The 144,179-nt window shown below is 42.1% G+C and overlaps 5 protein-coding genes across 5 annotated transcripts in view; 1 reads left to right on the top strand and 4 right to left on the bottom strand.

The window, feature by feature from the left end:
- The window catches only part of LOC115798395 (polyserase-2-like), a 2,957-nt gene extending 91 nt beyond the window's left edge, over positions 1-2,866 (top strand). Inside the window, exons 2-10 of the mRNA XM_030755233.1 lie at positions 117-137; positions 355-517; positions 807-1,075; positions 1,175-1,320; positions 1,398-1,641; positions 1,776-1,947; positions 2,025-2,290; positions 2,400-2,509; positions 2,609-2,866. Of these exons, the coding sequence (XP_030611093.1) occupies positions 117-137; positions 355-517; positions 807-1,075; positions 1,175-1,320; positions 1,398-1,641; positions 1,776-1,947; positions 2,025-2,290; positions 2,400-2,509; positions 2,609-2,866 (1,649 nt within the window). The remainder of the gene's footprint in view (positions 1-116; positions 138-354; positions 518-806; positions 1,076-1,174; positions 1,321-1,397; positions 1,642-1,775; positions 1,948-2,024; positions 2,291-2,399; positions 2,510-2,608) is intronic.
- A 1,147-nt stretch (positions 2,867-4,013) lies between these two features.
- Positions 4,014-22,094, bottom strand: LOC115798079 (integrin alpha-M-like). The gene is made up of 30 exons (XM_030754772.1): positions 21,739-22,094; positions 19,508-19,610; positions 19,195-19,298; positions 18,735-18,805; positions 16,485-16,599; positions 15,220-15,347; positions 14,956-15,101; positions 14,386-14,536; positions 13,395-13,545; positions 13,030-13,103; positions 12,768-12,888; positions 12,516-12,655; positions 11,759-11,905; positions 11,458-11,667; positions 10,728-10,861; positions 10,265-10,407; positions 10,005-10,159; positions 9,782-9,907; positions 8,654-8,727; positions 7,402-7,543; positions 7,214-7,312; positions 7,042-7,121; positions 6,868-6,954; positions 6,702-6,771; positions 6,504-6,602; positions 6,316-6,396; positions 6,102-6,212; positions 5,816-5,929; positions 5,632-5,742; positions 4,014-5,430 (listed from the first exon to the last, which is right to left on the bottom strand). Exons 1-30 carry the CDS (start codon positions 21,773-21,775, stop codon positions 5,332-5,334), a joined length of 3,423 nt encoding a protein of 1,140 aa, XP_030610632.1. The 5' UTR covers positions 21,776-22,094; the 3' UTR covers positions 4,014-5,331.
- Positions 22,095-32,810: 10,716 nt separating this feature from the next.
- LOC115798180 (integrin alpha-M-like) lies at positions 32,811-45,940 on the bottom strand. The gene is made up of 30 exons (XM_030754931.1): positions 45,872-45,940; positions 44,921-45,023; positions 44,630-44,733; positions 43,722-43,792; positions 43,214-43,328; positions 41,281-41,408; positions 41,015-41,160; positions 40,380-40,530; positions 39,327-39,477; positions 38,992-39,065; positions 38,693-38,813; positions 38,392-38,531; positions 38,119-38,265; positions 37,817-38,026; positions 37,575-37,708; positions 36,888-37,030; positions 36,630-36,784; positions 36,365-36,490; positions 35,697-35,770; positions 34,927-35,068; positions 34,739-34,837; positions 34,549-34,628; positions 34,375-34,461; positions 34,206-34,275; positions 34,007-34,105; positions 33,826-33,906; positions 33,590-33,700; positions 33,306-33,419; positions 33,118-33,228; positions 32,811-32,934 (listed from the first exon to the last, which is right to left on the bottom strand). The coding sequence occupies exons 1-30, from the start codon at positions 45,906-45,908 to the stop codon at positions 32,836-32,838; spliced, it is 3,423 nt and encodes a 1,140-aa protein (XP_030610791.1). The 5' UTR covers positions 45,909-45,940; the 3' UTR covers positions 32,811-32,835.
- A 20,892-nt stretch (positions 45,941-66,832) lies between these two features.
- On the bottom strand, positions 66,833-98,459 carry LOC115798179 (integrin alpha-M-like). The gene is made up of 30 exons (XM_030754930.1): positions 98,399-98,459; positions 90,735-90,837; positions 90,426-90,529; positions 89,940-90,010; positions 88,775-88,889; positions 87,206-87,333; positions 86,938-87,083; positions 86,582-86,732; positions 85,207-85,357; positions 84,671-84,744; positions 78,839-78,959; positions 78,533-78,672; positions 73,956-74,102; positions 73,659-73,868; positions 73,418-73,551; positions 73,029-73,171; positions 72,771-72,925; positions 72,505-72,627; positions 71,852-71,925; positions 69,272-69,413; positions 69,083-69,181; positions 68,885-68,964; positions 68,707-68,793; positions 68,544-68,613; positions 68,310-68,408; positions 68,129-68,209; positions 67,888-67,998; positions 67,627-67,740; positions 67,440-67,550; positions 66,833-67,247 (listed from the first exon to the last, which is right to left on the bottom strand). Exons 1-30 carry the CDS (start codon positions 98,433-98,435, stop codon positions 67,143-67,145), a joined length of 3,426 nt encoding a protein of 1,141 aa, XP_030610790.1. The 5' UTR covers positions 98,436-98,459; the 3' UTR covers positions 66,833-67,142.
- Positions 98,460-98,934: 475 nt separating this feature from the next.
- LOC115798181 (integrin alpha-X-like) lies at positions 98,935-117,297 on the bottom strand. The gene is made up of 11 exons (XM_030754932.1): positions 117,285-117,297; positions 115,889-116,077; positions 115,585-115,724; positions 114,452-114,598; positions 114,151-114,360; positions 113,906-114,039; positions 112,994-113,136; positions 112,752-112,906; positions 112,485-112,610; positions 111,828-111,901; positions 98,935-99,698 (listed from the first exon to the last, which is right to left on the bottom strand). Exons 2-11 carry the CDS (start codon positions 115,914-115,916, stop codon positions 99,584-99,586), a joined length of 1,272 nt encoding a protein of 423 aa, XP_030610792.1. The 5' UTR covers positions 115,917-116,077; positions 117,285-117,297; the 3' UTR covers positions 98,935-99,583.
- Positions 117,298-144,179: the final 26,882 nt, after the last annotated feature.

Genomic DNA, 144,179 nt, shown 5'->3' on the forward strand with positions numbered 1-144,179 from the left:
ATTACTCGCATTGCAACATAATATTTATTTTCATTTAAAACCTTTTTATTAATAGAACTTGAGTGAAAATTGAATACTTAAACGAACAACTCTGATCTGGTTGTTTTTCTTTCCAGAATCAAAAGCTCAGCTTGATGGTAGGTAAAAAAAAAAAACGGAGTTTCTATGATTAAAATGTTACCATTCATTGAAATTATAAAGTGCTGCATTTTAATGATTGTATTTTTAAAAATTAAAAATATTTAACCAGTGATCCAAGTAAAAACATGGGGAAAAAAACAAAAAAACATTTTCCTTCATTCTAAAATGTTTTACATTGCTTCTCAAATCTGATGCAGCTGATCTTTGTTTCAGTATGCGGCACTGCTCCACTCAGCACCAGGATAGTTGGAGGTGAAGATGCTCCACCTGGACGCTGGCCGTGGCAGGTCAGTGTGCAGCTATTTGGTGAACATTTTTGTGGTGGTTCGCTCATCAACAGAGAGTGGGTGATGTCTGCTGCTCACTGCTTCATGGGGTGAGTAACACAAACATCTGCTTAGTCTTTGTACCTGAACTGATCCAGGGCTTTGACTAATATTTGTCTAAGAAGGCAAATATCAGATTGGGAATTCTGAAGCTGCTGACATTCTTGAACCATTTCACAAAAAACAAATGTTAATATATGACTTGTGCTTTTTACTGTTTCAGCTTGAATCCAGCATAAAGCAGGGCATCAGTAGGACAAAAACCCCTAAATGTGTGTAGTGCAATTTAGTGCAATTTAGTGCAAATATATGTATTTTCTTTTTTTTTTTTTATTTTAGGACAAGTCCACTTGGATGGAAGGTTTCTCTCGGCCGTCAGAGCCTGCAGGGTGAAAACCCAAACGAAGTGTCCAGAAATGTCACCACAATCATTTTGCACCCAAACTATGACGATCTGACCGCCGACAACGACATTGCTCTGCTCAGACTCTTGTCGCCAGTCAAATTCACTGACTACATCAGACCTGTGTGTCTGGCAGCCAGTGGCAGTGTGTTCAACAATGGCACCGATAGCTGGGTGACTGGCTGGGGTGCAGTCAAAGAGGGAGGTGAGTCTAGTGGTTTTGTTTCAGTGTCCATGTGTCCTGTAATTTGTTGTTTGTTTGTTTATTTTTGCATAAACCTCTCCTCGTCTTTCTTCCCATCAGTGTCCTTACCATTCCCTGAAACTCTGCAAGAAGTGGAGGTGCCAGTTCTGGGAAACAGACAGTGCAGCTGCCTGAATGAAGGTCTCAGAGTCACAGACAACATGATCTGTGCTGGTGTTCTGGCAGGAGGCAAAGACTCGTGCCAGGTAGGCTGCTTCATCTCATTGGGTTAAATATTCAGGTGTTTCTAAGATTCTCAGATGGATCCTCTTCATCTTTACAGGGAGACTCGGGAGGTCCAATGGTGAGTAAACAGGGCTCTGTTTGGGTCCAGTCTGGAATTGTGAGTTTTGGTATTGGTTGTGCTCGGCCCAATCGGCCAGGAGTCTACTCCAGAGTGTCCTGTTACCAGTCCTGGATCAGCGCTCACATCCTCTCTGATAAGCCAGGATTTGTCCAGTTCACCTCAAGTGGGCTGGATGCTGACAGCAACTTCACCTGTCCTGGTCCTGGAAGAAGACCTACAAGTAAGACTCTCTCAAAAATCTTGAGATTCAAATTTTTCAGTGCCAGATAAATCAGTGAATTTGGATGACTTTGTTTTTCCTTCATCTGTATATTTTTTCTAGTCACTCCATTCATTTCTTATTTCTTCTTTCAGTGTCAGTTTGTGGTGCAGCCCTCTTGGACAGTCATGCAGGAGGAGACAGGAGCATTGTACCAGAAGGAACTTGGCCCTGGATGGTGAGGCTTCACGAAAATGGAGTGTACCGATGTGGAGGAACCTTAATATCTGACAACATTATTCTCACTGCTGCACAATGCTTCTCTACGTAAGTACACAAACAGCATTTACAGATTTTATTCAAAATATTAAGTATTTGAGATTTGTGTTCTATTCTCCTGACAGCACCAGACCAAATGCCAGTGAATGGAACGTGTTTCTTGGCCTTCGAGTTGCAAATGGTTCTGAAGCGTTTGAGATGTCTCTGGGTGTTGTGAACATTACAATGAGCAAAATGACTGCCTCCAGTATTGCACTTTTACAACTGGTCGAATCAGTCGCTTTCAGCCATTACATCCAGCCCGTGTGTTTGGACATTAACGATTCCAGATCCTTCCCGATTGGCAGTCAGTGCTGGGTGACAGGCTGGGACAACAGGAACAGCAGCAGAGGTAGGGGTTTATCAAGACTATGTGTTTTCTTGTATGGGTTTCTCTTGTAAAAGTGTGATAACAGATTATCATTGATGGTTGAGTATTATGGTAAACATGTCTCTTACAGGTGCTGGTAAAGCTGGCTTAGTTCTTCGAGAACTTGAAACTCAAGTAGCAAGTTGTGGAAATCTTTCTGATTCAGATAACATTTGTACTCACGCCATAGACCTGCAAGAGGTAAAAAAAAAATGTATCAATTCACCCTAAATGTGTTTGGGCTGATGCATTCAGGCTGTATGTATTTGGATCTCACTGAGTCCTATTTTTTATCCACAGGGGGATCAGGGCAGTCCTCTGCTGTGCAAGTCAGAGTCATTGTGGTTCCAGGTTGGTGTCGTAACAGTGAGTGGAAACGCATTGAGCCATGCAGATGTTGATGTCTTTACCAAAATCTCAAGATTCGAGTCGTTCTTAAAGGAGAAGGTTGGCCAAACACCAGCTCCTGCAGCACTTCTGACAGGAAATTCACCAGATTTCTCAGTTTCCTTACTGCTGTCTTTTGCTGTCCTCATTATATCAGTGTTCCTGTTGTGATGAATTGTTGTTGTGAGCGGTAATTGATTATTGCACTGACCAACACATAACGCTCTTCACACCCCCTCCCTCCCTCCCCCTTTCCAATATGTATGTATTTAATACACTTATGCACTCAGGTTAAACTGAAGAAAATTCATTTAAACACTTCAAAAGAAATGCAACAATAAAAAAAACTCTTTTTTAAAATATGATGCTACATTTCTATAAACCGGAATGTCTATTCTTTGTATTATAAAGCTGTTTGCTTGCTAATTAAAAATGGGATGAGGCGATGATGTAAGCTGTGTAAGAACAAAAATGAAGTGTAATTCTAAATATATGCTGAATATAATAAACTTTGACTAAGCATAAAATCTTTTTTTTTTTTACACAATTCAAAGGTCATTGATCTAAGCCAGATGAATAAAGTAAACTGTAATTTATTTTAACAGGTTTTGAAACAATGACTTATTTTAAAAAGCTGTGTGATTAACTGAAAAAAAAGTAGACTGTCTCTGGCTCGGAATGCACTTCTAACTTTGCCTTAATCTGAGAGAGGTGGTGACAGAGTGTCAAAATCCAAGCTCTCAATAATGTGTAATCGCCTTGAGGTGAATTGTTGTCAGACACAGTTAAAAAGTACATGTACTGGATTTTGTCGTATTCCAGACTGGCTGTGCTACCCAAGAGGAATTTTGCAGACTGGAGTCCAATCTAAGAAAAAACAATGGAGTGGGATGAACCTAAATTTGACATGCAGTGTTTTTTTTTTATTTAACAAGATATGGATGGATATAGTCAGTTGTAATACCAAAAATATTTACTAATACAGCACTTGCTTCTTCATCATTTCCTCTCTGACAATGTGCAATCTAGAATATGTTTGAGCCATGTACTTCTGCTTTGAATCACATTTATCTAACAGACTCCAGTTTGTTAATGTCAGTAAAAATCTCACACCACTGGAACCCCTGAGTACAGTGCTATAAATGATGCATAGATTATGTGATTTTTTCCTCTTTCATGTCTTTAAATGTGATCAGCCCCAGGGATGGATACACCAATATGTTTGTCTCTTAGTAAGTAAGTTTATTTATATAACACTTTTCACAGACAAAAAGTCACAAAGCGCTGTACAATTAAAACAATATAAAAAAAACCCAAAACATGTTAAAAACAGAATCACCATATTAAAAAACAGAAAGCGTGATAAACAAAAAAATTACATTTGTGATCTTTCGGACAACAAAAACGTCCCCTTCCCAAAAACTGCTGTAAAAATATTATAAAGTAATATTTTTTTTCCACTTTAAATGATTCAGTCTTTTAAAACTACTTCAGCCTGTAATAAATATATCAAATATTACATATTTTGGAGGGATTTTAACCCTTTAAAGGCCAGTATTCTTACATACCACCTTTGTTTTGACCAAAACAACAAAACTAAAATCATTCCCATAAAATGCATTTTGAAAAGTATTTTATTTTTATTTTTATTAAGGCCTAAGATGAGTCAGTGATTAACATCTTAGTTTAGTTTTCCTACAGTATCAGGTTTAAAAAAAAAAACAAAACAAAAAACAAAACAAAAAACTTACACTCGTGATCCTATGAATAAAAAAAAAAATGCCCCCTTCCAAAAATCTTATTTCAGTAGATTTGAATGGTAAAAAGTAGCCTCAATTGGTGGACAAATACAAACACTGAAAGTCAAATACTCCAAAATAGAATCTTAATGTAAAAGAATGCATTAGTTGATGGAAAGAAAAATGTGGGATCAAACATGTCATTTTTAATGGTTTTCAATGGGACATATTTTGTCCCAAAGATCAAATGTGTCAGTTTTGTCAGTTTTTTTTTTGTTCATTCAGCAAAGACAAAATGGCATGTAAATAAAAAATAAAATGACACAAAATGTCCCAAAGATCCCAAAGCTAAACGGAGCTTTAGTGGTAAACTCAAGTACAAATACCTGAAAATTCTACTTAAGTGCAGTATCGAAGCATTTGTACTTGATTACTTCTTGTAGTCCCCATACAGCCCTGATAGGTGTGGTTAGTTTTTGATTTACCTCTTCCACCACTCAAAAACACATCTCCATGCACTTGCAGCAGCATTCCTAGTGCTTCTGACAGTTTTCCCAAACTGGACCAGAAATTTCAAGTTGGTTCATTGCTCTGTGCTCATTGCTGAACGATCGGAAACAGAGGACATCTATTCAAAAGCATGTTAAAAAAAAATTAAATGGCTACAGAGAGCGAGATGATGGGTATATGCTGCCTGGATATTACATCACACAATGACACCAGCCACTAATCCCTCCCCCACTCATACCGAACATGTATGTATATATGTATGTATCTTTCTTCTAAACTACAAATATGAGGTATAGTACAGATGAACTAATCAGGGAAAACAGTAATGTAGATGTTGAGATGGTTTTGTTTTGTTGTCAGCTGCAGTCAGTGGGGTAAAATATTTTTTCATTCTGCTGGAGATGCACCTTCATCTGGGTCTGGACGTGGACGTCTCCTCCTGCTTTCTTTCACCATTTGTTTGTATTTACTCTTGAAAAATCCAGCCTAGGAATTTAAAAAAAAAAAGAAGAAAATAAAACATTATATAAAAATGAAGCAAAAAATTAAAAGAATCAAGCAGGATAAGAATTAGGAACACAGCTGAAAGTATAACATTTATTTGTCTTAACTGGGCATGTTCTGTTATAACTATTTGGAGCTTCAATAGTTATAACTCACTGGAAAAGAGTACAAAGAATGTCTCACCTTATAGAGGCCAGCAGTGAGTAAAGCCACAAAAACCAACCCTCCCATGGATCCTCCAACGATCTCTTTGGTGAAATTTTGCTCAGGATACACTTCTACCTTTGCCTCAATCTGAGAGATGAAGTAAATGTGAACAACATTCCAGCTCTTATATAATCAACAACAGGGGAAAAAAATGTGTCACCTTATGAACAGGAAGAATAATGTTGGACCCTGTTGAAAAGTAGATGTACTGGTTTTTGTCATACTCCAGACTGGCTGTGCTGGTCAAGAGGAATTTGGCAGACTGAAGTCCAATCTAAGAAAAAGTGCAGTGGGATGAGCCTAAATTAGACAAGCAGCTTTGTTTAATTTTATATAAAAATGATTATATCTGATTTAATTAATATATATTGCAGGATATAGTCAGGACCACCTGTAATCCAAATGTGTATTAATGCAGCATTTAACAGAAACTTCCCATCAACTACCTGCTCTATCCATCCTGAACTGAGGTTGGCAGAGATTTCATATGTCCTGCTCTCCCGTATTCCCATCAATGTGTTGCACTTGAACACTCTGCACCTGGCTACAGAGCAGTCCTGCAGGTGATTTAAAGAAGAGTGAATGTCACACAAGCTGTGATCCAGTGAAAGGTGAATTTTTAAATCTACAATCAGGTTAAATTTCAACAGGGATACTTACCACTACTTTATTTTTTAGTATCTGGGCAACAAAATCTTTCTCAAGTGGTTCTTCATCATTGTCTCCCTGACACTCTGCAATCTTAAGTACATTTAACTGATGTAAGTTTGATTCTAATTTTACCACATGGATCCAACACTTAAGCAATTTTTGGAGTCAGCAGCTAAAACTTCTGACATATATTTTACCTGTAGACTGTTCAAATCCACCCAAATGTCTTTTTCACCGAGCTTCACTGGAACTCTGATCACCACTGTGAAATTAAGCGCTCTGATATCATTTGTGATCTAAACAAGAAAAGGATAACAAAGTACTACAGTTAGGTCTAAATCATAGAATGAACTTTATCCATAAAATTACAGATATATAAAGAAGTTATATTTTACTGTGATTGATTGTTGGAATGGTTTCTGCAAATTATTCCTCCCAGAAGTGAAACTATTGTAGCTGAAGGAGCTAAACAGACATATTTTAAGCATTAAAAAAATATGTAAGATAACATTTGTTAATTTCAAAATGGTTTCCTTTTCTTTCAAGTAGAATAACACATACTTTATAACTGTCATTAAAATGCTGTCTTTCACATCAATCGATTTCTTTTTGTAGAGTTCACTTGTAGCAGCATGCTCCTGATTTCCACTGAAAGAGAGAAGTGAAATCATTTGTACTGTATCTGTGGGGTTACTGCTTAAATGAAGAGCACCTGCACTAAAGAAATAATAGTACCTGGTGGCATTTGCAGTGACAAAAATCTTCTTCTGTAGTTGACTGTTTGTTTCAATCCCATAGGATACAATGAAGGAAGCCTTAATTGAAATAAAGGACATTGATCAGACTGACTCCTGTTTTTGCTAAACTGTTCAGAAGTGAGAAAAGATAATGTGTCCAAAAAACAAACCTTAGTTTTGCTCTTGAAAATTAGCTTTTTAATAGAGCAGTCTGTGCTTCCTCGTGATAAACCATCTTCACTGTCCAAGGAGCTGCACTCAATTCTTCCCTTTATTAGAAAATGAAATGACTGCTGGATGCATTGGGAGAGCAGCAGATCAGTGATGAACTGATACAGACTTGATCCTGATGCCTTACCTGCAGAATGGTGAACTTCCTGTAGAAGAGTCCAGCTGGGTACGTGAGAATAACACGGCTGTTGTAGGAGTTTTCCCCTCTGTTCTCCACTGTGACTGTGACATCCAAAAGCTCATCAATGCCCACTTTAACCTCTGAGGATCTGGCAGATTATGGACGAGAGGACAAGAAGAAATGGAGAAGAAAAAAAGACTAAACCAATATGAAAGGCACGGTATGCTAAATATAGTGTAAATTTGAGATGAATGCTAACAATACCCCCAATGCTAACAATGGTTGCATAAACATAATAAGGGGGAAGGTATTAGCAGTATGGTGGTGCAGCAGTTAGCAGTGCTGCCTCACAGCTAGAAGGTCTTGGCCCGGGCCTTTTTGTGGAGTTTGCACATTCTCCCCATGTCTGCGATGGTTTCCTCTGGGTACTCCAGCTTCCTCCCACAGTCCAAAGACATGCAGTTACTGGGGTTAGGTTAATTGGTCACTCTAAATTGCCCATAGGTGTGAGTGTGAATGGTTGCCTTTCTCTCTCTGTGTTAGCCCTGCGACAGGCTGGCGACCTGTGCAGGTGTGTACCCTGCCTCTCACCCTATGACAGCAGGGATAGGCTCCCCCCATGACCCCGAACAGTATAAGTGGGAGAGAATGGATGGAAAGGTATGTTTACCGTTTTAATTTCTTGAGGTAGCATGTAAACACTTTGTGATCTGCATTGGTATTGATGATGGTGCTGAAATTTAAGGCATTATTTAAGTGCTCAAATTTTATACTGAGGGGACAAAAAACTGTTTTCTTCAAAATTAAAAGCAGAAATTGGAACCAAACAGGGACACTGAGAAAGTGAGTTGACATGTTTATATGGAAGGATTCTCAGAAGATCACTTAAACCATTATATTAAATTATCTGCTAATCCTTTAAATAGCATCAATACTTCAGTCTGTACTGAAGCCATGCCAATAACAGGGTTTTTCAATATTGCCCTGAGTGTGGGTTGTTTTATTTTTATTTCTGAAGTGAGCTATAAATTCAACCTGCAGCTAACAATGTATTAACATTAGAAAAACAACAAAATGTTGAATATGTGTTGACTGCCAGGTTTGTTGTTTTAGTCTTTTGTTATTTGGAAAGACAAGATACAACTGTCTCCAAAGATCAGTGTTTTTTTACTCCAAAATCAGTTTTAGTGTGCAGGCTCTTCAACATGTTAGCAGACACACACACAAGCAAAGCTTAAGTTTTATAACCGAGTCTCACCTGGTGAAGCTGAAATCCACTTTCAGGTTATCAACGCATTTGTTGTCAGTGCCACAGTTGATCTCAAAACCTAACTGCGGAAGACAGCATGGTATAAAAAAGTATTTATTTTACACATTATTTACAAACTAAATGAAATTTGAACATTTTATAGGCGTATCTAGCAATCAGTTTTTTGTATTCTGCTTTGTAATGACGCTTTTGTTACTGGGAACAACATAATTTCTGTTAAAATTCTTGATCCATTTCTAGAAAACATGCTGGTCCTTTGCACAACAAACAAACCTAAATCCTAAGTGTATGAGCCCAAATAGGAGCACCCAAGATCAATGCTTGTGCAGTTTTTTTGGGGGTTTTTTTTTTGTTGTTCTTGTTGTAGTTATTAGAGCAGCTTACATTTACTGTAGTCAGATGCTGCTATAGTAACGTTAAAATATTTACTTCCAGTACTCCTGCAGAAGTCTCCCTAATAAGTATTAGTCAATTACATGTCAGTAATTGACTCAAGAACAGTTTCTAGACTCAAGAACAGTTTCTAGACTCAAGAACAGTTTCTTCGCCAGAGCAATCACCACCCTGAACTCACACACTCACCCACTGTAACTGTGCAATATTATATTATTCATACTGAACAATATCTGACATTCCTATATTGTGTAATATCCAGTATTCATTCACTAGTGCAATATTCATTCACCAAGTGCAATATTCATCATCTTCATTATTATATGTATACACATATTTACTTTTCTTACAATGTACAGATGCACCAATGTATGTATATATTTTTATACATTCTATTTTTTGTATATTTTACACATTGTTTATTTCTGTATATCTCTTGATTATATTGATCATACTAGATTATAATATTTTCATAATATTTTTATTTTTGAGAGTTTGATTTTCTGTTACATGGCACTGAACAGGAGTGGCCCTCCAATCTCATTGTACATCCTGTATAATGACAATAAAGGCATTCTATTCTATTCTATTCTATTCTATTCTATTCTATTCTAATAAAATGAATTCAGAAAATTTAAAGGGCAAAACTGAAGCCGTTCTCTTCACTTCATAAAGAATGGACTCAGGTGTTTCCTTAATAAGGTGTTTTTAAAGCTCACTTACAGGATAAATGGTTGTTGTTTGAGCCTGTGGGGCGAGACTTGGTCTGAGATTTGTGTTTGAGGGCAAACCATCAAAAACGAATTTGAGCTCATTGGAAAGTTCACTGAGAGCATCTTCTGGACAGGCCTGAAAGAAGAAGGCAGTGTTAGGTTTGGAATCAGTGTTGGAGGACTCTTAAAACAAAAAGGAAATCAAGGAAAGGAAATCTGTTATTATGTTTTACCTCAATAAGGAATTTCACAGTTGAACACTCTTTTCTTCCCAAGTCAACAGTAACTGATCCGGACTGCTCTCGTTGTTTCCCACTGATGTAAGCTCGGCTGTTTGGAGGTTTGCGAGTGGCATCCAGTGTTAAAGTATAACGAATCCTTGCTTGAGCTGCGATAAATTGATTTTAATTTAAATGTCATAAAGCTGCATACACAAAAAAATAAACTGATGCAGTGGTTTTGTGGTTTAGAAAGAGTGAGGAGAATGATGAACCTGTGTTGACTGTAGACACTCTGCTCATGGTAAAGCAGATTGTAGCTGTGTTCTCCAGTGTTTCTGAGCAGTCTACATTCTGAGTAGGAATTTGCTTTGGGCTGAATGACACCTCAGCTTTCACCATTACTATGGGCCTTGATCTGGAAAGTAGGAAAATACATGAGAACAAGATTTGTCTTTGTAATTATTACAACCTGAAATGTCTTCATTATTGTTGTTCTGACCTCAATTAGCAACAACACATCACAATTATCTAAACTTTTTCTACTTTGAGTTGGTCAGAAATATATAAACAGTTTATGATTTATGGAATCAACTATAAATCATTCATGTTTTAATGCTTCATGTTGATATTTCATGAAAAAAGCACTGTTGAGCAGTTGTGCACACATTAAAATTATGGTAGAACTGCCATAGACAACAATAATAATAATACATGACTGGGCTATCTTAGACTTACCTCAGTAAGACAACTGTGCCCTTTGAACCCACCGCTAAGTCAGGCAGTTCATCACCACTCTGGTCAAACGATAATTTACTGATTGATAAGCCAAAGAACTTCAGTCCTGACTGAACCTCAGAGCCAGTAATTCTCTGTGTAAATGGAAATACTTAATGTTTATGATTTTGTATTTTAATATTGATTAATCAGAATACCTCATAATCCAGGATGAGTGGGTGGGAAAAATTGCTTTGTTATGTATAAAAACAAGTAAAATTGTGCATCCATTCAAGGTGCAATACGTTGAAAAAAAAATACTCCAAAGTTAATACCATGTAAAAATAGTCCAGGTGTCATAAGAAGGATTTGATGTTTGATGGCCACAGGTGGGCATGATCTGTGGCACTCTGTGGTGTTGTCCAGCATGTTATGGAGGGTGTGTAGCGTCAAATAAAACTTGGACAACTCCACACCCACATAACACCCACTACTGTCCTTTTGGATCAGTTTCTTCAGTCTGCTGGTGTCCACTACTCTCAGTCTGCTGCCCCAGTACACCAAGGCACAGAGGAAGGCACTGACCACCACAGACTCATGAAACATCCTGAACATCATCCAGCAGATATCAAACAACCTAAGCTGCTTCAGAATTCAGAGATGAATCTGGACTCTCAAGCTGCAGATTGTAGAGATACGGAGTTTGATTGATGTGTTTAGTCATCTTTGTAAGCTCTTTGGTGTTGTGTACCTGTGAGTAAGTAGGAGTGATTCTTCCTCCTTCTCCATGGAATATGTAGATGCTGCCTTCACCATCATTCTCCAAAGGTGCTCCAACTGCCAAATCCCTGAATCCATCTGAGTTTAGATCAGGCAGCACAGCAAGAGAAGAGCCGAACCTTCCTTTGACAGCTGCATGTCCTCTGAGTATTAACGGATCATCAAAATTACACTCGACAAACTGAAAGGAGGAGAATTAATATTATATAGTCATTAAAAAGGAGACGAAATAACTGATTAATTTAACCACAGTAGATCAAACTGTGATTTACCAAACCAGTTAATCTGCAAACATAAACTCTTCCCTCTCCATCAGGCTCCGTGTGCGTTGGGGCAGATATGAAGATTAGATCAGTGATGTCATCATTATTTATGTCCATGGCACACACCTCTGCCCCGAAATATTCACCAGTCTGATACTGTATAAGCAACAAATTATTAATGAAAAGAATCACAAAGGAGAAAAAAACTGTTTTTATTTGAGAAAATAATTGATATATAGTTTCCAGTGTCTCACTACTGCCTCACAAACCTCCACCTACTTAAAGCTGAATGTTAAATACTCAGATTTATGATTTTTCACTTGCATTTAAATTCCTGGGGTCAACCATCCAAAGCAACAAATAACGCACAAGAGAGGTGAAGAAGAGGGTACGGATGAGGGTTAGTTTGTCACAGAAGGATAGCAGCAAGAGTCAAAGGGAAGGCTTACAAGATAACAGCGAGACCTGCTGTGATGTATGATTTGGAAACAATGGCACTAACAAAAAGACATGAGGTGGAGCTCAAGATTCTAAGATTTTCACTGGGAGTGACCCAAACAGACAAGATTAGAAAGAAGTGTATCAGAGGGAAAGCTCAGGTTGAGAGGTTTGGAGACAAAGTTCACACAGAGGTCATGCAGAGGGTTGGTGGGTCAGAGGAGAATGCTAGGGACAGGGTGAGATGGGGGCAGATGTGTTGTGGCGATCCCAAAAGAAGAACATAGTTTATAATGTCATTCAGATCTGTCGTACTGTAAATACATACCTGGGATGAAAAGGGTTCAATCTTTTGGGTTCTAAAGCTTTCGCTGTAAACAGCGACCACAACTCCTCTGTGTTTATATCTTGGAGCACCAACAATTGTCAGAGAGCCACGTCGGGTTTTAGCAATTGCCATGGAGTAACCTAGAATTTAGATTCAGACGTTTTATTCCTCCTTTTAAATTGTGTCCATTTTGCATACATATACATGATCACATGTGTATGAGTTAGATTGCTAAAAGTGTAATATTCTTACCAAGATAACTGTCAGGCTCCAAAGACACATCATCATATGTCTTCACCTTCTGGCCTCCTGCTGTGTACTGCACGTAGCCTCCCTTCCACTGGTTTGCACCAACAATAGACATCTGAATTCCCTACAGTGTAGACAGAAAATGTATTTTATATATAATTTATTTTACATTTTAAATCTGAACTGTGTTCAGCTCTGTAACTGTCTGTTTGCTTTTAAGTAATAAAAGTGCAGTGTGTGGTGAGTTTCTGGTAGTTTTAATGACCTCAGGCACAAAAGCTGCACTGAATCCTTCCTGAGACATTTCCATTTTCAGTGACTCTCCACCACTTTGAGATCCTGTAACAGAAACATAAATGAAAAGATAAAAGACACACACAATATGACAAATTCCACTTCACGTTTATTCTTCATTATGTTTCAAGTACTAGTAATTTAAAGAGTTTTTTTTTCCTTTTGCTGTTTATTATAAAAGTGAATGAGTATTTATTGTTCATTTAACTAATGTACAGTGACAGGATGGTTAGCTTGAAATGAGACTGTAATAAGTTAATACAATGTAATCATTTTCATTTTGCATATTTACAGTAATTTTTTAACAAAACTGTAACAATAATTTTATGTTTGTACTTGCAATGGAGAAAATTTTATCTTGCAGATTCTGTCTTATTATTTCAAGTGTGTTGAAGTTTTCCACTCGAAACACATGTTTGTCTGAGGGAGACGATGCAATGGTGTCCAGTTCTTGTTTTGCTGCGGGTGTAATAAATGCATTCCCCACCTACAGTTGAAAAAAACATTTGACTTCTCACACTGTGCAAAATGATTTGCTTTATTAAAATACAGTCCATAAATTAACGGCTTTTACACAGTTTATAATACAGTTTACAGACAGCTATTACACACCCAAAGCCATGATAATAGTTAACTCGTGCTATAATAATAGTTTTCACACATATTTTACTGAACTTCCATCACTAATTTTGATTTTTCATTTGTTTAAGAATCTTCATTTCAACTTGGTCAGTGAGATCGGCTGTGATTTAATTAAATACACTTTATGGACAAAAGTGTATACAAAAAGTGTGACCGCTATACAGCCACACCTCTCTGAATTGTCCCGTTTCCACGGGCATGAAACAAACACCCTGCCATGCAGTCTACCTTTTCAAATAGTGTAAATGAACAGATTGTTTTAAAGAGCTCACTGAATTTGAGAGTGGTACTGTAATAGGATAACACTGTTCCAACAACTCAGTTCATGAAATTTCTTCCCTCCCATATGTTCCATGATCAACTGTAAGTGCCATTATTCCAAAATGGAGCATTTATATTAGAGTTACTCAGCCATGAAATGTCAGACCACATAAAATCACAGAGTGGAGTTGACGAGTGCTGAGGTGCATAGTGTGTAAAAGTTGAAAATGCTCTACTGACTCGATAACCTCTTCTGGCAGTAACATCAGCACAAAAACTGTGAAAATATAATGAGTACAGGGTCTAGTACTTTTCTCTGTATGGTGCAGAATCATGTGACTGTAGTCTGACTGCTGAATCTGACTGAAATCATAATCAGTATGAAACTCAACATTCTGCAGGTTTAAATAACAGAAGTACTTACCCCAATAGCAAATCGAACAATCTCTTTACTCTCTGCTAGTCTCGCTGCACCTCCCAGATCCTTCCGATCATGAGACTCTCCATCAATAATTAATATCAAGACCTTCTTCACATTTGGTCTGGAACCTCTTTGTGATGTGAAAACATTTTCCCTGCCAAATAAAAAAAGCAAAAGAAAAATCCAATTTCAATAAAATTTTTAATACATTGGATCTTAGGATAAATTGCATAATTAATTGCTATTTCAGCATGCATTTTTTTCTTTTCTTTTTTTTACATAATCTTTCAATATTACAGTTTATTTTGTACTTTTTCAAAACCAGCTAATATAAGTTTTGGGTTTTTTTTTGTTGTTTTAAATTTAGCTCTGCAAATATTTTAATTTGGCCTTGGTTGGGACCATCTCATCTGCTGTGGAGTAAATAATACTTCAAAACACAAGTCTGTGTACATTATCTATCAGAGTCGACACAGTATTCAGTGTGATCAGATTCACAGAAAAAAAATCTGGACAGGAAGTGTGGACAATAAGTGAACTGTAGTGCTTCAGTAATATCACTGTATCCCTTACACAACATGTCTGATGGCCTTAGCTGTGTAAGTAGTTCCCCTCAGTTTATTGAGTCCATCGATGGTGGTCTCCATTGATCCAGATGAGGAAAATTTTCTAAAATAAAAATGAACCTGTGGTGACCTGGAGAACTGGGTAACAGAAAACTGAGAAGGGAAAAAATACGTAAAACATTCATGTTTTTTGGCCTTCAATGCAAATAAAAATGTAACTATTTTATGTCTGTGGTATGATTTCACTCACAGAGGGACTGCAGTGTCTCACCTGTGCGTCACTTGGAAGAAATGACCGGATTAAATTTTTCACAAATGTCTTCATTGTTTGAAAATCAAGACCAGATACGCTGCTTGAATCATCCAACAGAAAGGCGATGTCTGCTTGTGTTCGACACTCTATCAAAGAGATAGATTTGAAATTAAATAAATTTTTAAGGGTTAATTTGAATAATTTTCCTCACATTCATATCATGCAAGCAAAAAGATTCGGGGCCTCTCAATAAATGGACGATAAATATCACATACTTCTCTTTAATGGCCCCTTGAAACAGTTCAAAGTGCATTTACTTGGTCAGTACTAAATGTATTCATATTTAAAATCATCTATAAAAAGCCTTTTTAACTCACTCCTTTTTGTTTATGCTTATTTGACAGAAGGAGAGATTAAAATTAAGAGATGAAATGAGTTTGGTCCAAAAATTCTTATCAAGGTCTTAATAAAGTTTATACTTATTCTAAGGTAGCCTTGATTGAAATTTGCTCTAATGTCAGCTTTGTGTTAAAATGTACAGAACTAAAAGAAAGACCCTCTGTATGTATGTGTGTGTGTGTCAGCCTGTGGAATTTCATTACATGTTAGAATGTAGCACACAAGTAATGTAATGAGCTGCGAAAAAATACTTTCTCCAGGGAGTAATTTAAAGCATCACTTATTAAAAAATAACAGACATTACATTTTTTTGAGTACCAATGTCAACATGGATGATTTTTGAACAGTTCACAAACCCTGTGCCTTAGAAGGAAGCCAAAACTTCTCAAAATACTTTTTTGTCCTTCTTGGAAATCCTGTGTCTGGATTTACTCATTAAACAGACCAAAATAAGACAAACTATTAATAAATACTCATAAGGAAATCATTTCTAAGAAATATCCAGACTTGAAGTGATTTTCCTGCTGGTTATTTTGCAGTATGGCAGTTTGAGACGCATATGCATCCAAGCCTGTGGCTGCAGGTTTGGCCTTGTGTGTCATCTTTGGTCCACCAAGTCATACATGTAGCCTGGGAACAATCTCCTCCACCACTGGAGGAATCTCATCTTCCAGCTTTTCTATTTACTCCTTTGCTATTTCTGATTACATCATAATTTCTGCTGGAATATATAAGTGGAAGTCTCAATACAGTTTGATTAATCTATTGATTTGAGATTTAGAAATAAATGATTATAAAACAAGATTCAGTTTTAAATTTTTGTATTTTATTAATGATGCACCAGGACTCTAATGATTATGGTTATATTTTTCCTTTCTAATTACCTTGAAGAGAGGAAGGTATTGATGGTCCAAATCTATTGTCATGATCCATCTCAAAGCACACACCATTGTACATGGTGGTAATATTGCAGTCTTTTGGAATGGTTGGACCGCACACCTGAGAGGAGACAAAGTAAAGCTGTCACTAAAACAACAGGCTGATTATTTCCCACAAAAACAAAAACAAAAAAATCCCACATGACCCTTCATAATTTGCTGTTTCTTTTAAAAACATATCTTTAGTCTAAGAAGCCGTACAAAAATTTCCTTTGATACTATAAAATTTTTCCAAGTTAGAGGCCCTCACATTGTACTACAGTCGTTTTCAAACTGTGATACGTGTACCACTTGATTAAAATATTTTTTAAATATGTATCTAAAAACACCCTGAACGAAATCACTGAAATTTAGTTTAAACTAGGTTTAGACTCTCTTGAAAAGGTATATAAATTTCTATATCATCCAATAGGCTAAAAGCCTACATGTACCAGGCTAGCCTAACTATTGGCTTGACCCTTTAACACATGATTATCATCGCCGACATGTTTGGAATATGTGTCTCACATTTCAACCATCTCCACCACCTCTGTCTACAGCTTGTGTGTGTGCGTGTGTGTGTGTGTGAGTGTGTGTGTGTGTGTGGGGGGGGGGGTTACTGGTTACTGTGATGCACAATTTCTCAGATTTCAGAAACCATTTGAATTTTTCCAGTAGGACAAACCTTTGGATAATTACGGCAAAGTGCACTTCCGCAAATTTTTGGCTGATGATACACAATAGTGTTAAAGGATTAACCGTTGGCAAACTAAGCTATGCTGGGAATAGTCAATAATAAATAATCATATAAGAAACAAAATTTCCTTGTGTAAACTATATATGCAGTTATAAAGGCCTATGCTATTTTATATATTATATATATTTTTATATTAATTTTTCTTTTTTTCCATTATATATATATATATATATATATATATATATATATATATATATATATATATATATATATATATATATATATATATATAATTTGGCAGTTTTCATTTTTTTAACAGTTTCTTTATTTTTAATTTGTTATTCTTTCTAGCATTTTAGAGCCCTCATACCTGATCCAGCCCTAACTATAAGCTTGATCAAAAAGGAAAGTTTTAAGCCTAATCTTAAAAATAGAGAGGGTGTCTGTCTCCTGAATCCAAGCTGGGAGCTGGTTCCGCAGAAGAGGCGCCTGAAAGCTGAAGGCTCTGCCTCCCATTCTACTCTTATGTATCCGAGTAACCACAAGCAAGCCAGCAGTCAGAGCGAAGTGCTCTATTAGGGTGATATGATACTATGAGGTCTTTAAGATAAGATGGGGCCTGATTATTCAAGACCTTGTATGTGACAAAATGAATATTAAATTCAATTCTGGATTTAATAGGGAGCCAATAAAGTCAAACCAATATGAGAGAAATATGCTCTATTTCTAGTCCCTGTCAGTACTCTAGTTTTTAATACAACCTTTTTAGGTTTGAGTACAACTTAACCATAATAAAAAGAACAAATTTAGACCCACTACTCTGAACTTTGAGGGTTAGCATAATGTTAACATTTTTGCACAGCTTTATTAAATATGCTTGAATTATTTATGGAGTCATATTTATGTCAAAAATCATGTGTGATAGCATAGATAATCATGAGCAAATAATATTTCAGGGGCACAGTTACTTACTGCAACTAGCGCAATTGCATTCCTTAACAACCCACACACTTGGGACTCAGCACCCACACACCCATCACACTTCGTGAGTGTTGCAGCAGGTTCATGCTCTAGCAGGTTAAAAGCCTGTAATTCAGGGTCATCCATGCTCTCAAAGCCAAATTCTGCTTCCTGGAATCAACCTGACTTGACAGTTTTGTGGGTGGAGCCCAAAGGAAGGTTTGGGGTCCTGATGTGATTGGTCACCTTCAAAGCAGAAACCCACAGCCTCTTTGATGGATAGGTTACTGCATTAAACAGGGTTACACCGTGGCAGCAATAGAAGTCCTGTTTTACACCAAGTTTGTGTACGATTTGGAAAACAAAGTTGAACTTCTGCTGCTGCCACGGTGTACCTCAGTGTAAGAGTAACCTGAACTTGTCCATCAAAGTCACTGTGGCATCAATATGCGAAGTTTGACATCAATATAATTCCATATATTTGACACAAAGAGGACAGAGGATTTGATCATGTGTGATTTTAACACAGTATTGGTAATGTGTGCAGTTCCCCAACTCACCACAGTCCTTTGTGATGTGGGATCACTTTTCATCGTCAACCCAAGGGACATGTTGACTGCAAAATCTGGTGCTTTATCAAAAGTATTCAACATTTCTTAAAACACTCAACAAAAACACTTTGTGAAAGGAAGAAAATAACAATGAATTTGCATAGCACCACAATTAAAACACTTCCCTATGTGGCATAACTATATCTATGTACTTAGACTGTAAACATGCACAAACCACACAGTTTTAACATCAATTCATATGGTACATTTTCAACATGAAGGAATGCTTGTTTTACTTCATCAATTGGTAAGACAATATCAATTTTGAAGGCTGAATGTTACATACTAAGATATCTGCTTTAGAAAGTTGAGCTAACCTGTGCCAGGATCTGTAGAGAAATTCTTTAAAGGCAAAATATTCACTGTCAGAGTTTCAGGACATTTAAAAATGAATGGTTACCTACTGTACCTTGAAATTGTATGTTTTGGCAGTTTTGGGCAGAGGCGGAGCATCTATATATTTTCCCTCTTCCATTTTGTGAATACTGTTCAAGAGGGGCACTGACGAGCAAACTGAGGAAATTAATTTGGAAAATGATGTAAGCCTAGAGAGCAAGGTGGGGTTAAATGAACTACATATTTTTTCTGTTACTAAGTACTTGTTTACCTATTACTGTGGGACATAACAGAGATGTTAGTTGAAAAAAACATATAACTAACAATAATCTTAAACATGCAGCCGAAAACACACATTCAACCGAACAGTGCATGTTCTAACTTACTCTGACTGTCTTTGAACCACCTGGTAGCCAAAACCAGCAGCAGAGCTCCTCAGGGTCTTCCAGGCCACAGGATCAATATTGAAACAAAGTGCAGCATTTAGTGCTGAGAATTAAAGAAGAATGATCAACATTAATAAAACCACTAAGTAAAATGATAATGACATTATATAACTACTAATTATAGTCACACATAGGAAACTGTTATTTGTGTTAATTTAAAAAAAAAAAATATTTTAACCATAGTGTTTTTTTTCATTGCCACCAGGGACACAATCATCTAAAAGAATTCAAAAAGTGAATAGTACCAGAAGGCAATAACTGATACATTGAGGACAGGGGGTGAGTGCTATCACCCCGAATCTTTTCTGCCTTTTGGGTGGCTCGAGCCTTGTACAGGAGGGCAAGATCATTAAGACTTACACTTGCCATCTTGCTACACAGTTTCACAATGTTCTCTAACCTTCTTTTGTTCTTCAGGCTCAGAGAACCAAACCAACAGATTAAAGAAAAGGTTAAAACTGACTCAATAAAACAAGAAAAAAACATTTTCATAAAAATGTTATCCTCGTTAAAACCCCTAAGTTTCCGATACAAATACATACGCTGATGAGCCTTTGCACAAATGGCATCTGTATTTCCCTTTTTAATCACGCTTATAGTTAGGGCTGGATCAGGTGATCCTGAACCCTCCCTTAGTTACGCTGCTACAGGCCTAGGCTCCTGGGGAGTTCCTATGATGCATGATAAGTGTTTGTTTTTCATTTAGCCCTTTTCACTTTCTGCGTGTTTATACACCACTGCATCAGTGACGTGCGGTGAGGTTTGTGACGGGTGAGGCACTGACTCGTCTGGAGTCGGATGTTCACATATATGAACCCAAAATAGAAGCTTATATTTCAATTGTAATTATATTAATGATTAATAAGGCTTTAATCAACTCCATACTGTTCAACAATGACGGCAAGAAAAACAAAATATTTATTTATTTAATTTTTTTAGGGGGGGGGTCTCTTTTTAAATAAATTAAAAAAAAAAAACATGAATTATCTTAACTTTATTTGCAGACGTGCCTATCCTTCTCCCTATGGGACAGCACTGTTGCAGCACTGCCCCCTATCAGTGCTGCACGGTACTTTCTGCCTCACCCTGCTTATTTTCACCGTGCATTTATGACCGATTACAAAGAATAAACATGTCACACTTATTCATTCGGTATATTAGACAGACTGTGGAACATCAGCATGTGTAGCACATGTGTAATCAAACATGTATCTTGGCGATATAAAGAGAGAAAGCAATGGGCATGCGCCAGCCGCCTGCTCCATTTGTTGTTTGTGACACAGCGCCACCAGAGGTGAGCCACAGCACTGCACTGGCTCGCCCCACATTTCTTCCATGTGTTTGAACAGGCGAGGCGTAAATTTCGCGATTTTGACCATTAAAGTGTTGAAATAATTCAGAAAACAGTTTTATAAAACAGTTCTATAGAACATTCAAGTGGTCAAATGTATTTTCTCTTATCACGTGTTTTGTCCTGTCTCTCTCCCCTCACCGGGGTGGCTGTAGGAGGTAGAGCAGGTCACCTACTGATCGGAAGGTCGGCGGTTCAATTCCTGGCTGCTCCAGGCTGCATGCCAAAGTATCCTTGGGCAAGATACTGAACCCCAAGTTGCTCTCCAACGCGAATGTGTGTGAAGGTTAGATAATAAAAGCACTTAGCTTAGTTAATCACGGAAGTGCTTGTATGAATGGGGTAAATGTAAACATGTTGTATAAGCGCTTTGAGTGCTCAGACAGAGTAGAAAAGCGCTATATCCATTTACCATTCACCCCAACCAGTCGCGGCAGATGACTGCCCCTCCCTGAGCCTGGTTCTTCCGGAGGTTTCTTCCTGTTAAAAGGATAATTTTCCTTCCCACTGTCAATAAGTGCTTGGTCATCGTTTTGACTGTTGGTTCGTCTCTGCGATTATTCTATGTTTTTTACTTTACAATATAAAGCACCTTGTGATGTCTGTTTGTTGTGATTTGGCGCTATATAAACAAAAGTGAAATTTTGAATTGAAAAAGCGGGATAGATAAGTAAGATGTGTAAAAAGCTGCGCAAAACAAGCAGGTATATAATTTATTATGATCCCATGAACCCATAATTATAACATCCAGTCCCACAGTTTACAGTTATTTTTAATTTGGGAATGAGTGAGAAATCCAGAAGGCACAAACATGTCTTACCTGACACGAATAGCATAGCAGTGATTGTCCAGTCCATTGTGTTACTCCCATGAAAAGAAGTGATATTAATAGTGTAATTATTATTGCTATTATTTAAAGGGTGAGTGAGGTGTCACTAATAAGTGCTAAGTTTACATCATAAGCCAATGAAGAGGATATCAGCTGACTGGCTGCTCAATTTATTTTCTGAAAGCCAAGACGCAACAGGAAAATAACTACAGCGAAAGCAGCTGACTTCTCTCCCTGGACCAGTCTGACTAACGCTAAAGTACAGCAGAGGAAAACATAGAAAACATTAAAGATTCCCCCAACTGCAAAAGGCTCCTCCCAGCATGTTTTCCTCTAGGATAGGAGTATCCCGTCTGAAGCCTCAAACAGTTCTCTACATTGAAAACCGTGTCCCAAGATTCATAGCGCACCAGTCGCTGTCGGAGATGTTTTTGTTTTTTCCTCCACGGAAGTGGGTGCAGCTCTAGCGAAGTGGCCAAGGAAGATATTTCGCCAAGTCACGGGCTTCTTCTCACGTAGCTATTATTTAAAACGTTAAATTTCGACGACAATATGTGGCATTGGTGATGCGGGTCGCAACTTAATGCGGCTCAGGCCCCGCGAAATTTTAAAGCCTTCCCTTTATTAAAACGTAAGCGGTGCAAAGGTGGCGATTTTATGGCTCACTAGTGAACAGGTGTAGACGGGGTCAAAGTTGTAAACTATTTTGTTGTGTTTTATACCAACTGAACCTGTGTCTGTCCTGCCCTGTGCTTTTTTTTGTTTGTTTTTTCTTTACTTCTTTTGCTGTATAATTAAAAAGTACCGAGTATGTACAGTACATGTGACCATAAGTTAAAATTGTTTTTTAATCCTGAAAGTTAACAGAAGTTCGATAAACTGTCAATAACTTTTCTGGGATTTCTGTGTCATGGTTGACTTCCTTTGTTTAAGGATTGCAAGTGTCATTAGAGACCTGGAGATGGGTGGATAAAGACCCCTACAATCTACATCTCTCCACATCACTTCAATTCAATTCAGTTTTATTTGAATAGCGCCAAATCACAACAGTCGCCTCAAGGCATCTGCCACCATCTCATGTTATGCCAAGCATCCTCCTTCGCTACATCCATGAATCTCTTCTCTAATTAAAGCTGCCATGTAGAATGATAATGAGATCACAGTGCATCTAATTTTAATCACATATATAGGGGAGGGGAGGCCATCTGAACTGAGATCTTCTACACTGTTTTTTTTTAAAGACTAGAGTCATTCTGAACACTGTAGCTCAGCGCAATTATTCACTTGAAAAACATAACCTTGCCACCTATCTGTTAGTGTGTCAGTGTAGTTACAGACAGCCCCATTGGAGGATGGATGCAAGGAGGCCCCAGAAAGGAAAAACCACTCTACCTGTGCAATAGTGCGGGGTCAGAGGATGAAATGCATGGCTGCTCCCATTTGAGGCCAGCTGCAGGGGTTTTCATGCTCAGTCTGAATGGAGAATGCTCACTGCTCTGAGAGTACCAGGAAGGGAGATGATAACAGCTTGTGGACATTATTCAGTGTAATAGAGAGATTATTATATCTGAAGATTTAACAAAGGTATCTTACCAGCATATATACAGGATGACCTGTCATCCAAATATCTATCAATGCACCATCTAACACAAACTACTTATCAATACCTGATCCATCCTGAACTGAGGTAAGCAGAGATTTTGTATGTCCCGCTCTCCCGTATTCCCATGAATGTGTTGGCACGTGGTTCTTCATAATTTCCTCTCTGACAGTCTGCAATCAGGAATGCATTTAATTCATGTATGTTTCATTTTGTCCCAATTTTCCCACATGCACTCATCCCTAAGCTTGAGCCATTTTTGGGGGTCAGCAGCTAAAACCTTTGCCTTATACAGTGTATTACCTGTTGACTGCTGAAATCCACTCAAATGTCTTTTCCCCCCAGTTTCACTTGAACCCTGATCACCACAACTAAGCATCAGTTAGGTCTAAAGCATACAATAAACTGAAAAAAACAAACAACAACAAAAAAGAGCTAAGATCTTGTGGAACGTCCAGATACAGATGGACAAACTGGTGATGGCTAATCAATACCAATACTGTTTCTTGTATTACCACTAGAGAGCACCAAAGCCAGACATTTTAGAGTTCTGAACAATGTGGCTCAGCGCAATGACTTGAAAATCATAGCACATACATTTGCTTAGCTGCAGTACCAAAGAAAAAAAATGCAGTGGATTGGAGAATCACACGTGTGTGCGCACACATCCTGTCTTCATAAGCTGTGTGTGAGACTCATCAGTTTGTCACACACACACGTGCACATTTTCATCATTTCATAGTTTTCGGAAATCTAAAAGCATTTAAAAATATATTCTTTTTTCTTGTCACCACAGCCTCACTTGGTTAACTGTGGCCTTTATGGCTTATCATAGATCAGGGGTCAGCAACCTGCGGCTCCGGAGCCGCATGTGGCTCATTCAAGCTTAATCTGTGGCTCTGTGCGGCTCGCGGAAGTAAATTATAAGTATCCAAATGGTTCTTTCCAGATTACAGGTTGCCGACCCCTGTCATAGATTTACCTCATTGTTTTGCATTTCTGATATATTTTTATAAATTTGTGTATGTGTATTATGTTATAAATTTAAGATAACATTAGCCACAAGTAGCAAAGGCAGATGCAGGGTCAAATAAGTTGGAAACAAGCAGGTGATTACCTGAAGGGTATAATACTAGAAAGTTCAACACAGCCAGTTTTTCTTTGCCTTAGCTGAAGATCACAAGTATCACAACACTGGTTATCAATTTTCTCTGTTAAACAAGAGGTTTTGCTTCAGGCTCTGTATACACTACACACATATTTTTTTTAAAAAAAAAGGTGTTTCATGGGTCACATGACTTCTTCTGCACTAAATGATCCATTTGAGGCCACTTTTGAAAATAGAACAAAAGATTAATGCTGCAGAAAATCATTACTCTGCTCATTTAGTGCATAGAGCGTGGTGTGTGTCGTGGTGTGGTTTGATGTGTTTGTGGGTTTAGAGGTGTTTTTGAGCTACTAGGAAGTAACTAGTGCCCTCTGTCAGCACTTATTACTTTAAATTGTAAATAGGCAAAGGCCTGTCTAGAATATAGTTTTACTTTACAGTTTGTATACAAAGGAAAATGTAAATAAAAAAAACAGCCTACTTTCCTGTTCCTAATAATATGATGAAAATGTAAAATCATTTGTATTGTCTGTCAGATAAGCCTCCTCATGAAAAAAGGAACCTAAAAATTAAAATGTTAATGTGTTCTTTTCACCTGACTTCATTTGCACTCTCATCCAATTCCTGAATATTTGATCAAAAATTGTAAAAGATTAAAAAAAAACTGTAGCACTAAGTATTAGATTCTGCATCTAAAAACCGTGAATTTCTCAGTTCTGCCTGGCTGGTAGATGATCAACCAGTTGACACTGCTTATTTTTTCCTCCCTATCACATCTATGCATTCGTAATTGTTCACACTACACCCTCTTTTCAGGAAGTCCCTCTTTTTCTGCAACTGCCCACCACTGACACAGTACACTTTTGTCACTACAGCCTAACAACTGATGCTCTGAGCATATTCGAGGTGCAACATTTCCCTTCTGTTTTTAATGCTTTGCTATAAACTGTGTGAGAAATTGATGCAAAGAGCACTTCAGCTTGACTGTGTGAATGTGCAACCTTTAGCAAGCTTAGTGATTGACCTGATTTGATAAACAAGGAGTCATTAATGAAAGATGATCCTCATATCTTAGAATAAGAGGCCAACAGTTTCTTTGATGTAAACTGCCCTGTGGAAGCAGAACACCATAAGAAGAGATGTCATAGTTCCTCTTATCAGGAGTAAATTCTCTTACATCCAGATGCCATATGTGGCATGACCAGAGGACTGTACTACAAAGTGTGGTGTTTTATATATGCAAGTTGATAATCCATATATTACTAAAACCACTGAATCAAGCACAATCTGTGCATTGCATTGTCATAGGAATGTGCATGTACTAGTTTGGCAATTTATAACATGTTGTTATACTTGATTCTACTCTGTTGCTGATTCTGTTTTACACTCCTGGAATTGCAGCTACTAGAACACAGAACACACAACAAGAAAACTTGTTTAATCAATCAAATGAATTTCACTGACACACTGACAGTGTCCACGACTCCTCTATTAGGCTGTGGGGCAGTAACCTTTAAACTATATTAAGGATAACAGTACTTAAAAGCACCATGAAAACTACCATCACAGAGACTGTCCAGAAAAGTTAACCTCTCAAACTCAGACCATGCTCTGGCAGTGGAACCAATTTAACAGCCTGGACATACAACCATTTGATGAGACCTTTGGCTCAACAAAGAAATGTGGAAACACCTTTTTTTTTTTTTGGCTCCAAAGACTGAATGAAACTTTACTTTGAAAAAAAAAAAGAAGTTAGCAGAAACAAAATGCATAATAATTACTGTTTTTTCCTCTTCTGGCCCTAAATGACAGACAGATACATAACATTACATTTCTTCCATTTCTGGTATACTAACAGGATGTTGGAGGATACTGCAAGGAGGCCTTAGAAAGGAAAATCATCAAAGGATCATGATCTGGCCCATAGTGCAGGATCAGAGGAGGGCAAACCTGCTCCCAGTTGAGGCTGGCAGGAAAGGTTCCCTAATCAGTCTGTGTGAAGGATCTTTCCTGCTCTGGGAGTACCACATGACTACCTATGAGCACTGAGTCACTAAGTTGGTCCTAATTACTTTCTTCTTTGACAAACTACTGTTGAAAATGAAGCCACAATCATTCATTTCAAGCTCTATTCTAGGCCTTTTCCCATCATTTTTTCTCATATTTCTGAACTTTGATTTTGCACACATCAGAATTTTTCATGAGTCATATTGACTACCCAGTATTCTTGGTAAATGATACAGGACAGGACAGATGGTACAGAAAACTGCATCCAAGGCCCAGCGTGCACGGCTACTCAGGCACATGCAGTAAGCACACACCGAATACATAGTGTACACATCCATGGATCCACGCTATCACACACACATATATGTGACAGTGTTGGCAGATATGTATCACTATGTCTCACCATTGTATGCCTGACCCAGCCCAAACAAACAACTCTTGGAATGACCAAGTTTTAGACAAAGTTTGCAACAGTGTTCACACATCGCTTAGCCAACTTTTGAACTACACCTGCTCTACTCTGGTTCCTCTATCTACATAACAGCATCACTTCTTCTGGCAATGTTTTTTTTCCACATGTTAAACTCATCAAAACACTTACCACATTTTGGAAAATTCAGAACCGTCCCCTATGCAACTAATAGAATCATAAAAATGAAGTCCATGCGACGTGTGTACGCATCCATTGCATTTGATCTTCATCAGTCACCCCACAGAAAGTTTTATTTCAGCATACTCCATGCTAATATCCATTGCAAAAGATAAGTATGTAAACAGAGTGTTTCAGCTGTAGTATTAACGGAGATCTCAAAGTGACGACATACCTTTTCAACTGGCCTTCACAGCCGTATATTAATGCTTATAGCAGGGGTCATCAACTACATTTGTCCAAGGGCTGGAATTTTTCTTGGCAGACAGTGTGAGTTCTGGGCAAAGGCTGTGTTAACAGTAAGTCTATTGAAGGAACAGGTGCCCAATTATTTCAGTTAAGAGGATGATGCCTTATGAGTCTGTGACTGGCGAGAAGCCACAGATGGTCATGCTGAGACAGTTTGGTTACCTGGCGTATTCTCACGTACCCAAGGATGGGAGGCAGAAGATTGACTCCAGGGCCAAGAAATATATATTCCTTGGATATGACATTCACACCAAAGGATGCAGGCTGTACGATGTGGAACATAACAAATTGTTTTACAGCCGTGATGTCATCTTCGATAAGTAATGTGCTGGAATTGAGAAAGAGGAGTTGGACTACCTGTGCAGCTCTGTAAAAAAATGAGGAGACTTTGGCTTCCACCTGTAAAACTCTTCCTGTTTGTTGCCTCTTTAGAGTACCTACTGTTTGTTAATTTAATTACCCTCAAAGCAGCTGAAACTGATTAACAACTGACCAGATCAATGCCTCAGAAGTGTTCCTTTTTTTTTAGCAGTATAGATTAAATGTACAACTACAAATGTGATCTTTGTTATTCTGATGGGGATGTCTTTGGTTCCTGTCCTCATATATTTTGTGTATGACTACTAAATTTTAGGATGTATGTAGCCAGCGGAAATAAGAAGCAATTAAATGCAGGTTAAATAACCTAGCCTGGTGAAGAATTGTTATCATTTCTGCTGGAACTATTTAGTTTTTCGAGAATGCAGAACTCACACGACATTTCAGATTGAGATGCTGGTAGACAAGATGAAAGTCCCTCAGACCACCAAAAAACTACTTTGAGAAAATGACTGTTCACCATGCAGTGGGGAAAGGTCAGATCAGTGGGGCGGCATAAGTGACAAAACCACAACACGTATGGGAAATCCAGTGTGCATGGTGTGTGTGCTTTTTTCATAGATTGAACTTATGTGTGCTCCTGCTGGGTTCAGAGGGGAGAAATCCCACGCTAGGCTGAAGCAGTGTGTCACAGCACAGGTTGGAGTCAACTGCCATCAATTTCTCTCCAGGAGCCAGTGCACAGCTGGCTCAACAATTAATCTCCTGCAGATAAAAGCTGGTGAACAGCTGCTCAGTCTTAGTACGAATCAGCGTCAATACTGTTGTGAGCGTGGGCACATTGTTCACAAGTGTTAGCGGGTAACTGTTTCCCAGCCTGCAGAGAAGTGTGTGTAGTGTGGTATGATGCTATTTGTGTGTTTAGAGGTTTGTTTGAGCTACTAGGAGGTAACTAGTGCCCTCTGTCAGCATTCATCACTTTAAATTGTAAATGAGCCTATTGAGGCCTATTGAGAATATTGTTTCACTTTACAGATTGTATACAAAGGAAATTGTGAAGAAAAAATGCCTACTTTTCTTTTCCTAATAATATGATGAAAATATAAAATCATTTGTATTATTAAAAGAAACCTAAAAATTAAAATGTTAATGTGTTTTTTTCACTTGGCCTCATTTGCACTCTCATCCAATCCCTGAATCAAAAATTGTAAAAGATTTTTTTTTAAAAAGAGTAGAATTCAGTATTACATTGGACATCTAGAAATATGGAATATCGGAACTCTGCCTGGCTGGTAGATGACCAACCAGTTGATACTGCTTATTTTGTTTCCTTATCACATTTATGCATTCTTATTTGTTCACACTATATGCCTCACCAGTAACAAGCTAGACTTTTGTCACCACAATCTCACACCAGATGCATATCTGAGGTGCAAAGTTTCCCCCCCTTTTTTAAATTCATGCACATCTAGATGCAGTCATGCTACAACCAGGATTTAAAGCCTCTATTTCGAACTTGCACTGAACTTCAGATAGAGTAATTAAAAAACTGTTCAGCCTGGAATAAATGAAGGATAAATGCCTAAACTCACCTTTAAAACTACCATCACTGACACTGCCCAGATATGTAAACCTATCAAGCCCAGGGTAAGACCATGCTCTGGCAATGGAACCAGTTTAACAGCCTGGACATACAACCATGAGATGAATGTTTGGATCAACAAAAAACAAGTGCATTACGGAGCCATCAAGTGAATTGTGGACTGATTGCAAATTCAAATTGCAGCAGATGCCATGTTTATGCCACCATATTTGCTTAACTAGCAATGACTTCATGAATTCCTTCAAAAACAAAACTTTAACCCTTGGAGATAAAATTATTCTTTACAATTGATCTTTCAGAATTAACTTTAGTAGTTACTTCCTCCAAGTCATCCACAAGTCCATTAGACCCCATTCCTACAAGAGTCTTCAAGGAAGTCCTATCATTAATTAATGCTTTGATCTTAAATATGATTGATTTATCTTTATTAATGGGCTACAGTACATACTCAGGCTGTTAAGATGGCAGTAATTAAGCCATTATTTAAAAAACATCATCCAGCTAATTATAGGCTAATCTCCAACCTTCCTTTTCTTTCAAAAATTCTTGAAAGAGTAGTTGTAAAACAGCTAAGTCTCAGAGTGAGACAGGATGTTTAGCTGAAAAGCTAATTCATGCATTTATTAATTCTAGGCTGCACTATTGTAATTCTTCATTATCAGATTGTCCTAAAAGCTCCCTGAAAAGGCTTCTGTCGTGGTCCTGGGTCTTGTGTCCAGCGTTTTGTTTTTAGGTTTTGTTTTCACTGAGTTATTTTCCCAGTTTGTTTTCCATCTTAGTTCCCGTCTTGTTATTCATTATTGTGCTTTGTGTTCATTATTGTATTATCTGTGTTCTTGTCTGTTTTGTCCTTTGTCATGTCCCTGGCCACCTGTGTTTTTGTACTGAGTTTTATTCCTAGTGATGTGACTAGCCTGTGTCTCTGTCCCATGTCTCTGTGTTTCCTGTTTTACTTTGACAGCCCCTAGTTCCTTGTGCGTTGTGTTCAGTTTTGCTTTCTCTGTTATTAGTTTCACTGGTTTCACCTGTTGTTTCCACTTGCCCTGATTACCTGGTGTGTGCATTTAAGCTGTTAGTTTTTCTCTGTTCTTTGTTGTGTTGTCTTCAATGATTCCTGGCTGTGTGCCTCCTTGCCTGTTAGTTTTTGTTTAGTTCTGGCTCCCGTCCAGTCCAGTTATTTGTCTTCCTTATTTCATGCCATTCTGCTAATAAACCACCCTTTTAAGTTTAATTCTGTCTCAGAGTCTGCATCCTGGGGTCTAATCCTGCTACTCACACAGCCAGCCATGACACCTTCAGCTGATCCAAAAATGCTACAGAGTACTGACAGGAAAGGGAGAGCATATTTCTCCCATATTACCTTCATTTCAATGGCTCCCTGTTAAATCCAGAATTTAAAACCCTTCTTCTTACATAATAGGCTTTGAATAATCATGACCCACCTTTCAGGCCCCTCTTCTGTGGAACCAGCTCACAGTTTGGATTTGGGACACAGACACCCTCTTTATTTTTAAGATTAGGCCTAAAACCTTCCTATTGGATCACACTTCATAGTTAGGGTTGGATCAGGTGACCCGGAAATGGTAAATGGACTAGTTCTTAAATAGCACTGTTCTACTCTTGCTAAGCGCTCAATGCACTTTATACAACACGTTTGCATTTACCCATTCATACAACACTTCCTTCTACTGTACAGCTAAGTGTTTGCTATCTAACATTCACACACATTCATACTCTGAAACCCTCCCTTAGTTATGCTGTTATAGGCCTAGGTTGCTGCACTGTAAACCCGGATAAATTGAATCTGCTTAAAAAAACCAAGGTAACTCGTTGCCTTCAATTTTTTAAGTAATGAAACAGTTCATTTAACTCAGCCTGTTAAGTAAGCACTACTCCATTTCCAATTGAACTAAATTGTATGTTCTAATTGACCAAACTTATCTTTTATAGTTCATGAAAAAATAAAATGGCTTTTGATCAATCAGTTCCCCTATCCTTTTCATGGTTGTGTGGGGGGGTGGTGGGGGCTGGAGCCTATCCCAGCTGACAAGGCAGTAAGATGCAGGGTACACCCCATACAGGTCACCAGCCTGTTGCAGGGCTGACACAGACAACCATTCACACCTGTGGGCAATTTAGAGAGACCAATTAACCTAACCCCAGTAACTGCATGTCTTTAGATTGGGGGAGGAAACCCACACAGACACAGGGAGAACATACAAACTCCACACAGCAAGAGTCCTGGGCTAAGGTGGAATTGAACCCAGACTATCAGATAGCTATTTTAGCTGTGAGGCAGCAGTGCTAACTACCACACCACCATGCTGCCCAGTAACACAAATATTTTTTACAGTGTTGAACTGTGTCTGTTTAAGTTTGGTAAATAAACATGATAAAACTCAGCCCTGCTGAATGCTGGTACATTTACATTTACAAATAACATTTGTCGAAGGAACAATAAAAAAAACTATACGAGAGAGCGTTGTGAACAAAAACACCAAATGTCTTCTATTCCAAACAGCAAGAGGCCTGGGCCAAGCCGGAATTGAACCCAGACCTTCTAGATGGTATTCTACCTGTGAGGTAGCAGTGCTAACCATCATGCCACCATGCAGCTGTGCATTAATCCGGTCTGTTAAAACTGGTATATACTAGATTTTTAGCAGGTGCAAAACTTGATGATATTAAGTTGTTTGAACTCAAACACATGATTACAATAAGATAGACCATCAAAAAGTACAGTCTACTCAGCATTAACAAGTAATGTTCACATTCTAGGCAATTTTAAGTAATATGAACTCACTATTTTTAAATGGAATCAAAATCGGGGTTTACAGTGTAGGGGCATGATGTACTCTTTCCTTTTCATTCATTTATTGTAGGGTTTTTACCTTACAATAAATGAATGGTGACTGTTGTGATTTGGCGCCATTTAAATAAAATTGAATTGAATTGACCTCTTTTCACTGTGTTTATACACCACTCTGCATTTAATCATTAGTTATTATTAATCTGTGGCTCTCTTCCACAGCATGTCTTTTGTCCTGTCTCTCTCCCCTTAACCCCAACCGGTCGTGGCAGATGACTGCTCCTCCCTGAGCCTTGTTCTGCTAGAGGTTTCTTCACTATTTGTTAAAATTAAAAGAACTGCAACTAATGTCAAACTGAAGAAAAACATCATATTAACATGTTAGCTATTTTTGTTTTTGTTTTTATAAACTACTTATAGAAGAATATGTTCTGTACAGTACACTGCTGTTTTTTTCCCCAAATTAAAAAATGGAAAATGATTCAGATGAGAGCAAAATGAAATAATCTATTTACATACTGCAAATATGAAATAAACGTCTTCTTAAACAAATTCAGAACACAAAGCTTAAAAGATATGTTACATATGTTGCCATTTATTCTGGAAAAAGCAAAGTCACATTTCACAAGTTTAATGAATCAAATGTGGTAGCATGGACATTTCTACACACTGTGCATTCTTAAAGATATCAGCGTGGTCTAAATCTTTCATAGAGATTAAATTTACAACTACAAATGTAATTTTGTTATTTTGCTGGGGGTGCACCTGCATCAGTCTCTGGAACTGGACTGTCTTCTTCATTTTCATTTATCATTTGTTTGTATTTACTCTTGAAAAATCCAGCCTGGGAGTGCAAAGGAAAAAAAAAAAAACAGAAATGCAGCAGTTCTGTGTTAGAGTTGCAATATGGATTAAAAAAACAAGCTACAGAAATGAATAAAATAACTTTTTAAATAAACTGGACGTGTTCACTAATAATTTGTTCAGCTGTGTAAATAATTGAAAAACTGTAAGAAGAGTCTTTCACCTTATACAGGCCAGCAGTGAGTAAAGCCAGTAAAGCCAACCCTCCCAGGGATCCTCCAACGATCTCTTTGGTGAAATCTGGTTTAGGATACACTTCTACCTCTGCCTCAATCTGAGAGATGAGGTGACAGAATGTGGATGACATTCAAGCTCTTATAAATCAAACAAGAGAAAATAATGTGTAATCACCTTGCGAACTGGAGGATTGTTGTTGGACCCTGTTGAAAAGTAGATGTACTGGTTTTTGTCGTACTCCAGACTGGCTGTGCTGGTCAAGAGGAATTTGGCAGATTGAAGTCCAATCTAAGACCAAAACGAATGGAATGAGTTGAACCTAAATTAGGCAGTGGTTGACTTTAATACGAAAATTATTAAATCTAAAGATTCAACCAAGTTACTACAACATACCCAGGAACGATTGTAAAAAAAAATATATATATATATTGATGTTATACAAACTACCCATCAACTACCTGCTCTATCCATTGTGAACTGAGGTTGGCAGAGATTTCATACGTCCTGCTCTCCCGTATTCCCATGAATGTGTTGCACTTAAACACTCTGCACCTGGCTACAGAGCAGTCCTGTGGGGGATTTAAAAGAAGAGTGAATGTAACACAAGCTTTGATCCAATTTAATGTGATATAATGTGTTTTTAAATCTACTATTAGGCTGAATTTCAATGGTTAAAGTGTAGAAACATACTTACCACTACTTTATTCTCTTTTATCTGAGGAACAAAATTTCTGACACCCGATTCTTCATCATTTCCTCTCTGACAATCTGAAATCTAAAATATATTTATTTCACGTATGTTTGGTTGTGTCCCAAAAACCTAAGATTGAGCCATTTTTGGAGTCAGCAGCTAAAATTTCTGACATATATTTTACCTGTAGACTGTTCAAATCCACCCAAATGTCTTTCTCACCGAGCGTCACTGGAACCCTGATCACCACAGTGAAATTAAGCGCTCTGATATCATTTGTAACCTAAAAGATGGAGAGAAATGGATAACCAAGGATGTAGTTAGATCTAAATCATACAATGAACTTTTAAAAACTTCAGATATATACAGGTGTTACATTTTACCTGGATAGATTGTTGGACTGGTTTCTGTAAATTATTCATCCCAAATGTGAAATTGTTGTAGCTGAGGGAGCTAAACAGACATATTTTAAACATTACAAAAATACCATGCAATACAACATTTGTCAATTTCTAAATAATTTTCTTTGTTAAGAACAGAACAACAACACACCTTTCAAATGTCATAAAAATGCTGTACTTCACATTGATCGATTTCTTTTTGTAGAGTTGACTTGTAGCAGCATGCTCCTGATTTCCACTGAAAGAGAGAAGTGAAATTATTTGTACTGTATCTGCGGGCTTATTGCTTAAATGAAGAGTACCTGTACCAAAGGAACTAGAGTACCTGGTGGCATTTGCAGTGACAAAAATCTTCCTCTCAAGCTGACTGTTGGTGTCAACCCCATAGGACACAATGAAGGAAGCCTTAATTGAAGGAGAGAGATGAGAGTGACTGCTCTTTGTTTAGAAACTGTACAAAAGTGAGAAACAATGAATGAGAAAAGATGTTCTGAACAAAAAAATAAAAAACAAACCTTAGCTTTGCTCTTGAAAATTGGCTTGTCAATAGAGCAGTCTGTGCTTCCTCGTGATAAACCATCTTCACTGTCCAAGGAGTTGCACTCAATTCTTCCCTTTATTAGAAAACAAAATGACTGCTGTATGCATTGGGAGAGCAGCACATCAGTGGTGAATTGATACAGACTTGATCCTGATGCCTTACCTGCAGAATGGTGAACTTCCTGTAGGAGAGTCCAGCTGGGTAGGTAAGAATAACACGGCTGTTGTAGGAGTTTTCCCCTCTGTTCTCCACTGTGACTGTGACATCCAAAAGCTCATCAATGCCCACTTTAACCTCTGAGGATCTGGCAGAATATGAAGGAGGACGGGAATAAAGGGAGACAAAATTTAGACTACAGCCATGCTAATTTTGCTGCAATTTATTCAAAAATAAAAGCAGAAATTGGAACCATAAATTGGTGCCAAAACAGACATTAAAGAGAAAGTCTGTTGAGCTGTTTCTATGGGAAGATTCTCAGCAGATCATTTAAATCACTGAGTGATCAGCTCATCAATTGTATTTAATTTATCTGACAATCCTTTAAATAGCTGTTTAATACTTCAGTTATTAAATGTCACTAACAGGGCAGATATACACAGACAGTGGGTTGTTATGTGTTACTTTAGCCCAGCATGTATGCTATTTCAGCTTAGGACCCAAAAGTAAATTATATATTTAAAAACAACCTGTAACTAACAATGTATTTGAAGAAAAGCAAGAATGTTTGTTTTCTAAATTTCTGTTCACTTTTGTTCGTGTGTTTGTTGCTTTTTTCTTTTATCATAACAAAATTGAATTTTTAATGACCAGATATTATACACTAAATAATGGACCGTCCCCAAAATCCCAGTGTTTTTACTCAACAGTCAGTTTCAGTGTATAAGCTCTTCAATCTAACATGTCACCAGACACCAAAGCAAGCTGGGCCTCACCTGGTGAAGCTGAAATCCACCTTCAGGTCATCAACACATTTGTTGTCAGTGCCACAGTTGATCTCAAACCCTAACTGTGGAAGAGGACATGAGGGAAAAAAGGTTATATTATACATCATTCACAAACAAAATTTAATATTGTACAGGTGAATCCAGCAAACACATTGTGTGTTCTGCCATCTGGCTGTGCTATCACGTTGTTGTTACTGGGAACAAAATAATTTCTGTTAATATTCTTGGTCTACTTCTAGAAAACATCTTAGTCCTCTGCACACCCAAGAAGCCTATCTAACCTAAGCATGATCTTAGACAGAGGGACTCTTCATGAGGTGAAGGTTTGTGTATTTTGAATTTGCTTTCTTTCCAAAGTAAAGTTGAAGTTTTTTACTGCTGTTGAAGCAGCTGAGAACTGCACAGGTTCTCCTTGGTGTCAAAACTAGAGGTATATGCTGTAGAAAGTAAAAGTAGAAAACTGTAAAGTTCTTAGTACAGTTTGCATTTACTGTAGTAATGTTGACTCATTTCCTTCTAGTACTTGAAAAGAAGTCTCTCCAGTAGGTATTGGTCAGCTGCATGCCAGCAATGAAATAAATTCAGACAATGTGAGGGCAAAACTAAAGACTAGGCTCAGATGTCTAGTTAATAAGGTGTTTTTAAAGCTCACTTACAGGATAAATGGTTGTGGTTTGAGCCTGCGGGGCGAGACTTGGTCTGAGATTTGTGTTTGAGGGCAAACCATCAAATATGAATTTGAGCTCATTGGAAAGTTCACTGAAAGCATCTTCTGGGCAGGCCTGCAAGAAAAGAGCAGTGTTAGGCTTGGATTCAGTGTTGGAGGACTCATAAAAACAAAATGGAAATCAAAATCTTTTCTTTAAGGAATTGAACCTCTGTTGGTTGGAGTAGATATTTTCTGATGTTATTAGGTTTTACCTCAATAAGGAATTTTATAGTTGAGCACTCTTTTCTTCCCAAGTCAACAGTAACTGATCCAGACTGCTCTCTTTGTTTCCCACTGATGTAAGCTCGGTTGTTTGGAGGTTTGCGAGTGGCATCCAGTGTTAAAGTATAATTAATCCTTGCTTGAGCTGCAATAAATCAGAGATTTAAATGTTACAAATGTGCATAAACTAAAAAAATAAACTGATGCAGTGGCTTTGTGGTGTAGAAAAAGTGAGGAGAATGATGAACCTGTATTGATTGTAGACACTCTGCTCATGGAAAAGCAGATTGTAGCTGTGTTCTTTAGTGGTTTTGAGCAGCTTACATTGTGAGTAGGGATTTGTTTTGGGCTGAATGACACTTCAGCTTTCACCATTACTATGGGCCTTGATCTGGAAATGGACATAATTGGAAAATACATATGAACAACTTTTAGCTTCACAATAGATAACAGGCTAACACCTGGTCTCCATTTTCGGGGTTCTGACCTGAACTAGTAACAAGACTTCCCAACAGTGTAATCATTTGTTAGAACAAAGCTACTCTTAGATATTTCACATTTCATTTTGTGCCTTGAATCAAATCTGTTATTCAACATGTTTAACCAACCACATTTATTGTTTCTTTAATCTGCAGAGCACTTTTCATTATACGCAAGATAACTGTAAAAACATTTTGCTATGATTAGTGAAAAACAGACACCAATTTACCCTGCATATGTATTTTTGTATTATATGTAAATCCGTTATTTGTCATGTATAATTCCATCATTTATGATCAATTCATATAAAACAAAGGCACAGTTCTTATTATATTGACCTTTTAAATTAACATAAACTTTTGACCAGTAGTGCATTCATTAATGTTGACCATCAAGAAAAACGGTAGAATTACCATAAACGGCAATAACACATGACTAGACTATCTTGGACTTACCTCAATAAGACAACTGTGCCCTTTGAACCCACCGCTAAGTCAGGGAGTTTATCACCACTCTGGTCAAACGATGATTGACTGATTGATAGGCCAAAAAGCTTCAGTCCTGACTGAACCTCAGAGCCAGTAATTCTCTGTGTACATGAAAATATTTTTATTAACCAAGATGCAGATTGTATAGATATTGACTTTACATGATAATTGTGTTTAGTCATCCTTGTGAGTTCTTTGATGTTGTGTACCTGTGAGTAAGTAAGACTGATTCTTCCTCCTTCACTGTTGAATATGTAGATGCTGCCTTCACCATCATTCTCCAAAGGTGCTCCAACTGCCAAATCCCTGAATCCATCTGAGTTTAGATCAGGCAGCCCAGCAAGAGAAGAGCCGAACCTTCCTTTGACAGCTGCATGTCCTCTGAGTATTAACGGATCATCAAAATTACACTCGACAAACTGAAAGGATAAAAGGAAAACACATCTTTAATGATTATTAAAATGTAGACAAACTGGTCATTTCAACTGCAGCAGATCAAACTGTGATTTACCAAACCAGTTAATCTGCAAACATAAACTCTTCCCTCTCCATCAGGCTCTGCGTGCATTGGGGCAGATATGAAGATTAGATCAGTGATGTTATCATTATCTATGTCCATGGCACACACCTCTGCCCCGAAATATTCACCAGTCTGATACTGTGTAAGCAACAAATTATTGATGAAAAAAATTGCATAAAGGGAAATAACAAAGTTCATATTTGAGAAAATAATTGATACATAGTATATGATCTCATTCAATTCTGTCCTGTTATAAATACTTACTTGCAATGAAAAGGGCTTAATCGTTTGGTTTTTCAAGCTTTTTCTGTTAACAGTGACCACAACTCCTCTGTGTTTATATCTTGGAGCACCAACAATTGTCAGAGAGTCACTTTGGGTTTTAGCAATTGCCATGGAGTAACCTAGAATTTAGGTGGTCAAAATGAGGAAGACAGATTTAGACTCCTTATTAGTCCATTTGGCCAACTGATGTATGTGTATAGGTAAAAGAATTGCAGCAGAGCTGCAAATATGAATGATCACATGTGTATGAGTTATATTGTTAGAAGTGTAATATTATTACCAAGATAACTGTCAGGCTCCAAAGACACATCTTCATATGTTTTCACCTTCTGGCCTCCTGCTGTGTACTGCACGTAGCCTCCCTTCCACTGGTTTGCACCAACAATAGACATCTGAATTCCCTAAAGTGTAGACAGGAAATAGATTTTATATATAATTTATTTTACATTGTAAACCTGGATTGTGTTTAACTGTGTAAATGTTTGTTTGCGTTTACATAAAAAAAAAAAGTGCAACACAGGCACATGTGACTCTTTCTATGACTGGACTGTGTGGTGAGTTTCTGGTAGTTTTAATGACCTCAGGCACAAAAGCTGCACTGAATCCTTCCTGAGACATTTCCATTTTCAGTGACTCTCCAGCGCTTTGAGATCCTGTAACAGAAAAATAAATGAAAAGGTAAAAACACAAACAATACAAGAAATTCAACTTTACAAGTTCCTTCTTTCATTATGCTTCAAGTAGTTTCTGAGCAGTTATTGTTCATTTCACAAATGTATAATGACAGTATGTTTAGCTTGAAATGATACAGTAATAAATAAAATACAATAAAGTTAATACAATGTAATCATTTTAATTTTTGGAACAATTACAGGGATTTTAACAAAGTTGTAACATTAACTTTATGTTTGTACCTTCAATGGAGAAAATTTTGTCCTGCAGATTCTGTCTTATTATTTCAAGTGTGTCGAAGTTCTCCACTTGAAACACGTGTTTGTCTGAGGGAGACGATGCAATGGTGTCCAGTTCTTGTTTTGCTTCAGATATATTAAATGCATTTCCCACCTAGGGTTGAAAAAAATGTTGACTTCTCATATGGTGCAACATGATTTGCTTTATTAAAATACAGTCCATAAACGTAAGGGTTTTATCCAAATTATAAAAAATAAAATAAAATTTACAGGCATATATTAAACTATTTACTGAATAGAACCCAAATCAATGAACAGATCAGTTAGCTCATGTTATAAAATAGTTTTTACTATTTTCCTGAACTGCCAATATTTATGTTGCCCACACAGTCAATGTTTCTGTAATCAATAATTCTGTATTTTCATTCAGGAGAAATTTAATTTCAAGTTAACGTGGTCAGTGTGCTGGGCTTTTATTTAATTAAATACTGTTTGCAGAGTGTATATACAAGAATGTGACCATTCCTCTTAATCTTTGAAGTCAGGTGTTTTTAGTCCCATTGCCACAGGTGTATAAAGTCAAACACCAAACCATGCAGTCTAACTTTACAAATATCTGTGAAAGAACAGGTTATTGTAATAAAGAGCTCACTGAATTTGAGTGTGGTACTGTAATAGAAGACCACTATTGCAACAAGTCAGCTCATGAAATTTCTTCTCTACTTTATATATATGATCAAGTGTAAGTGGCATTATTCCATAGCGGAGAATTTAGGAAACACAGCAACTCAGCCATAAAGTAGGAGACATTAAGTGTGTAAAAGTCTAAAACACTCCACTGAGTCAGTAACATCCTCTGGCTAATGCCATTAGCACAAAATTGTGCACCAGAAGCTTCATGGCCTGGGTTTCCATGGCCAAGGAGGTGCAATAAGTGGGTAGACCAGTGCTTTTCTCCATATGTAACATCATGATACTGTAGTCTGACAACTGATCAAAACACACTATCAGTATGAAAGTAAACAGTCTGCAAGTTTAAATAATGGAAGTACTTACCCCAATAGCAAATCGAACAATCTTTCTAAGCTCTACTTGCTGTACTGCATGTTCCAGATCTTTTTGGTCAGTAGATTGTCCATCAGTAATTACTATCAAGACTTTCTTCACATTTGGTCTGGAACCGCTTTGTGGTATGAAAACATTTTTTCTGTCAAATAAAATAAGATTAGAATAATGGTAATAGTTTAAGCAAAAAAATTTCTAAAGTGCATCTTGTGGTCATAGGGTTATTATAATTTTAACAAGCATCATTATTTTTTTCCCAAGTATTTTATTCAAGTATTTGAATTTAGCCATTGTTAGGGCCATCTCTATGAAGGACCAGGAAAGTCACGAACACCAACATAAATAAATAAATATTATAATTCATATTTTATTGTGCAATTTATTATTAAAAGATGAAATGCTTTATTTCAATATGCATAAGTCTCCTGGTATTCCATACATCTCATCCACTCTGTGGAAGATAATACTTCATTGCACAAGTGTATATTCTCTCTTTTGACAGCCCTGCATCAGTCGGAGTTCACACAGTACTCAGTGTGGTCAGATTCACAGAAAATTAATCATCTCGACAGGAAGTCTGGACAATAAGGTAAGTGGTGCTTCAGTAAAATCACTTAATCCCTTACTCAACATGTCTGATGGCCTTAGCCGTGTTAGTAATTCCCCTATATTGGCTGATTTGATCTATGGTAGACTCCACTGATCCAGATGAGAAAAACTTTGTAAAGGAAAAGTCAGTCCACGGTGAAGTAGCAAACTGGGTAACAGAAAACTGGAAAAGAGAGAAAAAATAAACAAAACAATAATTTTTATGGAGCTAAATAGAAATAAAAATGCAACTATTTTATGTCTGTGCTATAATTTCACTGACAGAGGGACCACAGTGTCTCACCTGTGTGTCACTTGAGAGAAATGACTGGATTAGATCTTTCACAAACTTCTTCATTGTTAGAAAATCTTCAGGAGATACGCTGCCTGAACCATCCAGCAGAAAGGCAATGTCTGTTTGTGTTTGACACTCTATTAAAGAGATGGATCAGAAATAAATTTATTATGAGTTAATTTTTTTAATTTTTCCTCGCACTCATGTCATGCAAGCAAAAGGATTCTGAGCCTCAGTAATTGGACCATAAATATCACATAAATATCACATATATCACAATATTGGAGACAGTCGCATTTGTCCCAACCAGAAATTACACCGCGGAGGAGAAAAATCTGTTACTCGTGCTTTTATTTTGAAGGCGCAACATAGCGTCATGCCACTGCACTCCCCCCGCCGCCCTCTTTGGTCATTATTTTTATTGATATTTATTTTGATTTATTAGATTAGAGTTTCAAACTGAATAGGCATAGCTGTTTTTTTTTTTTTAACTTAAGGTTGATATTAAAAAGTGAATAATTTGTTCATTACATTATCTGAGGATTCTTTCATGTCAGAACATTGTTTAATTAAAGAACCAGTTCTGTTGCCAGTCAACCTACATAAATGCATTAACACAACAATACATAAACACAATACATAATAACAATACATAAACACAACAGTTGACCAAAGTGCAGAACACCCATCCAAAGACTGAGGTAAGCAAGAGATAAGTGTTCCATGGCCTTGCTGCCATCACAGGTGCTGCCATTTAAGAGATAAGAGGGAAACAAAGCAAAAGAATCCGACAGTTGAGGAAAAAATCCTCTCATATTTTGCCCGATGGGGGGCAAAAAGAAACCTCTGCATAGTAAGCACATATAGCATATAACAGTGTAAAGCAGGGTAGCAGGGTAAAAAAGGAAGAGTTGGGGAGAGAAGAAAAATGTGTCCGTCTCCACTGAGAGCTGAGAGAAGGAAAAAAGAAAAAAAATAGGAAGGAGGAAATGGTGGAACTGTCTACAACTTTTGAGGAATGCAGATATAGACATTATATTTATTTTTACTGCATGAGAGGGTTTGAGGGAGATGGACAGGACAGAAACACTGCAAGTTGCATTGTATGTTAGCACATCAGATCTTTGCAAACATCTGCACAAACAGCACGCTGTGTTGCTTTTTGCCATGAGGCTGCATTGCATAACCTGTGTAGCAAACAAACAACCAAGCTTAAATTCAGTTTTGGGATGAATTTGAAATCAAACCTTTTTTGAATACCAGCCACATTCATTTCATATCCAGATATTCCATTGTAATTAACATAACTACTACTTTAATATTTTGTGGCCTAAGGATAAAATGAATATTCATGCTGTAGATTTAATCTTTGTTACCTCAAAATGTCCAGACACCTTCTACTGTATTTGTTTCAGTGTTGAAGAATTAAGGGCACTCCAGAAAATCTACAAACCAACTAATCCAGGGACTTATTAAACAGACTATCTGAAATATGATTTGAAGGGGGAAAAGAAAATAATTTATACAACTTTATTTTGATATGGAAATTATGTCAAAACACCATCTAGACTTGATGTATATGATTTTCCTGCTGGTTATTTTCCAGTGTGGCAGTTTGGGATGCATATGTCTGTGGCTGCAGGTTTGACCTTGTCTGTCGTTTTTAGTCCACCAAATCATTCAAAAGTGATCTCATCTTCTAAAAATAGATTTTCTATTTAATCCTTTGCCAATTCTGACTAAACCCTAAATTGTGCTGGAAGTGGAAGTTCTGCTTTATTTGAGATTTAGAGATTATACAAGCACAAACATAAATGACTATAAAACTGGGTTCAAATATAAAATGCAAGAGGCTTTTTTTTTTTAATTATTATTATTATTAACGAGGCGCCAGGACTCTAATGATTATGGGTACATTTTCACAAACTCCATTTAGTGTTACCTTGAAGAGAAGAAGGTATGGGTGGTCCAAATGTATTAGAAGGGTCCATCTTAAAGCACACGCCACTGAACATAGTGATACTTTTGCAGTCCTTTGGAATGGTCGGCCCACACACCTGAGAGGAGTCAAAGTCACGTTGTGATTCAGACACTTAAACAATGGTTCATTCCATATAAACTCAACCAAATCTGGCTTTTTAAAAAAATTAACATTTATTTAGGGTTGAAGAACACAATTAGTTTGTAACACAGCTTAAATGTGTGCAGTTTGAATTAAAATGAAACCAAACTATACTCAATTCTACGTAATTTGAGGATTTACAACAAATATGCTGAAAGCATTTTACCCAAAACATCAGCTGATTTTATGGGGCAGGTAAGATTTTTCATGGAATGACCTTTATGCATTTTCTAACTACAATAACACATCTGACACACAGAGGATGGAGGATTTTGATCCTTGCTGATTTTAACAAAGTGCTGGTAATGTGTGCAGTTCACCAACTCACCACAGTGTTGTGTGTTGTGGGATCACTTTTCATTGTCAAACCAAGCGACATGTTGACTGCAAAACCTGGTGCTGCATTGAAAGCAATCAGTGAGGAAAAACTCATAAAAGAAACACAAACTGAAAACTAATAAACTAAATTAAAACACTTCTTTACGTCACTTTCCTTTAATTTACGTGATAACCATTATACATGCTAGCTCCTCCAGACTCTAAACTGACAAAAATCAGCTTCAACAATAATTTACATGGTACATTTTCAATGAAAATCAGAATTCAATTATTCCATTTTAAAATTTTCAATAATTTGAAAAATAGAATCTTTGCTTGTTTTGATTAATCAGTTGGTGAGTCAATATAAATTTGGAAGGCTGAATATAAGACATCAGCTTTAGAAATTTACTGTAACTATAATTTGATTTAACCAAGTTTAATTGCTAGGTTTCATATTACACTGTGTGGAATGTGGAGTGTCTTATTCTGCGGATCCAAAAGCAGAACTCCAGAAAACCAAAACACAAGGTGAGCATTTAATGCTGAGAAGGGTAGAGATGAACAAAAATCCAAGGAATAACAAAGAAGAAAGTTGGGGAATACCAATATCTAGAGATAGGAATACATATCCAGGAAGCAAAGGGAAAACTGAACCAGGGAACACACGGCTATGTGGCTAACACAACAAAGGACAAACAACAACACTGAGACTGAAGGAACAAAATTAAAATGCAACTCTTATGGACAGCAAACTAAATATATACAAGATCCAGTGTGACATATAATACATAAAACACAAATGTAAACAATAGTGATAAAAAAAATTAAAAAGTAACAAAGGACAAAACCCAAATATCAAACCAAAAGAGTTTCAACACATCTTGTCAAGACACTGAGAAATGAATGGTTACCTACCTTCAAATTGGATATTTTGGCACTTTTGGGTGGAGGTTGTGCACCTATACATTATCCCTCTTTCATTTTGTGAGTACTGTTCCAGTGGGGCGCTGACGAGCAAACTAAGGAAATAAATCCAGACAATGATCTAAGTCTAGAGAGCAAGGTGTGGTTAGATTAAATAATCTACACGTTTTCTGTTAAGAAGGCATAACAGAAATGTTTGTCCAAAAAATATAAAATACATAACAGTAATCTTAAACATGCAGTTGCAAATGCACATTTAATATAATGCACGTCCTGACTTACTCTGACTGTCTTTGAACCACCTGGTAACCAAAACCAGCAGCAGAGCTCCTCAGAGTCTTCCAGGCCACAGGATCAATATTGAAACAAAGTGCAGCATTTAGTGCTGAGAATTAAAGAAGAAATCATCATTATTCTTATAAAAAGCCATTGTAGAGGAGGATAATATGATTATAACACCTCTATGGACTGTGGGAGGAAACACTGAACCCAAAGAAAACCCACGTAGACACGGGGGAGAACATGCAAACTCCACACAGGAAGGCCTCGGCCAAAGTGGAGTCAAACTTCTGGCTGTGAGTCAGCAGCGTTAACCACCACACTACCGTGCTGCCCAGGCGTGTGTTACTTTCATTATTATTTATATTATATTTAGTTATCTACAGCACTAAAGAAAATGAAACTGTATGGAGAATCCCATTTGCACGCACACTCTTGTCCTCTTTTCCTGAACTGTTTGTGAGACTCATCAACGCATGCCACACACAAAAAAACCAGACACATGTTGCGAAGGTGGTGCATGGTCAGAATAACGTGGATGGATGGTGTGACATTAACTTAAAAAGCCTCCAGTTTTCTGTAACCCTTAATAAAGCAAACAGTATATATAATGACTGCATGAACTTGGATCTTTTTTTTTTTTTTTTGTCATGTTCCACAGTTTGTTTTGGGTTAACAATCAAAAAATTTAGCACGACTATTTATACACTACCTTTTCTTGGTGCATTTCTACAGCTGAAAAACAAAAACATTTAAGTCACAGAGTAATTTTGAGAGTCAGACTGAGCTGAGCAGATCACACATTTCAGCAGCTTGTGATTCAGAGGATGAAGTGCAATGAAAGAAACGACCACGCAAAAGTATTTCTAGGTCACATAGTAGAAACACGGCTCTAATTAAAATGCCACTATTTGCACACATCATTCATAATCAGAAGGCACAAATCTGTCTCACCTGACAAGAGTATTGTAGCACTAATTATCGAGTCCATTGTGTTACTCCCATGAAAAATAAATGTGAGGCATTACTTCTGCTGATGGTGTCAGAGAAGGGGTTGAAACCAAAAATGGTGAAATGTTAATGTGACTGCTGAAGACTGAGAATCACTTAGAAGAAGACTCATGTAGGAGGAGTTACAATGCTGACAGCATTGTCTCATTTATAAGACACATCAGACTGTGGTGGTGGTGTTGAATTTTGATCCAGTCCTTCAACAATTTTATTTTTCAGTAAAGTAATAGTGACACTTGGCTATTTTATAGTTTATTAGTTTCTGGGCTCCCAGATTAAATCATTTGAATCTGAACTATTAATCAAATAATAAACCAAATGTGTACAAAGGAAAATACCTGCTTTTCTACTCATACTTATTTGATGGGGGAAAAAAAAGCAGATTGTGTGTCCCACTCACCACAGTACGGGTCAGACACGCGTCCTCATTAGGAGAACTCTAGTAATCAAAAAGGTTAAGTTATCCTTTTTTTCCCAACTTCCTCTGCACTCTCATCCAATTCCTGTGTGTCAGAAAATGTGATAATTTGCCACTTTTTTTAAGGTGCAGGCAGCATGAGTTGGTCAAATATTCAATATGTGGCTACTTCATGTCTTTGGCTGAAAAAAGAGAAGACACAGCACATGTTTTGTGGAAGTACCCAATGTGCACATGTAGCCAAAAGTGAAGCCATCTAGTTTGTACATGTTATGGTTGACTCGCTGCTTATCAGTTCAGACCTCTTTTCCTGCAAGCATCCACCACTGATAAAGCGCACAAAGTTTCACAGCTGTTTATTTTAAGTCTTTCTGTACTTTCTTGATATCTGAGTGAGGGATGCAAAGTATCAATGCGCAATTTGTGTCAAGCTTGTTGTTTTATCTGATTTGACACTTCTTATTCTTCTTTTGGCTGCTCCCTTTAGGGGTCGCCATATCTGCCTCCAGCTTGCCTTATCTTTAGCATCCTCCTCTGTCACACCAACCTGCTGCATGTCCTTCTTCACGAACCTCATCTGAGATCTCTCCTGCCTGGCAACTCCATCTTCTACATCTTTTGAACTATCTCAGACATGCCTCTCTAACTTTGTCTCCAAACAGCTCAAGCTGAGCCGTTCTGCTAATTTACTCATTTCTCATCTCGTCCCTTCTCATCACTCCTTGAGAAAATCTTAACATCTTCAACTCTGCCACCTGTCTTTTTGTCACTGCCACCATCTCTAAGCCATACACCATAGCAGGTCTCACTACCTTGTAAACCTTCCTTTACACTTTGGCTGCTATCCTTCAGTCACAAGTCACCCCTGACACTCGTCTCCACCTGCTTCACCCTGCCTGCACTCTCTTATGCACTGTTGCTTTGTATGCTTGACCCCAGGTATTTAAACTCATCTGCCTTCAATATCTCTACTCCTTGCATTTTCAGCCTTCCCCCATCTTCCTCTCATTCACACACACACACACACACACACACACACACACACACACACACACACACACACACATTTATTCTGTCTTGTTCCTATTGATTTTCATTCCTCTTCTCTCCAGTGTATACTCCACCTTTCTACAGATCACACTGTCCACTGAAAACATCATAGTCCACAAAGACTCCTGCCTGACCTCATCTGTCAACCTGTCGATCACCACTGCAAGCATGAAAAGACTCAGAGCAGACTCCTGATGTAATCCCAGCCCCACCTTGAAAGCCATTTGTCACTCCCATGCAGAGCAGCTAAAAAAAACCTAAAACCATCCAAGGACTAAGTGAAAAGCATGCCATTTATTAAAAGCTAAAACAAAAACAACACAAGCTCAGAAAATCCCCTTTGTACAGTCTCTACTTTCCTATGGCCATTGCAATAATCAGTTCTTTTTTTTTTCTTAACCACATTTATGAAGTCCATTGTTGCTTTCTCCCAGGCCATTGGGGTGTCACCTCTACTGGATCTCCTCTTTCCCTTGGTTTGAGTCCTCTCTGCAGCTCTGTCTTGCTGCTTTCTCCCCCCCCTTCTCTGCTGCTCCTCCATTCTTTATAAAGATGCCCCAGCAGGTGTTGCCCATTCCCCTGATTGATGTGGCAGGAAGTAAAAACCAAACAATAAAAGCATGCAATACAAAAAACATGCAAATATAAAACCAAATAAAACCTACAAAACATTAAAATCACTTCTGCCACATCACAGTTCCTCTCTTGGCACCCTATCAGATGCTTTCTCTAGCTCCACAGTGCAACTAACCAATTAAGTTTTATTATAATAACACAAGTCTTTTAGCTGGATTGTTTGCACTGAGGCAGGAATCTCCACACGTATCTCTCTCTTGTTTCCGGCTCTGTTGCCAGTGAGTTTCCAGTCTCACGCTCCTTATCAGTTGGAGAGGAGAGCTGCCTGAGCATAAACAGTGACTCACGAGCTGCGCCTGTGTTACTGCTTGCAGTGCAGCGACCTGGCTTCAGCCCGAGAGAAGCTCCAGCCTTTTATAGTCGGGGTTTAATCAGCACAACTGCAAACAGGTGCAGGACTGCAAGTACTTGATTAGCAAACCGGAGACTTTTCACGAACCCCACCTCTAGGAGAGAAAGCAGAATTTACACACACACACACACACACAAGAGGAGGACAGAGAGAGTAACAAGGTGGAGAGAAAGAGAGAAGACGCCAGGACAATTTCCCTCTCTCCTAAACATCGTCTTACCTCCACAGGTATGACCAACTGCCTTATCTTCTTTATAGTTGCCCTTACCAAACCTCTGCACGTCCTGGTTCACTAACCGTAGTAATGGGCAAATGAAGTGTAACTGTCGCAGAGAGAAAGTGTTTATTTGTTCATATTTAATGTCATTTTCTTTGTAAATACTGAAAATTTAATTTACCTTGTCTTGTATTACATACATCTGTTGGTGGAGTTGTGTATTGTATCGAGAGGTGATTGATGCAAGATATTGGAGGCTACCGACAACACCCAGAAAATAGTGTGGATTTAAGCTTGAAAAGAAAAGGAACGGATGATATGGACAATAACTCTCCTAAATGTTTGGGCAGAAGGCGCACACGGTATGGTTATGTATTTACTTTGGATGTAAGTTTTATTCTGGTAGTAAATGTCAGTTAAGTCTGTGTAGATTCTCAGTTATCCAGGTCATAGTAGTCTCTGGAGCTTGAAAAAGGCGACTGGACTTCTTTTTGTTTCTTGAAGACGTTTCACCTCTCATCCGAAAGGCTTCTTCAGTTCTCAACCAAATGGTGGAGAGACCCAGGTATTTAAACCCCTGTGGGCGTAGTCCCCTGGAGGTGGTTATGACCCTCTATTGATCATGTGCGTGAACACATGTGCCCAGGTGTGAAGGGGGCGTGGGTCATATTTAATCAGTGGTTTCAGTTGAAACCAATTTAGGACTCCGCTCCATTGTTTCCTGTGGCCTATTGAGGTCACTGGGACAAAGGTGTGAATGGGGGTTGAGACGTCTGGGAAGGGAGCTCAGGACAGCACTGTAAGCGGGGGAAAGTTGGTGACGTAATCCACCTCCTCTGTTCAATGAAGGTTGTTCACAGTGGACATAGATTTCTTCTTTCACTCCTCTTTCAAACCATCTGTTTTCCCTGTCCAAAATGTGAACATTGGCATCCTCAAAAGAGTGCCCTTTTTCCTTCAGATGCAGATGTACTGCTGAATCTTGTCCTGTCGAGGTGGCTCTTCTATGTTGTGCCATTCGTTTGTGAAGAGGCTGTTTGGTTTCACCAATGTAGAGGTCCGAGCACTCTTCACTGCACTGAACAGCATACACTACATCGCTGATCTTGTGTTTGGCGGGTTTGTCCTTGGGATGAACCAGTTTTTGTCTTAGGGTGTGACTTGGTTTGAAGTATACTGAGATGTCATGCTTGGAGAAAATTCTTCTGAGTTTCTCTGACAAGCCCGACACATATGGGATGACAATGTTGTTCCTCTTGTCCTTCCTATTCTCTGTAGTTTGTGTTTGGCCTTCATTCCTGTGCATCTTAGCTGATTTGATGAAGGCCCAGTTGGGGTAACCGCATGTTTTGAGGCCATTGACCGCCCCACTTACTACCGCCTGTACCCTGGAGAAGCCACTCCATGCATTTATGGACTCCCAAAGATCCACAAAGAAGGAGTCCCACTTCGACCCATTATCAGCAGTATAAACTCGGTCACCTACAACATTTCCAAACACCTCGCCACCATCTTATCACCGCTTGTTGGCATCACACCCCACCACATTGAAAACTCTACAGATTTTACTAACAAGGTCCAGAATCTTGTACTGGATCCAGATGAAACCATGGTGTCCTTTGATGTGGTTTCACTTTTCACTTGCATACCCACAACTGAGGCAGTGGAGACCGTCAGAAGACGACTACAGGAAGACGATTCCTTACTGAACAGAACCAGCTTCACCCCAGATCAGATTTGTGCACTTTTAGATCTCTGCCTTACCACAACATATTTTAAATACAATGATGGATTCTACAGACAGAAGCATGGATGTGCCATGGGCTCCCCAGTGTCTCCCATTGTAGCCAACCTTTACATGGAGGAAGTGGAAAGTAAACCTCTTGGTTCTTTCAAAGGGATAGCACCTAGCCACTGGTACAGATATGTAGATGACACCTGGGTCAAAATCAAAACCCATGAAGTAGAAGCCTTCACTCGTCACATCAACTCAGTGGATAAATACATACATTTTACCAGGGAGGACACCAGAGATAACAAGTTACCATTCCTGGACTGTGCGGTGCTTATCGAGGAAGATGGAAGCCTCAACATTGAAGTTTACCGGAAGCCCACACACACAGACCAGTATCTCCTCTTTGACTCCCACCACCCTCTGGAACACAAACTTGGGGTGATCAGGACCCTACAACACCGTGCGGAAAGTGTTCCCTCTAAGGCAGAAGGGAAGCATAAGGAACACACACACATTAAGAAAGCCCTCAAAACATGCGGTTACCCCAACTGGGCCTTCATCAAATCAGCTAAGATGCACAGGAATGAAGGCCAAACACAAACTACAGAGAATAGGAAGGACAAGAGGAACAACATTGTCATCCCATATGTGTCAGGCTTGTCAGAGAAACTCAGAAGAATTTTCTCCAAGCATGACATCTCAGTATACTTCAAACCAAGTCACACCCTAAGACAAAAACTGGTTCATCCCAAGGACAAACCCGCCAAACACAAGATCAGCGATGTAGTGTATGCTGTTCAGTGCAGTGAAGAGTGCTCGGACCTCTACATTGGTGAAACCAAACAGCCTCTTCACAAACGAATGGCACAACATAGAAGAGCCACCTCGACAGGACAAGATTCAGCAGTACATCTGCATCTGAAGGAAAAGGGCACTCTTTTGAGGATGCCAATGTCCACATTTTGGACAGGGAAAACAGATGGTTTGAAAGAGGAGTGAAAGAAGCCATCTATGTCCACTGTGAACAACCTTCATTGAACAGAGGAGGTGGATTACGTCACCAACTTTCCCCCGCTTACAGTGCTGTCCTGAGCTCCCTTCCCAGACGTCTCAACCCCCATTCACACCTTTGTCCCAGTGACCTCAATAGGCCACAGGAAACAATGGAGCGGAGTCCTAAATTGGTTTCAACTGAAACCACTGATTAAATATGACCCACGCCCCCTTCACACCTGGGCACGTGTTCACGCACATGATCAATAGAGGGTCATAACCACCTCCAGGGGACTACGCCCACAGGGGTTTAAATACCTGGGTCTCTCCACCATTGGTCGAGAACTGAAGAAGCCTTTCGGATGAGAGGTGAAACGTCTTCAAGAAACAAAAAGAAGTCCAGTCGCCTTTTTCAAGCTCCAGAGACTAAATGTCAGTTAATTAACACATGTTTATATTGTGCAACATCAGTTGGAGCGTGGCTTTATTCTGCACCAAACGAAAAACCTTTGGGAGCCGTTATATGAAGATTTTGTGAAGCACTGAACCACTTGAGCCAACTGTTTCGAAAATGGGCTCCTTACTCGAAGCTTCAGTTACAGCGACCTCTCCTGGAGAACTGCAAGCTTTTATTTGCGCACACACACACACACACCTCAGTGATTTACCTTAGTGTAGAAAATACATTTTTTTTAAATCTCTTTGCATTCTTTGAGGCACAAATATCATGACCAAATATCATGATGGCATGTTCTATTTACAAATAAAGCAGACTGATGACTCAACAAAGATTGAATGTGTGTATTGTGTTATTGAGGACAAAGTGCTGGGAAAACATGGCATAGATTGAGTGTGCTTATTTAACTATGGCGGGGGGGGGGGGGGGGGGGGGGGGTGTCAGAAATAGTCTGACACCCCCCCAGAATAGTCAGAAATTATTATTGAGGTACATTATTTTTTCATCTGTTTTTGGATTGAGCCAGTTTCTTTTGTTCTTTGCAAGGACAGGTGGCAGTGTCAGTGAGTCAACTGACTGGACCGTGAACTAGGCAGAGAATGAAGCGTTTGCTGGTTTGAACATCAAACGTCATGGGATTTTTTTTTTTGGCCCAAAGTAATCTTGGAAGCAGTGGTTCTGTGAAATTGTAGTTCAAGGTTTGAAGCAAGCATCGAAGCTTCAGTGTTGCACTACCATCACTAACTGTCCTCCATCTCTCTGCTTAGCCAGTTGTTTCATGTCCTTTTCTCTTTCCTTACTGTGCAGCCTCACATTCAGCTCAGTTTACCAGATTTGAAAGACAGAGACTTATTAATCCAAAATGGGCTTCATACTTCAGGGAAAAAAAAAAAAAGTGGACTGTGATATAAATCATTCTGTTGAATATTGTTAAACATGGAGTGCAGCACACTCCTAAGGAACCTGATGCCTAAAAAGCACCCTCTCATCTAATCATAACAGACACTGCTCAGATAACTAACTGCAACCATGAACCTTTGGATTGTCAAAGACTGGAAGAAGAAAAGTGGAAACACCTTTTATTAAGACATAAACTTGAATTTCATTCTAAAGAGTGAATTAAGCTTCATTTTGGAAAAAAAGACATCAGAAACAAAATGCAAAATGATCATTTATTTTACTCTTTCTTGGCTCTAAATGTCTCAGATTAAAAAAAAAAAAAACACACCCTGACATGACACTAAAGAAAAACAAAAAAAAAAACAAATTCAGTTTGAAATTACTCACAAGTATGCATAGTTACATATTTATATAAATGTCTATACATCCATCGATCCATTCTCTTCCGCTTATCCTGTTCATGGTCACGGGGGGAGTTTGAGGCGTCACTTAAGAAAACATCATACCAAAAACAAAAGAATTCAGTTTAGAGTTGAGAAAAAGAATTGTTGATGCTCACCAAGCAGAAGATGGATATCCAAAGTCATCACAGCATTTCTAAATCTCAAGAACTGGAGTGAGAAGTATCAAGAAATTCAAAGAGCCACACCGTTTAGAACAAGCCTGGCAGAGGAAGAAATCAAAAGACTTCAAAGACTCTGGTAATAAAAATAGTGAGAGATGTATCTAAAGACCCCCAAACAACTGCCAAGACACAAATGCATGACTGAGCCAAGTCAGGAATAGGCTACAAGGTTGCAGACCAAGAAAAACTCCACTTCTGGAAAACGGACACCTTCAAACGAGACTGAAGTATGCTAAGGAAAACCTGGAGAAAGATTAGGCATCCTGGAAACGTGCGCTTTTGTAACATGCGACAAAAGTAGAGCTCTTTGGCCACAGAGACACTGCTTATGAGAGGCATACAACCTAAAGAACACTGTCCCCATGGTGGTGGGCGTACATCTGGAACTGGCAATCTCGTCAGGGAGGAAGAAATTATGAAGAAAGAAGGATATGTGAAGATTTTGAAAGAAAACCTCAAGCAGTCATCAGCAAAACCAGGTCTGGGATGACACTTTGTCTTTCAACATAACAACAACCCAAAACACATGTTGCTCCTTGTGAAGAACTACTTCCAGAAGACCACAGTGAACATTACTCACTGGCCTCCACAAAGCACTGACTTGAATCATGCTGGAAAACTCCCAGTTGATCCATGTCAGAAGACCATCAAATCTGGAGGAGAATGGGCTGGGATTGCTCAGGAGACGTGTGTAAGACTTGAAAAATACAATTCTGTCCTCATCTTATATACTGCCTCAAATCCAACCAAATGTCTTTGTAATCCTGCTTTACTGGAACTTGGATCACCACAGTTAAATTAAGTTATCTGATATCATTTGGAACTTAGAAGAGGAGAAAAGGACAACCAAAGATTACAGTTATGTCTAAACCATAAAATACCAAAATATAAGAATAATAAGAATTCACATTTTTCATACTGAAATAAACATGGAAACAAACAACTTACTACAAATCATCAAAAGCAGAAAAACAAACTGAGCATCATCACATCCCTAAAACAAAACCCACAAAACACAAGCCGTAAGAGCTTCAGTGTGTTATGTGGCATGAAAGTTCACAATACAATAAATTCTAAAAAAAATAATAATAATAAAGAAAATTACAACGTTTGCAGAAATTTAAACAAAGATTCTGAAAAAACAAAAGAATGACAGACAGAGGGGCAGAAGTGTATATGGCCTATAACTATACTTCTTTGGATATTTTAGGTTTATTCTGTGACCTTGCTTTGAGAGTCCTGACCACCAGGTAGGACCCTCGGTTATAGGTAATAGTGAATGAGTGAGTGAGGGAGTGATTTCAGACACAGCGACAGCTGTTTTTTGTTTACTACATCAAATGCAGTAGCATGGACATTCCTACACACTGTGTTCATTCCTAAAGATATCAGGAGGGTCTGTATCTTTCATAGTGATTAAATGAACAACTACGCACAAATATTATCTTTGTTATTCTGCTGGGGGTGCACCTTCATCAGTCCCTGGATCTGTGCTGCCTTCTGCATTTTCATTCATCATCTGTTTGTATTCACACTTTAAAAAATCCAGCCTGGAAGTGCAAGAAATGAAAAAAAAACAAAACATAAAAATGCAGCAGTTGAGCATTAGAGTTGGAATAAAAGTGAATGAAAATAACCACATTAAGTGAGTGAATATAATAACCTGCAAACTTTTTCTCTTAACTTGACATGCTCTCTAATAACTTTTTAAGCTGAGTAATTAATTTAAAAAGTGTAAGAAGAGTCTTTCACCTTATACAGGCCAGCAGTGAGTAAAGCCAATAAAGCCAACCCCCCCAGATATCCTCCAATGATCGCTCTGGTGAAATCTGACTCAGAATACACTCCTACCTCTGCCTCAATCTGAGAGATGAGGTGACAGAATATGGATGACATTCAAGCTCAATGAAACAAGAGAAAATAATGTGTAATCACCTTGCGAACTGGAGGATTGTTGTCGGACCCTGTTGAAAAGTAGATGTACTGGTTTTTGTCGTACTCCAGACTGGCTGTGCTGGTCAAGAGGAATTTGGCAGATTGAAGTCCAATCTAAGACCAAAAAAAATGGAATGAGTTGAACCTAAATTAGGCAGTGGCTGATTTGAATACAAAAATGATTACATCTGAAGAATCAACCAAGTTACTACAACATACTCAGGAATGATTGTTTAAAAAAAAAAAAAGTTATACAAACTACCCATCAACTACCTGCTCTATCCATCCTGAACTGAGGTTGGCAGAGAGTTCATACGTCCTGCTCTCCCGTATTCCCATGAATGTGTTGCACTTAAACACTCTGCACCTGGCTACAGAGCAGTCCTGTGGGGGATTTAAAAGAAGAGTGAATGTAACACAAGCTTTGATCCAATTTAATGTGATATAATGTGTTTTTAAATCTACTGTTAGGCTGAATTTCAATGGTTAAAGTGTAGAAACATACTTACCACTACTTTATTCTCTTTTATCTGAGGAACAAAATTTCTGACACCCGATTCTTCATCATTTCCTCCCTGACAATCTGAAATCTAAAATATATTTATTTCATGTATGTTTGGTTGTGTCCTAATTACCTAAGCCATTTTTGGAGTCAGCAGCTAAAACGTCTGACATATATTTTACCTGTAGACTGTTCAAATCCACCCAAATGTCTTTTTCACCGAGCTTCACTGGAACCCTGATCACCACAGTGAAATTAAGCGCTCTGATATCATTTGTAACCTAAAAGATGGAGAGAAATGGATAACCAAGGATGTAGTTAGATCTAAATCATACAATGAACTTTTAAAAACTTCAGATATATACAGGTGTTACATTTTACCTGGATAGATTGTTGGACTGGTTTCTGTAAATTATTCATTCGAAATGTGAAACTGTTGTAGCTGAGGGAGCTAAACATATTTTAAAAATTACATAAATACCATGCAATACAACATTTGTTAATTTCTACATGATTTATTTTTCTTAAAAACAGCACAACATACCTTTCAACTGTCATAAAAATGCTGTACTTCACATCAATCGATTTCCTTTTGTAGAGTTCACTTGTAGCAGCATGCTCCTGATTTCCACTGAAAGAGAGAAGTGAAATTATTTGTACTATAGCTGTGGGTTATTGCTTAAATGAAGAGTACCTGTACCAAAGGAACAAGAGTACCTGGTGGCATTTGCAGTGACAAAGATCTTCCTCTCAAGCTGACTGTTGGTGTCAACCCCATAGGAGACAATGAAGGAAGCCTTAATTGAAGGAGAGAGATTAGAGTGACTGCCTTTAAACTGTGCAAAACTGAGAAACAATAAGTGAGAAAAGATGTTCTTAACAAAAAATAAAAAAACAAACTTTAGTTTTGCTCTTGAAAATTGGCTTGTCAGTTTTTGGGTATAATCTTTTAAACCTAACATGTTACCAGACACACAAGCAAAGTTTAAGTTTTGTGACTGAGTCTCACCCAGTGAAGCTGAAATCCACTTTCAAGTTAACACATTTGTTGTCAGTGCCGCAGTTCATCTCAAACCCTAACTGCAAAAGAAAGCCTGATGGGTAAAAGTATTTAAATTACACATTATTTGCAGACTAAATGAAACATTGTCTAGGTGTCAGTTTTATTTATATTTATAATCTGTATTATATAGCACATTTTATTACACATAAACTCAATGTGCTACTTTTTGTAGCTAGTTCCAAAGAAAAGGACTACAGTAACTGAAAGCATTCTTAGCACACATTTATATTCTAGGAACAGTTTAAAGCTTTGCACCTGATGGCATGAGATATCTTATTGTGTTACAGATAATGAGCAAGTATGTACACATAGTATTTACTGTGCTGGGGGGGCTAGTGACTTCATGAACTAACAAAAGGATTTTAAAGGTAAACTGAACTGGAAACCAATGAAGTGACTTCAGTACTGGGGTGATATTCAAGGAATGATGAATATGAACACATTTTTGTGGACCAATAACAAATATTTCTGTTTCTGTTCAGTACTAAAACATTTCTAAATGCCCAGCAGGTAATGTCATCAATGCAGCTTATTAATGCACATGTTAGATCATCTGAGGAAAATTATAGGTGCAACTGAGTATCATCTGCATAAGAATGGAAGTTCCACTTGGGAGCATATAAAGGTTACAGAGTAATGAACCAAGAATTGACACTTTGGGAATCCCTCATTGAATTTTTATTTTATTTATTTTATTATCATTAGATTAAGTAGAACTAAGACTGACATTTTGTGAATCACTGGTCATCTTCAGGTCATCAATGCTTTAGTAAGAGCTGTTTCTGTGTTGTGATTGGTTCTCCAACCTGATTGGTACTTATCATAAAAATTGTGAATGTTATAAACAATTTTTACTTTGCCAAGGAGGTTGTGTTTTTGGTAGTATTTTGTGTGTGTGCATACATGTCATTCTGTCTGTAAACACCATAGCACAAAAACTTTTGAATGAATTCTGACATTTGACCTCTGACCTCTTCAAGGTCAAGAGATTGATCTGAAGGTCAAAGTGATAATAATGCTCTATATAGTTATTTAAAACTGCCCCTTACTGCAGTTCTTTGGCAACATTTAGAAAATAATACTGGTATATGGGGATTCTAAATATCTCATTACGGTTCACATGAGCTTTTTCAACAGGTTCAGTACTGGACCCCCTGTTGCCCCTCCTCACACAGCACCAATCCTAACACCTCCTCAGCCATCAAACAATCCAATCCCAACATATGCTTTTTAAATAGTTAGAAAATGTTGGTCAGATCTATGTAATTCGAGCACTGCCACCTGACCGCCAATGCCTGAGGCATCCACTCTCATTCACTTGTACACCATGGCCTCCGCTCTGGCCTCATTGAATTCTCTAAAATAGGCCATCATTGATTCACAAAAAGACTCCCTACTGATGATATTAGGCAGGAACAAGCTGCGAGTGTGGCACAGCAGGTGTGGAAAGCATCCAAATCCACTGGAGATAAATTCAATAAGGAAGTGGAAGTTTGTTCCAAAAAGCCAAATCAAAAAAATGGAAACCATACACAGTAAACCACAGAAAAGGATGATGGATTTATTCAGAAGGTATGTACATTAATTCTACATGATCCTGGCGTGTTTTCATCTATGCTGGCCCGTGTATTTGTGCGTAATATGGTGATTAGTGGCCAGCGTTGTTGCCAACTTTTGTTTAAGAAAACTCGCTGTTGGCTGTCTCAAAAGACCCTTGAAGACACTAAAGGATGAATTGCGGTCCGGGTCAGATAGGTGAGACGTGTCCCCCTTGGTCCCAAAGCAAGGTCCAGGCGATGCCATAGTGTGCGCATGGACGCAGTACGAGCTGTATGTATACAAAACACATCGGCAGAGGAGGATTTCAGGTTTCCAGCTTATCTCCAAAACTATCCAAAAGTCGCCAATGTCACCAGAAAAAGTTGCTAAATTTATCACTAGTCACTCTTTTTGGGGAAAAAAAAAAAAAAGAAGTTGCTGAATCGCTAAGGTGGCAACACTGGCAGCTGGTGTTGCCAAAAACTGATTGCTTCTACCACGTGGCAGTAATGTCCTTTACATTACATACCAGCAATCTTTTTACAGTTTGCATTTATTGGAGGGAGACACTGTAATGCGCAGTAATGGTGACTTATTTACTTCCATTACTTCAGTAGAAGTCTCTCCACTACAAACTGGTCAATTGCATGCCAGTAATAAAATGAATTCAGAAAATTTTAGGGCAAAACCAAAGTTGCTTTCATAACTTTATAAAGACTAGAATCGGTTATTCAGTTAATAAGGTTTTTTGAAAAGGGCACTTACAGGATAAATGGTTGTTGTTTGAGCCTGTGGGGCGAGACTTGGCCTGAGATTTGTGTTTGAGGGCAAACCATCAAACGTGAATTTAAGCTCATTGGAAAGCGCACTCAGAGCATTTTCTGGACAGGCCTGCAAGAAAAGGGCAGTATTAGGGTTAGATTCAGTGTTGGAGGATTCTTAAAAATAAAATTCAATAAACAAAATCTTTTGTTTAATCAATTGAACCTCTGTCAGTTGTAGTATTTTTTCTGATATTTTTAGGTTTTACCTCAATAATGAATTCTACAGTTGAACACACTCTTCTTCCCAAGTCAACAGTAACTGATCCAGACTGCTCTCGTTGTTTCCCACTGATGTAAGCTCGGTTGTTTGGAGGTTTGCGAGTGGCATCCAGTGTTAAAGTATATTAAAACCTTGCTTGAGTACGTCAGGAAGATGGCCACAACTGATCATGTGCATAGTGAAGATCTCAGGCAGCAGAGACCAGGTAAAGAAGAGGAAGAAGAAAAGGAACCATCACGGAAGGACAGGGCCCTGCACGGCACGTCCCACCGGCAGATAGAAGTGGCTGACATACAAGAATCCTACCGATGGCTGGACAAAGCTGGGCTGAAGGACAGCGCAGAGCCACTAATTATGGCAGCACAGAAATAAGCAGCACAATATCGATAGAGACTGGGATCTACCACAAAAGGCAAGACCCCAGGTGCAGGCTGTGCAGAGATGCCCCTGAGACAATCCAGCACGTAACAGAAGGGTGCAACATGGAACATAGCATACATGGAACACCATAAGTGGCTGACACAGTAAACAGAAACATCTATGCCAATAATGACCTAAAAGTCCCGAAATAAAAATGGGATACGCCCCCACAGGTGGTTGAGAATAACAAAGCTAAACTCCTGTGGGACTTCCAGATACAGACAGATAAACTTGTGATGACTAACCAACTGGACATTGCAGTGTTGGATAAGCACGAGGAAGAAAGCCGTAGTGATAGACGTTGCAAATCCAAGCAATGGCAACATCAAGACGAAGGAACACAGGAAGCTCAATAAATATCAAAGGCACAGAGAAGAGCTAGAGAGGATATGGAAGATGAAGGTAACAGTGGTCCCCGTGATAATTGGAACACTTGGGGGAGTGTCCCCTAAGCTTTTTTAAAATTTTTTTTATTTTAAGATTGTCGTGTTGGGAGTCCCACAAGGGCCAAGGCTCAATAGACCTCAGACCCAGGACACAACTGCACACACATACGCTATTCACGCATGCACACACGCACCCACAATTGCATCGGCTGCAGGGGACAATAGACTCTCCAAAATACGGCGGGTTATGTTCAGAGGTGATAAATTTGGGTCTGCCAGCAGCAGTTCAATGTGTGATCTCCAGGTTTCATAGTCTGTTTCATTACTAGGTCTAGGAAGTTTTCCAGAAAAAGGACGAAGCCTAAATGAAGGGGAAGCATGAGAAGTCAAGTCACTTGTTTTTACGATATGTTCCACAACTACTTTTTGTACTTCTGGGGGGTGTATGTCATTATGAGACAGGGAGACTCTCTGCAATGTCCGAGGTGACCTCTGCTGATCAGCTACAGAAGTTACAGGAGTTGTATCTAGTTCATCCTGAGACCCCCACTGGCCAGGTAGGGTGCCTACAGGATCTCCTATCTGTACTGAAGCTTTCTCATCTTTTGCATCATTACATTGCCCCATTAACAGCAACTGCTTGCTTATTTCTCCCATCATGTCTTTTAAAACCTCCTCAAAACTCGTCCCACTAGATTCAGCAACCTGCTTCAACTCACTAATATAGTCAGAAGGGCTTGGAACTCCTACCGTGGCTGGGCACTCTGCAGCCAGTGCTTTCACACTAAAACTCAACCCAGGACAATTCACTGACGGAAAAACGTACGGTAAAAACTGACTGAGAGCATTTTGCGCAGAATAGCTCGTGTACTCAACGATCAGGTTTTTATATAGAGGACTATCTGAATCATCAACCAGAATTACTTTTTTTAGAGACCCATATCTTTTTAACCAGTCAATTATTTCTTCATCCTTCTCAGTACTCGTCATACCCGACACAACAACAGCATGCGAAATGTTAATCCCATTCTTCACAATAAATTCCATGTTTCACAAAGCATTCAACGTTCACACACAGCACCAGTCTCCTGGGTGGCTCACCGCTTTGTAACCTACAACAGAGGTAGACCAAATGATATGCAATGGAAAATAAGTTATAGTTAAGTTAACATTCTAACTGTACGCAGAAGAACTGTCCTTTGTGGAGCGTGAATGATGTGAACAATGAATCACTCAAGGAAACAAGGTGTTACTGTGATCACAGATGTAATTTTGTAGATTAACCCCAAAACAAAACAACAAAGACACACAATAAACAGTTCACATTGGACATATCTTCATTCTCTTTCGGATGTTGGAATCACTTTAGTCCATCTCAGTTCAGTGTGTGCACCTCTGCAAAGTGCGGGTGGAGTCAGTTCAGTTCAAGGTTCTCTTATTAGAAAGACAGGGAACAACGTCCAAATCCAAAAGGAAATACAAATATTCCTACCAGCACGCCATCCAATTTTCCCCACTTGAGCTGTGTCTTGAAGCATGCCCAAAAAACCTGACCTGTAAACAAGGTCATTACAAAAATATCATTTTAAAAGTTTACCGGTAAACACAATTTCATCATGACATCATTTTAACATTCTGCCCACAATCTGCTGAAAATACAGGAAAGCAAACATATTGTACTGGCAGGATAGCCGAATCCAAAATGACATGTTCGACTAATAGATATTATGTTCTATGTTCGCTTCTAAACTACCCGTTCTTAGCGTGAACACATCGTAACACCAAGGTAGCAACCATCTAATCGTTAATAGGAGTAAAGAAAACAAAGTTAACTCACCGCTGAGTATTTGCACAATGATTCTGCAGTTGAGTTTCCGCGTCAGACAACAGAGTGCACCAGCCACAGCAGGAGCCAAAAACCCAAACGTAGACCTCCCTGCTAGATCTTAGGTGCCGTTTACACGAGACCGTTTTCATTTTGAAACTGTGTCGTTTTGATGCGTTTCGGCCTTGCGTTTACACAACAACGGTGTCGTTTTGATGCGTTTCGCCTTTCTGTTTACACGACAACGGAGTGAAAACGATGTGTTTCAGAAACGGGGTCCAGAGTGGAGCGTTTCAGAAACGCACCGGCTTGCGTTTTCGTGTAAACACTTGAAACCGGGGTGATTTGAAAACGCTCGACTCGCACATGCGCACTATGGTTGCGACGGCCAGTTTTTCGCGCACGCGCAAATTGATAAACAGTACTCGCGGATTCACGAGTGCTTCTTATGCTTTTCCTGTGTTTTTACCGTTTTGTAATTCAGCGTTGTGTGCAGCAGCGATCCAACCTCATCATCTGTCCACACAAAACCTCTCACATTGGCCGTTTTGTAAGTAATGAACAATTTGCCGCACTACCTACTGTGTCACTCCACGCATGCGCGTCTTGCGTAAACAAACTGCAAAGAGAAAACCAACGCCAACTTGTGGCCTGGCATGGGAACTACATCGTTTTCATCGTTTCACATGTCCTCGTGTAAACGCGGATCGTTTCTGAAACGCCATCGTGTAAACGAAAGGCTGAAACGCATCAAAACGACACCATTTCCAGTGAAAACGGCTTCGTGTAAACGGCACCTTAGCGTGCCGCTCAGCAGTGACAGCAAAACAGGAGAGTCAACTGTTTCAGCTGAGGTGTGTTATGTGCTGCGTTCAAGGTAACAAGGGTTACACACAGGTATAAAAAAAATAAGAATCACCTAGCTATGCAGTCTCCCTTTAAAAATATTTGTGACATAATGGGTCATTCTAAAGAGCTCACTGAATTTGAGTTTGGTACTATAATAGGATACCACTGTTGTCAGTTTGTGAAATTTTCTCCTTCCTGTATATTCCATGATTGACTGCAAGTGGTATTATTCCAAAATGATCCATTTAGGATCCACAGCAGCCACTTAAGCTATGGGATGTCAGACCACATAAAGTTACTGAGTGGGGTCTCCGCGTCCTGAGGTGCACAATGTGTAAAAAAAACACTCAGCTAACTCAATAACCTCTGACATTAACATCAGCACAACAGCTGTGTGCCAGGAGCTTCATGGCATGGGTTTCCCTGGCCAAGCAGCTTCTGGAGGTTTAATGAGTGGGTGAGCCAGTACTTTTCTCCCTATAGTGAAACATCACGTGACTGTAGTCTGACAAATAAGCAAAACACATCATCAGTATGAAACTCAACATTCTGAAAGTTAAAATAATGAAAATACTTACTCCAATAGCAAATCAAACAATGTTTTTACTCTCTGCTAGCTGTGCTGCACCTCCCAGATCATACTGGTCATGGGATTGCCCATCAGTAATTACTATCAAGACCTTCTTCACATTTGGTCTGGAACCACTTTGCGGTATGAAAACAGTGTTCCTGTCAAATTTTAAAAAATTAAATACATCATTTTACAGTTCAAGATGTGATCTTAAGGTAATTGTATTGACTGATTATTATTTCAGCCTATCTATAGTATCTATAGTACTATTAAATATTAGTTTAAAAATCAGGACTCTCTGAGTCCAGTGATACCTCACCTGTAAATAGCCAGCCACACTACAGTTTAAAAGCCAAATAGCCTACCAGCTAATGCTGTTTACTTTGGATATTAGTATTTATCTAAAGCTGACATCCCGGTATAACCAGAGTAGATAAATAACTTTACCTGATTGCATCAAATGAGAGCATTTCTGACCGTGTCCTCAGTCCTGATTGTGGCCTCAGTCCAGTTTGGTGGAGTAGAAATTCTGACAGCCAAACGCGCAGGAGCCAGACATTTTGATGCTGATATCGCTTTTAAATCACGTTTAACCGCTGTGAAGTCTTGTTGTTCCTATTGATTTGAATGGAGTAGCAGTTCACTTCCGTTGCCAAAATGTACGCTCATCCTTTGATGACGTAGGCTGTAAAAGGGTCTACTGGGACATGGAATGTCACCTCTCTGGTGGGGAAGGAGCCTAAGCTAGTGCGTGAGGTTGAGAAGTACCTACTAGATATAGTCCGGTTTACCTCAACGCATGGTTTATCAACGAAATTAACACTGCAGTGCAGGTGCATTACGTGTGTTAATTACCTTTCTGTTGTGTCCTGTTGTTTTAAATGCAGTGTCAGCTGACAGAAATGGGTTTTCCAGAGCAAATAATAACCAGAGGGCGTTATGTAGTTTTTTCAGGTGATTTTGGTTCTGCCAGTTAACAGGTTAATTAAAACCTTAATAATTAGGCTAACCTAATTATTATCGATGATTAGTCGACTAGTCGAGTAATCGCACACATCTCTAGTTTCGACCATAAAATATGTTTGCAGCACAAGAAATAGAGTTTGCAGAAGGGGAGTGTGTTCTCCCTGGTTTATGCCCTTCGGTATTCCATTACCAGACGAGGACCTGCCCACATTCATACCTAAATCATGTGATCAGCTCACAAAGTGCAGTGGAAAGGCAGGCTCATTCTTAAGCGGTCCGCCGGTTCATTGGAACCAGCACGGAACCAGCACTGGAACCCAGACAGGCACCGGCACCTCGTCAGTTGAAACGTGGTATATGTGAAGTTTAAGCAGTTGAATGACAGTGGTATTTCCCTGATTAGATCTGCTTAATTTGAACAGTGATGGTCCTGAAGAAGACCATAAAACACTTTGTAAAAAAATAAATGTGCCTGGATCTTTCTCATTCATTTAGTGACCTTGATTTGAGGGTCATGGCCACCAGGTAGGAACCTTTGTTGTAGACAGAGCCAGCCCAAGGCATAGGCGACACATGCAGGTGCACAGAGACCCTTGAGTACCAGGGGGCCCTTGAGCTCACCCACATTTACCATGAAACTGTGTTTTGTTTTGTTTTTAATACAGTAAAAGTCTATGCCCTTTAGATTGGACATGGCATGCACTGATACTTGTCCCAACCTCCTCAATGTCATGGACATGACAAAGTTTTACAATATGTATCTTACTGAAATACAGTTTTATCCATCCATGAAGCCAGATGACACACATTAATTAGTCTTGAAGACATAAAGGCCTGGATGACCTCTAATTTCCTGCTTCTAAATTCAGGTCAAATCAGAGTTATTGTACTTGGCCCCACAAATCTTAGAAACACGGTGTCTAAACAGATACTTTCTCTGGATGGCATTACCTTGACCTCCAGTAACACTGTGAGAACTCTTGGAGTCATTTTGGCCAGTATATGTCCTTCAAACAAATTATGTAGGACTGAATTTGCACAATATTTCTAAAATTAGAAATATCCTGTCTCGGTGTGATGCTGAAAAGCTAATTCATTTATTACTTCTAGGCTGGATTATTGTAATTCATTATTATCAGGCTGTCCTAAAAGCTCCCTGAAAAGCCTTCAGCTGATTCGAAATTCTGCAGCTAGAGTACTAGAAAGAGAGCATATTTCTCCCATACTGGCTTCTCTTCATTGGCTCCCTGTTAAATCCAGAATAGAATTTAAACTTTAACTGTAATTTCCCCATTGTGGTACTAATAAAGGTATTCATATTCGTATTTGTAAAATTCTACTTCTCACATACATTTCTGGGTTTTCTGTGTAATTATTGTTTCTTGTGATCTGGTGCTGTATAAATTGAGTTGAACTGAAAATACAGTAGGCTTGTGTACATTAGGCTGAAACACCAATGCTTTAACCCTCTAGCATTAATACAGTAATCCCTCACTTTACGTGAGGGATTACGTTCCAGGACCACCCGCGATAAGTGAAAATCCGTGAAATAGGGACGCTGTATTTATTTTAATACTGATACATTATTTTAGTAGTTATACACTATTTTAAGTTTTTATAAACCCTCCCCACACACTTATGAAGCCGGGATTAATAGAGCACACAGAACTTCAAATGAAAGGAGTTCTTTATTCTCAAAAAGGATGATTTACTCTGGAGTGAAAAATAAAAGAAAACAGTTTAAGATATGGAGCAAAAATAGTCTCCTATACTGTGAATGGTCGTATAATACTAGTATAAAGCTCCCGAGAAGTAACTGCTTCAACAAAATGGCGCATAGATCACACTGTTAGCACTCAACAGAGTTGTTGCAATGCAGCTAAAACACTCAAAAACAGTACATAACAAACGGCGGTGGCACTTCTAAAAGAAGACAAACAGAAAACCATGACGTCAGCAACATCATTTCAGCTTTGTACACCAAAAAAATACAGTACAGACATTAATTACCAAAGATCTGGATTCTTCACTCAAGTGGCCATAAAGTCATCTTCTTCAACCAGTCTTGGCTCAAAACAAAATGTCCTCCTCTTCTGTTTTCCTCAGTTACCACGCCAGGGTACGTAACTAAGAGGTTTTTTTTTCAACTTTCTGTACTTTTTGACCTCTGTTACAATAGCACCACTTACTGACAAAAGCAAGAATTACAACCAGTACATGAAATAAAAGCAAAACGGGGTTTACATAACATATTTTACAGGTACCTATTTTTCACCTGGTTACACTTATACACCAAATATATACATTACTGTACAACACGTACTATGCATGTGAAGAACGAGTACCGCTAAAACCTGCGAAACAGCGAAAATACCGCAATAAATATTTTACACTAATATTGATTGAAAAACCGCGAAACAGCGAGTCCGCGAAAAATGAACCGCAAAGTAGCGAGGGATTACTGTAATGGTTAGGTTCAGGGGACAATGAAGTGGTACGAAGGGGGCCCCAATTCAAATTTTGCTTAGGGCCACTTCAAGGCTGAGACCGGCTCTGGTTGTAGATAACAGTCAATCGTGAATGAGGGAGTGATTCACGACACAGCAAGTTGTTTTTTGTTTAATGAATCAAATGTGGTAGCATTGACATTTCAATGTGCCATGTTCATTCCTAAAGATATCAGGATGGTCTATATCTTTCACACACATTAATTACACGTCTACAAATGTGATCATTGTTGTTCTGCTGGGGGTGCAAATGCATCACTCTCTGGACTTGGACCACCTTCTGCATTTTCTTGTAACATTTCACTGTATTTACTCTTGAAAAATCCAGCCTAGGAGTGCAAAGAAAAAGACAAAAAAATGCATCAATTATGCATTACAGTTGCATTAAAATGATTGAAAATATCTGCAGTGTGAGGGAATATAAAGACCTTTAAACTATTTTTTTTAAATTGACAGGTTTTTTTTTTTACAAACTTTACAGCTTTGTAATTAATTGGAGAACTTTAAGAAGAGTCTTTCACCTTATACAGGCCAGCAGTGAGTAAAGCCAGTAAAGCCAACCCTCCCAGGTATCCTCCAATGATCTCTTTGGTGAACTCTGGCTCAGAATACACTTCTACCTCTGCCTCAATCTGAGAAATGAGGTGACAGGTTGACATTCAAGCTCTTGCATAACAAGATAAACAAGAGAAAATAATTTGTAATCACCTTGCGAACTGGAGGATTGTTGTTGGACCCTGTTGAAAAGTAGATGTACTGGTTTTTGTCGTACTCCAGACTGGCTGTGCTGGTCAAGAGGAATTTGGCAGATTGAAGTCCAATCTAAAAAAAAAAAATGAGTGGGATGAGTCTAAATTATTGTTCAATTTAAGACAGAAATTATTATAACTGACATATTTTTTTAGTATATGTTAGGATTGTAATTCAAATATGTATCAGCACAGTATTTAACATATTTAACACAACTACCTGCTCTATCCATGCTGAACTGAGGTTGGCAGATATTTTGTACATCCTGCTCTCCTGTATTCCCATGAATGTGTTGCACTTGAACACTCCGCACCTGGCTACAGAGCAGTCCTGTGGGTGATTTAAAGAAGAGTGGATGTAACACAAGCTGTAATCCAGTGTAATATGAATTTATGAATTTATGAATTTATAACACAGTTAAATGTGCAGGTGGGTGCCACAAGTGCAAAGTCGTACTTACCACAACTTTATCCTCTTGTATCTTTGGAAGAAAATCTCTGACACCTGGTTCTTCATCATTTCCTCTCTGACAGTCTGCAATCTGAAATACATTTAAATTAATATCAGTGTGATTGGTCCTAATTTTGCCAAATCACATCCATCCCACAGCAAAGTTTGGAAACTTCTGACATATATATTACCTGCAGACTGCTCAAATCCACCCAAATGTCTTTTTCACCAAGCTTCACTGGAACCCTGATCACCACAGTGAAATTAAGCGCTCTGATATCATTTGTTACCTAGAAGATGGAGAGAAAAGAAAAAGACAGCCAAGCGTTATTATAGTTATTATAGTTATTATAGTTATTATAGTTATACAATATATATACAGTCATACAATCATTTGTATTATATTTTATTTTATTTTATTGTACCTGGATAGATTGTTTGAATGGTTTCTGCAAATTATTCATCCCAAAAGTGAAATTGTTGTAGCTGAGGGAGCTAAACAGACATATTTTAAACATTAAATGAATACTATGTTATAAAACATTTGTTATTTTATAAATAATTTGTTCCATAGAGAACAATACATACTTTTCAAATGTCATAAAAATGCTGTACTTCACATCAATCCATTTCTTTTTGTAGATTTCACTTATAGTGATATTCTCCTGATTTCCACTGAAAGAGAGAAGTGAAATACTTTGTACTGTGTCTGTGGGACTATTGTTTAAATAAAATGAAATGAGCATCTGTACCAAAGGAACAGTACCTCGTGGCATTTGCAGTGACAAAAATCTTTCTCTCAAGTTGACTGTTGGTTTCAATATCATAGGAGACAATGAAGGAAGCCTTAATCGAAAAAAAAGGTGAGATCAGATTGACTCCTAGATTTGCCAAACTGCAGAAGTGAGAAGAAATAATCATACAACTTTCCCACCCCCACCCTGAAAGAAAAAACAAAACAAACCTGAGCTTTGCTCTTGAAAATTGGCTTGTCAATAGTGCAGTCTGTGCTTCCTCGTGATAAACCATCTTCACTGTCTAATGAGCTGCACTCAATTCTTCCCTTGATTAGAAAAAAAAAATGACTGCTGTATGCATTGGGAGAGCAGCAGGTCAGGGATGAACTGATACAGACTTGATCCTGATGCCTTACCTGCTGAATGGTGAACTTCCTGTAGGAGAGTCCAGCTGGGTACGTGAGAATAACACGACTGTTGTATGAGTTTTCCCCGCTATTCTCCACTGTGACTGTGACTTCCAAAAGCTCATCAATGCCCACTTTAACCTCTGAGGATCTGGCAGAATATGAAGGAAGATGAGAAAAAAAGGAGAAGAAAAAAAGACTGCACCGCAGACCCGTCGCTATGGGCGGGCCCTAGGGGGCCGAGCCCGCCCACTGATACGCTTGGGCCCGCCCTGGCCCGCCCACCCAAACCAGATCACTAATCAAGCTAATAATAGTGGTGCCCCCCTGTTGGATTTCATAAGCCCCCATTAAGACTGAGATCTGGCGACGGGACTGCTGCACCATGAGGCTAAACTTATAAGAGGCTAAATATAGTGTACCTTTGTGTTGATGGCTAGCATAGCAATAATGACTGTGCTAAAATTTTGGTGCTAACTAGGAAGGTGTAGTTACCATTTTAATTTACTCAGTTAACATTAAAACAGTTGCTAATTAGCACAAAACGTAAAGAACAACTGATGTTGCTTTATGAAAAATCCATCAATTTTCTGACACTGACACATCCAGGTTGGGGTCATGGTGGCAGCAGTGGAGATGCCCAGAGTTCTCTCTCACTGGCTACCTCCTTCAGCTCATCCAAATGGGCACTGAAGCATTCCCAAGCCAACCAAGAGGCATAATCTCTCTTAATCAGGAAACAGGCAGTGGAGCAGGCTTGTCACCTCAGAGGCATCCAGGAAGCATCCTAGTCAGATGCCCGTACTACTTCAACTGAGTCGTTTATCCTATCTCGAAGGGAGAGCCCAGCCACCCTTCAGAGTAAACTCATTTCTGCTGTTTGCATTGACAATCTCATTCTTCCCGTCCTCACAGCTGCAGGTGAAGTTGGGACATTGATCCACCAATAAATCAGCAGCTTCACTTTCACACTCAGCTCTTTTTTTCTACCAGAACAGATCATTGCAGTGTCCACATCGATGCAGATGCTATGTCAGTTTGTCTGTCAATCTTCCACTTTACTGTCCCCATCATGAGCACTCCACCCTTTTCCAGCTGAGAACCATGGTCTCAGACTTGGAGCCGCTGATTCTCAATCCAGCCACTTCACACTCTGCTGTAAACCACCCTAATGCACTCTGAAGCTCATAGCCTGATGAGGCCAAAAGAACCACAAGATCCTGAGGCTGCCAAAGTGAAAATCCGCCATCATATGGCTGTGCTTAGAAATTATATCCATAAAAGTTATGAACACACTGCACTTGACTGTCTGTACCTGTCAGCTGCCTCCTGAGTCCCACAAGCCAACCAAGCTCAATAGGACATCCTCATCAGTTTGTTTGGATCCTTTCATCTAGTTCTCTGTATTATTGTCGGGTCTTTACCCACAATACAAAGCGCCTTGAGGCGACTGTTGTGATTTGGTGCTATATAAATAAAATTGAATTGAATTGAATAGTTCAGGGATTAGCTCAATGATATCACCAACTGTCTTACAAACAACTTGTCATAACCTTGGGAGGTTTCTGTGTATGTCTGTGTGTGTGTGTGTGTCCTGCTACCGCCTGTTTTGTCCTCTCCTTCCCTGGGTCTTGACACAACTTTGACAACTTTGCTCGTCTCTTTACCCAAGTGTCCAAGACATGAAGCTGCAGGTCTGATGATACAATGATAAAAATAAAAAAATCAATCATTGACCTGTGGTCTAGGGTATCCTGGTGCCAAGTGCACTTATAGACAAACATATGCTTAAGTATGGTGTTTATTATTGATAGCACAGAAGTCCAACAATAAAACACCATTCAAATTCAAATCGGACACACTGCTACTCCCAGTCACAGTCCTCAAAGTCATACTGTCATTGCCCACGTGGGTATTAAAGTCTCCCAAGCAGAATAATGCACTCCCCACAAGGGGCGCCTACAACCACCCGACACAGAGACTCCAAGAAGGCTGGGTACAGTGACAATCGGGACCCATTCTCTAACCCAAATGCACAGGAAAGCAGCCCTCTCATCCAACAGAGAAAAACAAAGCAAGGGGATACAGGTATACCCACCCCTGGCTGCTGTCTCTCACTGATGGAAACTCCAGCGTAGCACAGAGCCCAGCCCCTCTCCAGCAGACTGGTTCCAGAGCCCAAGCTATGTGTTGAGGCAAGCCCAATTATAGCTAGCCAGTACTTCTCAGCCTTAAGTACCAGCTCAGGGTTTTCCCCCTAAAGAGGTGTTGTTCCATGTCCCTAAAGGCTGATTTATCAACTGGGGGTCAAACTGCCAGGACCTCCACCTTCATTGCTGCCCAATCCACAAAGCACCAATCTGTTATGGCCTCTATTTCAAGTGGTGAGTCTGTATTGAAGCAATGCCACTAACAGGGTGTATATGATGCACTGACTATGGGATGTGTGTTACTTTAAACTAGATAATACAAAATAAATAATAACCTGTTTTTTACTTCATGATCAGGTTTAGTGTGCAAGCTCTTAAATCTAACATGTTACAGTACCAGACACACAAGCAAAGCTTAAGTTTTGTAACTGCATCTCACCTGGTGAAGTTGAAATCCACTTTTAGTTTATCAACACATTTGTTGTCGGTGCCACAGTTGATCTCAAACCCTAACTATGGAAGAGAACATGATGGGAAAAGTATTTATATTATACATTATTTATTCACTATAAAGGTGAATCCAGCAACCACTGTACACTGGATGTTCTGCAATCTAGATGGGCTTTCCTGCTGTTCTTTCTGAGAACATAATTTGTGTTAATATTCTGGATCCAATTCTGGAAAACATCTTAGTCCAAGAAACCTGTCTATCCAAAGTGTAATCTCAGATGGAAGCACACTTCATAAGGTAAAGGCTTGTGTATTTTCAATTTGATTTCTTTCCAAAGTTGACATTTGCCACTGCTGTTGGAGCAGCTGAGAACTTCACAGGTTCTCCCAGTGTCAAAACTAGAGGTACATACTGTGGAAAGTAAAGTTAAAAATAGAAAACTGCACTTTTTAGTACAGCTTGCATTTATGGCAGCAAGATGCCACTGTAGTAATGCTGACTCATTTACTTCAAGTACTTCAGTAGAAGTCTCTCCACTAAGTACTGTCAACTGCAAGTTAAAGGCAAAACTAAAGCTGTTTTCTGCACTAAAGACTAGGTTCAGTTGTCTCATTAATAAGGTGTTTTTAAAGGTCACTTACGGGATAAATGGTTGTTGTTTGAGCCTGCTCAGCAAGACTTGGTCTAAGATTGTTTGAGGGCAAACCATCAAACATGAATTGTAGCTCATTGGAAAGTGCACTGAGAGCATCTTCGGGACAGGCCTGCAAGAAAAGAGCAGAGTTTTACTTAGATTCAGTTTTGAAGGACTATTAAAAATAAAATGGAAGTCAAAAGCTTCTGTTTACCAAATCAAATTTCACTGTTCATATTAATTTTTTTTTCTGTTGTTTTTATTAGGTTTTACCTCAATAAGGAATTTTACAGTTGAACACTGTTTGCTAGTTAAGTCAACAGTTACTGATCCAGACTGCTCTCGTTGTTTCCCACTGATGTAAGCTCGGTTTTTTGGAGGTTTGCGAGTGGCATCCAGTGTTAAAGTATAATTAATCCTTGCTTGAGCTGCAATAAATAAGACATTAAAATGTTACAAAGGAGCATAAACACAAAGTTAACTGATGGGCAGTAGCTTTTTGGTGTAGAAAAAGTGAGGAGAATGATGAACCTGTGTTGACTGTAGACACTCTGCTCATGGTAAAGCAGATTGTAGCTGTGTTTTCCAGTGGTTTTGAACAGTCTACATTCTGAGTAGGAATTTGGTTTGGGCTGAATGACACCTCAGCTTTCACCATTACTATGGGCCTTGATCTGGAAAATAGGAAACAACATGAACAATTATAATTTTGAACATTATAATTTTGGTGTTCTGACCCGAATGCATGACTAAATTAATGTGACCTTAGAAAAATAGATACCTGTTTTACTCTGCATATGTATTCAATTAAAAATCATGAATCACTGATCCCGTATAATTCTATCATTTTTTATTGTAAACAACACTGGTCAAATTACCATAGACAACAATAATGCATGACTAAACTAATTTGGACTTACCTCAATAAGACAACCCCACCCTTTGACCCCACCGCTAAGTCGGGCAGTTTATCACCACTCTGGTCAAAAGATGACTGACTGATTGATAGGCCAAAGAACTTCAGTCCCGACTGAACCTCAGAGCCAGTAATTCTCTGTGTACATGGAAATATTTTTATTAACCAAGCTGCAGATTGCATAGATATTGACTTTACATGATAGATGTATTTAGTCATCTTTGTAGCCCTTTGTTGTTGTGTACTTGTGAGTAAGTGTGGCTGATTCTTCTTCCTTCACTGTTGAATATGTAGATGCTGCCTTCACCATCATTCTCCAAAGGTGCTCCAACTGCCAAATCCCTGAATCCATCTGAGTTTAGATCAGGCAGCACAGCAAGAGAAGAGCCGAACCTTCCTTTGACAGCTGCATGTCCTCTGAGTATTAACGGATCATCAAAATTACACTCGACAAACTGAAAGGAGGAGAATATTTTATGGTCATTAAAAAGTTGGCAAATAAAATGATCAGTTTAATAGCAGGGCATCAAACTGCGATTTACCAAACCAGTTAGTCTGCAAACATAAACTCTTCCCTCTCCATTAGGTTCCGTGTGCATTGGGGCAGATATGAAGATTAGATCAGTGATGTCATCATTATTTATATCCATGGCACACACCTCTGCCCCAAAATATTCACCAGTCTGATACTGTGTAAGCATTAATGAAAAGAATCACTTAAAGGAAAATAAAAACAGTTTTTCTTTGAGAAAATAATTTATACATAAACTTAGCACAAAAAGCAAGGAAATTTTTATTTGGTCGATTATTTCTTTGTTGTAACAATGGTCTTTGCCAATACATCCTATACGTCTGGAAAGCCTGTATATTAAATGGCACCACATTTGTAAGGGAAATGCATTTGTGGGTTGAGCAGCAGGGTTGAGTATGTGGATTACGCCCACAAAAAACTTGCCAAATGCTGTCTGCCAATGCCAAACAGGCAACAGCTTTTGTCATAGGGCGGCATCTCCCTCACTGGAAAAAATAAGGCTTCTCATCATTGGAGACTATCTCAGTGCAGAGAAATATCAATATGAGATTCTGCAACTAGTGGCAATCCCATATCTCGACAATCTGGGAACTAATTCTATCCTCCAAAATGACAACCCTCACACCAATATAGTAGGGTTTATCAGAGACTACCTCCAGAGTTTGAATATTTCTGCGATCAGTTTCATGCCAGAGTGACCAACACAACAACACTGGCTGACTTAAGACAAATGCTGGTTGAAGAATGGGACGCCATCCCACAGCAGTGTGTGACCAAGCTGGTGACCAGCATGAGGAGGAGGTGCCAGGCTTTTGTGAAACCACTGTTTGTTAAATCAATAAACGGTTAAGATTCAATGGCAGAATAAGCTGTTTGGCATTAGCAGAGAAATTTTGGCAAGTTTTTCATGGGTGTGGCCCACATACTCTACTCCACTGCTCAACCCAATAATGCATTTTAAAAATTTGGGACCATTTATGGGGAAATAAGAAGAAGAAGAAGAAGAAGAAGAAGAAGAAGAAGAAGAAGAAACAGCCTTTATTGTCCCACAGAGGGGAAATTTGGGTGTAACAGCAGCCGCAGTTATTACAAATATAAATAAAGATATAATAATTCACACTATTAAGAAAAGAATATATATAAAATCAACAAACAATATTAACCTTAATACTACTACTAATAATAATAACACTATATACAATGTACATGATGTGCCTGTGTGTTGAACCTTAACAGGCCGGACTATTTACAGTATATTATATATTATCCTACATTGTGTAGGCTATTGTGGTTTTTGTTGGGAGCAGTGATGGTTATAAAGTCTTACAGCTGCTGGGAGGAAGGATCTGCGGTAACGCTCCTTTGTGCATTTAGGATGCAGCAGTCTGTCACTGAAGGAGCTCTCCAGCTCGGCAACAGTTTCATGCATGGGATGGGAGACCTTGTCCATCAGTGATGTTATTTTGGTCAGAGTCCTTCTGTCTCCCACCACTTGCACTGAGTCGAGAGGACATCCTAGGACAGAGCTGGCTTTCCTGATGAGCTTGTCTATCCTCTTCCTCTCAGCTGTAGACAAGCTGCTGCTCCAACATACTGCTGCATAGAAGATGGCTGATGCCACCACAGAGTCATAGAAGGTCTTCAGGAGTGTCCCCTGCACTCCAAAAGACCTCAGCCTTCTCAGCAGGTAGAGTCTGCTCTGACCCTTCCTGTAGAGCGCATCAGTGTTATGAGTCCAGTCCAGTTTATTGTTTAGGTGAACACCCAGGTACTTATAAGAGTCCACTATCTCAATGTCCACTCCCTGGATGTTCACCGGTGTCCGTGTGGTGGGTCTGCGCCTGCGGAAATCCACCACCAGCTCCTTGGTTTTAGCGGCGTTGATCAGGAGGTGGTTCTGCTGGCACCAGTCCACAAAGTCCTGAGTCCACTGTCTGTACTCTGAGTCATCCTCACCTGTGATGAGGCCAACTATGGCAGAGTCGTCAGAGAACTTCTGCAGATGGCAGCGTGGGGAGTTGATGGAGAAGTCTGCAGTGTAGAGGGTGAAGAGGAACGGTGCCAGCACAGTTCCCTGTGGGGCCCCCGTACTGCAGACCAGCCTGTCAGAGACACAGCCCTGTGTCCTCACGTACTGTGGGCGGTCAGTGAGGTAGTCCAGTATCCACTCGGAGATGTGGTGGTCCACTCCTGACAGTTCCAGCTTGTCTCTCAGAAGTCCTGGCTGGATGGTGTTAAAAGCACTGGAGAAATCAAAGAACATGATCCTCACAGTGCTTCCAGGCTTCTCCAGGTGGGTCAGAGCTCGGTGCAGGAGGTAGATGATGGCGTCATCCACCCCGATGCCAGGCCGGTAGGCGAACTGCAGCGGGTCCAACGAAGACGACACCATGAGGCGTAGATGGTTGAGGACCAGCCTCTCGAGGGTCTTCATTAGATGCGATGTCAGGGCTACCGGCCTGTAGCTGCTAAGATCCTTTGGATGTTTGGTCTTTGGTACCGGTACCACACAGGAGGTCTTCCACAGTTGTGGTACTTTCCCCAGCTTCAAGCTCAGGTTGAACATGTATCCCATGATGCCACACAGCTGATCTGCGCAGCACCTCAGGAGCCTGGAGCTGATGCCGTCTGGACCAGCAGCCTTTCGCACCTTGATCTTACGTAGCTCCTTCCTCACATGATGAGTTGAGAGGGACAAGATGGAGGTGGGGGATGGGGGTTGTGAGATGGAGTCCTCAGAAGTGAAGGGGGTGGGTGATGGCTGAGAGCTGAGAGGTGTGAGGTCCCAAGAAGAAGAAAGGTTGGCAGTCATTAAAGATGGTGGGGCTGACAGCAGGGGGGACTGGGCTGGGGGAGGGGTGGGTGGCTGGTCAAACCTGTTAAAGAACTGGTTCAGGTTGTTAACCCACTCTAAGTCTCCCACAACCCTAGGGCTTGGTTTGTGGCCTGAAATTGAGTTCAAACTCCTCCAAACCCCACTGATGTTGCTCTGCTGTAGCTGGTCCTCCATCTTCTTCCTGTAGATGTTTTTTCCATCCCTGATTTTCCTTCTCAGATCCTTCTGCACGGCTCTCAGCTCCTCCTTATTTCCTGATCTAAAGGCTCTCTTCTTCTCCTTCAGGAGAGCCTTTATTTCAGAGTTGATCCAGGGTTTGTTGTTAGAAAAACACCGTACCCTCCTGGTGGGCACAGTGTTTTCCACGCAGAAATTGATGTAATCAGTGATGCAGTCCGTGATGCTGTCGATGTCCTCCCCATGGGGGGCACAAAGCTCTTCCCACACAGTGGAGCTAAAGCAGTCTCTCAGAGCTTCTTCAGTCTCCTCAGACCATTTCTTCACTGTGTGTGTCACAACTGGTTCTCTGTGTACCAAGGGTTTGTACACAGGCTGGAGATGAACCAGGTTGTGATCTGAGCCCCCCAGGGGAGGCAGAGGTGATGAGCTGTATGCCTCCTTGATGTTGGCATACAGTAGATCCAGTGTGTTGGTATTCCTGGTGTGGCAGGTGACATACTGGGTGAAGATGGGGAGAGTGGAGGACAGGGAGACGTGGTTAAAGTCCCCTGAGATCAGAAAGAGGGCCTGTGGGTGCTGTGTTTGGAGTCTGCTGGTAGTAGCATGGAGGACATCGCAGGCTGCAGCAGCGTTAGCAGAGGGCGGCACATACACAGTTATCACAATAACATGTGAAAACTCCCGAGGAAGATAGTGCGGTCTCATACCAACAGCGAGCAGTTCAATGTCCTTACTGCAGAGCGTCTCTTTGATGGTTAGATGTCTGGAGTTGCACCATCTATCGTTTACAAACACAGCCAGACCCCCGCCCCTCTTCTTACCACTCTCCTTGGTTCTGTCGGCACGGATCAAATGAAAGCCGTCCATGTTTATGTGTGAGTCCGGGGTTAGCTCGGTTAGCCACGTCTCCGTCAGGCACATGAGGCTGCTCTCCCGGTAGCTCCTTTGATGTCGCGTTAGCGCCGCCAGCTCGTCCACTTTGTTGGGAAGAGATCTCACGTTTCCCATGATGATGGACGGGATGACGGGCCTGTACCTTCTCCCCTGGCAACGACGACCTATGCCCGCACGTCTCCCGCGTCTCTTCCTTCTCAGTTCGCGGGGAATATCGAGTCCTTCTGCAGGAGTAGGCACAGCGGAGCGCCCGATGGAGATCAGCTGGTCCCGAGAGTAAACAATAGGAGCGTGGCCGCTCTCGCAGTCTCCAAACATAAACACCATAAAAAGGGTAAATAAAAACAAAGTTTTCCAGAAAAAAGTCTGCTCCATCATGAGGAAAAAGAGCAGAAGATACAGAAACACAAAAACACATCTAATACTAAACAAAATGAGAAAAAACACGGAATTAGTGCGGAGCTGCTGAAACTGGCTGCCTGCTCGCGCGGCGCCGGAAGTAAAAAAAAAAAAAAAAAAAAAAAAAAAAAAAAAAAAAAAACAGTCTTTCCAATGGTATAAATTTTATTGCCAAAATGCACAACAAAGAAATAATTGACCAAACAGAAAGTTCCTTCCTCTTTATGCAAAGTTTAGTTTACAATGTTATTCAGATCTATCTTACTGTAAATACATACTTGGGATGAAAAGGGTTCAATCTTTTGGTTTTTCAAGCTTTCTCTGTCAACAGCGATCACAACTCCTCTGTGTTTATATCTTGGAGCACCAACAATTGTCAGAGAGCCACTTTGGGTTTTAGCAATTGCCATGGAGTAACCTAGAATTTAGGTAGTCAAAAGGGGAAAGACAGATTAAGACTCCTTATTGCTTCTTTTAAATTTTGTCAACTTTTCAAACTGATTAACATGTTTGGATGAAAGAAATGCAGCAGAGCTGTGAATATACACGAACACGCTAGATTGTTAAAAGTGTAATATTCTTACCAAGATAACTGTCAGGCTCCAAAGACACATCCTCATATGTTTTCACCTTCTGGCCCTCTGTTGTGTACTGCATGTAGCCTCCCTTCCACTGGTTTGCACCAACATTAGACATCTGAATTCCCTACAGTGTAGACAGAAAATGTATTTTATATATAATTTATTTTACATTGAAAACCTGGATTCTGTTCAATTGTATAACTGTCTGTTTCCTTTTAAGTAAAAAAAAAAAAAGTGCAACACAGGCACATGTGAATCTGGTTAAGATGGTACTGGTGAGGTCAGCAGCTGTCACATTTTTTCTGTATATATTCCTTTTTGCCTTAATTTTTGATTTTATAATTTTGCCTGCTTTGTGTCATATCACGTATGACAGACAGACTCTTTTAAACATTGGAATACAGAACTCTGGCTGTATTCTGAGACTTTTTTCTCCTGACCTGGCTTGGCCTCGGGACATCCTGCACCAGTGGGCCAGCTCAAACAAAGGAGGGAGCGTGGCCACCAGATCACACACAAGGCCCCGAGGGAAAAGAGCCGGTGTAATAGGTGCCGTTTACACGAGACCGTTTTCACTTTGAAACGGCGTCGTTTTGATGCGTTTCGCCCTTCTGTTTACACGACAACGGAGTGAAAACGATGTGTTTCGTAAACGGGGTCCAGAGTGGAGCGTTTCAGAAATGCACCGGCTTGCGTTCTCGTGTAAACACTTGAAACCGGGGGGATTTGAAAAGCTCGACTCGCACATGCGCACTATGGTTGCGACGGCCACAGTTTTTCACGCACGCGCAAATTGATAAACAGTACACGCGGATTCACGAGTGCTTCTTATGCATTTCTTGTGTTTTTACCGTTTTGTAATTCAGCGTTGTGTGCACCAGCGATCCAACCTCATTGTCAGTCCACAAAAAACCTCTCACATTGGCCGTTTTGTAAGTAATGAACAATTTGCCGCACTACCTACTGTGTCACTCCATGCATGCGCGTCTTGCATAAACAAACTTTGCAAAGAGAAAACAAATGCCAACTTGTGGCCTGGCATGGGAACTACATCGTTTTCATCATTTCACATGTCATCGTGTAAACGCGGATCGTTTCTGAAATGCTATTGTGTAAACGAAAGGCTGAAACGCATCAAAACGACACCGTTTCCAGTGAAAACGGCTTCGTGTAAACGGGGCCATAGAGAGGCTGAGGCATAAAGCAAACCAAATGCCACTGCCAAGCATCCTGCTGGCTAATGTCCAGTCATTTTCTCAAGATGGCGCCGGTGAGGTCAGCAGCCGTCGTACCTGCTCCTACGCTTTGTTTGTATATATTAGGTTTAGCTCTAATTTTGGACTTTATAATTCCGCCTGCTCTGTGTCATATCACGTATGACAGACAGACTCTTTTTAATATCAGAATACAGCACTCTGGCTGTATTCTGACACCTTTTTCTCCCGACCCGACTTGGCCTCGGGAGATACTGCGTTTCCAGTGGGCCAGCTCAAACAAAGGACCCAGGTCACGGACAAGGCCCCGAGGGAAAAGAGCCGGCGTAAGAGAGAGGCTGAGGCGCAGAGCGCACCAAACGCCACTGCCGAGCATCCTGTTGGCTAATGTCCAGTCACTGGATAACAAGCTGGACGAACTCAGGGCCAGGATACAGTTTCAGAGGGACATAAGGGACTGCAACATCATCTGTCTCACGGAGACATGGCTGACTCCCCTCATACCGGACCACGCCGTACAGCCGTCGGAGTTCTTCAGTGTTCATCGCACGGACAGAACGAGTGAGTCTGGAAAATCAAGAGGAGGAGGTGTGTGCCTAATGATTAATAACAACTGGTGTGACAGTAGGAATGTTGTCCTTCTGAAACAATCATGTTCACCTAACCTGGAGCTCCTAACCCTGAAATGCCGTCCCCACTACCTGCCCCGCGAGTTTACGTCGGTCATCTTCAGCGCCGTCTATATTCCACCTCAGGCGGACACAAACACTGCACTATCCGAGCTACATGAGGCTATTTCCACCTATCAGGCTAACCAGCGTGATGCGGCTCTCATCGTAGCCGGGGACTTTAACAGTGCAAACTTGAAAAAGCTGATACCGGAGTTGATTCAACACATCGACTGCCCCACCAGAGGAGAGAGGACCCTAGACCACTGCTATTCTCCATTCAAAGATGGCTACAAAGCAAAGCCTCTTCCGCCTTTTGGGAAGTCTGACCACACCTCTGTACTTCTCATGCCGAAATACAAACAACGGCTCAGGCAGGAACCCCCTGCTGTGAGAGAAGTGACACGGTGGTCTGATCAAACAGAGGCCGCTCTGCAGGGTGCGTTGGATTCAACCGACTGGGACATGTTTCGCAGCAGCGCGGGCGGAGACATCGAGGAGTTTACGGAAACTGTTGTGGGATTTATTGGGAAAGTTGTTGAAGACACTTCACTTAGGAGGACCATCAGGACTTTTCCCAACCAGAAGCCGTGGGTGGATAAATCTGTCCGCGACGCCCTGAGGTCCCGCACCGTTGCCTACAACTCCGGCCTCGCCTCTGGGAACATGGAGGACTACAAGGTTGCATCATACAACGTCCGCAGAGCGGTGAAAGAGGCAAAACATCGCTACGGCCGCAGACTGGAACAGCAACTACAACAGTCTGACCCCAGGGGACTGTGGCAGGGACTACGCACCATCACGGACTACAAAGCACCACACACACACCCGGTGAGTGCCGACGCTTCTCTGGCTGATGAACTCAACATCTTCTTTGCGCGCTTTGAGTCGGGAAGCCGACAGCCCGCTGCGCTCCCGGCCGGAGGGGCGGAGACACTCACTGTGACGGAGCGCGACGTGAGGAGGGCGTTTAGACGTGTAAACACCAGGAAAGCGGCTGGACCAGACGGTATTAGTGGACGTGTCCTTAAGACCTGCGCTGACCAGCTGGCACCTGTGTTTACAGTGATATTCAACCTCTCACTGAAACTGTGTGTGATTCCCACCTGCTTTAAAAAGTCCATCATAGTCCCTGTCCCAAAGAAACCACACCCCAGCAGCCCCAATGACTTCAGGCCCATAGCACTCACCTCTGTGGTGATGAAGTGTTTTGAGAGACTCATCAAGACATTCATCACCTCCTCACTGCCCACCACCCTCGACCCACTACAGTTTGCATACCGGCCAGACAGATCCACAGACGACGCCATATCCTTCCTCCTCCACAAGACCCTTTCACACATAGACACTGGTAAGGGGAACTATGTGAGAGTGCTGTTTGTAGATTACAGCTCAGCATTCAACACCATAGTTCCCTCCAGGCTGGTCTCTAAGCTGCTGGACCTGGGCCTGGGCCCATCCCTGTGCAGGTGGGTTCACAGCTTCCTGACCAGCAGACCACAGGTGGTATGAGTGGGTCACCTCACCTCATCCTCCCTCACCCTCAACACTGGATCCCCCCAAGGCTGTGTGCTCAGCCCTCTGCTGTACTCACTGTACACCCATGACTGCGAGGCCACGTCAGAGTCCAACGTCATCATCAAGTTTGCTGACGACACTGCTGTTGTGGGACTAATCTCTCACAATGAGGAGACAGCCTACAGGAGAGAGGTCTCCCGCCTGGAGAACTGGTGCCAGGAGAACCACCTCCTGCTCAACGTCAGCAAAACAAAGGAACTGATCGTGGACTTCAGCAGGAAGCAGCAGAGGGACTACCATCCACTTGTCATCAGTGGTGCTGAGGTGGAAAGAGTGGACACCTTCAAATACCTGGGAGTGACCATCTCACAGGACCTGTCCTGGACTCATCACATAAACATCACTGTGAAGAAGGCCAGACAGCGTCTCTACCTCCTCAGGCGGCTGAGAGACTTCAAGCTCCCACTCAAGGTGCTCAGGAAATTTTACACCTGCACCATCGAGAGCATCATGCGTGGGAGCATCACCACCTGGATGGGAAACTGCACCAAGCAGGACTTCATGGCCCTAAAAAGGGTGGTTCGTTCAGCTGAACGGACCATCAGAACCACCCTCCCCAACCTGCAGGACATTTACACCAAGCAGTGCAGGCTGAGGGCCATGAAGATCCTAAAACAGCCCAGCCACCCTGGACACTCTCTCTTCTCCCTGCTCCCATCAGGCCGGCGTTACCGCTGCCTGAGGGCTAAGACTGAAAGGTTGAAGAAGAGTTTTTACCCACAAGCCATCCGTCTGCTCAACTCTGAGCCCTAACTGGACCATTATTGCACAGTGTAAATATTATAATTTAAAAAGTGTGTATAGTGTATAGTATATAGAGTATAGTGTATAGTGTGAATTACTTTTTTTTTATTTTTATTCTTCTTATTTATATGTGTGTGTGTATATAAGGTTGCAGGTACAAAATACATTTCACTGTGCATTGTACTGTGTATAACTGTGCATGTGACAAATAAACACTATCTTATCTTATCTTATCATTGGATAACAAGCTGGACGAACTTAGGGCCACGATACAGTTCCAGAGGGACTTACAGGACTGCAACATCGTCTGTCTCACGGAGACATAGCTGACCCCCCCCCCATTCCAGAGCATGCCGTACAGCTGCCAGAGTTCTTCAAAGTTCATTTGCATGGACAGAACGAGCGAGTCTGGGAATTCAAGAGTAGGAGGTGTGTGCCTAATGATTTAGTGGAGCTCCTAACCCTGAAATGCCATCCTCCGCTACCAGTGCCTTCTATATTCCACCCCAGGTGGACACGGACACTGCACTATCTGAGCTGCATGAGGTTGTTTCCACCTATCGGGCAAACCAGCGTGATGCAGCTCTAGCTGAGGACTTTAGAAGTGCAAACATGAAGAAAGTGATACCGGAGTTTACTCAACACATCAACTGCCCCAACAGAGGAGAGAGGACTCTAGACCACTGCTACTCTCCATTCAAAGAGGGCTACAAAGCAAAGCCTCTTCCCCTCTTTGGGAAGTCAGAGCACACCCTTGTCCTTCTCATGCCACAATACAAACAAAGGCTCAGACAGGAGCCCCTGCTGTCAGCAAAGTGACAAACAGAGGTCACTCTGCAGGGTGCGTTGGATTCAGGCGACTCAGACATGTTTCTCAGCATTTATTGGAAAAGTTGTTGATGACACTTCGCTTAGGAGCACCATCAACACTTTTGCCAATCAGAAGCTGTGGGTGGATAAATTTGTCCGTGACGCTCTGAGTTCCTGCAACGCTGCCTACAACTCCGGCCTCACCTCTGGGAACATGGAGGACTACAAAGCTGCTTCATACAACGTTCGCAGAGCGGTGAAAGAGGTTAAACATCACTGCAATCCAACATCATCACTGAGTTTACTGACGACATGGCCGTTGTGGAACTAATCTCCCACAGTGATGAGCCTACAGAAGGGAGGTCTGAACGGACCATCAGAACAACCCTGCCCAACCTGCAGGACATTTACACCAAGCAGTGCAGGTTAAGCGCCATGAAGACCCTAAAACGGCTCAACCACCCTGGACACACTCTCTTTTCCCTCTTTCCATCAGGCCTGTGTTACCTCTGCCTGAGGACTAAGACTGAAGTTTGAAGAAGAGTTTTTATCCACAAGCCAGCCGTCTTCTCAACTCTGGACCCTAAAATGCACTATATGCACAATGTAAATTGTTCTATTATATTCTATATAGTGTGAAATACTTATTTTTATTGTTCTTACTTATATATATTCTACTTATTACTGGATGCGGGTACAAAATACATTTCACTGTGCATTGTACTGTGTATAACTGTGCATGTGGCAAATAAACCTTATTTTATCTTATCTTATCTTTCTATGACTAGACTGTGTGGTCAGTTTCTGGTAGTTTTAATTACCTCAGGCACAAAAGCTGCACTGAATCCCTCTTGAGACATTTCCATTTTCAGTGAATCTCCACTGTTTTTAGATCCTGTAATAGAAAAACAGATGAAACTGTAAAAGGCACACACAATACAAAAAATTCCACTTTACAAGTTAATTTTTTTATTATGCTTCACGTGGTAATTTCACATGATTTCTTTGTTGTTTATAGGAAAGTGTCTGAGCATTTGTTTAATTCACTAATGCATAGTGACAGGCTGGTTAGCTTGAAATGAAACACTTATCAGTATCTCTAATCATTAATAGAATGTATTATGTATTATTTTAGTGGTTTTGTAGTGGGTTACATAAAAAAAAATCAAACATTATTCCTTCAATTCCAGGAAGGGACACAAACCCCTTTGGGAGGGGCATCTGGTGTAAAAAAAAAAAAAACTCTTGTGAATAACAGAGCACCTGAAAATCATGTTTAATAAAATGTAATCATTTTCATTTTTGAAACAATTACAGGAATTTTAACAAAGTTGCAACAGTAACTTTATGTTTGTACCTTCAATTGAGAAAATTTTGTCCTGCAGATTCTGTCTTATTATTTCAAGTGCGTTGAAGTTCTCCACTCGAAACACGTGTTTGTCTGAGGGAGACGATGCAATGGTGTCCAGTTCTTCCTTTGCTGCAGGTTTGTTAAAGGCATTCCCCACCTAGGATTTCAAAATATGCTTTGGTTGTCATACTATGAAAAATGATTTGCTCACGGTACATAAAAAGTTTTTATTCCATTTGTAATAAAATTTGCAGACATGAATTATGCACACTAACACTGAATAGAGCCCTAATGATGATAACAATTATCTCATGCTGTAAAATAATACTTACACTTTTTTTTCTTTTATTCTGAATTGGCTACATTTGTATTATCCACACTGTCTATGTTTCTGTCAAGGCTGAGTGTGGATGGGGTCCCCAGATGCAGATTTAAAACAAAGGTAGGCAGAATGTAAATGTATAATGTACCTTTAATGAGTAAATGAAGATAGTCAAAGGAAAACAAAGTTTAAAAGGTAATTATATCCAAGAGTCCGGGCAAAATCATGACAACAGAAAAACAACCAACATCATGGGGTTGGATAACTAATGCACCAACAAAGACAGAGAGGAAACTGAAGCTACTTATACACAAGAAAGTGATAACGGCTGTTGGAAACAACTGAATACTAAACACACAAAACAAGGTGTTACCAAAATAAAACTAAACAGTAGACAAATTAAGAATCAAACTAAAAATGATTAATGAATTAGAAGTCCAACGCAAAGCACTAAGTCTGAGACCCAGGAACCATGGCGGTTTCCATCAGTAATTCTGCTTTTTCATTTAATTAAATACACTCTATGGACAAATGTGTATATCCAAAAGTGTGGCCACCCTTCTTAATGTTTGAACTCAGGTGTTTTCGATCCCACTGCCACAGCTCCCAGGCGTCTCGAGAAGTCTGTTTGACATTGTCTTTGTAATAAACCTTATGTTATTTTATAAAGACTGTGTTGCCCAAGAATTCCTTCAAACACAATATCATGGCATCAATATCAAGAAACCACACCATGTAGTATTTGCAAAAGAACAGGTCATTCTAAAGAGCTCACTGAAAGAGGGTGGCTGAGTGCTGGGGTGCACAGTGTGCAAGTCAAAAACACTTTGCTGACTGAATAACCTCCTTTGGCATTAACATCAGCACAAAAACTGTGTACCGGGAGCTTCATGGCATGGGTTTCCATGGCCAAGCAGCTTCTAAGGATTTCAAGAGTGGGTGAGCCGATACTTTTCTCCATATAGTGCAGCATCATGTGACTGAAGTCTGACAATGAGCAAAACACACCATCAGTATGAAGCTCAACATTTTGCAAGTTTAAATAATGGAAGTACTTACCCCAATAGCAAATCGAACAATGTTTTCATTCTCTGCTAGCTGTGCTGCACCTCTCAGATCATTCCTGTCATTAGATTCTCCATCTGTAATTACTATCAAGACCTTCTTCACATTTGGTCTAGAACCACTTTGTTGTGTGAACACGTTTTTCCTGTCAAATAAAAAAAAATTTAATTTCAGCAAGAAACAGCTTTTTACAGTATATCTTGTGGTCATAGGTTAATTTGCATGTTGATTGTTATTTGAGCCTGCATCCTTCTTCTTTAAAATGATCTTTCAACATTACAGAGATTTTTGTACCTCACAAATCAAGCTAATAAGTTCACTGGACTGCTTTATATTATTGTATCCCTTACACAACATATCTGATGGCCTTAGCTGTGTGAGTAGATCCACCCTGTTGACGTATTTCACTGATATCATTCTCCACTGATACAGATGAGGAAAATTTCTTCAAATAAAAATGAACCTGTGGTGCCCCTGAGAACTGGGAAACAGAAAACTGAAAGAAGAGATTAAAAAAATATTTAAAACAAATAAACCACTCTTGTTTTATGGTGCTAAATAAGAATGTAACTATTTTATGTCTTTGCTAGGACTAACAGTGGGACTCCAGTGTCTCACCTGTGCATCACTTGAGAAAAATGACTGGATTATATCTTTCAGAAACTTCTTCATTGTTCGAAAATCAGTACCATGTATGCTGCCTGAACCATCCAACAGAAAGGCAATGTCTGATTGCAGCGGGCACTCTGTCAAAGAGATGATGGAGAACTGAATTTAATTTTTATGGGTTAAACTTCTGAGCCTCTCAGTAACTGGACTATAAATATCACATACTCAGGCAAACTTCTCTCTTTTTTTTTAAGCCTGTCATGTCTGGCAGTTTTTGCAAACAGAATCATGATCCAATTGTTGTACCAAACATATTTGCTTTTACAAGAAGAGCTTTATAAGTTCTCTATAGGCTACTCTTGTTAAAGTTTGTCACGCTTTCTTTTATTAATTTTATTCTTTCATTTTGATTATTGTTCCCACAATATGACTGCCAGGTCTAACAGGCAGGAAAGAAAGAGTAAGAAGAAGAGAGGGACAGAAGAAAAAATAGAGAAAACAAAAGAAATAAGGGGATAGAGCTATATATATATATATATATATATATATATATATATATATATATATATACCACCATGACCACGTTTATATTGTTACCTGGTCATGGTGTGACAGTGCATTTCAGGCCATGTTATGGAGTAACACTAATTAAACTAATTACTTTCTCCAGTGAGTACTTAAGTAACATAATGCACTACTTTAAAAAAAAACTGTAAAAAGTAATGTGTAATACATCAGTTTTTTTAAGTAACAACCCAACACTGATGATTTTTGAACAGCACACAAACTCCATGCATTAGAAAGAAACCAAAGGGTCTTAGTCTCCTACAAAAATAAGATTTTATTTTCCTTAAAAATCTTGTGTGTCTGCATTGGCTTTCTTGCATTTTGCATAACCTGTGTACTAAACAAACTACCAAGCTTAGTTTTATTACCTTGCCCACCAATAAGCAGAGCAGAGTAACCAAAGAGACAAAGAAAAAGAGCTTCCTACTTCAGACTGACTCAAAAATATTTTGTGGCCTAAGGATAAAATTAATTTTCATGCTGTAGATTTAATCTTTGTTACCTCAAATTTTATCTTTTACTATTTATTTCAGTGTTGATGAATGAAGTGCAAAGCACTGCAGAAAGGCTCCTTTGATGGCATTTCAATACAGGAGCTCACTTATTAAACAGATTAACTGAAGTAAAACTTAGGGGGGGGGACTTTATTTTGATGTGGACATGATTTCTAAACAATGTCTAGACTTGATGTAAGAGATTTTCCTTGTGGTTATTTAGGAGTATGGCAGTTCGGACTGTATATGCATCAAAGCCCATGACTGCAGGTTTGACCTTGTCTGTCATCTTTAGTCCACCAAATCATACATTTAGCTGGAAGTCATTCTCGTTTACAACTGAAGTGATCTCATTTTCCAAAAAATTGACCATTTGCTTCATTGGTATTTCTGACTAACCGTTGATTTGTGCTTAAATATATAAGGTAAAGTCTCAATGCAGTTTCAAATGATTTGAGATTCAAAGACAAAGACAAATGATGGTAAGACTATGTTCAAGTATAAAGTCCCAAATTACCTTGAAGAGAAGAGGGTATGGGTTGTCCATATGAGTTAGAACGGTCCATATGAAAGCACACACCATTGTACATGGTGATACTTTTGCAGTCCTTTGGAATGGTTGGACCACACACCTGAGAGGAGACAAAGTCAAGTTGTCATTAATATAGTAGGCTGATTATTTTTCTGTTCCATAAACAATGGTTCATTCTATATAAGATCACTCAAATCTGAAAATAAATAAATAAAATAAAAATCCCTCACGAGCAACCAGAAACTGCTGATTTTATAAAAATAACTTCATTTAAAGAAGCCATGCAAAATTTTACAATAGTGGTAGGCCACGTAACATGACAGAGCAGGGTCAGGCACATAGTGTGCAGAGGTCACCAATTTTCTGCAGAGTCAATCACTACAGACATCCAAACTTCACGTGGCCTTCAGATTAGCTGAAGAACGGTGCATGGAGAGCTTTATGGTTTCTGTGGCTGAACAGCTGCATCCAAGCCTTACATCCCCAAACACAACACATCCCATGCAGTGGTGTATAACGCACTGCCACTGGACTCTAGAGCAGTGGGGACATGCTCTCTGGAGTGACAAATCACACATCTCTGTCTGGGAATCCAATGGATGAGTCTGGGTTTGGTGGTTGCCAGGAGAACAGTACTTGTCTGACTGTATTGTGCCAAGTCTAAAGTTTGGTGGAGGGGGGATTATGGTGGGGGGTTGTTTTTCAGCAGTTTTGCTCGGCCTCTCAGTTCCAGTGAAATGAACTCTTAATGCTTCAGCATACCAAGACATTTTGGACAATTTCATTCACCCAATTTTGTGGGAACAATTTGGGTATCATATTAAACCCTATGGATTAAGAATGGGATGTCACTCAAGTTCATATGTGTGAAGCCAAATGAGTGAATTCTTTTGGCACTATAGGTCAATATATTTGCCCAATGTCCTATGTGAGTGTTTATGAATTGGAAAATTCATGTCAAGCTAAAAATTTGTATGGCTTCATTAATCATGCAGAAGTTATGTACTCTCAAAAAAATCAGCTGATTTTATGAGGGACAGGTGTGAGGCACAGTGATTTTTATAACACATCAGAAACATAGAAGACAGAGGATTTTGATCCTCAGTGATTTTAACAAAGCACTGGTAATGTCTGCAGTTCACCAACTCACCACTGCGTTTTGTGTTGTGGGATCACTTTTTATTGTCAAACCAAGGGACATGTTGACTGCAAAACCTGGTGCTGTATGGAATGCAAAGCATCACAATTAAAACACGTCTCTGTTTGACATGACAACTACTATAAAGAGTATCTTCTGTAAACATTAAACTGCCATAAACAGGAACTTTTAACATCACTTTATATGTTACATTTTCAACAGGATGTTACGAAAAATAGAATTCAATGTCATTATTACTTCATTTTAAACCTTTTTGACCTTATTGACCTTTTCTTTGCTTGTTTTACTTCGTCAACTGCTAAATTCATATCAGTTTTGAAGTCTGAATGTTACACACTGAAATATCTTTTTAATAATCTACTCTAACTGTGATTTGATTTCACCAAGTTTCTGTGCCAGGATCTGTGGAGAAACTCTTTGATAGCAAAATACTCCCTGTCAGAGTTACAGAACATTAGGACAAGACTGGTTACTTACCTTCAAATTGTATATTTTGGCAGTTCTGGGTAGTGGCGGAGCAGTTATATACTTTTCCTCTTCCATTTTCTGAATACTGTTCAAGCGGGGCACTGACGAGCACACTAAGGAAATAAATCCAGACAATGATGCAAGTCTAAAAAGCAAACTGTGGTTCAATAAACTACATATAGTTTCACATGTTTTATTTATTGTTTACTTATTACTTTGGGGCATAAAAGAGATGGTTGTTCAAACAATAAATAGCCATAATCTTGAACATGTGGTTGCAAACCTAGATTCAACAGAACAGTGCATGTCCTGACTTACTCTGACTGTCTTTGCACCACCTGGTAGCCAAAACCAGCAGCAGAGCTCCTCAGAGTCTTCCAGGCCACAGGATCAATATTGAAACAAAGTGCAGCATTTAGTGCTGAGAATTAAAGAAGGAAGAATGTCAGTAATCTTTAAAGCCATGATATAGAATGATACTGTAGTTATAGCACCACTAATTATAATCACCTATTGGAAACTGTATACAGTGTGTGTGTTAATTTCATTCTGCTTCTTGAGTGCAGCCACAGTTTTGTTTTGTTTTTTGTTACCACTAGAGAGCACCAAAGTCAGACATTTTTAAAGTTATGAACATTGTGTCTTAGAGCAATTATTCACTTGAAAAACATACATAAGATTTCATTTTGGAATCAGTTTTGTGTCTTTTATTCTTATATTTTACTCCATTTGTCAAAAGCAAAATACTGACCCTTAAAACTTTAAAAAGTAAATTTAGTAATTTAGTAAAGTAAATTTGTCACAGCTTAAGGCTACAGTTATATACAGTTTCAGTATATACTGCAGTATGAAATCTGTGATGCTAACCACCACACCATTTATTTTGTCATACAAACAAAGCCTTTCTTTTTTTAAAGTGCTAAGATCAGTCAATATGGCATCATATTGTGCTAATTTTTGCTGGTTGCTCTATTTTTCTGCATGGCACAATGTTCAACAATGACAGTTCCCAATTTCACAGTTTTGCAAATTCTAATTCTTTTTCAAAAAACATTTTGTAACACTGACACGCGTTCTTTTTCTTATTGCCACAGTCTCTTTTAGATCACTGTATCCTTGATAGATTCAACAAGAGTTAAAGAAAAGATTATTTGTTCACTTTTTCATATATGTATTTACATTTTTCCTTTTTATATTTGCACAGATGTGAATGCAAATTATAGCATTGAACAAAAAAGGTAAATTAACAAACACCATTAACAAAGGTGGATAAGCATGATGTGACTCGAGATCGGTCTCGAGACCGCTTTTTGATGGTCTTGGTCTTGTCATGGACTCGACCGCATTTGGTCTTGGTCTTGTCATGGACTTGGACCTTGCGGACTCGGGATTTTATTTCAAGACCAGTCAAGACCACAGCTCTGGAAATATCACTAAATTGCCAGAATACTGTCCAATTTATTTGTTAACATCTTTGCTTTTATTGGATGCAAAACGTACTGATTCAAATCCAACAAAGATTGCGCTCCTCTGCCTCTCAAAGGAGCGCACCTCGCAGACTCCGCCCCGGCTAGGTTGCTGCTATTATCACTGCTTATGCCTGTATCATTTCACGCAGTTTGCAATCTACCACAGAGCAGGGACAGTTTCATTCACAATGTGTACGTTTGATCTCACTATGGTCGTGCGTGTGCTGCATAAATCGATATAACAACCGGCATGAACACGAAGAGAAGTAAGAGGGAAAATGAAGATCAAAGGATAATTTCAGGCTTCCGATTCAACAAAAAAATCCCAGCATGAAAGGTAAATATCAACCTTCATGTATTTTGATACACAAACTAAAAATTTAATGCAAGTTTCAGGGCTGCAACGATTCTTGGAGTAACTCAATTCGATTATTAAAAATCCTCGACACAAATTTGTTGCTTTGATGTTTCGTTTCAACTCTGCAGCTCAGGTGTCTCCGTGTAAGTGGAGCATTTCCTCCACATTAGTTCTCCGTCGCTGTAACGGATTTCCGTCATTTGAAAAAAAAACAAAAAACAAAAACGACCCTTTAACACGAGTGGATCGCTGCAATGTTTTTCCACGCCCCCACTTCTCTATGCTGTGAGTGCGCATGTTTGAATGTGCGCGCGTGTGTTGTGGAGAGGATGTCAGCTGTTATTTTTTTTTTACGTCAGCTGTAGCCACCAGAACAGACCTATAACCACAGTGTACTGGGGAAAGGGAGGCTGCCCCCCCCCTCCACCCCCCTCAGTACAGAGGGGCTCCATCAAAATGGTTTTTATCAACCACCTGATCAGCAACATGAAGAAAAGAGAACTTTGTAGCTGCTCCATCCACCCTGTTTGTTTCACACAGAGAAACATCTGCAGTACGGAAGTTAAAATATGTTGATGAATTGTTAAAATGAAAAATTATTTCTTATCCAGTTACTTGATTAATTGACGGAGTAATCAATCGAATACTTGATTATTAAAATAATTGATAGTTGCAGCCCTACTTGTATTCAGAAAGCCGTAATCAAACATTAGTTTTCAGCACCAGTAGAGCTATGAGAGGCCTTCAAGAATAAAATAACTACAGTTCCCAGCAAGATGATGTCACTTCCTATTGTTGCATTAAAAACGTGATAGTTTATGCTCACAACATGGTAGCTGATATTCAAATGTAGGAAATGCTTTAGCAGATGAGGAATCTGGATTATGTTTTTGTTGTGTATGTTTTCTTTTATGTGATTTCTGCAAACACAGTGGAAGGAAACGGCACTCTGGGACACATTAAATGCTTGATATATAAATGTAACTTTTCTGGATTATATGCAAAAATTATCACTCTATCTATCTAATAAGGCCTGATTTAAAGTTCTGCATTGATCCTTTGTGCATAACTGAAAATCCTCTCTGAACCAAACCTGACATGCACCTTGAGAAATGTAACTACACGTCCAAAAAAACTGATTACTGCTTTCTAGTTACATCTTAGGCCCCATCACTCAATTAACAAGTGGGAGGGTTATTTAGCGGTTAGCATTAGCTTACTAATTAGCATTAGCGTTAGCGCTGGGGTGAGAAATATTTCTTGCTAGAACCCTGAAGTTACCATGGCCGCCACCAATGATAACAGCAGAGAAGTAAGTAAGTTGTTTCTCCGCCATTCCATTGAGCTAGTGGTGGGCAGATCGATCCTAATATCGATAATATGGATGCCAACGTTGGTATTGGTATTGATCAATATCAGTGTAATGAGATCGATACTTTGGCTTCAGTTTCTCTCCTGTATGCAGTGCTGCGGTTTCATCAAAGATGTGAGCTGATTGTCTTGAGTGTCGCTCCTGTCACAGCACAGAGCAGGCACACTTTGCTCCTCCCCTCCCCACAGTGTTTTGTTATACTGTCATGTGATACATAACATATTTTATTTGGGAAAAAAAAAAGGATTTTGCTATGAAACATTTAAAGCAAATTTAAATTTAAATTTGTAGAAAATTAGTGAATGAAGGGACATTTTTTATTACATTTTTTTATTATACTTTCTGAAAGATCTACCTGGAAAAAAGTTTGCATTTGTTCTTGAGTGATGATTTTGTACACTTGATTTATGAAAAAAAAAAATTCCAGACATCAATGTATGGGGAAAATTGTTTTGTTAATGTTCTTTTGTTTCAGAACAATAACTTTTATTTTGATAAAGTATTTTCTACTTACATATAAACTTTGCCCAATTCTATCCTGGGTTTTAACTAATTAATGATCCAAAGGAAAAAAAATCTCAAACCAGGTAAACTTCATGGAAATTCTTCATAATTATTAAAAAGTATTGGTATCAGTATTGGTGATAATGGCCCTGTGTTTACTTGGCATAGGATTGATACCAAATCTTGAAGTATTGCACACAGCTACAATGAGCAGCATACACGAGGAGTGATTGACAGTGCTAAGACCCTCCTCCTGGCTCTGATTGGTTGTTTTTGACTGGGAGCGGTTCAGGGAGGAGGTGGAGGAGCTCCATTTTTTTCACAGATTATCGGTCTCATACTGTCGTGACATGGTGACAGCTTTAACAAATATGTAAAAAACAGATTTTTTATAAAAGTTACATACTGCAGCTTTAATCTGTATAAGATTAAAGGCTTTAGTTCTTACTGTCGATGAGTGTTTGCCATTTTTTCAGGTTTACACATTTAGATATGTGGTTTAATAATTTTGTTTACTATAGTAAAACTATTCATGAAAAACTTTTTTACTCAGTGCACTTCTATAATTGAAAAATAGCTGAAGCTAAATTTACAGTCAGAAGCTGACTGAGCTGATCACACATCTGCAGGTAGTTTGGTTCACCCATCCATCCATCCATCCATTTTCTTCCGCTTATCCGGGGCCGGGTCGCGGGGGCAGAAGCCTAAGCAGAGAAGCCCAGGCTTCCCTCTCCCCAGCCACCTCCTCCAGCTCATCCGGAGGGACCCCAAGGCGTTCCCAGGCCAGCCGAGATACATAATCTCTCCAGCGTGTCCTGGGTCTACCACGGGGCCTCTTCCCGGTGGGACATGCCCGGAACACCTCACCCAGGAGGCGGCCAGGAGGCATCCTAATCAGATGCCCGAGCCACCTCAACTGGCTCCTTTCGATGTGGAGGAGCAGCGGCTCTACTCTGAGCCCCTCCCGGATGGCCGCACTCCTCACCTTATCTCTAAGGGAGAGGCCAGCCACCCTTCGAAGGAAACTCATTTCTGCCGCTTGTATTCGCGATCTTATTCTTTCGGTCACTACCCAAAGCTCGTGACCATAGGTGAGGGTAGGAACGTAGATCGACCGGTAAATCGAGAGCTTCGCTTTTACGCTAAGCTCCCTCTTCACCACGACGGACCGGTGCAGCGTCCGCATCACTGCAGAAGCAGCCCCGATCCGCCTGTCGATCTCCCGTTCCCTTCTCCCATCACTCGTGAACAAGACCCCGAGATACTTAAACTCCTCCACTTGAGGCAAGAACTCGTTCCTGAGCCGGAGATGGCACTCCACCCTTTTCCGGCTGAGGACCATGGCCTCAGACTTAGAGGTGCTGATTCTCATGCCAGCCGCTTCACACTCGGCTGCGAACCGTTCCACTGCGAGCTGGAGGCCCCCCCCTGATGAAGCCAACAGAACCGCATCATCTGCAAAAAGCAGAGATGAGACTCTGAGGCCACCAAGGAAGAAGCCTTCCGCCACCTGGCTACGCCTAGAAATTCTGTCCATAAAAATTATGAACAGAATCGGTGACAAAGGGCAGCCCTGACGGAGTCCAACACCCACAGGAAACAAATCCGACTTATTACCGGCTATACGGACCAAGCTCTCACTGTGGTTGTACAAGGACTGAATGGCCCGCAACAATGGGCCAGACACCCCATACTCCCGCAGAACCTCCCAAAGAACACCCCGAGGAGCACGGTCGAATGCCTTCTCCAAGTCCACAAAGCACATGTAGACTGGTTGGGCAAACTCCCACGCACACTCGAATATCCTTGAGAGGATAAAGAGCTGGTCCAGCATTCCACGACCAGGACGAAAACCGCATTGTTCCTCCTGAATCTGAGGTTCGACTAACGGACGCACCCTCCTTTCCAGCACCCTGGCATAGACCTTGCCGGGGAGGCTGAGTAGTGTGATCCCCCGAAAGTTGGAGCACACCCTCCGGTCTCCCTTCTTAAAGATGGGGACCACCACCCCGGTCTGCCAATCCAATGGCACTGCCCCAGATCTCCACGCGATGTTGCAGAGGCGTGTCAACCAAGACAGCCCTACAACATCCAGAGCCTTCAGGAACTCAGGGCGAATCTCGTCCACCCCAGGGGCTCTGCCTCCAAGGAGTTGTTTAACTACCTCAGTGACCTCACCCCCAGTGATGGTCAAGTCATCCCCCTCATCCCCAGACTCTGCTTCCACTACAGAAGGCGTGTCAGTGGGATTCAGAAGGTCCTCGAAGTATTCCTTCCACCGTCCGACTATAGCCTCAGTTGAAGTCAGCAGCACCCCCCCCCCCCCCCCCCCCCCCGCACTATAAACAGTGTGAGTGAAGCACTGCTTTCCCCTCCTGAGTCGCCTGACGGTTTGCCAGAATCGCTTCGATGCCGTCCGAAAGTCTTTTTCCATAGCCTCACCGAACTCCTCCCACACCCGAGTTTTTTCTTCGGCCACTACCCGAGCTGCATTCCGCTTGGCCTGTCGATACCTGTGAGCTGCCTCCGGAGTCCCACAGGCTAACCAAGCCCGATAGGACTCTTTCTTCAGCTTGATGGCTCCCTTCACCTCCAGTGACAACCATCTGGTTCGGGGGTTACCACCACGACAGGCACCAACCACCTTGCAGCCACAGCTCTGAGCAGCAGCCTCAACAATGGAGGTGCGGAACATGGTCCATTCGGACTCAATGTCCTCAGCCTCCCTCGGAATGCTGTCGAAGTTCTGCCGGAGGTGGGAGTTGAAGATCTCCCGGACTGGGGCTTCTGCCAGGCGTTCCCAGCGCACCCTCACAATACGTTTAGGTGTGCCAGGTCTGTCCAGCATCTTCCCCCGCCACCTGATCCAACTCACCACCAGGTGGTGATCAGTTGACAGCTCAGCTCCTCTCTTCACCCGAGTGTCCAGAACATACGGCCGCAGATCTGATGATACGATTACAAAATCGATCATCGACCTGCGACCTAGGGTGTCCTGGTGCCATGTGCACTTATGGACATCCTTGTGTTCGAACATGGTGTTTGTTATGGACAAACTGTGGTTTGCACAGAAGTCCAATAACAAAACACCATTCGGGTTCCGATCGGGCAGGCCGTTCCTCCCAATCACGCCCCTCCAGGTCTCACTGTCATTGCCCACGTGAGCGTTGAAGTCTCCCAGCAAGACTATGGAGTCACCAGATGGAGCACTCTCCAGCACCCCACCCAGCAACTCCAAAAAGGGTGGGTACCCTGAACTGTCATTCGGCGCATAAGCGCAAACAACAGTCAGGACCCGTTCCCCAGCCCGAAGGCGCAGGGAAACTACCCTCTCGTCCACCGGTGAAAACTCCGACGTACAGGCAGCAAGCCGGGGGGATACAAGAATACCCACCCCAGCTCGCCGCCTCTCACCGAGGGCAACTCCAGACTGGAACAGAGTCCAGCCCTTCTCCAGGAGACTGGTTCCAGAGCCCAGGCCATGCGTTGAGGTGAGCCCAACTATATCTAGCTGGTATCTCTCAACCTCACGCACCAGCTCAGGCTCTTTCCCCACCAGAGAGGTGACATTCCATGTCCCAATAGCCAGTTTCGATAGCCGGGGATCGGTCCGCCAGGGCCTCCGCCCTCGGCCACCGCCCGACACACACTGCACCCGACCCCTACGACACCTCCTGCGGGTGGTGGGCCTGCAGGAGGGCGGGCCCATGTAACCTCTTCGGGCTGCGCCCGGCCAAGCACCACGGGCTAATGCCTGGCCACCAGACGCTCTCCCTCGAGCTCCCTCCCCAGGCCTGGCTCCAGGGTGGGGCCCCGGTAACCCTATCCCGGGCAGGGTAAACTGTTCCCTTGTTTTTCACTCATAAGGGTCTTCTGAACCGCTCTTTGTCTGGACCCTCACCCAGGACCAGTTTGCCATGGGAGACCCTACCAGGGGGACAAGCCCCCAGACAACATAGCTCCTGGGATCACTGGGACACACAAACCCCTCCACCACGATAAGGTGGCGATTCACGGAGGACAAAATGCAAATAAGGAAATAACCATCACAAAAGTATTTCTAGATGATGTGGTTTTACTTACTAATCAGTAGTCCCTGCTGAATGTTAATACAACAAGAAATATGTTTTGATTGAAAAATGCTGATCTGCTGTGTGTGTTTAGTAGAAACACAGTTTACAGCTTTGTTTTCATATAATGCATATAATAGTTTCACTATTTGCAGACATTAATAATTACAGAATGAAAGACAAAATCAGAAGACACGCACTTGTCTTACCTGACAAGAATAGCGTTGCACAAATTATCCAGTCCATTGTGCTGCTCTCATGAAAAATAAACAAAAGTGTGGATTTTTTTTTTTTTTTTTTGACAGCTGAGAGAGGTGTGACTTCTGCAGAACAGGAATTGTTGAAACCAAGAAATGCAGAAATCGCTGAGTGACTGATCAAAGGTAAGGCAATCGTTTAGAGCAATTCTCTTGTAGGAGGAGCTCCAATAATTACAACACTGTCTGTTCTACAAAAATAAAAATAAAAAAAACTCAATAGCAACATTAGTAAACAGATCAGTTAGCTCATTACTTTCTGGTCAAGCATATGAAATTGTAATCATAAATAATAGCACCTAAACGAAAAGCTGGTTTTACTCAGTTAAAACACTATTTTTGTTTACGGGTGGATGTGCTTTCCTATTGTAAGTAGGAAAAAAAAGTTTAATGAGAGTGCAATTTTGATTCAAAGCATACACAGGAAAATGCTGAAAAGAATTTGAAGAAAATCTTAAATCATTTGTATTATCTGCCCCATTTACCATAGTATGACTTAGACAAGCCTGTTCTTGAAAAAGAAATCTAAAATTTAAAAAGGTCAATTTCTTTTTTTTGCCTGACTGACACTGAACTGTTTCACACCATCTGCGACTTAGAAAATGTGATAATGTGTCAATTCTGTAAGTGTCAGGCAGTATTATGAGTTGGTCAAACAGTCCTAGAGTAAATATACTTCACGGTTGTCTGATTCTGCATAATCTTGAAAAAGGGAAGGTGTAGATCTTCTGTGGAAGTACCTAATGTGCACATCAGCAAAAGTGAAGCAATTTTATTTACACATGTTGTCACTGCTAATTCATGTGTTCTCCAGTTTAAGATAAAAAAACTAACAAACAAACATAGTATTCAGCATTATTTTGGCCTTCTAAAATAAATCATTTCTGAACCTTGTCTGGCTGGTAGATGACTAATCAGCCGACTGTGCCTGCTGTGATGGTGCCTCCATTGTTGAGACTGTTGCTTAGAGCTGTGGCTGCAAGGTGATTGGTGCCTGTTGTGGTGGTAATCCCCATCCCTGATGGACACCAGAGGTGAAGAGAGGCATCAAGCTGAAGAAGGAGTGCACGGCAATATTGTCCCTTGCCATGCACCTGGGACAGAAATGCTGCCATATCTTATCCACCCTCAGTGGTCTTAAGCCGAAATGTCTCTGCAGCCAGCATCAATTGAATCCAGGAGGGGCATTTGGTCATGTGGCTGATGACTGCACACCTTCCACCTCCAGGCTGAAAAGTATTCCTCAGTGGGGCTGAGGAAAGGCAAGCAGGGCGAGAGGGAAAGGCACATCATTCTTTGATGGTCTGCAAACCAGTTTGTGATGGCATGAGAATGGTGGAATGCTACATTGTCCCATGTAATCACAAATGTTCTCTTGTTTTCTCCCACTTGTTCCCTTTCTGCTTCTGGCACTAGTTGTTGGTAGAGTTCATCCAAAACCAAAAGAAGGAGGAGTTTGGTGTTACAGGGACCAATCTGGCATTTGTGAAAGACCAAATCATACTTAACATTGCAGCACACACTATGATATTTGCTCCTCTCTGACCCAGCACATTAATGGTGTCTCTTTTCCCAATATTTCTACCCCGCCAACGTGTTTTGGCCAGGTTAAATCCTGCCTCGTCCATATAAATGAGTTTATGTGGGATCTGATCAGCTTCCAACTCCATGACTCTCTAAAAGAAATCGAACACTGAATATGAAGGGTGGCACAGTGTAAAACTAACTATATTACTACATATAACATATATAAATGATAGACACCATACCTGGACGTATTGATGCCAAAGATCCTTAAGAGTTTAATTCGAACTCTGTATTTAGTCAGAGTCCAGTCAGTTGCTGTCAGGCTAATGCTTTCACCATTGTGAAATACCTGGTTATTACTGTGAATGCTTGCAAAGCATTCAGAGTATTGTTGTTGTATTCTTTATTACTGTGAATGTTCAGCTTCTTCAGGACATTTATACTATTACTTTTTCTTTTAGCATTAATTTTATATTAATTTCTTTGTGAAATTTTTGCCCCATTCAAATGAATGGGGAAAGTCTCAAATCCCTTTCAAAACCTTTCCTGCTTTAAAATCTAATAACTTCAGCATACCTTAAGCTAGAGAAACCATTTAAACTTTAAAATGAAGCCAAGACTTTCAGCTATTCAGCTATTACTTGGTGTTTTAAAATCTTTTACAGTTTTAGCACAGTGACCGTTTAAGTTTAAGGACATTTTTCAGCCGTTTCAGAGTTTATAATGTTGTGTATTGCGTTTGCTAGAGTGGGAGCCTAATTAGTAGAGTGCGAGACTTCAAAACTGTCATATGGAAAATGTATTTTTTAACTGCTGCTGTGTCCACACACTTCACTCTACAGCCATCATTTTATGATCAAAATGTAGAACTGCTTCTCTACTTTCAAACAATGTGTCTAAACCCTGTCAAATGTACACTTTTTAAATGGTGAGGGTTTAAGCAGAGGGAGTACCTTCCAACTCCTCCATTAACCTCCATAGCAATTTCAGAGAGGTGATTTTCTCCAAAGCAGAAATGAGCACCTTTTTTAAACTGCTCCCACGACCACACTTTTGGACCCAGGAAAATGAAAATTACACCACTTTTTAGAGTAGGTCCTAATGACGCTCACAGTTCAAAAATGATTTTGATAGGAGCTACAGTTTTTGATTTAGAAGCAGTTGTTTGACAGGTGCGATTTGAGATTTGGCCAAAGTGCATGCACCTCAGCAGGTAGGCAGTGCACCTGGCAGGTGTTTTCAATTGGTGCATGTACAAGCATTCAGCTTGGTAGAGCTCTCCAATATGTATGCATGCAAACCTCACTGTTTGTGGGAGACTCCTGTTGGCTCAGGGGTAGAAAAGGTGACCATGAATGCAGATAAAGCAGACAGAGCAGGTCCGAGTCCCGCTTTACTCCAACCTTTAAAGATTTTCCATTGAGCCTTGAACTTTAAATCTTTTCATATTCAGTGATATTATAATCATTCTTTCCACAGTTTTCTGCACCTTCTTTCTTCTTGATATTTAGGACAAAGTTTCAAAGTGTTCTATTTTTTCAGGTCATTTTTGATCCTTTAAAACTTTTTATATTCTTTAACACTTGAGCAAACTTCAGTTGAATAATAATAATAATAATAATAATAATAATAATAGTCTTCTTACTTTGTGCTCTGACTGCACTCACTGACTCACTCACTCACTCACTCAAGGGGGTTACCCAAAGGAAATACAGCTTTAACTAGAAAAAGCATTTCCTGAAGAAAATGCACTGTGAATGCTGCAAGCTGAAAGATTGCAGCTGAAATGCTAAGAAATGCTTCAAAGAGCTGAAACTTTATTTGCTGAATGAGCTTCAACAGCTGAACTGCTGAATTGCTGAATAGATGAACAGCTGAACTGCTGAATTGCTGAATAGCTGAACAGCTGGACTGCTGGATAGCTGGATAGCTGAAAGGCTTGGCTTTATTTTAAAGCTTAAATGGTGTCTCTAGCTGAATGTATGCTGAAGTTATTCTATTTCAAAGCACAGCTGGACTGCTGGACAGCTGGACAGCTGAACTGCTGAACAGCTGAACTGCTGAACAGCTGAATAGCTGAACAGCTGAAAGGCTTGGCCTTATTTTAAAGCCTAAATGGAGTCTCTAGCTGAAATGCCAGGAAATGCTCCAAAGAGCTTAAATCTGGCCAAAAGAGTTTAAAATGGTGAATGAATGCTCAATGGAAAATTTTTAAAGTTTGGAGTAAAGTGGGACTTGAACCTGCTCTGTCTGCTTCTTGTGTATTGATGGTCCCCTTTTCTACCACTGAGCCAACAGTAGTGTCACACAAGCAGTGAGGTTTGCATGCATACATATTGGAGAGCGCTGCCAAGCTGAATGTTTGTAAATGCACCAATTGAAAACACCTGCCAGGTGCACTGCTTACCTGCTGAGATGCATGCACTCTGTAAAATTTGCCTCGGCGCACCTGTCAAATAACTGCTTCATAGTCAAAAACTGTAGCTCCTATCAAAATCCTTTTTGGACTGTGAGCGTCACAAGGACCTGCTCTAAACAGTGGTGTAATTTTTATTTTCCTGGGCTTAAAGGTGTGGCCGTGGGAGCAGTTTAAAAAAGGTGCTCATTTCTGCTTTGGAGAAAATCACCTCTATGAAATTACTATGGAGGTTAATGAAGGAGTTGGAAGGTACTCCCTCTGTTTGAACGCTTACAGTTTAAAAAGTGTACATTTGACAGGGTTTAGAGACCCATTGTTTGAAAGTAGAGAAGCAGCTCTACATTTTGAGCATAAAATGATGGCTGTAGCGCAAAGAGTGTGGACACAGTGGCAGTTTAAAAATAAATTTTCCACCTGAAAGTTTTGAAGCCTCCCACTCTACTAATCAGGCTCCCACTCTAGCAAATGCAATACACAACCATTATAAACTCTGAAACAGCTGAAAAAACACCTTAAACTTAAACGCTCACTGTGCTTAAACCGTAAAAGACTTTGAAACACCAAGTAATAGCCAAATCGCTGAAAGGCTTGGCTTCATTTTAAAGCTTAAATGGTTTTTCTAGCTGAAAGTATGCTGAAGTTATTAGCTTTTAAAACCTGAAAGGATTTGAAAAGAAATTGAAACTTCCCCATTCATTTTGAATGGGGCAAAAATGAAGATTATAAAAAGTTCAATATCTTAAAAAGTATAAAGGTTGCAAAAAAGAAAATTAATAGCACAAATCTCCAGAACAGGCTGAACGTTTTGATACCAGAACGGTGTCCGTAGCCCAAACGCTGCTTGAGTTTTTAGTGACCGAAGGTTTTTGGAGTACAAGAACAATACTGTGAATGCTTTGCAGCATTCACAGTAATGAATGCTTTGCAGCATTCACAGTAATGACACAATGTCAGAACCCCACAAACAGGAAAAATGGCCAGAGGTCATCAGCTGCCGTAGCCACTTCAGTCATTGTGGCCCGTTATCAGCCACCCTCAATAACAACACACTGACATCACAAACCAACAATCGCAGTGAAACCAACAAAACATTACTGAATAACTGATAAACACTGACAACTAAAACACCCATACACCAGCATAAACATTCCCACAAGTCCTTGCTCTGGTGGCTCCTCCCATTGGCTGCCACAATAATATATTCATTCTGTTCACAATTTCCTGCACTTTCATTCTCCTTCATGTTCTGGACAATGATTTGGTGTGCTTTAATTTCTTCAGGCATTTTTTTTGTATATTTGACAACTTTTTTATATTCATTTATACTTTAGCAAACTGCAGTTGAAGAAGAAAGAGCTTCTTACTTTTCACTGTGACTACACCCAACCTAGTGGTTACCCACAGGAAATGAGGCTTTAATAACTCACAGCATTAGAACATCAGGAACAGGAAAATTGGCCAGAGGTCATCAGCTGCCATTGCCTTCAGTCATGGTGGCCTGTTATCAGCCACCCTCAATAACAACATATTGACATCACAAACCAACATTCACAATGAAACCAACAAAACATCACTGAGTAACTGATAAACACTGATAACTAAAACACCCATACACTAGCATAAACATTCCTACAAGTCCTTGCTCTGGTGGCTCCTCCCATTGGCTGCCACAACATTAAATTCATTCTTTCCACAATTGTCTGCACTGTCATGCTCTTTCATGTTTAGGAGAAGCATTAGGTGTATTTTAACATTTTCAACAATATTCCCAAATATTTCAGCAATGACAGCAATTCAGCTCAAAGCCTTCACCTGCAAAACATTAAACTTGGAGTCAACTCTCCAATATCTTGACTGTTCTCTTTTTACAGCTACAGTTTAAATGTCTTCAGGCAGCTTTTTTTGCCCAATTGAAGAACAGACTTTGTAGGCTGTGGATATTCCTGTGCTTTCCTACTGGTTGTACACAGAAGTTGCAGCTTTTCCCACAGAAAGTCAGAATGCCATGAGCAAGAAAGTGGCCCATGGTCATCAGCTGCAGTTGCCATCTCAGTCATGGTGGCCTATTTCACCCATTTCAATATCTTTTATGGTTTTTCTTCAGCTGCAGTTAAAATTTCTTCAGGCTGTTTTTCTGCCCTTTAAGCAAATCGAGTTTAATTTAGCAACTTCGTTGACAATTTCAGCTGTTTTGAATTTCAAATTCACTTTCAGAATTTTTCAGCAGCTTAAACTCTTTCAGCCAGATTTAAGCTCTTTGAAGCATTTCCTGGCATTTGTCATGGCCGGGGAGGAAACAGGCGAGGAATGGCTGACACGAAGGACTCCAGAAGTCAGCGTAACTTCAAAGGGATTTATTTAAGCAGGGGAAAAACAAATACAAAAATCTTGGAAGGGAGACGACGGGCAAACACAGGGAACACACGGGCACACAACATCAACAACGCGACAAGGAACACATGGAAACTGAGGGCTTAAATACACACTGGGTAATCAGGGCAAGAGGAAACAGCAGGGAACAACAGGTGAGGCAAATGAAACTAATTACACAGGGGAAGCAAAGCTGAACACAAAGCACAGGAAAACCGGACTGTCAAAATAAACAGGAAGTGACAAACCAAGGAACATACTGACTAAACAACAGGCACAGACTCAGGACAGAGACGCAGACATATCACAACACTAGGAAACACAAGACATCAACCTACTGGGAGGACACACTCAGGAAATAAACTAACACAAAACGCTGGGCCAACGGCCCAGGACATGACAGTACCCCCCCCTCAAAGGCCGGCTCCCGACGGCCAAAACAAGAAACAAAACCAGACCAGGGCGGGAGGCGGGGGACCAGGAAGGAGGGCCCGAAACAAAAACAGACAGGGAGCAAACAAAGTCAGGAACAAACCCAAAAACACAAGGAAGCACTGGAGCAAGGGTAGAGCACAAGGGCAAAAAACAATAAGCACAAGGAACCGAACAAAGAAAAGCAATGGCACAAGCTGAATACAGTCCAAAAACCAGAGCAAAAACACGGGGATGAGAAAACAAAAAAAACAACCGGATGAAACAAAAAGCGACGGCACAAGGCCGGAGAGCTCCAATGTCCAAAACAGGGGGTCGAAACAAGGAACAATCCAGGAGCTATGACAAAACAAAAACAGCAGGGGAAAAAACAGTCCACAGTTCAGGGGAGTCAGTGGGAAATCCAAAACAAAAACCACACAGTTCAGGAGGCCGCAGAGGCCAAGGGGCCACAAAGCAAAGTCCCAACGAGGGAGGCCGACCGCGCTCCCAGCGGCGGCGGCGGCGAGGACGAGAAGGAATCACTGGAGGCCGACCGCGCTCCCAGCGGCGGCGGCGACGACGAGGGGGAGTCACTGGAGGCCGACCGCGCTCCCAGCGGCGACGACGAGGAGGAGTCACTGGAGGCCGACCGCGCTCCCAGCGGCGGCGGCGACGACGAGGAGGAGTCACTGGAGGCCGACCGCGCTCCCAGCGGCGGCGGCGACGACGAGGAGGAGTCACTGGAGGCCGACCGCGCTCCCAGCGGCGGCGGCGACGGGGAGCAGGCACCGGAGGCTGACCGTGCTTCCAGCGGCGGCAGCGGAGACGAGGAGAAGACACTGGAGGCCGACCGCGCGGCATGCGGCGGCGACGAGGAGGGGTCACTGGAGGCCGACCGCGCTCCCAGCGGCGGCGGCGATGAGGAGGGGTCACTGGAGGCCGACCGCGGGGCATGCGGCGGCGGCGACGGGGAGCAGACACTGGAGGCCGACCGCGGGGCATGCGGCGGCGGAGAAGGGCGACCCCGGGCTCTGGTGGGGAACCCTCGGGTGACGTGGAGCGCTCGGACTGAGCAGAGACCCCCACCGGCTCGGACTGAGCGGGACCCCCTGGCTCGGAGCGCTCAGACTGAGTGGAGACCCCCATCGGCTCGGACTGAGCGGGACCCTCGTGCGCGGAGCGCTCGGACTGAGCGGGACCCTCTGGCGCGGAGCGCTCGGACTGAGCGGAGACCCCCATCGGCTCGGACTGAGCGGGACCCTCTGACGCGGAGCGCTCGGACTAAGCGGGACCCCCTGGCTCGGACTGAGCGGAGACCCCCATCGGCTCGGACTGAGCGGGACCCTCTGGCGCGGAGCGCTCGGACTGAGCGGAGACCCCCATCGGCTCGGACTGAGCGGGACCCTCTGGCGCGGAGCGCTCGGACTGAGCGGGACCCCCTGGCTCGGACTGAGCGGAGACCCCCATCGGCTCGGACTGAGCGGGACCCTCTGGCGCGGAGTGCTCGGACTGAGCGGGACCCCCTGGCTCGGACTGAGCGGAGACCCCCATCGGCTCGGACTGAGCTGAGCCCATGGGCTGAACGGGGCCTACATAGTGAGGCACCGGATGCGTAGGCTGGGACCGCGGAACAGGGCACACTGCTGCTTTATTGAGCAGCAGGGGCTGCTCGGGGAATAGCCGAGGTGCAGGGGACTGCGTGGAAGCAGGCCGGGAGACGACTGGCTGCGTGGAAGCAGGCCGGGAGACGACTGGCTGCGTGGAAGCAGGCCGGGAGACGACTGGCTGCGTGGAAGCAGGCCGGGAGACGACTGGCTGCGTGGAAGCAGGCCGGGAGACGACTGGCTGCGTGGAAGCAGGCCGGGAGACGACTGGCTGCGTGGAAGCAGGCCGGGAGACGACTGGCTGCGTGGAAACAGACCGCGAGCTAGGGAGATCTGGCTGCGTGGAAACAGACCGCGAGCTAGGGAGATCTGGCTGCGTGGAAACAGACCGCGAGCTAGGGAGATCTGGCTGCGTGGAAACAGACCGCGAGCTAGGGAGATCTGGCTGCGTGGAAGCAGACCGCGAGCTAGGGAGATCTGGCTGCGTGGAAGCAGACCGCGAGCTAGGGAGATCTGGCTGCGTGGAAGCAGACCGAGCGCTAGGGAGATCTGGCTGCGTGGAAACAGACCGAGAGCTAGGGAGATCTGGCTGCGTGGAAACAGACCGAGAGCTAGGGAGATCTGGCTGCGTGGAAACAGACCGAGAGCTAGGGAGATCTGGCTGCGTGGAAACAGACCGAGAGCTAGGGAGATCTGGCTGCGTGGAAACAGACCGAGAGCTAGGGAGATCTGGCTGCGTGGAAACAGACCGAGAGCTAGCTGACACTGGGGCCTGAGAGGGAGCTGACACTACTGGAGCTACAGAAGGAGCAGGAGCTGAGGGAACTGGGACCAAAACCGAAGGAACTAAGACAGGGGCTGAGGGAACTGACTGAGAGGGCACTGAAACAGCTGACACTGGGGACCGAGGAAGAGTTACTGGAGCTGACTGAAGGCGAGGGAGAGCGACTGGAGCTAGAGCTGACTGAGACCCTGCTGCTGCAGCTAACACAGAAAACCGATGCGAAGGCTTGGACCTGGCTGCCCCCACCCGCGGAACAGGTGCGAGTGCCGAGGTCAGCCCGTCCGTGGCCGCCCCCACCCGCGGAACAGGTGCGAGTGCCGAGGTCAGCCCGTCCGTGGCCGCCCCCACCCGCGGAACAGGTGCGAGTGCCGAGGTCAGCCCGTCCGTGGCCGCCCCCACCCGCGGAACAGGTGCGAGTGCCGAGGTCAGCCCGTCCGTGGCCGCCCCCACCCGCGGAACAGGTGCGAGTGCCGAGGTCAGCCCGTCCGTGGCTGCCCCCACCCGCCGAACAGGTACAGGTGCAGGGGAAGCTGGAGCTAAGGGAGCTGGAGCAGGGTGAACAGAGGGAGCTGGAGCTAACTGAGGGGTCTGGGACTGCGACTGAGGAGGAGCTGGAGCTACAGCTGACATGGAACACTGCGACTGAGGGGGAGCTGGAGCTACAGCTGACATGGAACACTGTGACTGAGGGGGAGCTGGAGCTACAGCTGACATGGAACACTGCGACTGAGGGGGAGCTGGAGCTACAGCTGACTTGGAACACTGCGACTGAGGGGAAGCTGGAGCTACAGCTGACTTGGAACACTGCGACTGAGGGGGAGCTGGAGCTACAGCTGACTTGGAACACTGCGACTGAGGGGGAGCTGGAGCTACAGCTGACTGGGAAGACTGCGACTGAGGGGGAGCTGGAGCTACAGCTGACTGGGAAGACTGCGACTGAGCAGGCGCTACAGCTGACTGAGGCGAGAGTGGCTGGGGAGGAGCACGGCGACGCCGGGAGCGCTGCTTCCTTCGCGTTCTGTTGGAGTGGGAAGCACGATTCTCAGCATCCAGGATGTCCACCAGCAGAGGTGAATCAATAATCTCCACATCATCTGGCAGCCAAGAGAGGTCTGGGGAGGCGGTGGGCTGTGGGTGAAAGGATGAAAATGACGAGGTGGGAGAGGTGAGTTGAAGGGATGACGGCGGATCCGGAAAGCGAGGCAGCGCCTGTGGTGCTGAGCTGCAGTGGTGCGGAGGAGACGACGGAGGTGAGATGACCGGCTGCAGGAGAGGTGAATTAGTGATGGCTTGGAGGAAAAAGGTTGTGTCTTTGCCCTGGACAGGGCGACCAATATTATACAGTTTAGCTTGTAAGTTTTTCCGGAGCATGATTATGGAATGGGCAAGGGAGGCAGTGTCAGGATGGGTGAGGAGCCAAGTGGAGGAAGAAAAAAGTCTGCAGCAGAAAATTGCCTGAATAATCTGACGGGGTTCATCAGTGGCATGAATGATGTTCCTGGAGAGATCTATGAGCTCCAAAATCACTTCCTCTTGCTCGGAGGGGCTCCTGGTATCCGCGGGGTCCATAGTCTGGTCGCGTCGTTCTGTCATGGCCGGGGAGGAAACAGGCGAGGAATGGCTGACACGAAGGACTCCAGAAGTCAGCGTAACTTCAAAGGGATTTATTTAAGCAGGGGAAAAACAAATACAAAAATCTTGGAAGGGAGACGACGGGCAAACACAGGGAACACATGGGCACACAACATCAACGACGCGACAAGGAACACATGGAAACTGAGGGCTTAAATACACACTGGGTAATCAGGGCAAGAGGAAACAGCAGGGAACAACAGGTGAGGCAAATGAAACTAATTACACAGGGGAAGCAAAGCTGAACACAAAGCACAGGAAAACCAGACTGTCAAAATAAACAGGAAGTGACAAACCAAGGAACATACTGACTAAACAACAGGCACAGACTCAGGACAGAGACGCAGACATATCACAACACTAGGAAACACAAGACATCAACCTACTGGGAGGACACACTCAGGAAATAAACTAACACAAAACGCTGGGCCAACGGCCCAGGACATGACAGCATTTCCCCTCCAATCATTCAGCAGCAAGCATTCATAGTGCATTTTCTATAGGAAATGCCTTTTCTAGTTTTGGACTGACTTTCTCTGAGTTTTATTCCATTGTCAGCAATGACCAGGTCAACAATGGCATGCTCCCTGGTCTTCACTCAGGAGTTTTCCTTTTCCCCAGACATTGCTCCTTTAGCAGTAGGACTGGTGGCCTACAGTTACTATATATCATCACTCTTTCACCAGCCTCTCTCAGGGACAGATCATGGTTTCTCACATGGTCTATGATGGTGGCTCTATTTTCATCAGTTGCACTAGTTCTTACCCTTCGATGAACACCACCCCGCCCTTGCCCTGGCCCAAATATTCCTCCTCTTTGTCCAGGTGTGATTTCCTCTCTCACTCCCTCTGCTCCTGTGCCCACATTGGCCAAACCCATTCCAAACAAGCTTCTTTTTTATGTGTCACTGACGGCACCTGGCTGTGTCTCCAACTGGGACTGGAATCAGCTGTGGTTGAAATATTACTGCATTTTATTTCAGTGATCTGTATATTCAAAAATGTTTCAATAGTTTTTCTACTGCCGCTTTTTTGCTAAACTGTTTCATACTGCACACAGCACGTCAGTATTGACGTGCTGTGTGCACGTCACTACTGACGTGGTTTGGGTCACAGCGGCAGCAGCAGAGACGCCCAGAGTTCTCTCTCCCCCTGGACACCTCCTTCAGCTCATAGCTGGACACCTCCTTCAGCTCATAGCAGGGGACAGTCCCAAGCCAACCAGGAGGTATCAGGAAGGAGACCCTGGACAGACCCAGGTAGGACATGGCCAAAAGTTACCACTTCAGAGGCATCCAGGAGCTATCCTAGACAGATGCCTGAACCACTTCAACTGGCTCTTTTCGTTATGGAGATCACTCTACTTTCAGCCCCTCCCAAAAAATTGAGTTCCTCATCGTATCTTGAAAGAAGAGACCAGCCACACAGAATAAGCTCATTTCTGCTGTATGTATCAACAATCTCATTCTTCCAATCACTACCCAGACCTCATAGTCATAGGTGAGGGTTGGGATATTGATCGACCAATAGCAGCTTCACTTTCACATTCAGCTCTTTTTTTTTTTCTTCAGTGCAGTGTCCACTTCTCTGCAGATGCCAAGTTAATCTCTCTGTCAAGCTCCCACTCTACTCCCCCGTAACTCATACCTGACCCGAAGTGAACACTTCTGACCTTTTCTGATTCAACTCACATCAGTTGACAACTCTTCTCCTCTCTTCACCCAAGTGTCCAAGACATAATGCTGCAGGTCAGGTGATACAATGATGATTTAAAAAAAAAAAAAACACTCATTGGCCTGCAGTCTAGGATGTCCTGGTGCCAAGCACACTCATAGACACACTTATGCTTGAGCATAGTTTTCATTATTGACAAACTATGGTTAGCACAGAAGTCTGGATCAGTCCTCCAAGTCACACTGTCATTGCCCATATGTGCATTAAAATCTCACAGCAGGATAATGCACTCCCCAAGAAAGGTGCCTTCAAGCACCCCACACTGGAACTCCAAGAGGGCTGGGTACACTGGCAATCAGGAAGCAGGGGGATACAAGTATGCCCACCCCTTCCCACCATCTTTCACTGATGGAAATTCCAGAGTAGTAAAAAGACCAGCAGACTGGTTCCAGAGCCCAAGCTGTGTGTTGAGGCAAGCCTGACGATCTAGCCAGTAATTCTCAGCCTCAAGTATTAGCTAAGGTGATTTCCCCCCCTAAAGAGGTGTTGTTCCATGTTCCTAAAGCTAGATTTGTCAACTGGGGATCAAACCACCAGGACCTCCACTCAAATTTTATTGCAAATTATTCAAAAGTCAAGCAGAAATTAGAACCACAAATTGGTGCCAAAACAGGCACTTTAGGGAGAAAGTCTTTTGATCTGTTTACATGATTTTCAGGAAATCAATTCTGAACAGTTGTATTATGCACTGCTTTAAAAGACTGTTCAATACCTTTCTGTATCAAAGCAATGCCACTAACAGGGCAGATATATAAAGCACTGACTGTGGGTTATGTGTTAGTTTAGACTAGATAATACAGACTGAATAATCTGTCCCCAGATATCAGTGTTTTTTATTTCATGAACAGTTTTTGAGTGCAAACTCTTAAATCTGACATGTTTTGTAACTGTGCCTTACCTGGTGAAGTTGAAATCCACTTTCAGGTTATCAATACATTGGTTGTCAGTGCCACAGTTGATCTCAAACCCTAACTACGGAAGAGAACATGGGGGGAAAAGTATTTAGATTATATACTATTTATTTGGCATTGTATAGGTGAGTTCAACAACCACTTTGTGTGTTCTCCAATCTAGCTATGGTTTCCTGCCGTGTGTTTGTTTGTTTGTTTTTTTCAGGGAACACAATTTCTGTTAATATTCTTGATCCACTTCTGGAAAATGTCTCAATCTTCTGCATATCCAAGAAACCTATGTATCCAAAGTGGGATCTCAGACAGAGGCACCCTTCGTGAGGTAAAGGCTTGTACATTTTACATTTGTTTTCTTTCCAAAGTTGAAGTTTGTCACTGCTTTTGAAGCAGCTGAGAAATGTAAAGGTAAAAGTAGAAAACTGTACAGTTCTTATTACAGCTTGCAGGTATGGCAGTAAGATGTCACTGTAGTAATGTTGACTTATTTACTTCCAGTACTTCAGTAGAAATCTCTCCACTAAGTACTGGTCAATTGCATGCCAACAACAAAGAAAAGTTAAGGGCAAAGCTAAAGTTGTTTTCTGCACTTCATAAAGACTAGGCTCAGATGTCTAGTTAATAAGGTGTCTTTAAAGGTCACTTACAGGATAAATGATTGTTGTTTGAGCCTGTGGGGCGAGACTTGGTCTGAGAGTTGTGTTTGAGAGTAAACCGTCAAACGTGAATTTGAGCTCATTGGAAAGTGCAAGGAGAGCATCTTCTGGACAGGCCTGCAAGAAAAGAGTAGTGTTAGGTTTGGATTCAGTGTTGGAGGATTCTTAAAAATAATGTGGAAATCAAAATCTTCCTTTTACCAAATTGAACTTTATTGGTTAGTTTTTATTTTTTCCGTTGTTGTTATTCGGTTTTACCTCAATAAGGAATTTTACAGTTGGACACTGTTTGCTAGTTAAGTCAACAGTTACTGATCCAGACTGCTCTCGTTCTTTCCCGCTGATGTAAGCTCGGTTATTTGGAGATTTGCGAGTGGCATCCAGTGTTAAAGTATAATTAATCCTTGCTTGAGCTGCAATAAATCAGACATTTAAATGTTACAAAGGTGCATAAACAGAAAATTAACTGATGGGCAGTGGCTTTTTGGAGAATGATGAACCTGTATTGACTGTAGACACTCTGCTCATGGTAAAGCAGATTGTAGCTGTGTTCTCCAGTGGTTTTGAGCAGCTTACATTCTGAGTTGGAATTTGGTCTGGGCTGAATGACACCTCAGCTTTCACCATCACTATGGGTCTTGATCTGGAAAACAGGAAACATGAACAACATTTAGCTTTTTAATTATGGTGTTCTGACCCAAATTAGTAACAAGACCTCCCACAAGTGTAATCTTTCCTTTGCTCGACCAACATTTCACATTTTAAAAACCTCTACAGCTCAAAGGTTTTGAGTCACTTAGAAATATCATAGAATAATATCAAGAAGCACATTTGTTTTTATCTAATATTATATCAAATTGACCTGAAATGTTGTAAATGAAAGAATAATTTACAATTTATCTTAAATGGTTAAGTATTTTTCTACACAGAACAATTTTCTGTCACTATCAGTCATTTGTTCCAAAGATCCAACTGTATCATCTTAGTGGGCTAAATGATAAATATCTGAACATGTTAGCACTTCTGAACTACAGTTATATAATTTGATAGAACAAGGCTATTGTTATACGTTTCATATTACATTTTGAGACTGGAATCAAACACACACAGGCTTTTAATCCAGGTGTTTAACTAACCACATTTTTTGCTTCTTTAATCAACAGAGCAACTTTCACCTTGTAGTAACATAATTTTAAAAAAATTCTAATGGTCAGTAAGCCTTTTAGCATAATAAACATTCAGTAATATAATGTGACCTTAGAAAAATAGATACCTGTTTTACTCTGCATATGTATTCAATTAAAAATCATGAATCACTGATCCCGTATAATTCTATCATTTATGATTGTCAACAAAAATGGTCAAATTACTATAGACAACAATAATGCATGACTAAACTAATTTGGACTTACCTCAGTAAGACAACCCCACCCTTTGACCCCACCGCTAAGTCAGGCAGGGTATCACCACTCTGGTCAAAAGACAACTGACTGATTGATAGGCCAAAGAACTTCAGTCCTGACTGAACCTCAGAGCCAGTAATTCTCTGTGTACATGGAAATATTTTAATTACTAATCAAGCTGCAGACTGTAGATATATTGACTTTACATGACAGATGTATTTATACATCTTTGTGAGCTCTTTGATGGTGTGTACCTGTGAGTAAGTAAGACTGATTCTTCCTCCTTCACTGTTGAATATGTAGATGCTGCCTTCACCATCATTCTCCAAAGGTGCTCCAACTGCCAAATCCCTGAATCCATCTGAGTTTAGATCAGGCAGCACAGCAAGAGAAGAGCCGAACCTTCCTTTGACAGCTGCACTTCCTCTTAGCAATACTGGGTCATCAAAATTACACTCGACAAACTAAAAGGAGGAGAGTGAATATTATATGGTCATTAAAAAGTTGACAAATAAAATGATCAGTTTAATAGCAGGGCATCAAACTGTGATTTACCAAAACAGTTAGTCTGCAAACATAAACTCTTCCCTCTCCATCAGGCTCCATGTGCATTGGGGCAGATATGAAGATTAGATCAGTGATGTCATCATTATTTATGTCCATGGCACACACCTCTGCCCCGAAATATTCACCAGTCTGATACTGTGTAAGCAACAAATTATTAATGAAAAGAATCACTGAAAGGAAAATATCAATCAACAATTTTTCTTTGAGAAAATAATTTATACATAAACTTAGCACAAAAAATTAGGAAATTGAGTTTGGCTGGTTATTTCTATGTTGTAACAATGGTTCTTGGCAATAACTGTTAAAATAATAAATAAATTACTGGGAAGCCTGTTCGTCTCCCCTTAAATGGCACCACATTTGTAAGGAAAATCTGTGTGTTGAGCAGCAGAGTTGAGTATGTGGGTTACGCCCATGAAAAATTTGCATAATCCTGAAACAGGAAATAGCTTTTGGTGGAGGCAGTGTGATGTTCTGGGCAGCATCCCCCTCACTAGAAAAACAAGGCTTCTCACCACTGGAGGCAATCTCAATATAGAGAAATATCGAGATGAGATTCTGCAACCAGTGGCAAACCCATATCCCCACAGACTGGAACTGAACTCTATCCTCCAAGATGACAACGGTCGCGCCAATAGAGTGGGGGTTTATGCTACTCTATCGAATATATATCAATACTGAGAAAATGAAATGGCCTGCCTGTAGTCCTCACCTAAACCCCATCAACACTTGTGGCATCAGCTTCATGCCGGAGTGACCAAGACAACCACATTGTGGTATGTCTTATTTCTTCAGACTTCAATTATCCAATCCAATAAATGTACTAAGCAAGCGTTAGTAGCAGAATAAGCTGTTTGGCGTTGGCAGAGAAGATCTGGCAAGTTTTTCATGGGTGCAGCCCACATACTCAACTCTACTGTTCAACCCACAAATGTATTTTCCTTAAAAATGTGGCACTATTTAAGGGGGAAATAAACAGGCTTTCCAGTGATATAAGATTTATTGCCAAGATGCATTGTTAAAAAAAAAAAAAAGAAATGAATGACCAATTACAAATGTCCTTACTTATTAAGTTTAGTTTACAACGTCATTCAGCTTTTATTACTGTTACTAATACATACCTGTGATGAAAAGGGTTCAATCATTTGGTTTTTCAAACTTTCTCTGTTAACAGCGACCACAACTCCTCTGTGTTTGTATCTTGGAGCACCAACAACTGTCAGAGAGCCACTTTGGGTTTTAGCAATTGCCATGGAGTAACCTAGAATTTAGGTGGACAAAAGGAGGAAGACAGATTTAGATTCTTTATTCTTCCTTTTTAATTTTCTCAGTTTTTCTAACTGAAAAACATATTTGGATGAAAGAACTGCAGCAGAGCTGTGATTATACATGAACACATGTTTGTGAAAATTGTAATATTCTTACCAAGATAACTGTCAGGCTCAAAGAACATATCCTCATGTTGTCATGGCTGACTCACTGCTTTTTTTATGCCTTTTCACACCTGGGCATGCTTATCAGTTCAGACCTCTTTTCCTGCAAGCATGCACCACTGATAAAGTGCACAAAGTTTCACAGCTGTTTATTTTAAGCCTTTCTGTGTTTTCTTGATATCTGAGTGAGAGATGCAAAGTATCAATGCACAACTTGTGTCAAGCTTGTTGCTTTATCTGATTTGACACTTCTTATTCTTCTTTTGGCTGCTCCCTTTAGCGGTCGCCATATCTGCCTCCAGCTCGCCTTATCTTTAGCATCTATCACACCAACCTGCTGCATGTCCTTCTTCACGAACCTCATCTGAGATCTCTCCTGCCTGGCAACTCCATCTTCTACATCTTTTGAACCATCTCAGACATGCCTCTCTAACTTTGTCTCCAAACAGCTCAAGCTGAGCCGTTCTGCTAATTTACTCATTTCTCATCTCATCCCTTCTCATCACTCCTTGAGAAAATCTTAACATCTTCAACTCTGCCACCTGTCTTTTTGTCACTGCCACCATCTCTAAGCCATACACCATAGCAGGTCTCACTACCTTGTAAACCTTCCTTTACACTTTGGCTGCTATCCTTCAGTCACAAGTCACCCCTGACACTCGTCTCCACCTGCATCACCTTGCCTGCACTCTCTTATGCAGTGTTGCTTTGTATGCTTGACCCCAGGTATTTAAACTCATCTGCCTTCAATATCTCTACTCCTTGCATTTTCAGCCTTCCCCCATCTTCCTCTCATTCACACACACACACATTTACTCTGTCTCGTTCCTATTGATTTTCATTCCTCTCCTCTCCAGTGTATACCTCCAGCTTTCCAGGCCCTCTTCCACCTGCTCCCTACTCTCACTACAGATCACACTGTCCACTGAAAACATCATAGTCCACAAAGACTCCTGCCTGACCTCATCTGTCAACCTGTCGATCACCACTGCAAGCATGAAGAGACTCAGAGCAGACTCCTGATGTAATCCCAGCCCCACCTTGAAGCCATTTGTCATTCCCATGCACACCTCGCCATTGTTCTTATACATATCATGCACCATTCTCACCTACTTCTCTGCCACTACTAATGTTACATTTTGGGGGGTGGGGTGGAGAGAAAGAGAGAAGACGCCAGGACAATTACCCTCTCTCCTAAACATCGTCTTACTTCCACAGGTATGACCAACTGCCTTATCTTCTTTATAGTTGCCCTTACCAATCCTCTGCACGTCCTGGTTCACTAACCGTAGTGATGGGCAAATGAAGTGAAGTGTAGCTGTCGTAGAGAGAAAGTGTTTATTTGTTCATATTTAATGTCATTTTCTTTGTAAATACTGAAAATTTACCTTGCGATGTATTACTGACATCTGTTGGTGGAGTTGTGTATTGCATTGAGAGGTGATCATGCAGCGAACTCATGATTAATTAATTGATGCAAGCTATTGGAGGCTACCGACAACACCCAGAAAATTGTGATGGGAATTCCGGCTCTTTTCAGAGAGCCGGCTCCTTAGGCTCGGCTCCCAAAGAAGAGCCAGCTCTTTCGGCTCCCAAATGGCTCCTTAGATTTTAATTAAAAAAAAAAAAGTGTAAAATGAATTACTAATGTAAAAGCATACATTAGGCCTATATCAAACATTTCTTTATATACTCAACATATAATAGAGTGCTCCAAATCCAAATTATAAAACAAAAGATTGGAAATCAGAAAAAACTAGGGCCTTTGAGGAGGTGATCCTGTTTCTCCTGCCTGATGACCTGCCCTGTTTTGTTCTTCTAATTACACTGAGGGATGAACAATTCGTATACAGTATACCTATGTAGGTTGTTTGAGCAGCCTGCTCAATATTAAATTTGAAATTTGCAGTCTACTCTCTATCAGAATAAGCCTTTAACGCCAGGCGATCACTGCTGAATCGCGAGTTTCCTGACCTTACAAGGCGCGAACAGCTGATTAAGACTGTAGCGTCTCACCGCAGAGTCAGCTGGTCCAAGGAACTTGATCAGCTGGCTTTTCACCTTAACTCCGCGACCGATCGAGATCGAAAAAATTCAAACGGTCCCTGAAAGCTCAGAAATTACACTTCACAGTCATGTAGTGGTATTACGGTATTTGTGACTGGAAGTCCGCAAATGCCGGCACTTTTGAAATACGCTGTTTCTCGTTCGACATGTTTGGAAGTATAAGGTTAAAATGTTTCCAGTCTTTGCTACGCTTTTCGTCACTCATTTTCCTCACTGTTCCGCGTGTAGCCTCTATTGTAACGCGCAACTTCCTCTGGCTCTTTCCTGTCTCCGAGCGCATTTTGCAGGAGCCCCTCCCTCTCTGGTGTTTGTTTACTCACTGCGCAGTGTGTCCGTGGACCCTCCCCCTCCCGCTCAGTGTAGATGATCATATGCTATCATTCATCTTAACCAATCACGTGCGGCTTCCAAAAAAAAAAAAAAGTAAGACTGAAGTATGCTAAGGAAAACCTGGAGAAAGATTAGGCATCCTGGAAGCTTGCGCTTTTGTCACGTGACAAAAGTAGAACTCTTTGGCCATAGAGACACTGCTTATGAGAGGCATACAACTTAAAGAACACTGTCCCCATGGTGGTGGGCGTACATCTGGAACTGGGAATCTCATCGGGCTGGAAGGAATTATAAAGAAAGAAGGATATGAAGATTTTTTTTTTTTTTTTTTTTTTTTAGCCTGTCATGTCTGGCATCTTTCACAATCGGAATGATGATCCGAATGCACTGATGTACCAAACATATTTGCTTTGACAAGAACAGCTCTATATGTTTCCTATAGGCTCTTCTTGTTAATGTTTGCAATTTTATTTTTATTTATTTATCTTTTTATTTAGTTATTCATGCCAAGTCTGACAGGCAACAAGGAAGGGGCAAGAACAAGAGGTGGGGGGGAGAAAAGGGGGGGGGGAGAAAAGGAAGAAAGGAGATAGAAAAAAAATAAAAAAATAAAAGGGGTTGATATACTCACACACACACACACACACACACACACACATCCATACACACACCCATATGCACCTACATATACACACACACACACACACACACACACACACACAAGTTTATTGTTTGTAGTGATGTGTGTGTATGCGCCTTTGTCATGCAATGTATTCGATAATGAGGGCGAGAAACTGCAACCATGCCCCCCGCGATCCAGAGGCAGATAGGGAAGGACCCAGGGGACCCAGGCCATCCACAGCACAGGAGCTCAGAAGACTTGGGGCCACACATCCCGATGGCAACCGCGTACACGTATGAAGATTTTGAAAGAAAAGCTCAAGCAGTCATCAGCAAAACCAGGTCTGGGTTGACACTTTGTCTTTCAACATAACAACAACCCAAAACACATGTTGCTCCTGGTGAAGACCTACTTCCAGAAGACCAAAGTGAACATTACTCACTGGCCTCCACAAAGCACTGACTTGAATCATACTGGAAAACTCCCGGTTGATCCATGTCAGAAGACCATCAAATCTGGAGGAGAATGGGCTGGGATTGCTCAGGAGACGTATGTAAGACTTGAAAAATACAATTCTGTCCTCATCTTATATACTGCCTCAAATCCAACCAAATGTCTTTGTAATCCTGCTTTACTGAAACTTGGATCACCACAGTTAAATTAGGATATCTGATATCATTTGGAACCAGTGTTGCCAAGTCCGCTTATTATAAGCGACTTTGGGCTTGTTTTTTTCAAAAGTCGCTTGCAAATTTCGTGAGTCACGGGTGGCGGTTTTTTGGGCTTGTTTTTGAATATGAAGTTGCTTATTTGGGCTTGACTTTCCTTCTTAGTGAAATTCACTGATTATCTCACGGCGCTTCATAATAAAAAGTAGAACTTTTGGAGGGATATTACAAACACTCTGATTCCCGACGCATGTGGCAGGGCTTGCAACACATCGCTGACTTTCAGCAGAGGAACAGCAGGATCATAGCCTGCAACAACGCCCTACCAGATGAGTTGAACCAGTTCTATGCTCGCTTTGACACCCTCAACTCCATCCAACGTAGAGAGATTCTACTACCGGAGGCAGCACAGAGCTCTTCCCCCACTGTAACATCAACTGAGGTGTGCAAGGCCCTGAGGAGGACCAACCCCCGAAAAGCACCTGGCCCCGACAACATCCCTGGCCATGCTCTGAGGGTCTGCTCTTTAGAGCTGGCTGAGGTTTTTACAGATATTTTTAATTTGTCCCTCTCCCAATCATCTGTGCCCACATGCTTCAAGTCCACCACTATAGTGCCCCTCCCCAAGAAAACCAACACAACCTCTTTGAATGACTATCGTCCCATTGCACTCACTTCACTTGTAATGAAGTGCTTTGAGAGGATGGTCATGTCCCATATTAAAGGATCCATTCCGGAAACAATAGATCTCTGCAATTTGCATACCGTCAGAACCGTTCAACTGATGATGCTGTTAATGCATATAGCCCTCTCACACCTTGAAAATAAGGACACTTGTGTTCGAATGCTGTTTATAGACTACAGTTCAGCTTTCAACACTGTCATCCCAAGCAGGCTGGTTGAAAAGCTGTTCACCCTTGGAATATCACCCTCCCTCAGCCGCTGGGTCTTGGACTTCCTTACAGACAGACCTCAGGCAGTCAGAGTTGGCACCAGGACATCAGAAACAAAGACAGTGAGCACTGAGACCCCACAAGGCTGTGTGCTCAGTCCTCTCCTGTACACCCTCTTCACCTACGACTGCATCCCCTCCCAAAGCAACACCTCCATCGTCAAGTTTGCTGACGACACCACCGTCATTGGGCTGATTACTGGGGGAGAGGAAGCAGCTTACAGGGAAGAGGTGGCCCAGCTGGTGTCCTGGTGCCAGGAAAATAATCTCTCCTTAAATACAGAGAAGACTAAGGAGATGATTATTGACCCGAGGAAGAGAAGAGACCAGCATGCTCCATTATTCATCAACGGGACTCAGGTGGAGAAAGTGAAGACCTTCAAATTCCTTGGCACCCACATCAGTGAAGACCTCACCTGGACCTATAACACAGCACAGACTGTCAAGAAAGCTCAACAGAGACTCTTCTTCTTAAGGAAACTGAGGAAATTCGGATTATCCCCCAAGCTCCTCAGCAACTTTTACAGATGCACTGTGGAGAGCATCCTGACAAACTCCATCACGGTGTGGTATGGAAACTGCACCAGTCAGGACAGGAAGGCTCTCCAGCGTGTCATCAAAACAGCACAATTCATCTGTGGAGCTGCCTTCCCATCACTACAGGACACTTATAATACCCGGGTAATAAAGAGGGCACACAACATCATCAAGGACCGTACCCACCCACAGCACACACTGTTCACACTCCTGCCGTCTGGCAGACGTTACAGGAGTGTGAAAGCAAGAACAACCAGACTAAAAAACAGTTTCTATCCACAGGCCATCAGGCTACTGAACCACTGACTGATTATCAAACTGTGATTACCTGCCTTTCTTTTCATCTGTATATATAATATATATCTGTATATATTGCAATTGCTTTATTATTTATTTATTTTTATTTTCTACTTTTACTTTCCTAATATACTAATTCTTAAATTTTATTTTAACTTAGTTGCTTATTTCAATTGTTTGTAAGGCAGTCGCAAGTAAGAATTTCATTGCTCAGCATAACCACAGTGTTTTGCAGTGTACATGACAATAAACTTCTTGAATCTTGAATAAAGCAAAAGACGAGTGGTAGGTACTTTGTCCCTTCCAAGCCACCGTTTCCTGTTTATCGCTCCCGCACAAGTTGACGGGGACGCACACCCAAACAAACATTCATGGCAGCCAGCCAGAGCCCAGAGGGACGAGGCAGCAAGAATGAGCAGTAAATGGGGAAAATATGGAAAAAAGTACAATAACGAGTGGGAGAAAGAGAGTGCTCTTAAAGATTGGATTCGACCTCAGATGGGAGATGTATCAAAGGCATTCTGCAGATTTTGCAAATGCGAAATACGTGGTCACCATGCTGACTTAATTCAACATGCCAACACTGAGAAGCATAAAAAAAACAGTGCACCCTTCTTGTCTATGAGGCTAACGGACATGGGTTTCACGGCCCCAAAAAACAGTGAGACAAAACAAAGAAATGAACTAAAAATAGCCACCTACGTAGCCTGTCACACATCAATCAGTGCTGTGGACCATCTTGGAGAACTTATTGGATCCACTTCAACTAACAATGAGATCAAAATACACTGAACAAAATGCACTGCATTAATAAATCATGCAATAGCCCCTTGCATGTTCAAAGACCTAATGAGTGATATTGGAGATGCCGAGTACTCTCTTGTAATTGATGAGAGCACAGATATTACATCTATCAAGCAGCTGTGTTTGGTGATTCGCTATTTCAGTGTTAAACTAAATAAGACTGTGTCGACCTTTTTGGGCCTGGTTACCTTGAATGGTGAAACAGCCGAGGCTATTGCCTCTACCCTGACCAGTTTTCTACAGAGCATTGGACTGGATATCAAAAAATGCATTGGATTAGGCACAGATGGCTGCAGTGTTATGGTGGGGAAAAGAAATTCTGTGTACACACACCTGCTCCAACAAAACCCAGATCTTCAGCTGCTCAAGTGTGTGTGCCATTCAATACAGCTGTGTGTGAGCAAGGCAGTCGAGACCCTCCCTCGGAACCTTGAATGTTTGGTTTCTCACTCTCACAACTGGTTTTCACACAGTGCCCTTCGCCGCCGCGAATATGCAAAGATTTACAGCCTTATCAGTCCTGGGGAAGTTCCTTTAACACTCATACAGATGTCGAGTACACGATGGCTTTCTATCTATGACTGCTGTTCACGCATACTCCAGCAATGGGATGAACTGAAGCTTCACTTTCTGCAAAGCAAAGATCAGCAAAGATGTTATGATGCTGAAATTCTGCACCAGATGTACAGTGATCCAGTGAATAAGCTGTACCTGGTGTTTCTAATGCCATTTCTGCAAGAATTCAACAGGATCAACAAGTTGTTTCAACAGGATAGGGGTAATCCATTCAAAATGCTGGAATGTTTGCTTCTTTTCTTTCGCTCCCTCATCTCCAGAGTGGTGAGGCCTGATAAAATCCCCACGTCAGACGAAAAACTGCTGGCAATCAATGTAACAGACCAAAGTGTTTTGTTACCTGTGGGTGCAATTTGTTATGGACTCACCTTTACAATTGCGCTGGAGGAGGCAAAAATTGAAAGTCCAGCAGAGAGAAATATGAAAAAGCAGGTGCCGACACTTCTTGGTGGAAGCATGCAGACAAGTGCAACAGAGACTTCCAGCTAACATCCAAATATGGAAATCTATGACTGTGTTCAGTCCATTTGTCATTCTGTCACAAACAAAACAACAGCTTCAATCACTGTCACTTCTGAAACTTTATTCTGGCAATCTTGAAGCTCTTGACACACAGTATCAGGCTGTTTCATACCATCCGTGGACAAACAAGGACGACACTGAGGCAGAGGCATTTTGGGTTGAAGTGCTCAATTACAAAGACAGCAGTGGAGAGCAGGCTTTCCGTGAACATGCCCTATTTGCTCTGTCTCTGCTTGCAATGCCATTAAGCAATTCTGATGTAGAACGAGTGTTCTCACAAATGAATCTGGTCAAGTCCAAACTGAGGAACAGAATGGGGCAGGACACACTCAGCAGCATACTCCACGTAAAGTATGGACTGAAGAGACAAAGTTTGTGCTGCAAAGATTTCATTCCAAGCAATGAGATGCTTGAGCGCTTAAACAGTCACATGTACTCTGTGGGAGGAACATTTGGAAGCACAGAGACAGATGCAAATGAAAACAGTGATGATGGACTGTAGTTCAGGTAAAAACTATTTTTACATCTTTTTCATCTGTACCAGGCACTATACTAATTTTTCCATATGTGATATCTGTGTTACAGATGAACAGACCTGATGAGAAAGCAAGAAGGACAAGGAAAGAAGATGGTTTTATACTTGGCCTGTTTGAGTTGGCTTGTGTCTTTTCTTTTAAACAGAGTTTAAAGAAAGATTTTTGTTGACTGTTTACTGTGAGTTTGCTGTTATGCAAAATGCACTTTTCTTTTGAGCAGAGCCTAAAAGTATCTTATTCAAAGAATTTAAGTTTTTCAGAGAATTTATCAAAAAATTTAAGTTATTCAACATTTTTATTGTAAAAATGTTTAGCATAATTTTGGTGTTGTTTATGTATAATTCTATAATAAATGTTTACGTTCATACTGATTTAAAGTGGCCTCTGTTTTACACAATGTGGTGGCTGCCAGTTGGGCTTATTTTGGGCTTGTTTTCATAGAGCTGGTTGCTTGTTTCTGTCGCAAAATCTGGCAACACTGTTTGGAACTTAGAAGAGGAGAAAAGGACAACCAAAGATTACAGTTATCTCTAAACCCTAAAATACCAAAATATAAGAATAATAAGAATTCACATTTTTCATACTGAAATAAACATGGAAACAAACAACTTACTACAAATCATCAAAAGCAGAAAAATAAACTGAGTATCATCACATCCCAGTGCTCTAGCTAGCGGTTGATCACCAGGCGCTGCGCTGAGCTGAGACGCCCTCGTGACAGGCTGAGAATTTCACCGCTTCACTTTCGGAGTTCTGCTGTCACTGTATTTAGCAAACAGGAGCCCACCTCATGGACTCTGCCCTGGCTAGATCTCTGCTTTTATTGCTGCTTGCACCTGTATAATTTCACTGCAATTTGCAATCTACCACAGAGCACAGAAAGTTCACAATGTGCACGTTTGATCTCCCTATGGTCGTGCGCACCCTGGATTTTAAGGGAAATCGAAATGTTAGGTCGATTCGCGTTTCCCCATCAGATGCTGTTTCCCTAGCGTCTCCTTGCTGCCCACGTGGCAAAGAATGCACGTGCTTGCTCAGTGCTTACTTGCGCTGCAAGAGAACTACGAACACCGTGAAAGGTCAAACACGGGAACGGTTCCCCCTGTGTTAACCCTTGTGCTCCCACTGCGTTTGAATTCACGAGAATGTGTCCGGGGCATGAAGGACCCCCTCTGCAATGGGGACTCGCAAACGCGTGATACATACGTGGGTCTCAGGTGGGGTCGAACCGACCCCCTGACAGAGTGAATCCCCATAGTGCTGCTTAGACCCTGTGTGTGTGTGTGTGTGTGTGTGTGTGTGCGCGTGGTTATCACTAACACGGAGCCGAGGCGTATTGGGCAGTGGGGCACTGGCCACGTGTGTGTGTGTGTGTGCGTGTTTATCACTAACACGGGGCCGAGGCGTATTGGGCAGTGGTGCACTGGCCGCCGTTACCCCTTGCCCTCTCCTTCGTCCCCTCTCTGGCGGCGGCTGCGTCGGCCGCCAGCTCTTTGCCCAGCCATTCCAGGAACAGCCTGCGTTTGTTGCACTTGCCCGGCATCCAGGCGGGATTCAGCTCCCTCCACAGCACGAAGGCGTTGTACGCGGACACGTCCACCATGTTGTGAAAGAGGGCCAGGGGCCAGCAAGTCGTCCTTCTCCTGCAACTGTACGTGCCCAACACCTTGTCCAGGTTGTCCACGCCTCCCTTGGTGCGATTGTAGTGGAGCACCGCCAGGGGCTTCCCGTCCGCTCGCCCGCTCAGCCCGGGGGCGCACATGTGCTGCTCGTGCGTGGTGAGGATCAGCACGTTCTTGCTGCGCTTGGCCAGGTAGGAGACCACGGCGGCAGCGGGAGGCTCCGCGGTCGACGAGAATGCGAATCGCGATGACGGCACCGGTCTGCCCTTGACTTCGAGCAGTCGCCTGGGGATCTCGGCCCTGTTCGCGCGCAAGGTCCCCAGCGAGGTGAGGCCCCTTTGGACGAACAGCCTCCTGACCAGCTCGTACGACGTGAAGAAGTTGTCGAAGGTGACGTTGCGGCCCGGTCCCAGTCCATTGCTGGCATCAGTGTCCACAATGAAGGGTTGTTGGGGATCCGGATAAGCCAAAACAGGGGTGTTTGTGAGAGCCTCTTTGAGTTGGTCAAAGGCGGTGGCACACGTGTCATCCCAACTGAAGGGCTGGCCCTTGTTGGTCAGGCGGTGGAGAGGACTGGCAATGGTGGCGAATCCCCTGATGAACCGGCGGTAGTATGATGCCAGGCCTAGGAAGCTCTGAAGCTCTCTGACATTCACGGGGGCTGGCCAGTCCTGAACTGCAGCCACTTTGGCAGGATCTGTGGCTACCCCACGAGCACTAACCACGAGGGAGACCACCTTCCCCAGGAAGGTGGTCTCCCTCGCCAGCAGTTGACACTTTGCCGGGTTCAATCGCAGCCCAGCTTGTCGGATAGCAGTGAAGACCTCGCTCAGGTTGGACAGCGCTTTGTCAAAGTCGTTGGCGTGCACCAACAGGTCATCCAGGTACACAATGCAGCGGGTACGGGGGATGTCCGCCAGTACTCTTTCCATCAGTCTTTCAAATGTCGCTGGGGCATTGCAGAGTCCAAATGGCATAACCTTGAACTGCCACAGTCCTTGTCCAAGGGTAAAGGCAGTTTTTGGTCTTACTTCAGGCGCAAGCTCTACCTGCCAATAGCCACTGCGCAAGTCAAGGGAGCTAAACCAGCTGGAACCTGCAATGTGGTCAAGCGCATCATCTATCCGTGGAAGAGGATAGGAGTCCTTTTTGGTGACAGCATTGTGGGGGCGATAATCTACGCAGAATCGCCAGCGACCATCCTTCCTCCTCACCAAGACAATTGGGAATGCCCACGGGCTGTCAGAAGGTTCAATCACACCGGCAGTTGCCATCTCACGGATCATATCCTCCGCCGCTTGTCGTTTTGCGAGGGGCAGCCAGTGTGGGCGAAGGCGAACAGGCTGGGCAGAGCCGGTGTCAATGGTGTGTTGGACTAGCCCAGTGCGCCGGCAGTCTTTGTCACTGGCAGCAAAGATGTCCGTGTTGTTGTCCAGGAGGCACTTTAACTGGTGGTGCCGGTCAGGAGTCAGGCCGGCGCCACTGCGTTGCCATAGGTCGTGGACAGCCATGGTTGTCTCAGCTGATAGAAGGTTAACAGACCCAATTGTTGGGGATGAGGTGAGATGTGACAATGCGGGGCCACCGGCAGTGGTCGGTGTGGCACCAGGATCCGGCGCCTGCTGGAGTGCAGCTGCCTGAAGACTTGCTTGTCTGTTTTTGCTCTTCTTTTTACTTTTCCGGCCACGCTGGAGGGCCAAAGTCTCCGTGTCAAGGGTGATGGCTGATCTTGACACGTCAACACAGGCCCCCCAGCGAGTCAGCAGGTCCAAGCCGATGATGCAACAGTCCTGGATGTTGGCGAGCCAAAACTCATGTACCAGCTCCGTACCTCCCACCTGGATTTGCACAGACTTCTTCCCTTTCATGCCAGTCCTCTCTCCAGTCACTGTCATCAACTGAGTGTTGGCTGGTAACCACCCGCCTGCAAGTGGGTTGATTGTGCTTGGGACGACACCAGGTCGTATGAGGGAAATAGTAGACCCTGTGTCAATGAGGGCCCGGCCAGGTTGGCCATCAATATTACAATGCAGGTATAGCCCTTTCTCGTGACCTAGCCGGCTCACCAGCGTGCATCGTCCTTGGGAGGGGGGTAGGCAGCTGAAGTGGTGGTCCCCTCACTAGGCCACTCCGCCGTCGTTTCCCTGTGGCTGGGTAGCCCTGGCCTTTGGGGTTGGTGCAGGGCAGTCACGTGCCACATGGCCAGGCTCGTCACACCGATAGCAGCAACCCGTTAGTCACCGTGGACGTCTTCGGACTGCCCTGGGTTGAAGCTGGCAGACCTCTGCCATGTCCTCCAGCCCCTCAGAGTCCGCTGCTCTCACATAAGGGTGGTGGGTGAGAGCTCTCTGCTGGTTGGGTCGTGAAGAGAGCACCAACTCGGCCCGTTCGGCTTCATGGAGAGCCTCGCTGAGGGACCGGGGCATGGCGAGGCGGACATGTTGGCGCAGTTGCTCCGGGGACAGCCCTTGCAGAAAGGCATGTAGGCTCAGCTCCTCCTGGGCAGCCGGAGGGAACTCCGGATAGCCGCGTCTGGCATGCAGCTGCACATCTGCAGCAAAGGTGCCCAGGCTCTCTCCTTCCTGATGACAGCGTTTGGCTAGTTGTTCTCTGCTTTGGTCGGTGGAACGCCGCTGCCCAAACCGCCTTTCCAGTGCCAGGGTCAGGGCCCAAAGGTCCTGCTGCTCTGCTGGGGCCAGATCGAGAAGCACCTGTAGCGCAGTCCCCTCCAATGCCAGGGCCAGGTGTGTGGCAGCTTCTTCATTGCTCCAGCCACTGTGGCATGCTGCTAGTCGGACTTGCGAGAGATAGGGCTCCAGCGGTGTCATCCCATTGTACTTTGGTAGCTTGGCTAATGTCTTGGGCACAGCTCTTGACTGCTGTGAGCTAATCATAGGTGCTAGCGGAGCTGTCACACCAGTGGGAGAAGCTGTTTCATTAACTATTAGCTCACCATCTTCTGCACGCAGCAGGCTGTCGTCCTTCCTCCCTGCCAGTAGAGGGCGGCGGAGTCGCGATGCGCTGGCCCCATCTGGGAAGTTTGGCGGGCGTAGATCACTGGCTCGACCTCTTTGACGCTGCATCGCATCCTCAAGAAAATGTAGGTCCTGCTCTATGGCACGTTGTAGTTCTTCAATCTCTTTCTCCATTCCAGGAGGGCGCTCCATCCCACTTCTGACACCAAATGTGGCGAGCTTCAGTCACAGAAGAAGGAGACCTTGTAGCTTTCTGCTATTCCCGTAGCCACCAACTGGTTGCCCTCAGGAACTGCACTTTTATTAGCACAGGCCAGAACAGCTATACAGGAAAAAGTAGCCCGAGGTCATCGGCCATCATAGCCGTCTCAGTCATGGTGGCCAATTGTCAGTCACCTTCAACAACCATGTGCAACTGACATCATGAACCAAAACCCACAGTAAGACCAACACAGCATCACTGACTAACTAAAGAACGCCAATAACTAATAACACCCAAACATCAACGTAACAGTCCCATGAGTCAATGCTCAGTGGCCTCTCCCATTGGCTGCCACAATATTCTCCACCCTCTCCTTATAATTCACCCTGGCTATTTTCAGTTCCTTCCTCACTTGTTTTTTGAGTAACTGATATCTAGCCATATCCCCATTATTAAAACTTATATTTCGCAAGTTAATTAAACTTTTTACTGATTTGGAAATGCATGGTTTATTATTGGTAAATATAGTGATGGATTTCCTGGGGATGACTGATTCTTCGCAGAAGGAGACATAAGATGAGACGGTGTCTGTGAGCTCATCAAGGTCAGTGTGTAACAAGCTAAAGTAAGACAAAACTCCATGTTTGTGAACACTAGTGTTCTGTGATGGGTTCAAAGAGATATATATGGTTGAGTTGTAGCCGATCAGGGTTTTATTGTAAGGATTGTTAAAGCTTATTGTGTTAAAACAACGGAGTTGAACTTAAAAAATGCATAATTGATTTGTTTATTTCATTATTTATTGTTAAAAACTATGTTTAAAAAGCATTATCAGTTATCTACAAAAGGGGTCTGAATCTGGTCATCTGAGATCGATTGCTTTTGTCTCCGCCCACTAACCTAGGGGAAATCGCAGTGTTTTCCTCATTCGAGTAAACGTTCTCAGTGAGAAAACGTCGGATCATCACTTTTGTGATTATTTCTCCCCTTCAGGGGCGTAACAAGTGCATGCACTTTTAAACATTTCCCAGTCAGTGCAGCTCAAACAGTCCTGAAGACAGCGGATAGACAACGGGAAACAAACGTCGCTCCGGCTTGTGTTTCTTCAGGGCAGGTTTGTAGGACAGAACCAAATAAACAACACTGTGGTCCGATGAGCCGAGCGGGGCTCTGCTTAAGGATTTATAAGTGTCCTTCACCGTCCCATAACACAAATCCAAGGACTTCGTAAGTCGAGTGGGGCACGTCACATACTGATAAAAGTTGCCGAGTGACTCCCCGAGCCTGCAATGATTAAAATCCCCCACAATAAAGTTCGGAGCATCTGGGGAAATACCCTGAAGGCGATGCACGGTCTTCCCAATAGCCTGAGAAGCTAAATCCACATTGGCCTTAGGATGAATGTAAACAAGAGTAATAAAAAGCTGTGGAAATTCCCTGGGCAGATAAGGGCGCAATGACACAGCAAGAAGTTCAATATCGTGAGTACAGTGCGTCTCCCTGATGACAATTGTGCTGCACCATTTTTTATTCACATAAAGGCACAAGCCTCCACCGAATGATTTACCTGTCACCGTGGAGTCTGTGTCCAACCGAATGGGCTCCGAAGCCCTCAATCTCTAAGTCCGACTGCAAGTCATGATCCTTTAGCCATGTTTCTGTCAGTGCCAAGACACAAGCACTTTTGTATTCTGCCAGATACCTGACATTTGCCTGAAGCTCCTCAATTTTCCCACGGAGTGACTGGACATTTGCCAACATGATAGTGGGACGTGGCATCCGACGGTGGCCCTGCCGCTTCAGCCTCTGACACACACCACCGCGTCTCCCCCGTTTTCTGACCCCAGACAAACTGTGCTCCCAACGTCGATTCTCCGTGGAGTTTCCAATCCGGAGAATATCCGTGGGAAAAACTGCAGAGGGTTCCACAAAGCCCACACCTGAGTCCCGCAGGAAGAGGAGGAAATGCCGACGTTCTTGGTTCACACAGAGTCCGCCCAAAAAGTGACACAACAGTGTCAAAACGATAATAAAAAAAAGTGCACTAAGCAAGCGTAAGTCATCATGATTGTTGCTTTTCTAACATTTGCCCTATAACAAAAATAAGAAATAGTATAAAATACGAATACACAACGCGCTCAACTACTGCTGCCTGTCGCCATTACCTGCAGCTTTTTCACCAGGGCCTCCATTTCCTCTGAGAAACTCATCATCTTGTTGATATTTTCAGGGATGTTTCTCATAGGTTTAACCCTTGTGCGCCCCGCAAGGGGTCACCCGGACCCGTCCCCCCATCCCACTGAGGCTTGGGGGTCGAGGGGACCCCAGGCCTCCTGACTGCCCGTAGTTGAGGTGGTGGTGGTGGCGGCGGGTGGGTGGGTGGGTGGGGGTCGAGGGGACCCCAGTCGTCCCAGTGGCGGAGGCGGCGGCGGGGGTCACTGGGACCCCACGCCTCCCAGCTCACTGACAAGGGGCCCCTGCGGTGGTGGTGGTGGTGGGGGGAGGTGTGGTGGGGGGGGTCGAGGTGACCCCAGGCCTAGCAATGGCGGCGGCGGCGGGGTCGAGGTGACCCCAGGCCTAACAACAATGGCGGCGGCGGTGGAGGTGCGGGGTCGAGGTGACCCCAGGCCTAGCAATGGCGGCGGCGGCGGGGTCGAGGTGACCCCAGGCCTAGCAATAGTTGAGGTGCGGGGTCGAGGTGACCTCAGGCCTAGCAATGGCGGCGGCGGTGGAGGTGCGGGGTCGAGGTGACCCCAGGCCTAGCAATGGCGGTGGGGTGGGGGTCAAGGAGACCCCAGGTCTCCCAATGGCGGTGGCGGCGGCGGTGGGGTGGGGGTCAAGGCGACCCCAGGCCTCCCGGCTCAACGGGACCTCCCCTGCGGTGGTGGGGTCGAGGTGACCCCAGGCCTCTCGATGGCGGGGGTGGGGGATGGGGGGGGGTGTCAAGGAGACCCCAGGCCTAACAATGGCGGTGGTGGTGGTGGTGGCGGCGGTGTGGGGGGGGGGGGTCGAGGGGACCCCAGGTCTCCCAGCTCAACGGGACCCCCTGTGGCCAGCGATAGTCATTGCACCGCGTGTGACGGGGACACTCGCGCGCACACACAGACGCGCACGCACGCACGCACGCGCACACAGACACACACTCGCACACACACGCGCACACAGACACACACTCGCGCACACACACACACACACACACACACACACACACACACAGACACACACACACACACACACACACACACAGACACACACACACACAAGCACGCGAGGCTACGCAAAGGCCGCTGCAATCGCAGGTCGAGGACTCGACGACGCGAACCCGGGGATCGCGATCACGATCGCCATCGTCATCGACTTCAGCTTTGCCAAACAAACGCTCGATCGCGATTGCGATAAAAAAAAAATCGCACTCGTGGGGTTGGCCGGCTTCGTTTATCGGTGAGGCGACACGACGCAAACCTACGATCGCCATCATCATCACCATCATCACCATCATCATCATCATCATCACCATCGCCAAACAACCACACTCGATAGCGATTGAGTTAAAAAAAACAAAAAAAGCCCAAAACCGCCCAAAAAACCACCCACCACCGAGCGCGGACTTCGCAACGCGATAGCCCCAAGCCGAGTTTTGCTTCCGTCACCGCGTAACAAACGACACACTAAAACAAACAAAGCGGTGTCACGCGAATCGTAAAGGACCGTGACCGTCGACACAGCAGGCAGAGGAAAGTCGGGTTATGTCGCATACGCGAGCGTTCGATTACCGGCGTGCGACGCGACCGCCGCCGCGGGATGCCGCAATCCCGTCGCCTCGGCTAGCTGAGGCAATCGCGGCGATCGCGTCGTCTCGCGGCCACGCCGCCTCGGACGATCGGGGTTCCTCCTGGGGTCGGAGTTGCGGACCGCAGTCTACCGGCGAGGACCGGGCCGGGGACGGAGGGTACTGCGAAGAGGGAGATTACGATACCGAAGAAGAAGAAGAAGAAGGGGTAGAGGGTGCCAGAGGGCAGGATGAGGAGAGATATCGCGACGCGAAGGGAGTTTGCGACACGGAGGATGAGGATGATGACGAGGGAGATTACGATACAGAAGAAGAAGAAGAAGAAGAAGAAGAAGAAGGGGTAGAGGGTGCCAGAGGGCAGGATGAGGAGAGATATCGCGACGCGAAGGGAGTTTGCGACGCGGAGGATGAGGAGGGAGATTACGATACAGAAGAAGAAGAAGAAGAAGAAGAAGAAGAGGGTGCCAGAGGGCAGGATGGGGAGAGATATCGCGACACGAAGGGAGTTTGCGACGCGGAGGATGAGGATGATGACGAGGGAGATTACGATACAGAAGAAGAAGAAGAAGAAGAAGAAGAAGAAGAGGTAGAGGGTACCAGAGGTCAGAATGAGGAGAGATATCGCGACACGAAGGAGGAGGAGGAGGAGGAGGAGGAGGAGGAATTGATGGAGTCGAATTGAGGGACGGTTACGTGGAGATCGACTCCGTTCTCCTCCGATCGCCGGCATCGTTCCTCGCGACGGCAGCGACGCGTCTCGTCGTCTTCGTCGAACCCGGGTCCCACGGAGCGCGCCCGCGACGCCGTGTCGCAAAACTCGACGGCTTCGGCGTTCCTGGCGTACTTTGAACCCCAGCTCGAGGACCGGGTGATTGCGATGACGAACCTGGAGGCCGGCAGGAGGGCCGGGGCGGGGAGGGGGATCGACAGCTGGCGACCCATGGGTCGAGCCGAGTTTCACGCGTACGTGGGACTGCTGATCCTCGCCGGCGTGTACAGGTCGAGGGGCGAGGCGTGCGAGAGCCTGTGGCACGCGGAGACCGGTCGCTCGATATTTCGCGCGACCATGCCCCTCAAGACGTTCCGCGCGTACTCCGCGGCCCTGCGATTTGACGATCGCGACACCAGAGAGGCCAGGCGCCTGGCGCCGGGCACGACACGCTGGCGCCCATCAGGGAAGTGTGGGACGCGTGGTGCGAGAGGCTGCCTCTCTTGTACGAGCCCGGACCCGAGGTCACGGTGGACGAGAGGCTGGTTCCCTTCAAAGGTGCGTGCCTGTGTGTGTGTGTGTGTGCGTGTGTGTGTGTGTGTGCGTGTGCGGTGTGCGTGTGTACGACGGAGGCGGTGTGCAAGGTTTTACGCGTAATGAAGCGCTACCCAAAAAAAAAAAGGAGAAAAAAAAAGAAGAAAAACAAAAACTCCTATTCTACACCCCACCCCCACCCCCCCTCACCCCAGGTCGATGTCCCTTCAGGCAATACATGCCCAGCAAGCCGGCCAGGTACGGGATCAAGCTGTGGGTGGCGTGCGACGCCAAGTCCAGCTACGCGTGGAAGATGCTGGCGTACACCGGGAAACGTGACAAACGAGGTCCTCCCGAGAAAAACCTGGCGTCCAGAGTGGTGCTCGAGCTGACCGAGGGACTGGGACCGGGCCGCAACGTCACCTTCGACAACTTCTTCACGTCGTACGAGCTGGTCAGGAGGCTGTTCGTCCAAAGGGGCCTCACCTCGCTGGGGACCTTGCGCGCGAACAGGGCCGAGATCCCCAGGCGACTGCTCGAAGTCGAGGGCAGACCGGTGCCGTCGTCGCGATTCGCGTTCTCGTCGACCGCGGAGCCTCCCGACGCCTTAAACATGTGACTTTAGAATAGGTGTAATATAGCCAAAAGACGATTGGTTGGGGTTCAAGTTTCATGGGCTGAGACTTTATGTAAATTAGAAGGGGTTAAAGGCAAGTGGGCGGTTATCATGTTTAAAATATAAAATGTTTGCCACTCTTTGTCTCGTTTTACCTCTCTCTCCTTACGTCTTACTTCCATCCTTTCTCTTTCCTGTCCTCTTTTTCTTCCTGTTTCTGCATCTTTCTCTGTCTCTCTGTTTCCCTCTTCTCTTCTTCTCTCTGGGTGTGTGCATCTTAGTCTCAACTATGTTATTGTCTGTATCTTGGTTTTTGTCTGTGTTCTGTGTAACTAATATCTCTAATAAACAGCCTGCACCGGAACCTGCTCGTCCCAGTGAATTTTTTGATTTTTTGGGTTTAATTGGGTTTGAATCTTTGGCCAAAAGGAACATGGATACCCTAAGAAAATATCACCGACACTACCACCCATTTTCCCAAAACCTTAAACACAAATCCAAAAACTCCCAGAGTTTCCTGTCAAAATCAAACCATCACTGCAAAACTCTGTTCCCTGTGTGCAAAACCAAACACTGTGGTCAGATCACACACAGCAAGTAAAAAAATATATTCAGAAAGACCATCTGTTACACACAACATCAAATAATTTAAGACACAGCATCCAGGGCATGTAATCAACAGAAAATGTTTATTGCAAGTGTACACACTGAAACATTGCTATAGTCAGAGTGACATGATAGTACTGAACATAGATAAACAAACAATATGTAAATAAAATGAAATATAATAACATAAAACAGAAAGCACATCACTATACAACAGATTCAGTCTGCACCATCATGTCTGTGTGCGTGGTCTGGCCAGAGGACCTCATCCACATCACAGGCAATGGGGTCTCTTGCCAGGCAATGGGGAGAAAACCTCCTTGTGTGCTGAATCCAGCCTTGACAGGACTCTACAGTAACATTGTCACATGCTTGCTCCATTGCCTCCAAAATATTCTCCCTGGTGTAGGGCTGGCGGTCAAACTCTTTCCACCTCTACACAGAGAAAAACCCTCTATTGGACTGTGGAAGGGGCTGTAAGGTGGATGGAACACGTTCATATAGCGCTGGTTGTTTGTGAACAACTCACGCATCTGGACGGCACGGTGAAAGTTTACATTGTCCAAAACTATGACATATACAGTAGGCACTGCTTGCTGATCCAGTTGTTCACACACAGCCCTGTGATCCTGTAGACCACCCAGGAATGTGAGGAGATGTCCAGTGTAGTATGGCCCCAGGTTAGCATGATGGTGGAGGACCCCTCCAGTTACCAATGGCTGCACAGAGGTGACATTGCCACCTGCTGGTCAGAGACTTCCATGTTACGTGAAAAGAGCACTCCTGCCACCCGCATGTGGTCATTCAATTTTAGGAAAGGGGGAGTGCACTTGTGAAAGTATATTGCCAGTGGGAATTGCATTGTAATGAACATCACAGTACCTGCAGTGTGGCATACTGTGTCAAATGTTGTGCATCATGGAACAGTGAATGTCCTGATGATTCTGGCTACAGAGAATCTGCTCTGGGTTGGACCCTTTGTCCTGCTTCACTCATGGTCATCCCGTGGATGAAGACATGGTATACAATGGCTGACTGTATCTCATTGGTGACTCCATTGGGTTGTTGTCAGAAGTAAACTCTCTAAACTGTAGAAAGCTGAAACATCATGTGTCTTGACCCTGTTTTCAAATAACTTTTGAAGCTTTTATCCTGTAAGAATATTCTGGGTAATTCTAAAATCTTCAAAGGCCCTTTTACCCTTGAAGGCCACATCTGTATGTAGCAGAAGTTGGACACGTTTGCTGCCTATCTCATCACAAAGCACATGAAACAGGCGGGAACGTGTCAGTCCAGCCTTTATGTGTCATGTCCTGGGCCGTTGGCCCAGCGTTTTGTGTTTATAGTTTATTTCCTGAGTTTGTCCTCCCAGTATGTTTGATGTCTTGTTCCCAGTGTTGTGACTCGTCTGCGTGTTCCTTGGTTTATCACTTCCTGTTTTAGTTTGCCAGTGTGATTCCCCTGTGCTTTGTGTCTAGTTTTGCTTCCCCCTGTGTTATTAGTTTCATTTGCCTCACCTGCTGTGCCCTGTTGTTTCCTCTTGCTCTGATTACCCATTGTCTATTTAAGCCCTCAGTTTTCATTTGTTCTTCGTCGCGTCGTTGACGTTATTGTGCCTGCGTGTTCCTGTGTTCCCCGTGTCTTCCCTTCGTCTCCCTTCCAAGGGTTTTGTATTTGGTTTTCCCCATCTAAATAAATACCTTTAAGTTATGCCACTCTCTGGAGTCCCTCGTGTTGGCCCTTCCTCGCCCGTTTCCTCCCCGCCCATGACATTATGAAGTTTACAGTTTTCACAACTGAGTCTAGTTTACATATAGGTTTTTCAGGTATCTTCTTCACTTTGAGGGCCTTGTGATTGATGCAGTAGTAGAGTCCATTGTATCTCTGGTGCCAGCTTGCATATTCAAAATACTACTCTACTGTGGACACCTGCCATAGCCTTCTTCCTATCTGTGAAGACTCCAACACACTTTTTCCAAATGAGTCCATTCTCTTAAACAAATGCTTTCAGGAGCTGGAAGTGGTGTTCAGTTGTAATTCTGGTCTGAAGTGACTAACAGAGCAGAAAGTCTGAAAACTGCTGTTCACAAATGCTCTTCCTCTAATCTGACTGAGTTTGAGCTGTTTTGCAAAGAAGAATGGGCAAAAATTTCAGTCACTAGATGAGCAAAGCTGGTGGAGACATACCCTAAAAGACTTGCAGCCGTAATTGCAGCAAAAGGTGGTTCCACAAAGTACTGACTGAGGGGGGCTGAATACTGTTGCGCACTGCACTTTTCAGTTTTTTATTTGTAAAAAATGTTTTGGATCATGTATAATTTTCTTTCCACTTCACAATTGTACAGTATAGCACTTTGTGTTGGTCTCTCACATTAAATTCCAGTGAAATATATTTATGTTTGTGGTTGTAATGTGAAAAAATATGGAAAAGTTCAAGGGGTATGAATACTTTTGCAAGCCACTGTATTTCCACAACATGATTATAAACTGAAGCCTATGAAATACAAATATTGCATTAATAAATGTTTTGTTTTGGGGTTGTTTTTGTTTGTTTGTATTGTTTTTGTTTTTGGCTCTAGGAAATGCTATTACACAATATACTACATGTACATTAACAGTTCACTGAAACTAAGTTTTCACAGAACTTTTCTACATATTATACGCACTTTCTCCCTGACTTCTGTGCCACTAACAGTGGTACCAACAGTGGCAATGGGAAACAACCATGTTTAAAGGCATGCTTTACAGTATTTTCATAGACAGGATTGAGGCCTTTTATAATTATGGAAATCGTACACACAGACATACAGTGCTATATAAAATATACAGTAATGAGATGTGGTCACACTATTTTAAGTTCAACTCATTGATCTGGTACTATATAAAAGGCAATTTCACTAGAGTGTACTCTGGAGTGTCAAAGTTCCTAATCAGTGATTTACAGTCTACATGACAGTATCATTTTCACATACTGTCATCCAGACTGTCAGGGTTGCACTGGACTGGCTGGCATTTAATTTAAACTTAGTTACATATTTGAACTTTTGGTTCCATCTTTGCTCAAAAATGGCCACCACATGGCAGTGGCATGTGGTGGTTTTTACAGAAAGGCAAGCAAGAGTAAAAGTACTTATCACAGAAAAATGTTCTCCATCTGTGAAATGGAGACACAGTCTCTAATGGGATCCAAGGCAAGCTAACTACAGCCACAAGATGGTAGTAATGTAAAGGATGAATGTAAACAGATGAGAAGCTTTGTAACAGAACATAGTTTGAGATGAAAGGATAGAGATTGTTTTCACTTTGGTACATTTTAATTGATATCTATTTTTAGACTTGCTTGTCCTGACAGAATGCCACTGCTTCATTATTTGTAGTTTGTACTAGAACATCTCTGGTTGTACTTAAAAGGGTGCAATTTCAGATGTGACCTTTCAACCACCTATTAACCATTCTTGATTATCACTCCCTTATGGCTAATTAGACTACAGACTTTTTGTAGTCTGTAGTTTTTGCACATTTTTCCCACAAGATGAGCAAAAACATATAAAAGGAAACTTACATTATCGAGTCATTTGTACAATCTTGATCAATTGTATAGTTCATCGTTGCTTTTTAAAATTTTAATTTAATTTCAGTTTATTTTTACACTATTTTTAGTTTATTTTTACAGTACTACACCCTTGATATATCTTGATATATAGTTCTTCTCTGTGGCAGCAAGGTGGGATTGCTATGGGCTGCAATGTTTGTCTTGTAGTTTTGAGTATGCATTTAAAGTCACTGAAGTCATACTCAGGCACTTAGTGTCTTATCATATTTGTCTTTAAATGTGCAAATATATACATATAGTAACTGGATAATGTAAAAGATTGCTTTTCAAACTGTTTGCAAATTTGGTTTTACATTTTTCAAATATCATGCATTGTCAAGCTGCTGTATGGATGAAACCTAAAAAGACAAAGTATCTTAACTTGCAGGTAGAACATAGGAGAGTATAGCACAGAAAATCATCTCAGGATTAAACTGTTGGTAATTCAATTCAATTCAGTTTTATCTATATAGCGCCAAATCACAACAATCGCCTCAAGGCGCTTTATATTGTAGGTAAAGACCCTACAATAGTACAGAGAAAACCCAACAGTCAAAACGACTCCCGATGAGCAAGCATTTGGCGACAGTGGGCAGGAAAAACTCCTTTTTAACAGGAAGAAACCTCCAGCAGAACCAGGCTCAGGGAGAGGCAGTCATCTGCTGTGACCGGTTGGGGCTGAGGGGAGGGAGACAGGACAAAAGACATGCTGTGGAAGAGAGACAGAGATTAATAATAAGTAATGATTGAATACAGAGTGAAGTATAAACAGAGTAAAAATGGTGAATGAAAAGAAACAGTGCATTATGGCAGACCTACATATTTGTTTAATATGTGCATTGAAGGACATATCCTGGTCAAAAATGACTCCAACATTTCTCACAGTGTTACTGGAGGCCAAGGTAATGCCATCCAGAGTAAATATCTGGTTCAACACCATGTTTCTAAGATTTGTGGGGCTGAGCACAAGAACTTCAGTTTGATCTGAATTTAGAAGCAGGGTTAGGGTTAGATCCATTTACAAACAGGACGATGTCACCAGGTTTCAGATTCTTCCACGCAACGTTCCATTTCTGCCTTTCTTGCAGCAGTGGAAGATATTCTTTGACCCATCAGTTCCAGCATCGTTTCCGTTATATCAGGAAGATACTGCCATCTTCGTGTGGAATCGTTTTTATTGACGGTTGCTAGGCAGACAGGTTACTAAGGCGGTTGCTAGGGCTGTTGCTAAGGCGGTTGCTAGGGCCGTTGCCAGGGCGATTGCTAGGCAGAACAGCTGGTTGCTAGGGCCGTTGCTAGGACCGTTGTTAGGAATACAGGGCGGTTACTAGGGTCGTTGCTAGGGCTGTTGCTAGGGCGGTTGCTAGGGTGGTTACTTGGGCAGTTGCTAGGGTTGTTGCTAGGGCCGTTACTACGGCCAGTGCTGGGGTAATAGCTAAACAGACAGGTAGTTGCTAGGGGGGTTGCTAGACAGACAGGGCGATTGCTAGGGCCGTTACAAGGGTCGTTGCTAGGGCCATTGCTAGGCATACAGGGCGGTTTCTCAGGTCGTTGCTAGGCAGACAGGACGGTTGTTAGGGTGGGTGTTAGGGCAGTTGCTAGGGCCGTTGCTAGGCAGACAGGACGGTTGCTAGGGCCATTGCTAGGCAGACAGGGCCGTTGCTAGGGCCATTGCTAGGCAGACAGGGCCGTTGCTAGGGCCATTGCTAGGGAAGTTTGTAGAGCCGTTGCTAGGCATACAGGGCGGTTGCTGCGGTGGTTTCTAGGGCCGATGATAATACCATTTCTAGGGTGGTTGCTAGGCAGACAGGGCAGTTGGTAGGGGCGTTGCTACGGCCGTTACTAGGCAGACAGGGCCGTTGCTAGGGATGTTGCTAGGAAGACAGGGTGGCTGCTAGACAGACAGGGTGGTTGCTAGGGTCATTGCTGGAGCATTGCTAGGGCCGTTGTTAGGCACACAGGGCGTTTCCAAGGGCCGTTGCCTAGCATACAGGGCGGTTGCTACAGCTGTTGCTAGAGCAGCTGCTAGGGCCGTTGCTATGGGTGTTGCTAGGCAGACAGGGCAGTTGCTAGGGCGGTTCCTAGGGTAGTTGCTAGGGCCGTTGTAAGGTAGACAGGGTGGTTGCAAGGGTGGTTGGTAGGGCGGTTGGGAAGATGCAAGGTCCATTGCTAGGCATACAGGGCGGTTGCTAGGGTCATTGCTAGGGCTGTTGCTAGGCATACAGGGCAATTGCTAGATCTGTTGTTAGGGCCATTGCTAGTAAGACAGGCCGGTTGCTAGGGTTGTTGGTAGGGCCGTTGCTACGACCGTTGCAAGGGCAATTGCTAAGCAGACAGGCCTGTTGCTATGGCCATTACTAGGGCCATTGCTAGGTATACAGGGTGGTTGCTAGGGCCATTGCTAGGCAGACAGGGCAGTTGCTAGGGTTGTTGCTAGGCATAGAGGGTGGTTTCTAAGGCCGTTGCTAGGGCCGTCCCTAGGCATACAGGGCGGTTGCATGGGCCGTTGCTAGGCAGAAAGGGCGGTTGCATTTTTAAAATTTCTTTCCGATACCTGATCCAGAAATTTAGCCAAGGATCAGACCAATACCAATACTTAATATCAGATCGGCGCATCCCTAGTTACAATGCTATGCAGAGGCCTGTCCTTCAGTGATGGTTCCTGTTCTTCCTCCTCTTCTTTCTCAGGTTTCTGCAGCTTGACGTACTCAATAAGCACACGATCCTTTGTGGCCATCTTCCAGATGTATTCATGGATATTCGTTATTTCGTCTAGGATAGTGGTTCTGACTCTCGCCAGTCCTCAGCCTCCTTCCATCTGCTTAGCGTACAGTCTCAGGGTGCTGGATTTGGGCTGAAACCCTCCAAGGAGGTTTCTTGTCTTGACATCAGTGAATTCTATTGCATTCTTTGGGCAGCTTATTATCCCAGCAGGGTATCTGACAACTGGCAGGGCATAGACATTGATAGCATAGATCTTGTTCTTCCCATTCAGCTGACTCCTTAGCACTTGCCTTACTCTTTGCGGGTACTTGGAGGTTGCAGCTTTCCTAGTGGCCTCTTCATGGTTCCCATTTGCCTGTGGGATTCGAAAGTACTTGTAGCTATCCTCTGTGTCTGCAATGTTACCTTCTGGTAGTGCAATTCCCTCTGACTGCTTTACTCTTAGTTATCATCTGACTACACTTCTCCAGTCCAATTGACATTCCAATATCATTACTGTTGGTCTTGGTGGTGTGGATCAGTGAACTGATATCTCATTCACTTCTGACATACAGTTTGATGTCATCCATGTAGAGGAGGTGACTGATGTTTGCTCCATTTTGTAGTCGGTATCCATAGCCAGTGTTGTTGATGATCTGGCTGAGGGGATTCAGGCCTATGCATAACAGCAGTGGGGACAGAGCATCTCTTTGGTAAATCCCTCACTTGATGTTGCGTTGTGCAATTTATTGAAGTTGGCCTCTAATGTTGTTCTCCACATTCCCAGTGAGTTCTTGATGAAGGTTCTGGGGGTCCTCTTGATCTTATATAATTCTAGGCATTCCAGGATCCATGTGTGCGGCATTGAGTCATTCTTGTAGTTAGTTCAGGCAGTGCACAGGTTGTTTAGTCTGGTCTTACAGTCTTGAGTGACTGCTTTATCTACCAGTAGCTGGTGTTTTGTTGGTGTCTCTGCCAATTCCTTTCTGGGCCTTGCTCATGTATTGAGCTATGCGCCTGCTCATCTTAGCTGCTATGATGCCTGACAGGAGTTTCCATGTTGTACTGAGGCATGTTATGGGCCAGTACTTTGATGGGACTGGTCCATTCTGGGGGTCCTTAAAAATACTGATCCTGTGAATTTTGCACAGACCTCGGTGGTATATTTTTGGTCTTTTTGTCTTTTGTGGAGAAAATCCAACAAGTAGTTATTTGCATTCAACATTTATTAACAGTACTGAAAAAAAAAACTAGGCTACAAGCAGTTGAGATCCATCCATCCATCCATCCATCCATTTTCGTCTGTTTTTCTGGGGCTTGGTCAAGGGGGCAGCAGCCTAAGCAGAGAAGCCCAGACCTCCCTCTCCCCAGCCGCCTCCTCCAGCTTATCTGGGGGAACACTGAGATGTTCTCAGGCCAGCTGAAAAATATAATCTCTCGAGTTTGTCCTGGGTCTGCCCCAGGGCCACCTCCTAGTAGGAAATGTCTGGAATGCCTCACCCTGGAGGCATCCTAGTCAGATACCCGAACCACCTCAACTGGCTCCTTTCAATGTGGAGTAACAGCAGCTCTACTCTGAGCCCCTCTTGAATAACTGCAATCATCACCTTAACTAACACAAATATCAATTTAAGATACGGCTGATATGTCCATCAAAGACACATAAAGATATACATACTTGTTTTCTACTGGGCATTTGACGTGTTCACAAAACAACAAGACAAGTGCATCTAGCTGTACTGTAAATAGCAAGTTGTTATATTAGTTTAAAATAAAATTTTGAGAGTTAAACAGACATCAAAAAATGGGGTGAATTATAATTCCACTTGAGCTGCCATTCCAGTAAGTGTGGGAATCACCTGTGGAAGTAGCACCTGCAGTACGCTCGAAGTGAAGGATTGCTAAATGAAATAAGATAATAAATTTATTGTACCTTTTGAATATTTACTTTACAGACCATTATACTGGCAGTAACTTCATAAAATGTGAATTATATTTTTAAAATCCTATGTTAACATGATGTAATATTAGTATCATTCAGACTTAAGTAGCAATAGCAAAATCCATAAAACATAACAAAGCTTCAGCTATGTGTCGTGCAGTAAGAGCTCTTTTCCTGTGTCTGAAAAGTGCTTCTGAGAATTCCAGTGGACGCAGCATTAGATCTTTTTTTTCCTCTATGCCCTGCAACATAGTCAAAGTTAGTTGAGTGAATCTAACAGGAAGTTTAACATTAGACATGAAAACCAAATAAGTGATGGACCGTGTTTAGACCACAGCATGTTCCATTCTCGGCTTCAGACACAATAACAGAGTTGAGTCATTATTTTTGTCTACAAAAAATACAATACAACTCAGAAATACACTGATAGAATGAAAGGGAAAGAGATGTGATTATAGTACTTTAAGTTTGACTAAATGACTAAAAAAATAAAAAAATCATATGCAGAGTTACAGTATACTTGTGAACGCTCAAGTTCCTTATGTAGCAGGCAGTAGAATTCTCACATTTAGCCATTTAGACTGTTAGACTTTGACTGGAGATGTTAGAAACTATGCTATGTACAGTACAATTTAGTATCTAAAGCAAAAAAAAACCCCACCACCATATTAAGGGGGAGGGGGGGTGAATTTACAAAAATGTAGGTTTTGTTTGAAGTAAAACTTACTGGATCTACCTTAAACATAGAGAATACTATAAAATGTGAGGACTTTTATCTCCGTCTTGAGGTCAGAAGTGATCAGGGGCTTGGAGTTTGTCTTCTCAGTACATGGCAATAATAAAATTGTTCATCCTTGTTACCCATCTTAGAATTGTTGCTTGCTAAAGTTTTGACTAATTAACAACAACAAACTAAAATGCAACTCAAAGCTCAACTAAAAAAAACCCCAAAAAAGCAGTTGTTATACACTGCTCAAAAAAAATAAAGGGAACACTTAACACAATATAACTCCAAGTAAATCAAACTTCTGTGAAATCAAACTGTCCACTTAGGAAGCAACACTGATTGACAATCAATTTC

Source organism: Archocentrus centrarchus, chromosome 19 (genome assembly GCF_007364275.1).
Source record: "Archocentrus centrarchus isolate MPI-CPG fArcCen1 chromosome 19, fArcCen1, whole genome shotgun sequence".
In the NCBI taxonomy this organism is placed as follows: Eukaryota; Metazoa; Chordata; class Actinopteri; order Cichliformes; family Cichlidae; genus Archocentrus; species Archocentrus centrarchus.

Excerpts from the sequence above, each read along its gene's own strand:
- LOC115798079 (XM_030754772.1), bottom strand. The coding sequence starts at position 21,775 with ATGGACTGGACAATCACTGCTATGCTATTCGTGTCAG. Across the intron at positions 10,862-11,457 it reads TCACTCCTACTTACTCACAG|AGAATTACTGGCTCTGAGGT; the intron begins GTACACAACACC and ends CCATTTACACAG. Across the intron at positions 9,908-10,004 it reads CTGTGAAATTCCTTATTGAG|GCCTGTCCAGAAGATGCTCT; the intron begins GTAAAACATAAT and ends TTCTTCTTTCAG.
- LOC115798180 (XM_030754931.1), bottom strand. The coding sequence starts at position 45,908 with ATGGACTCGATAATTAGTGCTACAATACTCTTGTCAG. Across the intron at positions 44,734-44,920 it reads GTGGTTCAAAGACAGTCAGA|TTTGCTCGTCAGCGCCCCAC; the intron begins GTAAGTCAGGAC and ends TTATTTCCTTAG. Across the intron at positions 36,491-36,629 it reads CTATAAAATTCCTTATTGAG|GCCTGCCCAGAAGATGCTTT; the intron begins GTAAAACCTAAT and ends CTTTTCTTGCAG.
- LOC115798179 (XM_030754930.1), bottom strand. The coding sequence starts at position 98,435 with ATGGACTGGATAATTTGTGCAACGCTATTCTTGTCAG. Across the intron at positions 84,745-85,206 it reads CAAAATTTTCTCAATTGAAG|GATCTAAAAACAGTGGAGAT; the intron begins GTACAAACATAA and ends TTTCTATTACAG. Across the intron at positions 74,103-78,532 it reads TTGAACCCTTTTCATCCCAA|TATCAGACTGGTGAATATTT; the intron begins GTATGTATTTAC and ends ATGCTTACACAG.
- LOC115798181 (XM_030754932.1), bottom strand. The coding sequence starts at position 115,916 with ATGTTCTTTGAGCCTGACAGTTATCTTG. Across the intron at positions 114,361-114,451 it reads TTTGCAGACTAACTGTTTTG|TTTGTCGAGTGTAATTTTGA; the intron begins GTAAATCACAGT and ends TCCTCCTTTTAG. Across the intron at positions 114,040-114,150 it reads TCAGTCTTACTTACTCACAG|AGAATTACTGGCTCTGAGGT; the intron begins GTACACACCATC and ends CCATGTACACAG.